This window comes from Astatotilapia calliptera, chromosome 15, assembly GCF_964374335.1.
Source record: "Astatotilapia calliptera chromosome 15, fAstCal68.1, whole genome shotgun sequence".
Taxonomy (NCBI): Eukaryota; Metazoa; Chordata; class Actinopteri; order Cichliformes; family Cichlidae; genus Astatotilapia; species Astatotilapia calliptera.
Window position 1 is genome coordinate 42286347 of NC_137436.1, and position 114058 is coordinate 42400404.

Consider the following 114058-nt stretch of genomic DNA (forward strand, 5'->3'; position numbering starts at 1 on the left):
AATGGAAAAAAGACACAAAGCTGGATTTATTCTGTCCTTACGCTGCACAGCTGCCTCTTCTCTCATTCTCTCCCCCTCCCTCTCCTGTTGCTACTTCAATCATGAAACTGATCAATGATCAGCTGATCGGCTTTTCTCTCTTGTTTGTTTATCGCCCACTTTGCGCCAGAAAGAGGAAACCAGCGGATATTGCGCTAAACAACAGCAGCACGTTTAAGCTTGATCGGCTGTTATTAGAATGTATTTAATATTAATTTCTAGTATCAGCTGATGTTTGCTGGAGCCACAGCTGTAAACCTGCTGGTCATGATGTCTGTTTAGATATGTGGTGAGAGGGAAACATGAAGATGAAACCAGGAGATGTCCTTACTGAACCATCAGAGCTGAACAGGTGATGGAGAAACAGGTTTACCTTTTAGGTGACATGAATGAGTTGAAGTTATGAACTGTTTCTGAGAGATAAATAACACCAGGATCCTTTTTTATGTAGCTGACAGCTGGTAACTGTGCAGGGGCGGGTCTAGCAAAGTTTTGCCAGGGGGCCAGGTAGGGCATTAACAGGGAAAGGTGGGCACAAAGAAATACTTTTCTTTCTTATTCTCATTTAAAATACCTAGTTTTTATTAAATAATTATCTAAATCTTACAACCAAAGTTTTTATCTGACGTAAAATGTATAGAAATCATACATATACCAACAAGACTGTACATCACTGTCACAACAGGGTTTGTTTTCATTCAAAGGCTTTATGGCTTTACTACCTGGTGGGTCGGTCTGTAGTAAAAATGCCCAATTTTTTTGTCCCAGTCCAGCCCTGCAGGTTATACTGGCAGTGTCACCATGCCAGCTGACTGTATTTTATCATCAGCCAGTGTTGTTCTTTATCAATATTACCAAAGTTTACCATAAGGCAGCATAGAAAGTATTTACTTGCTTTCAGGTTTTATTCAAATGTTAGTCTTTTCATTTGTTTCCCCACTTTTTTCCTGTTTCAAAATCAAACACCAGTTTGTGAGAAGATTATCTTCTTTTTTTAACAGGCAGATAAAGTTTTGCATTGGAACTGGCTAATTTGTCAATTGTTTGTTACAAATGTTCATATTTTAATTTTCAAAAATGTTTTTGCCCAAAACATATGTGCACTATATGTCAGTAAAAATACTATGCAAATATTGCTGTCCTTGAATGCTGAGTAAGCACTGACAAAGCACTGATTGTATCTCTTGTACTTTATCAACGCAGTATCTAAAAACTTTGCACCGTAGTGGTTAAAATCTCATTCTAATAAGAGTTAAAAGTGCATTTGGTTATTAGGTTTATAGGATTATTGAATTATGGTTAAGGGTTGGTAGAATTTTTTTTTAAAACATTATCTGCCAATTAAATCTGCCACCCTTCTCCAAATCTGTGCCCCTACCTGGCCCCCCCAACAAAAATTTTCTAGACACGCCACTGGTGATATCCAACAATTTTGAAGCAGAAATATTGCTTTTAGTGTTGTCAATCCACATTGCTGGCATTGCATCTTTCAACATGTTTGTAGGTGGATTTGAATGCACCAGGTGTAAGTGCAGCCACTCAGCCTCTACTCAATGTGATCATAGAAGCAGGTGCAGATGTGTGTCACAAGTTAATCTAGTAGTAGGCTGTGGTTCTTGGCCACAGGTGGCAGCAGTGGACTCACCTCCATTGGAGACTGCTCTAGCTGCTATGTGGTAGTCAGTAGATGGATTCCAAATTGAAGATCATATGCAAGTTTTGGGGACTGTTTATTACTAATCACTGTGTAACTGCTGTAAATTCACAGTAACTGCCATCTCCTTACAAATGTTTATTGGATTAACCACACTTATACAGACTGTATAGAACTACCAACTCTAAAATGTTTGTTTGCAGAGAAAAGATACAGACAGACTATGCTTACAGGATGTGATGTGACAACACTAATGAAATATTGATGTGTCATTTTTGTTCAAGACGTTTTTCTTATGGGCAAAAATATTAAGATCATGATGAACAGGGGTGGTGATTCCTATGACTTTGTGTATATAATTTGGAATTTTTTACAGATGTGGTCCAAAATAGATACATGATATCATATCATTCATTTCAAAGGTTTATTTGCATGGCTGTCTTTGTGGTGTCCCAGAAACGATGTGGGCTTCATAGATAATTGGCAAACCTTCTGGAGGAAACCTGGTCTTGTTAGGAGAGACGGCATCCATCCCACTTTGGATGGAGCAGCTCTCATTTCTAGAAATATGGACAAATTTATTAAACCCCCCAAAAAATGACTATCCAGAGTTGGGACCAGGAAGCAGAGTTGCAGTCTTACACGCCTCTCTGCAGCTTCTCTCCTCCTGCTACCCCCCCAAAAACCCATCTCCATAAAGACTGTGTCAGCTCCCAAACAGACAAAAAACAAACTAAAAACCAGCAACAAACAACTTAAACATAAACAATTACAAAGAAAGAACAATAAAGTATCCACATCTGAACCAAAGAGTAAAACAGTGAAATGTGGATTATTAAATATTAGATCTCTCTCCTCCAAGTCTCTGTTAGTACATGACTTAATAATTGATCAACAAATTGATTTACTCTGCCTTACAGAAACCTGGTTGCAGCAGGATGATTATGTTAGTTTAAATGAATCAACACCCCCGAGTCATTCTAACTACCAGAAATCTCGAAGCACAGGCCGAGGGGGCGGTGTGGCAGCAATTTTTCACACGATCGCCCCATGAGTCTAATAGACTCCAGTTTGTGCATGTAAATGGAGAGTCCTCTTCACACACTGAGGTTAATTATAAAGTTCCACAGGGTTCAGTGGACGACTGTAATTCATTATTATCAGGATGTCCAAAAAACTCACTGAAAAGCCTTCAGCTAATCCAAAATGCTGCAGCAAGAGTCCTGACAGGGACTAGAAAGAGAGAGCATATTTCTCCCTTTTTGGCTTCCCTTCATTGGCTTCCTGTTAAATCCAGAATTGAATTCAAAAAACCACAGTTTGCTCGAGGACGAACAAGCAGGGTTGGGTAAGTTACTTAAAATAAGTAACTTAGTTACATTACTAGTTACTTCCATCAAAAGTAACTCAGTTACTTCAAGTTACTCGTTACTTTCAAAGTAACTAGTTACCAGGGAAAGTAACTTTGGTTTTACTCAGACTTCTCTTGTTAATGTGTTGCTTCCATAACTTTGCCAGTCTTCTGGCTTGCTTACTTGCCACAGTGCACTGTGCCACCTACCAATAGAAAGGAAAAGATAATGTGCATATTTCCACGAGAGAAATCCCACGCCTGGACCGTCGTTGACCGCCGCCATGATTCTAGCCTACGTCACAGCGTCATGTGCGCTTTTTACATCCAACACAAAAACTGCAGTCGTGGTGCTTTCGATTATACTCAGAACTCAGAAATTCTGCCTTCTGAATAGGAAGATGTACTGTACTTAAGAGAGTAAAAAGAGGTTAGTTTATTTTGGAGTAGAGCTCCATTTATTATGAAAATTTTTAAAAGACAGGAACACTCTTTAGAGGTTTGTGGGTGGCTCTTAAAAGAGCCGTTGTGGGGAAGTCACTCAGACTTCAAACAGGCTACTCCTTTGGTTGCCAAGACACAGCTCCCTCCGCCGAGAAGTGAGCCATGAATTTCTCCCTCACCAGGACAGCCTCTCTGGAGGAGTTGTTTGCTGCCATACGACCCAGACCTTGCAACGGCTCCACCACAGCAGGTGCCACACCCCTCACAGCAGGTGCCACACCCCTCACAGCAGGTGCCCCTCTTGTCCGGAAGTGATGCTCTGCATCCACAACCGCAAGGAGAACAATGGAAAAAGTTTCCTTGTAGTTGTGGAACATGGATCCTGAGTTGGGGGGTGCCTTCGTCTGGATGTGCTTCCCATCCAGAGCTCCACAGCAGAGAGGGAAGTTCCAGCGCTCCTGGAATCCCTCTGCGATGGACCGCCAGTCTTCAGTTGAAGGCACAGCCATGAAATCCACTAGACAGTCCCAGATGGCTGTCGCTACCTGGGGGATGATCTGGCTCACCGTAGACACACCGACTCGAAAACTGAATGCGATGGTCCTGAAGGAGTCCCCGGTGGCAAGGAACCTGGACAAAATTCTTTAAAATGAGTATTATGTGTACTGCAGTTACAAAATACATTATTGAAATTCAAAAATTACAAATTACAAAACATAAATCTTCCATAAAACATTTTGTAATTATAAGGATAATTACATGATATATATATTAGATATAATCTAAAACAGTCTGCGGTGATTATATACAAATATTCAACTATCCCAGAATTAAACCAGGTCTAAATAAAAAAAGGAGTGAGTATCACTACAAAGATTAACCCACAGTGGTCCTAATACCAGTTTGATATCAGCAAACACCGAGAGCATACACTGATAGACACCACAGCCATGCTGTCATTGCAAACACAGATAACAGCATAAATCGAATTAAATCGGGACTTGATGAGAGCTTCTGAGTATCACTAGAAATATTATAAACAGTCATCTCCGTACCACAGTTTGCTTTCAGTAAACGCCGACAGCATTCACTGTTAGCATAGCACATCCATGTTAGCAGTGTATAAATGGATAGTTTAGCATATATTAGCACAGGTATCAACAAAGGACTACCGTATTAAACACTTTTACTAACCTCAGGCAGATGGACAGGCGCTCTGCAGGTGCGATTGAGCGCCTGTAGTTGGTGTCTAGGCGGGCGATGCTGGGACTGACGCGGGAAAGCAGGTCCTCAAACTGGCCGAGTGACAGCTCCTGGAGCAAATGGTGAAACTCACCAAACTGCTCACGCGTCTGGAGGACCTGATGGACCCAGGTACGGCGAGGATGTCTTTTACGCCGCTGCTCTGCTCTCCACAGTAAATAGAGAAGGGAGACTCTCTCTTCAAGCGCTAGCTCGACAGCTGCCATCTTGCAAAGATTCCGTCTGGCACAACTTCCTCACACATTCCTCCCACATTTCTGGTCGCGTTTGTAACATGTTGACCTATGTTTGTATCAGCCACGAGATGGCACTGTGTTGCTGCAAGGTGTGTAATTCACTGGCGAGCAAGAAGCCCCAGAAAAAAAAATGAGAATAGGAAATAAAGTGGGAATCGGAGCAGAGATTGGTGTGTGCGTGCATTTAATAAGAAGCTCGGTATACAGACAAGGATAACGCATGGTGTCAGAGTAGCGGTTTTCTACGCAATCCCTCGCCATCGGACAGCGCAGACATGGAGGCTTACGGCGTTCCCACACCGCGCATGGATTGGGACTCTAGCAACCTGCCCGAGGCATGGCGGCGTTTCAAGCAGCACGCCGAGCTAATGTTCACTGGTCCTCTTCGGGGGAAGGAGGAGGCAGACAAGTGCAGCTACCTTCTTCTAAGGGTCGGTGAGAAAGGACGGGACGTCTACAACACGTGGACACTCACCGCAGACGACTCCCGAAAGCTTCAGACGTACTACGATAAGTACACTGATTACATCATACCTAAAGCTAACCCAATCTACGCCAGATATAAGTTCCATGAAAAGATGCAGGGTGAAAATGAGGCGTTTGAACAGTTTATTACGGAACTGAAACTGCTTGCTAAAGACTGTGGGTACCCAAATACAGATGAAATGGTCAGGGATCGCATGGTATTTGCCACTAACTCGCCACACGTCCGAGAAAAGCTACTCAGCCAAGGCGCAGAGCTCACGCTAGAAAAAGCTATAGATATAGCACGATCACACGAGCTAGCAAAGCAACAGCTAAAATCTATGGGTCACTCCAGGGGCCAAGAAACTGTGCACGCCATCGGCAGGAAACCGCACAGACAAGAAAATCAAACAAGAAGCGTGAAACCAAAAGAACACGCTAATGCAACACTAAAAACGTGCAGCTATTGTGCCGGACAACAGAGTAATAAAGACACCTGCCCAGCAAAAGGGAAGCAATGTGCAAAATGCAAGAAAATGAACCATTTTGCAAGAGCATGCAGGTCAAGACTCTCTTCGCAGACAAAAGCCCACCTCAAATCAGTACACACTGTGAGAGAGAACATAGAAATGATAACTAAGGACACAGATGAGGAGCAAGACTGTTTCTACATTGATAGCATCACCATAGAAAATGAAGGAAGAAATGATGAGCAAGCATATGCAGACATGCAACTCGGTTCCCCCCCACAGACAGTGAGGTTTAAAGTTGACACTGGGGCGCAAGCAAACACAATTCCAGCCAACATGTTCCAGACACTCTTCCCACATGTGGAAGGGAAATGCCAGCGAAAATGCAAACATGAAGACAAAACCTGCACGTTGGAATTCCATGTTGTTAACACAAGCGCCCCACCTGTATTAGCAATGAAAGCTTGCCGTGACCTTAACCTGGTAAGCATCGTGATGGCAGTGACGGAGGAAAGAGACAAGACAACCAACAGTTCACAGGCAATACTAGACGAGTATGCTGACGTATTTAAAGGGATAGGAGAATTTCCTGGTGAATGCAGTTTCCATGTAAACCCAGACGTTGCATCCACAGTCAGCCCACTTCGTCGGATTCCTATCGCTCTGCGAGCCCGACTCAAAGACGAGCTCGACAACATGGAAAGGAATCAAATCATATGCAAGGTCACAGATCCTACGGACTGGGTGAATGCACTTGTTGTCGTGGAAAAACCCAAGACAGGCAGACTCAGAGTATGTCTGGACCCCAGACCCCTCAACAAGGCTATACAAAGACCCCATTACCCTCTACCCACCTTGGAGGATGTCACCACAAAACTTGCTGGGGCCAAGTATTTCAGTGTTTTGGACGCCAGATCAGGCTACTGGGCCATTAAGCTAAGCCACGAATCATCTCTGTTAACCACATTTAATACTGTGTTTGGCAGGTACCGCTTCCTCAGGCTGCCATTCGGCATAATCTCAGCCCAGGATGAGTTCCAGCGACGCGTGGATGAGACCTACGAGGGCCTGAGGGGCGTGGCAGCCATTGTGGACGACGTATTGGTCTTCGGAGAAACCAAACAGGAGCATGATGACTACCTGAGGGCCATTCTGCAGCGCAGCAGGGAGAGCGGTGTAAAACTGAACCCTGACAAGTGCACCATCTGCGTCAAAGAGGTCAGTTACTTCGGTCACACATTGTCACACGAAGGACTAAAACCAGATCCACAAAAAGTAAAAGCAGTCCAAGACATGGCGCCCCCACAGAACAGGGCAGAACTGGAAACAGTGCTGGGGATGGTTAATTATTTAGCAAGATTTGCCCCACACCTGTCAGAGATAAACGCACCGCTCTGCCAGCTGTTAAAGCAGGACAGTGAGTTTGTATGGGACAAGAACCATGACAGATCCTTTCAATGAATGAAGGACCTGATCACTAGAGGACCAGGCCCAGTTCTCTCCTTCTTCAACCCCAAGAAAGCGCTACGACTCCAGGTCGATGCATCCAAAAGTGGCCCCAGTGCTGTGATGCTGCAGGACGGCAAGCCAGTCGCCTACGCATCCAAGTCACTTATCAGCACTGAGCAGAACTATGCCCAAATAGAAAAAGAGCTGTATGCTGTTCTCTTTGGCTGCAAGCGATTCCACGAGTACATGTACGGTCGACATGTAACCATTGAATCGGACCACAAGCCACTTGAGTCCATACTCAAAAACCCACTAGCATCAGCACCACCACGGCTACAGAGGATGATACTACAGCTGCAAAAGTACGACATCAGCATCATCCACAAACCAGGGAAAGACACGCTCTCCCGGAAATCCATAGAGTTCCACGATAAATCACTATGTGACGGGATGGATGCGCAGATCCACTCAGTCCTCAGCAACATGCCTGTCAGTGATCAGAGACTCTCAGAGATAAGAAACGAAACAGCCCAGGATCCTCAGCTCAACACTCTGAGAAGGACCACATTGAGTGGATGGCTGGATAAAAGGTCTCAATGTCCGCCTGACATCCAGGAGTTTTGGAACCACAGGGATGAGATCTCACTGATAGACGGGATCATGTTTAAAGGAGAGAAAATGATCATCCCAAAAAGGCTCAGAAAGGACATGATAGATCGGATTCATTCCAGCCATATGGGTATAGAAAAGAGTAAAAACAGAGCCAGAGACCTTCTGTTTTGGCCAGGCATGGGAAAGCAGATTGAGGAAGCAGTCGGAGCCTGCAGCACATGCCAGGAGAGACAAGCTGCTAACCCCAAGGAACCGCTGTTGTCACATGCAATACCAGAACGACCGTGGCAGGTCATAGCCACCGATCTGTTCACTTGGAACTCGGAAGACTACATCATCATCGTAGATTACTACAGTAGATTCTTCGAGTTGGAAAGACTGCACAGCTGCACTGCAGAAGCAGTGATCCACAAACTAAAGTCAGCCATGGCTAGGTATGGTATTCCAGAGTCAGTGATTAGTGATAACGGCCCGTGCTATGCTTCAAGTAAGTTCCAACAGTTCGCAAAGTCATGGAGTTTCACCCACACCACTACTAGCCCCCATTACCCACAGAGCAACGGCCTAGCCGAGAAAACGGTCCAGACAGCAAAAAAACTTCTGGACAAGGCCAAAGCTGAACATAAGGATCCCTACTTGAGCCTATTAGAATACCGGAACACCCCTGTGGACAACTTAAAGTCACCTGCACAACTACTCATGAGCCGGAGACTCCACTCCATCCTCCCTGCAACACCAAAACAGCTGGAACCCCAAGTAGTTTGCCAGCAAACAGTGCGTGAAAGGAGAGAAGCCTGCCAGCAGCGCCAGCAGACTCATTTCAACAGAGCCGCCCGACCTCTGCCTCAACTATATCCTGGCACACCGGTCCGGTTCCGGCAACAAGCTGGTTCCTGGAAACCAGCTGCAGTCACAAGTTGTGCCGACACGTCCAGAAGCTACAACATAACCACAGATACAGGACAAGTTTATCGCCGTAACCGCCGACACCTCCGTGAAGGCAGAAACAGCGTAGGAGGTGAGGAGTTCATTCAAACAACAGTCAACAGCGATGACAGCTCTGTGGTTTCTCAGCCCCCGCCTGTGGAGCCCCCTGATAAAGACATTACAACACCCGGATACACGACTCGATATGGGCGTGTTACTAAACCAAGACAGGTCTTGGACCTGTAATATTGTAAAGGTAAAGGGTGCAGGCGGATCGCTGGCTTAAAAAAAAAAGAAAAAAAAAGGGGGGGGCTGTTTACATGTTTGTTGTTCCAATGATGTCACTAAATGCATCTGTATATTATGGTTATGATGTAGCGAGTATTGAGTCGAATGCTATGATAGTAATTGATGTTGCTCAGGATGTTATTCCTGTAATTTCAGTTGCCTTAGAAATTTTACAAGCCTGAGTTGTTTTGTTGTTGTTGTTTTTTTTAAGAAGGGAGATGTAACATGTTGACCTATGTTTGTATCAGCCACGAGATGGCACTGTGTTGCTGCAAGGTGTGTAATTCACTGGCGAGCAAGAAGCCCCAGAAAAAAAAAAGAGAATAGGAAATACAGTGGGAATCGGAGCAGAGATCGGTGTGTGCGTGCATTTAATAAGACAAGGATAACGCAGCGTTGAGACGCGAATGTGCACGCGTCAAATTAGGGGCATTTGGGGTGTTTTGTTCACGTCCATCGCGTTTGGTGTGAACACACCGTTACACGCCTCTCTGCAGCTTCTCTCCTCCTGCTAAAAAACCCATCTCCATAGAGACTGTGTCAGCTCCCAAACAGACAAAAAACTAACCAAAAAACCAGCAACAAACAACTTAAACATAAACAATTACAAAGAAAGAACAATACAGTATCCACATCTGAACCAAAGAGTAAAACAGTGAAATGTGGATTATTAAATATTAGGTCTCTCTCCTCCAAGTCTCTGTTAGTACATGACTTAATAATTGATCAACAAATTGATCTACTCTGCCTTACAGAAACCTGGTTGCAGCAGGATGATTATGTTAGTTTAAATGAATCAACTTGTCTTTCTGAAAGTGCTGTAACTAAGTTTAAAAATATAATCCACCCACTGTTATCATCTTCAATGCCCTGTACCAACACAGGGCAGAGCAGCTATCTGAACGCTACTCCAACAGAGGTTGATTATCTTGTTAATAATTTCACCTCCTCACTACGTACGACTCTGGATACTGTAGCTCCTGTGAAAACTAAGGCCTCAAATCAGAAGTACCTGACTCCGTGGTATAATTCTCAAACACGTAGCCTAAAGCAGATGACTCGTAATCTGGAGAGGAAATGGCGTGTCACAAATTTAGAGGATCATCATTTAGCCTGGAGAAATAGTTTGTTGCTTTATAAGAAAGCCCTCCGCAAAGCCAGAACATCTTACTATTCATCACTTATTGAAGAAAATAAGAACAACCCCAGGTTTCTCTTCAGCTCTGTAGCCAGGCTGACAAACAGTCAGAGCTCTGTTGAGCCAACCATCCCTTTAACGTTAACTAGTAATGACTTCATGAACTTCTTCACAAATAACATTTTTATCATTAGAGAAAAAATTACCAATAATCATCCCACAGATGTAATATTATCTACAGCTACTCTTAGTACCATTGATGTTAAGTTAGACTCTTTTTCTCTAATTGATCTTTCTGAGTTAACTTCAATAATTACTTCCTCCAAACCATCAACGTGTCTTTTAGACCCCATTCCTACAAAACTGCTCTAAGAAGTCCTGCCATTAATTAATGCTTCGATCTTAAATATGATCAACCTATCTATAATAATCAGCTATGTACCACAGGCCTTCAAGCTGGCTGTAGTTAAACCTTTACTCAAAAAGCATCTCTAGACCCAGCAGTCTTAGCTAATTATAGGCCAATCTCCAACCTTCCTTTCATATCAAACATCCTTGAAAGAGTAGTTGTCAAACAGCTAACAGATCATCTGCAGAGGTTTATTTGAAGAGTTTCAGTCAGGTTTCAGAGCTCATCACAGCACAGAAACAGCTTTAGTGAAGGTTACAAATGATCTTCTTATGGCCTCTGACAGTGGACTCATCTCTGTGCTTGTCCTGCTAGACCTCAGTTCGATACTGTCGACCATAATATCAATCAATCAATCAATCAATCTTTATTTATAAAGCACTTTTCATACAGAAAAAATGTAGCACAAAGTGCTTTATATAGTTAAAAGCAGCCCACCCCACCCTCCAACTCACTCCCCACACTCTCAATACACATATATCCCCCCACCCCCACACACACATACACACACGCGCACACTTAAAGAGTAAAAATTGGGCTGGGCTCGCATGAGCCAAGTGAGGAAACATTATAACAGAGAGCCGTCTGCACCGGGAGCCGGTCACAGACCGCAGCCTCCGGGCTGGGCACACAGCCGGAGGGAGGCAAAGGAGCCCCCCAACCAGGCTGAGAGGACCCCAGAGACCCAGCAGCCACGGTCAATAACAGCCCCGGTGCAGAGAGCGCCCTCCGAGGAAACACTGGAGATATGACGCAATACGATGTATACAGGGTAAAATGATAAAATAAATAAGAACAGGATACAATATAAATATAAATATAAATAGAGTAAGAAGATTAAAAAATGAATAAGAATAAAATCAAGAAATATTAGGTAAATCCTAAATTAATAATAGAATAACAGGATAGAATAAATAAGCATAAAAAATAAATAAACGCTAAGTAAAAGCTAAATTAAAAAGGTGGGTCTTGAGCCTGTTCTTAAAAACATGTACGTTCTCTGCGGCCCTGAGCTCCTCCGGCAGGCTGTTCCACAGACGAGGACCATACCACTGAAAAGCTGCCTCTCCGTGAGTATGTGTCCTGACTTTAGGGACAATCAAAAGGCCAGTACCAGAGGACCTCAGGGTCCGCGAGGGTTCGTATGGTAAAAGCAGATCTGAGAGATAAGAAGGCCCAAGACCATTAAGACATTTAAAAACCAATAAAAGAACTTTAAAATCGATCCTGAAACACACGGGGAGCCAGTGCAGCGATTCTAAAACCGGTGTAATGTGGGCCCGCCCTCTGGTCTTCGTCAGCACACGAGCTGCCGAGTTTTGCAAGAGTTGTAAAGTTGAAATATTCTTCTTAGGAAGACCAGAGAGCAGGGCATTACAGTAATCAATGCGACTGGTAATAAAAGCATGCATCAGCATCTCCGTGTTGGCCCGAGAGAGAATAGGGCGGACTCTGGCTATATTTTTTAGATGATAAAATCCAATTTTGGTTACATGTTTAACATGTGGGATAAAACCAAGCTCAGAGTCAAAAATAACACCCAGGTTTTTCACTTGTAGCGAAGGACATAGTGAAAATGCCTCTAATTTAGACAAGAGTTTCTCTCTCTGAGCCTCAGGACCGACAATTAAAACTTCAGTTTTGTCCTGGTTAAGCTGTAAAAAGTTTTCTGCCATCCAAGATCTTATATCCAAGATACAGTTAAAAAGGGCATCCATTAGTCTGGTGTCATCAGGAGACACGGAGATGTACAGCTGCGTGTCATCAGCGTAACTGTGGAAGTTCACTCCATGCCTCCTGATGACACTGCCGAGAGGCAACATATACAAATTAAAAAGTACAGGGCCTAGAACCGACCCTTGAGGCACACCACATGTCATTTTATGGATCTTAGAGGAGCATGTATCCATACTCACCATAAAAGATCTGTCTGAGAGACAGGAAGTGAACCAGTTGTGTACAGCACCAGAGAGGCCCACCATGTGTTTTAGTCTGTTTAAAAGAATAGCGTGGTCTACTGTATCAAAGGCTGCGCTTAGATCCAGTAGCACCAGGACTGAGAGCTTTTGGGCGTCCCAGTTACATCTAAGATCATTTAAAACCTTTAGGAGAGCCGTCTCTGTGCTGTGGTTCACCCTAAATCCAGACTGGAATATCTCCAGGATCTGTCTATCATTCAGAAAGTCATTAATCTGAGTAAAAACAAGTTTTTCTAAGATTTTACTTAAAAATGGTGAGTTAGATACAGGTCTGTAGTTATTAAAATCATTACAATCCAAATTGCTCTTCTTCAGAAGGGGCCTCACCACCGCCGTTTTAAAGGCAGCAGGGAAGACACCCAACTGAAGAGAGCAATTCATCATGTATAAAAGCTCAGCCTCAAAAAATCCATAAAGTGTTTTAAAGAGTGAAGAAGGAATTGGATCTAAAAGACATGTGGTGGGTCTCACTGTGGAGAAAACCTTCTGAAAGTTCTCAGCATTAACCAGGACAAAGCTGTCCAGTGTCTCCTCAGGTACAATCGAGCCCTCAGATGTGTTTACAATCATATCGCGATTAGATAAAATATCAGATCTGATGGCGCTGATCTTTCCCCTGAAGTGGTCTGCAAACTGCTCACAGAGCGAGTCTGTGGGGGTTCTTTTGGAGCTTTTAAAATCAGGGTTAAATAAATGATCTATGGTGGAAAAGAGGACCTTGGGATTATTTTTGTTAATACTGATTATTTTGGCGAAGTATGAATTTCTTGACTTCCTTAATGTATTATTGTACATTTTAAGTTGCTCGGAAAATATTTGATGGTTGATATTATTTTTATTTTTCCTCCATCTCCTTTCTGCTGCCCTGCAATTTCTTTTGAGTTTTTTGACTTCTTCGTTTCTCCAGGGTGATGCATGTTTTACGTTAATCTTTTTGGTGGTGAGTGGAGCAACGGAGTCAAGGCTTTTCTTCAGTTTGCTGTTAAAATAACTAAAAATCAAATCGCAGGGTGCAGGTAAAATCACAGGGGGGCATTTGACTAAAACCCTGGTAAAATTTGCAGCCACTTCAGAGGTTAGATAGTGCCTCCTCACAGTTCGCACCGAGGTCTTCCGCTGAATAAAACCGGTGATGTTAAAAAACACACAGTAGTGGTCAGAGACAGCCAAGTCAACAACAGAGGACACGCTGGTGGACAGCCCATGGGTGATGACCAGGTCCAGAGTGTGTCCTCTGTTGTGAGTCGGCTGCGTGACGTGCTGGATAAAATCCAAACAGTGAAGAATGTTTAAGAATTCTTTTGTTGCAGGGTCAGAAGGATTATCTATGTGCAGGTTAAAATCACCGGTTAAAATTATCATATTATACACTCAACAAAAATATAAACGCAACACCTTTGTTACTGCTCCCATTCCCCATGGGATGGACGTAGAGACCTAAAATTCATTCCAGATACACAATATAACCATCCCTCCCAAACAGTGGTCACAAATCAGTCCAAATGTGTGGTAGTGGGCACATCTGCCATATTGAGATAATCCATCCCACCTCACAGGTGTGCCACATCAGGATGCTGATCTGACATCATGAGTAGTGCACAGGTGTACCTCAGACTGCCCACAACAAAAGGCCACCCTGGAATGTGCAGTTTTTTGCGCTATTGGGGGTCTGGGGACCCAGAACCGGTCAGTATCTGGTGTGACCACCATTTGCCTCATGCAGTGCAACACATCGTTGCATGGAGTCTATCAGATTGTCAATTGTGGCCTGTGGAATGTTGGTCCACTCCACTTCAATGGCTGTGCGAGGTTGTTGGATATTCGTGGGAACTGGTACACGCTGTCGTATACGCCGGTCAAGCACATCCCGAACATGCTCAATGGGTGACATGTCCGGTGAGTATGCTGGCCATGCAAGAACTGGGACATTCTCAGCTGCCATCTGCCCTGAACAATGTGAACCATGATTCATCCGTGAAGCGCACACCTCTCCAACGTGCCAGACGCCATCGAATGTGAGCATTTGCCCACACAAGTCTGTTACGGCGACGAGCTGGAGTCAGGTCAAGACCCCGATGAGGACGACGGGCATGCAGTTGAGCGTCCCTGAGACGGTTTCTGACAGTTTGTGCAGAAATTGTTTGGTTGTGCAAACCAATTGTTCCAGCAGCTGTCTGGGTGGCTGGTCTCAGACGATCTTGGAGGTGAACCTGCTGGATGTGGAGGTCCTGGGCTGGTGTGGTTACACGAGGTCTGCGGTTGTGAGGCCGGTTGGATGTGCTGCCATATTCTCTGAAACGCCTGTGGAGACGGCTTATGGTTGAGAAATGAACATTCAATGCACGGGCGACAGATCTGGTTGACATTCCTGCTGTCAGCATGCCAATTGCACGCTCCCTCATTGCTTGTGGCATCTGTGGCATTTTGCTGTGAGACAAAACTGCACATTCCAGGGTGGCCTTTTGTTGTGGGCAGTCTGAGGTACACCTGTGCACTACTCATGATGTCAGATCAGCATCCTGATGTGGCACACCTGTGAGGTGGGATGGATTATCTCAATATAGCAGATGTGCCCACTACCACACATTTGGACTGATTTGTGACCACTGTTTGGGAGGGATGGTTATATTGTGTATCTGGAATGAATTTTAGGTCTCTATGTCCATCCCATGGGGAATGGGAGCAGTAACAAAGGTGTTGCGTTTATATTTTTGTTGAGTGTATTTTGAATGTATGTTTGTTAAAAATTCTGAGAATTCCTTGATAAAAGCAGCGCTGTCTTTAGGTGGTCTATAAATTGTGACAGATAAAACTGGAGGGCTGCTGAAAACAATAACATGGAATTCAAAAGTGGTAAAATGATCAAATAAAATTTGTTTGGTGGTGAGTTTGTTGTTGGCTAAAGATGCAGTCCCACCACCTCTTTCACCACTTCTAATAGAAAAAGAGAAATTAAAATTTGGTGGGGAGGCCTCAGTGAGAACAACTGGTGCATCCGAGCCCAGCCATGTTTCAGTTAAAAATAAACAGTCAAGTTTATTATCTAAAATTAAATCATTAATAATAAAAGACTTGTTCGACAGAGAGCGTACATTTAAAAGTGCCATAGTGATTGAGACTGGTGGATTATTGACAATAGAGTTGAATGGATGTTGATATTTTTGAAGAGGCCGGAGGTTATTAATGTTTTTGGAGTTACTGGATTTATGATAATTCTGTTGCTCTCTGTTTGTGATTATGACGGGTATTGTGTTGACTGTGGGAGAGAAAGGTCCTAGTCCAGAGTTTTGTGTATTACTGTTAAAAGTGGAACAAATATAGGAGCTGGGACCAGGGGAACATCAGTCAGTAGCAGACAGTGGCGATGTGCGGGAGTGCTGTACGCCAAATGCCAAATTGGCGGACAGCAAACGGCGTCCCCAGGCGTTGAGGTGGAGCCCGTCTGCCCCAAAAAGATGCCTCCTCTCCCAGAAGGCATCAAAGTTGTTAATAAAACCCACGCCGTGGGAGATACAGGCAGAGGAAAGCCAGGTGTTAAGGCTGAGCAGCCGGCTGAAACGGCCTATCCCTCTGCCACAGGTGGGGGTGGGCCCAGAGATAAAAGCACTCACCTGCAACTGACCAAGGAGGCTGAAGAGTTCGAGGAAGTCCAACTTTAGCAGCTCAGATTGCTGTTTGGGGATGTCATTGGTGCCGATGTGGATGATGAGCCGGTTAACCTGTGGGTGGGATGCCAGAATGTTGGGAATTCTGTCCACTATGTCAACAACAGTGGCTCCCGGGAACGACAGCGTGAGCGCCCCCCTCATCCGCACGTTCCTGACGATGGAATCCCCGAGGACCAGCGTGGAGAGAGGAGGTGCCACCGAGGGCTGTTGGCCATCTGAGACGCCCGCGCCGCGACACCGGGGGTGTTCAGATGGAGATGCACCAGCCGGACTGCGTGAGTGACTCCCAGGTAGCCGCGCCGTGGGTCCTCTTCTCCGAGGAGCCGGGGTAAAGCACAGCTCTCCGCGGTGAGTTTGCACCACAGCGTCGGGTTGCCCGCCGCGGCTCCGGGGGCGTAGTGGTGGAGATGGCGCAGACCTCAGCGACACAGCGGGATGGCGAGGGCTAGCGGTCAGAGGAGGAAAGTCCACAGGATCCAGGACATTGAATTTATTCTCCAATACTACCGCACCGGAGGGGTGAGGGTGCGAGAGACGGATCCTCCTGCCCCCTCTGCAGCCACCACGCGTCTCAACCATGGTCCATGGCGCTGGTTGGAGTGGAGTGGAGCTGACCAGAGCCTTGGGTCTGGCCCCTAGCTGAAACCAGGGGTTCTCGTCCTTGGCAGAAGCACCAGCGACGCAAGTTGAGAGCCTGTGTTGACTGTTGGCGGGATCTTGGGACACAGCAGCTGGATGGTGCACTGTGTCGGCTAGCTCAGCGCTAGTAGCGGTGGTTTGAGCTTTGCCAAGGAGGATCGTGTCAAGTTCGCATTCAGCCCCCTGGATTTGGTATAGCGTGGATATCCTTTGTTCCAGCTCGATCACTTTTTGGCTCAGGTTGATGCAGCTTTCACAGCTGGATGTTGAGGTAAGTGGTGCCATTCCGGAATCTCGTACCGGCGACAGCGTCAAAAACAAAAACAGACACTGCCACTTTAGCTTACATTAGCTAAAAAGTCAGTCGTGACACAGCAAGAAAAGAGTTTTCAGATCAATATCCAGCAAATGCAAAACCAAGCTTTCGTCAGCCTTGATAACTTTTAGCCGAGCAAAATATCACAGATCCGCACGGAGGTTACGGTGGAAGTCAACCTCCTCTTCATGGCGGCAGACAACAATTGACTGCCGCCATCTTGGATTTTTTTTAATATCCTATTAGAGCGATTAGAACATGCTGTAGGTATTACAGGTACTGTGCTGCAGTGGTTTGTATCACATCTATCTAATAGACTCCAGTTTGTGCATGTAAATGAAGAGTCCTCTTCACACACTAAGGCCAATTATGGAGTTCCACAGGGTTCAGTTCTAGGACCAATTCTGTTTACATTATTACTTTACATTTTTCAAAAAATGCCTCTCTGTGCAAAATGGGTTTAAAAACATAATCAACGATGGGATACTGTTTGTCAGTGATTTGAACCAGGCAAATTGTGGCAGGATCAGCCTGATGTTATTTGTATCCCACTGTAACTTTACTGTATAAAGAGCTAACATCTCCAAAATGTCAGGAGTAGTTAGTCATTACAACAAGTGTTTGTGAACTAAAAATCAAGAATGTGGGATACTGTTTGTCCGTGATTTGGAGAGCCCAGCGCTGCTCCCAACGCAGGTGAAACAAAGGGAAGATTTGCTTCACCATATTTTCTAGTCTTTGGCTTAGAATGAAGTTGGTTTGGAAACATAGTCAGCGGTGCTTCATCTCCTGCTTTGCGTTTGTGTGGGCGCACCGTGCTAGCAGTGTCCAAGCGTTCTTTGTGTTTTTTTCCCTTTTCATACCGCGCTCCCCCTGCAATGGCTCTGTGCCCCCCCTAGGGGGCGGGCCCCACACTTTGGGAAGGTCTGTTAATAGATCTCTCTGCATTGAATCATATTTGTTATTAATCTCTGTCTCTCTTCCACAGCATGTCTTTATTCTGTTTTCCTTCTCTCAACCCAACCAATCACAGCAGATGGCCCCGCCCCTCCCTGAGCCTGGTTCTGCCGGAGGTTTCTTCCTGTTAAAAGGGAGTTTTTCCTTCCCACTGTTGCCAAAGTGCTTGCTCATTCAGATTCAGATTCAGAAGACTTTATTTATCCCCGAGGGGCAATTGAGATACTGACCTTGCCGACCGTACATACAATATACAAACATCATATTGGGGAGACAGGTCAGGCTACGTAGCTGGCAGGTCAGCCGCACGAACAGCGACCCAGAACCGAACAATTGAAAATACAAAACATCAGGAAAGACAATGAGGAAAAAAAGAACTCCCCCCAGACTGCGCTCCAACAGGAAGATCAGTTTGAGAACAGAAAAAAACCCACCGCTGCGCATAGGGGTTCATATGATTGTTGGGCTTTTATCTACTGTACAATATAAAGCGCCTTGAGGCGACTGTTGTTGTGATTTGGCGCTATATCAATAAAATTGAATTGGATGTACCAAAGAACTGCTGAAGTACTGTTTGTATTTTTTTAATGAGATTTGGGTTTTATTCCCCTGTTTGTTTATTTGCTTGTTTTAAACACTGAGCTCCTCATTTTCTTCTTCTGTGGTCAGAATGAATGTTAACGTTTAGCTTCAGATAAACATGATGTTCATCTGCTGCTGACCTTTGACCTCAGCCGTTTGTGAGGGAGGAGGCGGGAACAGGGAGTGGAGTGTTCTCCTCACCAGTGAATGGGAGAGTGTGGGGCGGGATTTAGAAACAGCAGTTCAATAGGGAATGCCAGGGGGCGGAGCCTGAGACGTCCATTTTCACACAGAGCAGTGGTGAGCCTACACAGAATGACTGCATACAGCATTTCTGCAATATTACTACACTAATCCTAAAATAATTTTACTGTGGCATATTTGAAGTACAGTCTGTAGTACTGGTACCTCTTCTATATGCTGTTCCTTCTCTTCCTTTTTCTTCTGTGGTTGCAGATGGACTCATCGGCGCCTCCTGGCCTCTCTCTGGTCTCCGTCTTGTCTCTGTTAGCATGCAGTGGCCAGCTGTTGGCAGCTGTCCTGCTAACACGCAGGTATTGTGGGCGGAGCTCTACACAGAACTGGTGGATCTTGCTGTGGCTCTTTTATGATGTCATTGTCCATCTGACGCTGGTAGGCGGTGCTTTATTCTTAGTTATTCCCATCTTCATCATGATGACAAAAAACGTTATTCAAGTTTCAGCTCATCTTCAAAATTAGACTCATTTCATAAACACTTAGTTTTTGTTTATTCTTGTTTATTTTTTATTCTAAACCTAAAGGTTTTTAGGAAGATCCATTTGTTTCCATGTCTCTGATTTTTGTTTTTTTAGGAGGGTCCGTTTGTTTACATGTCTCTGGTTGGGACAGTGGAGGCTTCTGAAGGGCCACTGGCTGAGCTCTGTGAGTATTTTGTAAATACACTGCAGTATTTCCAGGCAGTGTTAGTTTGATCTGAAGTCCAGTATGAGAACAAAGTAATGAAGTACTTTTACTCACAGATACTGTAAAAACACACTATTTGGTACGTCATTTGGGATGTTTGACTTCTTCTCACCTGTCTTACCTGTAGGGAAGGAGTACGGGAAAGCCGACAGTCGCTGGCTGGTTTCTGATCCGACGATCGTCTCCATCGAGATCCTGACCGTCGTCCTCGACTCGCTGCTAGCTCTCCTGCTTATACACGCAGTACTGAAGGACAAGTACTACAGGTAACACTTCCTGTACTGCAGTTACTGTGTTGCTGGTACTGCTTGGTACTGATGTTAATGGTGAACCAATCTGTCAGACACTTCCTGCAGATCGCTCTGAGTGTGTGCGAGCTATACGGCGGCTGGATGACCTTCTGTCCCGATTGGCTGATGGGCAGCCCTCACCTGAACACATCCTCCTTGCTCTACCTATGGGTCTACCTGGTCTTATTTAATGGAGTCTGGGTCCTGGTCCCAGTCCTGCTGCTGCTCCAGTCCTGGTTCAGCCTAAGGAGTCTGCACGTGCTCAGAGCGGACCAAAGCAAAGCAGCTAAAAGACAGTGATGTCAGTTATATGGTTTAAACTGATCGATGGGGCCGAGTCCGAGGATCATTTAAATATTCATCTGATGTCAGAATCAATCACCACGATCAATCGTTTGAAAAATAAACATTTTATTATAGATACAGTTTCAGTGGCTTAAATTATTGCTTTGGAACATCTAACCACATTCAATTCAATTCAATTCAATTTTATTTATATAGCGCCAAATCACAACATAAGTCGCCTCAAGGCGCTTCATAGATACAGAGAAAAACCCAACAATCATATGACCCCCTATGAGCAAGCACTTTGGCAACAGTGGGAAGGAAAAACTCCCTTTTAACAGGAAGAAACCTCCGGCAGAACCAGGCTCAGGGAGGGGCGGGGCCATCTGCTGTGATTGGTTGGGGTAAGAGAAGGAAGACAGGATAAAGACATGCTGTGGAAGAGAGACAGAGATTAATAACAGATATGATTCAATGCAGAGAGGTCTGTTAACACATAGTGAGTGAGAAAGGTGACTGGAAAGGAAAAACTCAATGCATCATGGGAATCCCCCGGCAGCCTACGTCTATTGCAGCATAACTAAGGGAGGATTCAGGGTCACCTGGTCCAGCCCTAACTATATGCTTTAGCAAAAAGGAAAGTTTGAAGCCTAATCTTGAAAGTAGAGATAGTGTCTGTCTCCTGAATCCAAACTGGAAGCTGGTTCCACAGAAGAGGGGCCTGAAAACTGAAGGCTCTGCCTCCCATTCTACTTTTAAATACTCTAGGAACAACAAGTAGGCCTGCAGAGCGAGAGCGAAGTGCTCTAATAGGGTGATATGGTACTACAGGGTCATTAAGATAAGATGGGGCTTGATTATTTAACTCATTCACTGCCATTGACGTCTATAGCCGTCAATTGCAGTGCATGAGTCAATGGGTTTAACTCATTCACTGCCAATGGATGGCAGTGAATGAGTTAAGACCTTGTATGTGAGGAGCAGGATTTTGAATTCAATTCTGGATTTAACAGGAAGCCAATGAAGGGAAGCCAAAACAGGAGAAATCTGCTCTCTCTTTCTAGTCCCTATCAGGACTCCTTGTCACGGCTGCCGAGGCGAGCCGTGTGGATTTAGAAGGAGGACCCAAGATGCAGGCAGTGGATGAGATACCGGTGGCTTTATTTACAGAGGTGTAGTGGCAAACAAACAGTGGGGCATAACAAATAACTAAAGACACCTAAACTGGGAGAACTAAAAATAACAGACCTGGGAGCATATGACAACGGATGATGAATAGCAGAGAGACGCAGACGAGGAACAGGACACCGTGGAACACAGGGTAACAGACTGACACGGAGTTACACAGACTGACACGGAGGAACACAGACTGACACGGAGGAACACAGACGAACCGGCAACAGGCAGGAGAACACACAGGGCTTAAATACACACACCATCCTGGCCGCTGTTTACATCCCGCCAGACGCAGATGCGCAGGCAGCTCAGTGCGCACTCGCGGAGCAGATTCTCCACACGGAGCGGACATTCCCGGACTCTCTCATCATTGCTCTTGGGGACTTTAACAAAGCCAATCTGAGCCATGAGCTTCCAAAATATGAGCAGTATATTAAATGCCCGACCAGAGAGGAGAGGACATTAGACCACTGTTACAGCACGATCAGCGGGGCCTATCGCGCGGTGCCCCGCGCTTCACTCGGACTTTCTGACCACGTCATGATCCACCTAATCCCCGCGTACAGACAGAGGCTGAAGCTCTCCAAACCTGTCGTGAGGACTAAAAAACTGTGGAGCAACGAGGCTGTGGAGGAGCTTCGCACGTGTTTGGAGACCACAGACTGGGACACATTGAAGGCTGCTTCTAACAGCTTGGACGAGTTTACGGACACTGTCACCTCCTATATCCACTTCTGTGAGGACAGCATTGTGCCATCACGCACCAGGGTGAGTTATAACAATGACAAACCCTGGTTTACTCCTAAACTCAAAAAGCTGTGGCTGGAAAAGAGAAAGGCGTTCAGAAGCGGAGACAGGGACTGCTACAGAGAGGCCAAGTACAGGTTCACTAAAGAAGTGGACATTGCTAAACATCAGCACTCTGAGAAGATGCAGCAGCAGATCTCAGAGAATGACTCGGCCTCTGTGTGGAAAGGTTTTAGGAATATCACAAACTACAAGCCTAAAACACCCCACTCCACTGATGACTTGCTCTTAGCCAACACCCTTAACGACTTCTACTGCCGTTTTGACGAGCCATCAGGCAGCCTTCACACCTCCAACGGCCCCAACAATAGAGACACTTTGGACACTAATTCCCCCACCTCTCCCCCCTCCATAGAGCCAACACCACCTTCAAACCGTTCACCTACAACACCCCCCTCCTCACCCCACACAAAAGAGGATTTCACACCACCTCCTCCCACCACAACTCTTCATATTCATGAAGCAGATGTGAGGAAGCAGTTTAAGAACCTGAATGCTCGGAAAGCTCCCGGCCCAGACGGTGTGTCTCCTGCCACCCTCAGACACTGTGCAAACGAGCTGGCCCCAGTGTTTTCTGGCATTTTCAACTCCTTACTGCAGGCATTTCATGTGCCTGCCTGCTTCAAGTCCTCCACCATAATCCCTGTCCCCAAGAAACCTAGGATCACTGGACTAAATGACTACAGACCCGTGGCTCTGACATCTGTGGTCATGAAGTCTTTTGAGCGCCTAGTTCTCTCCCATCTCAGGACCCTCACGGCCCCCCTCCTGGACCCCCTGCAGTTTGCATATAGAGCCAACAGGTCTGTAGACGACGCCATCAACATGGCCCTACACTTCATCCTGCAGCATCTGGACTCCCCAGGAACCTACGCCAGGATCCTGTTTGTGGACTTCAGCTCTGCCTTCAATACCATCCTTCCAGACCATCTCCGAGACAAGCTTTCCCAGATGAATGTGCCTGATCCCATCTGCCGGTGGATCACTGACTTCCTGACGGACAGGAAGCAGCATGTGAGGCTGGGAAAGAATGTCTCGGACTCCCGGACCATCAGCACCGGCTCCCCTCAGGGCTGTGTTCTTTCTCCTCTGCTCTTCTCCCTGTACACCAACTGCTGCACCTCCACCCACCAGTCTGTCAAGCTAATCAAGTTTGCAGATGACACCACCGTTATTGGACTCATCTCGGACGGGGATGAGTCTGCCTACAGGAGGGAGGTTGAGCGTCTGGTGTCCTGGTGCAGCCACAACAACCTGGTGCTGAATGCCCAGAAGACAGTGGAGATTATTGTGGACTTCAGGAAGCACACAGCCTCACTCCCCCCCATCATCCTGACTGACACCCCCATCACCTCTGTGGACTCATTCCGCTTCCTGGGTACCACCATCACCCAGGACCTGAAGTGGGAGCCCACCATCACCTCCGTCATCAAGAAAGCCCAGCAGAGGATGTACTTCCTGAGGCAGCTGAAGAAATTCAACCTGCCAACACGGATGATGATGCAATTCTACACTGCAATCATCGAGTCCATCCTCACCTCCTCCATCACCGTGTGGTACGCTGGAGCCACTATCAGGGACAAACAGAGACTGCAGCGTGTTGTGCGCTCTGCTGAGAAGGTGATTGGCTGCAGACTCCCATCTTTGCAGGACCTGTACACCTCCAGGACATTGCGGCGTGCAGCTCGGATCTCAGCTGACCCTTCTCACCCTGGACACAGTCTGTTTGACCTGCTCCCCTCAGGCAGGAGGCTCCGGTCCATTCGCACCAGAACCTCTCGCCATAAGAACAGTTTCTTCCCCTCTGCTGTTGGACACATGAACAATAACCATATGACTGTACCCGCCACTAACACATGACCCTACGCTGTGTCACTGCATCATTCCATGTTTGGCACTGATCACCACCTGCACTCATGTATATATCTTTCAACGTAGCGCTCTTAATTCTTATTCTCATGTATATATCTCATGTATATCTCATGCACATATCTTTCCACGTAGCACTTTTAATTCTTATCCCTACTTTTATTTTTTTCCATGTCTATTTAAGTGCTATTTATGACACTATATTTGCACTGAAGCACCGCAGCAATTTCCTAATGTTGTAAACCTGCTCAACATTTGGCAATAAACCCCATTCTGATTCTGATTCTGATTCTGATTCAGTAATCAGGGGATGAGAGACAGGAGGGCAACACAGCTGGGAGGAATCTGGGCTGACGGGACAGGGGAAACGTAAACTGATCACACTCACATATGACACGGACCTTCACAATAAAACAGGAAACTCAGATACATGGAACCAGACAAGACATTGAACTAAACAGACAGATTCACAAACAGATGGGGAGACACCATAGACAGACAGATACAGACGCAGACTCAGAGGCAGATCGAAAATAACACAGAACTTAAACAATCATCTAGAAAATGATAACAAACTAAAAGCGCTGGGTCACCAACCCAGGACCATGACAGTACCCCCCTCCCCCCCCCTCTCAAGGGCTGGCACCAGACAGCCCAGCAGAAACGAAAAAACGGACCAAAACAAAACAGAAAACAACCCGACCAGGGCGGGCGGAGGGGGCCCAGGACGGAGGGACAGAGTCCAAAAAGGCCCAGATGGTCAAGTTCAGGAGGCCAACCATGCGAATGGCAACGGAGCAGGTCCGGATGCCGGCCACGCAGTAGGCAGTGGCGTGGAAACAGTTCTGGGGGCCGACCGTGCGGACGGCAACGGCGGCGTGGAAACAGTTCTGGGGGCCGACCGTGCGGACGGCAACGGCGGCGTGGAAACAGTTCTGGGGGCCGACCGTGCGGATGGCAATGGCGGCGTGGAAACAGTTCTGGGGGCCGACTGTGCGGACGGCAACGGCGGCGTGGAAACAAGTCCGGAGGCCGGCCACGCGGAAGGCAGTGGCGACGTTCAGGAGGGCGTCCACAGTGGCGGAGATGCCCAACAAGCGGCCTGGCAGATGACCGACGATGTGGAGGTGGTAGTAGGGGACCTGAAGGCTGCGTGGCCCCTGCAGCCCCAGGCGAAGCGGAGGCTGGACCAGACGGGGCGGAAGCGGAGGCTGGACCAGACGAAGCTGATGAGGACGCTGAAGCGGAAGCTGGACCAGGCGATGCTGATGCTGAAGCTGAAGTTGGACCACGCGACGCTGATGAGGATGAAGACACGGAGGCTTGACCAGACGAGGATGATGAGGATGCGGAGGCTGGACCAGACGAGGCTGAAGCAGAAGGGGAGGCTGGACCAGGCGAAGAGGCTGAAGCAGAAGCGGAGGCCGGACCAGGCGAAGAGGCTGAAGCAGATGCTGAAGCGGAGGCCGGACCAGGTGAAGCAGCTGATGAGGATGCTGAAGCGGAGGCCGGACCAGGCGAAGCAGCTGATGAGGATGCTGAAGCGGAGGCCGGACCAGGCGAAGCAGCTGATGAGGATGCTGAAGCGGAAGCCGGACCAGGCGAAGCAGCTGATGAGGATGCTGAAGCGGAAGCCGGACCAGGCGAAGCAGCTGATGAGGATGCTGAAGCAGAAGCCGGACCAGGCGAAGCAGCTGATGAGGATGCTGGAGCCGGACCAGGCGAAGCTGATGAGGATGCTGGAACCGGACCAGGCGAGGCCGAAGACTCTGAGGCCGCAGCAAGCGAGGATGATGAAGCTGCAGCAGGCGAGGGTGATGAAGCTGCAGCAGGCGAGGGTGATGAAGCTGCAGCAGGCGAGGGTGGTGAAGCTGCAGCAGGCAAGGGTGATGAAGCTGCAGCAGGCGAGGGTGATGAGACTGCAGCTGGTGATGAGACTGCAGCTGATGGCTGGACGGGCTCCTCGGGCCCCCCAGCTGACAAGGCAGATGGCTGGACAGGCTCCTCGGGCCCCCCAGCTGACGAGGCAGAAGGCTGGACGGGCTCCTCGGGCCCCCCAGCAAAAACAGTCTCAGAACCAGTGGGCACTGGAGCCCCTGGCACACACAGAACAGAACCAGCAGGTGCGGAGACCTCTGGCAGGAACGCAACCGAACCAGCAGGCACACGGGCCTCTGGCAGGAACGCAACAGAACCAGCAGGCACACGGGCCTCTGGCAGGAACGCAACAGGACCAGCAGGCACACGGGCCTCTGGCAGGGACAGAACAGGACCAGCAGGCACACGGGCCTCTGGCAAACACATAGCGGCCTGCAGCTGCGCAGAGCATTGACCCAACGACAGCTGGGTGCAGTCCTCAGCTGGCTTCTTAAACTCCAGGGGTCCAGAGTCTGATGGGGGCTGAAACCCAGCCTCTGGGGAGGCCCTGGAGTGCATCTCAGTCTCAGAACTGGCCAGCCTTTGAGGAATGTTGACATTGTTCTTGGGTTTGTCTCTCTGCTTAGAGTACGAAGTTGTTGAACTGTCCGTTATGGGTTGGACTGACATGGCTTGCTGTACAGGAGGAGTAGGTGATGGCTGAACAGGTGGTGGAGCAACTGACACAGGATGCAGGGCTGGTGACTGCTGAACAGGAGGCTGCACTGAGGATAAAGCTAATGATTCTTCTGCTAACCGGGCTACTGACTGGGCCATGGATTGTAACAGGGTTTGTAATAAGTCTGGCTGTGACTGTAATTGAGCTATGGATTGTGAGGCTGAATGTGGCGGAGGTGGCGACTGGGCTTCTGGCCGGGCGGCTTACTGAGCTCCTGGCCGGGCGGCTAACTGAGCTTCTGGCTGGGCGGCTAACTGAGCTTCTGGCCAGGCGGCTAACTGAGCTTCTGGCGATAAACAGTTTTTGTCCTGTGCCGTACAGAACATCACCCCTGAGTAAACGGTCCCACAGTTCAGACCAATAATACTGTCCTGTCCACTCACCACAGCTGGCTGCTCGGAAATCCCCAGGTCCGACTGTGGCGAGGAGCGTCGGCAGCGTGAGCGCCGTTTCCCCCTCGAAGGCTGGGTCGACGGGCCGGGCAGAACATCCTCTGTCGGACTGGGCAGTGAAGCATGAGCTGCAGGGTGGGTGGTAGCAGCCGGGGGGTGAAGACGGAGTCCATTCAGAATGAAATTCTGTGTGAGCGGGTGAAGTGAGCTGAGCAGCCAGGGGAGACCAGAAACCAAGCGCTGTAGCCGATTAGCCACGGCTTGGCGAAATTCTCTCCCCTCGTGCTCCAGCCACGCGTTGATTAATTTGTCCACGGAGTAAACAATGTCCTCCCGGAGCTCCTTGGGCGGGTTGAATGCTGCTGGGTCCATAGTGGCCGGTTCGTACTGTCACGGCTGCCGAGGCGAGCCGTGTGGATTTAGAAGGAGGACCCAAGATGCAGGCAGTGGATGAGATACTGGTGGCTTTATTTACAGAGGTGTAGTGGCAAACAAACAGTGGGGCATAACAAATAACTAAAGACACCTAAACTGGGAGAACTAAAAATAACAGACCTGGGAGCATATGACAACGGATGATGAATAGCAGAGAGACGCAGACGAGGAACAGGACACCGTGGAACACAGGGTAACAGACTGACACGGAGTTACACAGACTGACACGGAGGAACACAGAATGACACATCATTAATTGTGGGTGATCGTGGCTCAAGAGTTGGGAGTTTGCCTTGTAATCGGAAGGTTGCCGGTTCGAGCCCCGGCTTGGACAGTCTCGGTCATTGTGTCCTTGGGCAAGACACTTCACCCGTTGCCTACTGGTGGTGGTCAGAGGGCCCGGTGGCGCCAGTGTCCGGCAGCCTCGCCTCTGTCAGTGCGCCCCAGGGTGGCTGTGGCTACAATGTAGCTTGCCATCACCAGTGTGTGAATGTGTGTGTGAATGGGTGGATGACTGGATATGTAAAGCGCTTTGGGGTCCTTAGGGACTAGTAAAGCGCTATATAAATACAGGCCATTTACCATTAATTAAAAATGTTTTCCCAGCTAAAGATATAACATTTAATAAAGCCACCTTAAGTGTTTTAGCGGTATTACTTGTCCCCTCGTGTTTGGGAGCAGTCTGTGGCACACAAGGTATGTTTAATATATTTAAAGATCTTTTAGAGTGCATTTCTCTGTGTTTTGACCAGGCCACATGTCTCCTGTCACCTAAAAGTACAGAGATTTTAAAACCTTCTAGTAAACAGGGTCCCAGCTTCTCCTGGGAAAAGTCACCACTGCCATAATCCTCGCAGCCCGGACCCTCCACACATCACACATCAGACTTCGGAGACAGAGCATGAAGGTGGTAAGGAGAAACTAAGGGGGGCGAGGCTGAGCAATGTGACTTCGATTGCTCTGTTGAGGGTGGGGCTCGATGGCGAACCTTTTGCCGCTCTGGTGGGGGGTTTATGGGGGACAAAAAGGGATTGGGCCGGGGGGTAGATCTGAGCCCAGCATTGACCCGCTCCATCATCTCCTCAGTGAATTTCAGGTGTGGGGAGGAGGGAGAAAGGGAGGGGGAGGAGGGTGATGGGGGTGATGGCCTGTCAGGGGTTTGGGGGACTGGGGAAGATCGTGGTCCCTGGTCCTGGTCGTTGGTGTTGTTGAGAGAGTTGGAGGCAAATAGGGACCCCTCTTCTTGCCTCAGATGTCTCTCCTTTCTGAGGCTCTTCCCGGGTGGGGGCAAATGGAGCTCCTCCTCAAGGTTTCTGCTGGGCTTTGTCTGTTCTTGGAGTACTGTTTGTTCCTCTTTATGAGATAACTCCTCGTTTATCTCAGCCTTGGCACCAAGCACAGATGGATGACGTATGGAACAAAACAAGTTGGAGGTGAACAGTTTCACCCCTGACTTGTTAAAATTAAATCCATTTGTTTTAAACAGATGCCTGCGTTCCCAAAAAATATTAAAGTTGTTGATAAAATGCACTGAGTGGTCAGCACATGCTGATATAAGCCATTTATTCAGTGTAAACAACCTGCTGAATCTCTCGTCTCCTCCTCTGATCGGCAGCACAGGTCCACTGATGAATACAGCTGCATTCAGAGAGTTTGCAGTATTTAATAATCCAGTAAAGTCCTGTTTCAGAACCTCCGACTGTTGTTTGGACACATCGTTTGACCCTGTATGCAGAACAATGTTTGTCACAGTTGGATATTCCTCTGCAATTTGAAGAATTCTCTCCTTCAGATTGTTGACCATATCGTTAGGAAAGCAGAGGACTTTAGATTAGAGACCTTAGTTTTCACAGGAGCTACAGTATCCAGAGTCGTACGTAGTGAGGAGGTGAAATTATTAACAAGATAATCGACCTCTGTTGGGGTAGCGTTCAGATAGCTGCTCTGCTCTGTGTTGGTACAGGGCATTGAAGATGATAACAGTGGGTGGATTATATTCTTAAACTTAGTTACAGCGCTTTCAGAAAGACATCTACTTTGATAAAGTCTACTCTCCACCGCTGTGTAATCAATTATTGTAAATGTAAATGTTATCAGGAAATGATCAGACAGGAGAGGGTTTTCAGGAAACACTGTTAAATGTTCAGTTTCTATGCCATATGTTAAAACAAGATCTAGAGTGTGATTAAAGTGGTGGGTGGGTTCTTTTACATTTTGAGAGAAACCAATTGAGTCTAATAACAGATTAAATGCCATGTTGAGGCTGTCATTTTTAGCATCTACATGGATGTTAAAATCACCCAAAATAATTATTTTATCTGAGCTCAGAACTAAATTAGATATAAAGTCTGAGAAATCAGACAGAAACTCTGTGTAAGGCCCAGGTGGACGATAGATGACTGGTTTCTGAGTTTCACAGCTGGGGTGGACAATGTTAAGCATCAGGCTTTCAAATGAATTAAAAGTCTGTCTTGGTCTTTCATTAATTAATAGGCTGGTGTGAAAAATTGCTGCCACACCGCCCCCTCGGCCTGTGCTTCGAGATTTCTGGTAGTTAGAATGACTCGGGGGTGTTGATTCATTTAAACTAACATAATCATCCTGCTGCAACCAGGTTTCTGTAAGGCAGAGTAAATCAATTTGTTGATCAATTATTAAGTCATGTACTAACAGAGACTTGGAGGAGAGAGATCTAATATTTAATAATCCACATTTCACTGTTTTACTCTTTGGTTCAGATGTGGATACTGTATTGTTCTTTCTTTGTAATTGTTTATGTTTAAGTTGTTTGTTGCTGGTTTTTAGTTTGTTTTTTGTCTGTTTGGGAGCTGACACAGTCTCTATGGAGATGGGTTTTTGGGGGGGTAGCAGGAGGAGAGAAGCTGCAGAGAGGCGTGTAAGACTGCAACTCTGCTTCCTGGTCCCAACTCTGGATAGTCATTTTTTGGGGGGTTTAATAAATTTGTCCATATTTCTAGAAATGAGAGCTGCTCCATCCAAAGTGGGATGGATGCCGTCTCTCCTAAAAAGACCAGGTTTCCTCCAGAAGGTTTGCCAATTATCTATGAAGCCCACATCGTTTCTGGGACACCACTCAGACAGCCAGCAATTTAAGGAGAACATGCAGCTAAACATGTCACTCCTGGTCTGATTGGGGAGGGGACCAGAGAAAACTACAGAGTCCCACATTGTTTTGGCAAAGTTGCACACCAATTCAATATTGATTTTAGTGACCTCTGATTGGCGTAACCGGGTGTCATTACTGCCGACGTGAATTATGATTTTACTGAATTTACGTTTACCCTTAGCCAGCAGTTTTAAATTTCCCTCAATGTCGCCTGCTCTGGCCCCTGGAAGACAATTGACTATGGTTGCCGGTGTCTCTAGCTTCACATGTCTGAGAACAGAATCCCCAATTACCAGAGTTTGACCCCCGGCAGGTGTGTCGGCGAGTGGGGAAAAACGGTTAGACACATGAACGGGTTGGTGGTGTACCTGGGGCTTCTGTTTAGGACTATGCTTCCTCCTCACCGTCACCCAGCCGCCCTCTTTCCCCAGCTGCTTGGGGTCTGCCGGGGAACAGCTAGCGGGGCCTACGCTATCTTCAGCTGCACCAGCTATAGGGGCCTGGCTAGCTACGGGTGAATGAAGGGTGCGAAGCCGAGTCTCCAATTCAGTAATCCTGGCCTCCAGAGCTGCAAATATGCTACATTTGTTACAGATATCATTACTGCTAAAGGAGGCCGAGGAGTAACTAAACATCTGACACAATGAGCAAGAAAGTGCAGGAGGGACAGGTGAAGTAGCCATGGGCTGTATCCCAATTCAGGGTCTGCAGCCTTAAAGTACGCATTTCAAGGCCGATTACGTCACAGCGGCGCGCCGAAGGCTGTCCCAATTCAAAGGCTGCTTGAAATGCGAAACTGTGAAAAGTAAGTACTGAATATTATGTCACTTATTTATGTGCAAATGTTTAATAACGAAGAACATTAAAACATTACTGTTGGCCACATGTCGGCAAAGTTATGTGACATTGGTGACGTTTGTACTAACTTTGTTTTAAAGCCTTTACTTTAAAATATTCGCCGTTCAATAGCTGAGCTTAATCCTACAGAGAATGATCAAAGCTCATGTAGAAAGAAACAAACAAATGAACAAAATATGTTCTCCTTCATTTCTGTCAAACAAAGCTGTATGACACGTTTCCAGCTGTTAGTATCATGGTTGCTAGGCAACCTGGGCAGCGCAACGGAGGCTAGACCGTCCCATTTCACAAGCTTCGCATTTCCGGCCTTAGCGGTCTTTAAGTACGCGGCCCATGAGGATCGTTGAGGCTGCGTACTTTAAGGCTGCAGACCCTGAATTGGGATACAGCCACGGTGCTAACGAGTCGGCTACGAGCTAAGCTAAGCTAGCGAAACAGTACAGAGACAGTGAGTGAATACTTTGGCTATTAATTAGGTAGTGAGTACACAAAAAGTGTGCTTCGGATGAAGCAGGTGAAGATTATACTATGAAAAACGAATGTATTTAAAAGTTGTTAATTAAATTGCTAAGCAAATAAGCTACTCAGAAACACCACTGTGTTTGAGCAAGAACAGGAAATGATACTCTACCGCAGAGCGAGCCCATCTTGATCATCTTGTTGACGGAGTTGAAGGCCCGCTGGAGGCCGAGTCCCTTCAAGGCGCTGCAGGCCTGAATCTCCCATAGTCTGTCTGTGTAGCTGGGGAGGTCTAGCGCAGTGGACACCTGAGGGGGAGGAGTCAGAGAAAAGGAGTCAGTTATTGAGGAAATATGTAATCAGATTACAGTAACTTTAGTATTTATCATCAGAGCTCGTGTGAGCTCCAGAGACAGGAGTTAGAATCAGGCCATTTTATCGGGGTGGCTGTAGCTCAAGAGGTAGCACCGGTCATCTATTACTCGACAGGTTGGTGGTTCAATCCCTGGCTGTTTAAGCACTCTGAGATAAGATGTAAGAACCAGTGTATTTAATATTTACTTTATTAATCCCAGAGTAAACAATGTGCTGACAGATGCTCAGAGACAGTAAAAACAGTAAGGGGTTAAGGTTAGACCCAGTGCAGGACGCTCTGAGGCCGTCCTAGTAAGGAAATCAAACATCTGAACTTCACCTGTGTAAATGTTACAGCAGAGATTCTTAAAGTCAGGGCTGTGGCCCTCTGGTGGGTGGTAAAAGTACGGCCCGAGACATCATTTATAATAAATCTACAGATCCTATTTAAATTATTCTAGGAGTGGCTCCAAAATCAAACAGATTTCTCTGTTCAAACTTTCTTTGACTACATTTTTGTCATTCATTTAAATAATTAATGATAACATGTGCATTTCAAAAAGAGTATGAACTGAAAACACAACAAGGCCGAGTGTCATGGGCCTGGGTCTGAAGGACCCAGGGTTTTTGAATAAGTATTGACTGTGTATTTTTGGTGCTGCTGTCCTTTGTTTCCACGTGTTTGTGTATAGGTGGGTGTGTGTGGGTGTGACAGAGCACCGGTTCTTCTGGCCTGGTGGGTGTGTTAGCCAGGAGCCTGGCCACACTTGCAGAGGAGAATCACACACACCTGGAGCTGATCAAGCCTCGTCGGGGAGCTATTTAACAGTGTGGCTGAGTGCTCCTTGATGGGGGATTGTTGTGTAAGACTCCACGGCAGTGTCTTAGCGTAAGTTAAAATCAGCTAGCGTATAACGGCGAGAGCGTGTGTCTTGATGGCTGCCTCTGGTATTTTTCCAGTCAAGAGAAACAAGGGAGTCAAGGAAACACACAGGGATTTGTCATTTTCTGCACTGTAAATAAACGCTCTGTTCACTACACAGAGTCCAGCGTTTGGGTCCTCCTTCCCCACGGTCTGCCACTCAGACCGTGACACGGACGGCTTTAAAAACTACTGACTCTGTCAGATGATCTCATCGCTGTTTAAAAATGAATTAAAAAAAAAACCAAGTGCTGAATCATTCATTAATACAGACTATTAGAGTAACAGGTGTGTAGCATCGCTAACTAGCTAGCAACAAACCTCCAACATAGTGCGTATGCAAGCGGTTAATCTAGCGAACAAATTCACAACAGAGTGATTTTAGAACTATAAGCTATTAACTATTAACTATAAGCACTTTGCACTTTGCAATAAACTAGAGATCTCAGACCTACCATTTATCAGCTCAAACATCCAACGACATGAATGCTTTAAAAGCATCAACATCAGCGCTTCTCTGACAGCATGGTGGGAGTTTCTAAAATTGACAGCGTCTTCATTAATCCCATGCAAACGTACACCTATCTGGAACAACCCTGACATATTACAAAACAATAATATGATAAACTTTTCAGATTGGAGTGGTAAAGGAATCAAATATTTAGAACATGTACTAGAAGGAACAGAATTTATTTCATTTGACAGACTAGTTACACAATATGGGATCAACAAGAAAAGATTTTTAGAATATCAACAAATTAAATCTATAGTAAAAAAGAAATTTAAACCGGGTCAAGTTGAACTACAAACACCACCAAGTGTGGTTCAATTTCTTACTCTTAAACCCCCCAAATTACTATCCAAAATATACAGAATGCTTTCTAAAACAGATGAATCAATATCACTTCCTATTGCAAAATGGGAAGCGGATTTATCAGTTAACTTAGACCTAAACTTCTGGTCTCAGATTTGCTTAAAAACCTTTCATCTAATTAGAAATCCCAGTCTTCAATTAATTCAATACAAAATATTACATAGAGTGCACTATACAGGTCATCGGATGTTCAAGATGGGCTTTACGTCTACCAACAACTGCTCACACTGCCAAACCAATTCACCGGACAATTATATCCATGCTCTTTGGTTCTGTCCACCAGTTCAGAAGTTTTGGCGCGAGATATGTGAAGACTTATCGAAGTGTCTGAAATGTAACATTCCAACTTCCCCCTTAGTGTGTTTGTTGGGCAGCTTAGATAATGTTACTTCAGAAAAGAATATAGCCCATATGGTTTTCACTGCCCTATGCATAGCCAAGAAAACAGTCCTCATGAACTGGAAAAATAAAAATAATCTTAATTCTAACCAATATAGAAATTATCTATTAGATTACATTAGTCTTGATACAGCCTCTGCCACCACATCAGATCAATTGCTCTGGGCTCCTTTGATCAGCTCCATCACCTAGTGGGGGTGGGGGGTCATAGTTTGGTCCCACCTTCACTGTTGTGATTGGTGTGGGGGTAGGGACAGGCTTAGGGCGTCGGGGGGTTCCCCGGAGGCATTCTCCTTGGGGGGCTCAACCCGGGGTAGCGGTCATGTCCGGTTAGGGGCTCTGTTGGCTCTCAGGTGACTTGTTTCCTCGCGGCTGCGTGCAGCGGGACTAGGGGAGGGTCTGTGCTGACGGGCGTGGGTTACTGACCTGGTAGCCTGGCTGTCCCTGGGTGGGTCCAGGGTATGCGTGAGGTTCTGGGGGCGCTCCGTCTCTGGGCTGGGGCCCGGGCCGGGCCTCGGGGGCTTGGGTCCTGGTTGGTGTGTTGCTGGGGTTGTGGGCGGGTGGGTGCATGGGGGCCCAGCCCTGGAGCAGGGTGCCGCCGGTGCATCGAGCCACCTGGGGGGCTCTTCAACTGGTGGGGAAGATTGTCACATCTTGCAGGAGCTTTCCTCTCCTCAGGGGCTCTCTCTACAGGAGGGGGAGATACAGGAGAGGTGGAGGAAGATCTCAGCCTGGGTGTTTATTGTCTTATGTAGTCTGGAAGAAGAGTGGATGGTGGGGTGGGTGCAGTTTTCTCTGTGGTGGGGTTGGGTGGACTGTCCTGGGCTCTGTGGGGCCGGGAGGCGCTGCTGCGCTGAGCCCCGGTCTGAATGGGCCTGGGCCCCCTTTCCCTGGTGGGTCGCGGAGTATGGGGGTGCCTACTGGGGTCAGCGGGGGAGCTGGCCCCAGGGAGGGGTCACTTGCCCCTCCCTTCCTTCCCTCCCCATCTCCAGCTGCCTCCCTCTTCCCGCTCCATCACAACCACCCACACATGCAGGACCTTGGAGTAGGGGTATGTCACTGCAACTCCCCCTGGCTTCTGCTCCGCGGCTGCTGAGTGAGCCCTCATCTGGGACTCTCCTCAGCTCTTTCTGGGACAGTGGCGCGGCTGCCCCTCTGTTGGTCTTCCTTGGTCTCTTGTGTTCTGGGGGCCTCTGGATGTCTGGAGTTTTGATCTCCTCCATACCTGCTTCATGCCCTGGAGGACGGGGCTGTGGCCCCCCCACACCCTCTAGCAGATCATTACATGAAGGAACCTTTTAAAAAACAAAAAACAAGCGCGTCCATGCTCACAGGTGTTCACACCCACAAACTACACCCTTTTTGGCTCCTACCTCAAAGCACACTGTGTTCTGTTGATCTTATGTGCTGCACAATAATGTTTAACATTTAGTATTTACTGTCATATTCCCATATATCATTGTGATGTTGTTTATTCTATTACTCTTGTTCTCTTCTGCTTGTTTTCTTTTTTCTTTCTCAGCAGGTGACCCAGGTGATTGATAGATGCATTTTTTTTTCTTTTTTTCTTCTTTTTTTTTCTTTTTCTGCTCATTCTGTTGGTTTTTGGTTTTTGCCCTTCTCCCCCGTCCCTCTTCTCAGCTGTTTCTCTTTCCCTCTTTCTTTCTCCCCTTCTTTCCCCCAGTCAAGTCTGTCCCATGTTCAGTAAGTGAAAATAAAATAAACAATAAAAGGTGAATCAAATGGACCATTATGGCAAGGCTGGGATGGTCAATTTGGTAAAGTAAATCCGTTGGGCATCTTTCTTTGCCTTTAGACAACAATTCTGATGGCAAAAGAGCCAAACGGGACAGACAAAAAAAAACAAAAAAAACTATAAGCTGATAAGCTGTGTTTTGTTTTTTTTATAACAGTGACATGGTTGTATTTACCTTAATTAAACGAGTCGTCAGTTGCAGTAAACCAGCAAAAAACTCGGGCTACGTAAAAAGTGTAGAGGGGCGTGTTTGCGGTCACGTCCAGCAGGTGTGTGGGCGGGAGCGTTACACAGTCGCTCCACCTCAACTCACTACGCAGACTCTGGCTCCTAATTTGCAAGATGGCAGCCTCCACAAGCGGGATATTTTGGCTTCATTTTTGCACAATGGGAGGAGGCGGTGTCGTGTCGTCCATCTTTTATACAGTCATTGGTCGAAAGCATCGGAGCGGCTACAACCATCATCATCTGCAAATTATGCCGGGCGACAGTCGTAGCAAGGAGATGAAGCACTGTTGAAATATGGGGAAAGCCAAAAACTGCGCTTCCTCCACTTCTGTAACATTGATTCCTTAATGTTGAATTCTCTCGCAGCTGTTCTGTTCCCATGTTGTTGCAGTATATTAATAACTAACCTCGTATTGTGGATGAATAATCTCAGTTGTTCTCCTGACTGAAGTTTGCCCCGTGTATAGCATCCTGCTATGCAATTGCATTTGTCCCTGACCACCAGAATCCCTCACGTTAACTTTTATAAAGTGGAAAAAAAGTTGGTGTTCATCCTCCAGCTTCACTGTGCTAATGTTATGCTAATGTAACCCAGTGAGTTTACACGACTCAGTAATGCACTACAACATGTTATTGTTAATTGGGATTTATCATTACTCTGTTAATCACTGAGTTGATCAAAAATAAATCAATAATAAAAGATAAATACTATAAATATAAGAATAAAACCCAAAGAGTATATTTAACACCCCTACTGGTTAGGAAGGAACAAGCCCCGCCTTCCCCTGCTCTGTACCGTCACGTGCTCAGACACAGAGAGAGACAGAGGTGCACGAGACCATCACTGATTTTCACCGCCAAGCTTTTCGCTGGAAAATAACTATTAACTTGATAAATTGAGCAAATATCCATACCGGAGATCTGCATGGACCTTGGAGAAACGGACCTGATTTATTGTGAACATTTCGGACCTTGAAACCATCGCGGTGAGTCAGAAGCTGTTAAGCTAACCTTGAAGCTAAAAAGCTAACAAGAAGTTAACAGGGAATATAATGGCCTGATTTCAATGTTGTAGATCTGCGCGGGAGCGGATGAAGTGGACAAGATCCTCTCTGAGAGTTGAACAAGATCCTCTCTGAGAGTTGAACATTAGAAGTGTGCTGGTGAGTTAAACTGGGACTGGGCGAATCAGGCTAATTGAAAAGCTAACTAGCCTAATGCTCATAGCTGTAGCTGACCACGTTTTCACTGTGGGAGAACACACGGGGTTTCTCACTGAGTTCAGCCATTTTGAGCACTCAGCTTGTGTGCTGATGATGTTCTAGTATTACTTGTTGAATATTAAATGCACTAAAATTAGATGATGGAATAAGTTAATGTTGATCTTAAAGGTCATGAATCTATTTTATTTTGTTACAGTTGATGCTCGAGCGGCACTGGATAGATGTCCGTGTGTATTCTTACTGTGCTGATACGTTACCACATACTGTAAAACTACAGCCTGTGGGTTTTTGTATATTCTTTTGGTAATTTTATTCTGTACATTGAGTGTAAATAATATATTGCTTCATTGCTATGCAGTGTAAAGCAATGCTCCTGTAATTCAGTTAAAGGGCAATACTGTAAAAAAATAATCTACCATAGTTTATGGTTTATTTCTGATTTCTGATAGAAATGTGCACCTTGACGATAGAATAAGCTGATTGTGATTTAAAGATTGCATTCATGATTAAGATGCACTGTATAGACTATAGTTAGAAATTAGAAATAATGTTTTGTGCTTGTTTTGTTATAGCACTTACATTATTTACATATGGCCATGTATATCATTAGAGTGTGAACTGAATTAGTAATAGTCCTGTTGTTTACAGGCTAGGTTTTTTTATGGGATCGTGAGACCTGGATCTCTTCCTGACGAGGAAGATGGCGAGCCTTTCCCTTTGAACCGAACCGAACCACAGCCATTCTGAGTTGGCCCAGAAGGGCAGGTTGCTCTTCTCTCACAAACAATTGTAACAGTGCGGTAGGACGAAATCGCACCAATCACAAACTTTTGACCTGTTGGATTTGACTTGACTGAACACTGACTATTAAGCCGGCAAGACTGACATATCTGAGCTCAGATAGGATTCTGACTGTTATTATTATTGCTGTCACTGTATTTTATTTTATGTTTTCATTCCTGTTCATAAAATGCTGTTAAATTGTTGCTAAATAGTTTAATACAATTCATAGCAACTTTACCTGTGGCTCCAGTCATTCTTCTCCACGCAACTCCCTTTATCCCTCCTGCGAATCTAGCTATTGGCCCATTCTCTCCATCTTACTTTAATTTCCCCTACCCTATCCTGTACTTGGCTACAGAAAGTGGCGAGCCAGCCAGGAGGGTTTGCAGAGTTGTTAGTCCACCCAAAATTTAATAAAACGATTAAGAGTGCCTGGAGCTTCACAGTGACTTGTATTTTTTTCTACTGGTACTTTTACGTGTCCTAACCATGGAAGTTGTGAAAACAGAGAATGTTAAAGTTCAAAATGCTGTCTTGGTCAGTGGTTTAACTAACACAGACATTGATAAAGAAATAATTGAGTTCTTAGAAGCTTTCGGTCCTGTCAGTAGGCAGATTAAGCTACCAACTGGTGGTCAGATTATTGTGGAATTTCAACATGAGGCTACTGCTAAAGAACTAGAGAAAAGATATTTGCCTTATGACAGACCTTGCACTGTGAAACCTGAAGTTGTCTATCACGTTCGAGACCTAGCCAGTGCGTATAGCATTGAAACCAGCACATCAGCTACTGTAACTTACCTGTCACAGCTTAAAGATGTGGCAGCACGAAGCAACCGATCGTTTAAAGACCTTTTGATGGATGAACTAGCTAAAATTGGGGAGTCATTGGGAGGGGATGTCCACACAGTTGAGCCTTCCACTGAACAAGAGCCAGTGCCCCACAGTGATGAGGCCCTACCTTCTTCTCCTTTAACACCCAATAGCAACCATGTAAGTGCCTTGAATACTCACCCACCGGCAGAGGCTGAGAAACAAACCCCTCAGATTCCCACCAACCTTTTAAGCACACCTGAAGTGCAGCGGGTTATTGTAGAGCACATTGTTAAAAGCAGTGAAGTCATTCCCCCACCAAACTCGCAATACAGACTGAAACCTTTTTCAGGGAGAGTTCCACATCCTCCTTTCGAAACTGACTATGACACTTGGCGCAGCAGCGTAGAGTTTTGCTTGACTGATCCTTCGCTCACCGAAACTCAAGTTGTGCGAAAGATTGTTGAAAGTCTTTCACCCCCTGCAGCGGACCTGGTGAAAGCTTTTGGTCCAAAAGCAAACCCCAAAACTTACCTTGAACATCTTGATTCTGCCTATGCAACTGTAGAGGACGGTGACGAACTCTTTGCTCGCTTCTTAAACACCAATCAGAATGGAGGTGAAAAACCCTCACATTACCTGCAAAGATTGCACACAGTGCTAAACCTAGTCATAAAAAGAGACGGAATTGCTTCTAGTGACATCAATAAACAGCTCCTGAGACAGTTTTGTAGAGGGTGTTGGGACAGCTCATTGATTGCAAACCTTCAACTTGAACAAAAGAAAGACGACCCACCTCATTTTGCCGAGCTACTCCTCCACCTACGCACCGAGGAGGACAAACAGGCAAGTAAAGCAACCCGCATGAAACAACATTTGGGGATCCAAAAGACTCGTGTTTATTCTAACGTGCAAACCACACGCTCTCAAGGTAGGAACGATTATGAGCATGAAATGGACAGCAATTCGTCTGACCTCCAGAAGCAAATTGCTGACCTCAGGTCTCAAATCGCACAGCTCAGAGCTGATAAAACAGAGAAAAGATCGCAGAAACTTCAAAAGGAAGCAAAAAGGAACCCAAGTACCAAAACTCAGAACAAGCCGGGACAGATACCACAAATTGCTGCAGTGTCAGCCAAACCCAAACCTGGATACTGTTTCAAGTGTGGAGAAGATGGTCATATCGCTTCCAGCTGTAGTAATGATCCCAACCCAGCATTAGTAGCAGCTAAAAGGAATGCCCTCAGACAGAAGCAGCGAGAATGGGAGATATCCAGACCAGTTGATGAGTCATTTAATTTAAACTAGAAAGAGCCCCTGTCGCGGGACAGATGGGTGCTAAATCTGAACCAAGTCCCACTGAGAAAAAGACAACAAAAGCCCAATGTGAAACAGCTAATGTTCACTCAGTGCCTAAACTTCCCAAAAGACTTGTGGGTAGAAAATGCACAGCCAGAGTTGTTATCAATGGCGTTGAATGTAGTTGCTTGCTCGACTCAGGCTCTCAAGTAACCACTATTGCCAAATCCTTCTATCAAGAACACTTACCTGATCATCCTATAAAACCCATCAGTGATCTCCTAGAGGTCGAAGGTGCGAATGGTCAGACAGTCCCTTACTTGGGATACATTGAGACGAGTATCATGTTCCCCAAAGATCTCGATCAGTCAGAGCTTGAACTATCTACTCTTGCCTTAGTTGTCCCTGACATTCGCTCAAACTCAGACACACCTCTACTAATTGGCACAAATACACTTGACCCCTTATATGAGCATCTTTGTGAGAACACCTTACCTGACTTTAAGGTACTCCCTTATGGATACCAACAAGTGCTAAAGACATTAGCATCCAGAAAAAGACAAAGTGACAGTGGCAAGATCGGCTTGGTAAAACTTCAAAGTAGAACCCAAGAAGTCCTTCCTGCAAATCAAAAGCTACTAGTGGAAGGTTTTATGCATGCTAGCCACGCTAAGCCTGAACAGTGTGCACTTATTGAACAGCCCACTACCGGCTCCCTACCTGGTGGTGTGTTTGTAGATTGTTGCCTTATATCTCTGCCAAAGCACGGACCTTATAAAGTTCCTGTGTTGCTGAGAAACGAGACTAACCATGATATTACATTGCCCACTAACTGTGTAATTGCTGAGCTAGTTGCCCCTGACTGTGTCATGCCATGTCCTGAGCCTGAGAAAGGCGACCAAAAGGTGTCTGCAACGTGTAACTCTCAGCAGCAGACTTCAACCTCAAGACCCCCTCTCAGTTTCGACTTTGGTGAATCACCACTATCTGAAGAGTGGAAAGAGAAGATAGCTGAAAAGCTAAACACCTTCTCTGATGTTTTCTCACACAATGATCTTGATTTTGGGCATGCCACACATGTAAAACATCACATCAACTTAAAAGATGAAACCCCCTTCAAACAGAGATCTCGCCCGATTCATCCCCATGATTACGAGGCAGTTAAAAAGCACTTACAAGCCCTCTTAGATGCAGGCATAATCAGAGAATCTGAATCTCCATTCTCATCACCGATAGTGGTGGTCCGCAAAAAGAATGGTGATGTGCGGTTATGCATTGATTTTAGGAAGCTTAACTTGCAGACCATCCGCGATGCCTATGCCTTGCCAAACTTAGAGGAGTCATTTTCTGCTCTTGCAGGATCTCAGTGGTTCTCTGTGATGGACCTTAAGTCAGGGTACTATCAAATCGAGATGTGTGAAGAAGATAAGCCAAAGACAGCCTTCGTGTGCCCCTTCGGCTTCTACGAATTTAATCGTATGCCCCAGGGAATAACAAATGCCCCAAGCACTTTCCAAAGGCTTATGGAAAAGTGTATGAAAGACATCAATCTGAGAGAAGTGTTAGTCTTTTTGGATGATTTGATAGTCTTTTCCAGTTCCCTTGAAGATCATGAGACCCGACTCATTCATGTTCTTGAGCGACTCAGAGAGTACGGGCTGAAACTCTCGCCCGACAAATGTCGTTTCTTCCAAACATCAGTCCGTTATCTAGGCCACATTGTATCTAGAGACGGCGTAAAGACTGATCCCGAAAAAACTGAAGCACTCAAGACTTGGCCGAGACCCCAAACCTTAAAAGAACTCCAATCGTTTCTTGGTTTTACCGGTTATTACCGGAGATTTGTCAAAGATTACTCAAAAATTGTCAAGCCCCTCACCTCCCTCACAGCTGGCTATCCTCCGAGACGAAAGCATAGTAAAAACCCACCCAGTGATCCAAAGTATCTGAACCCCAAAGAGCCCTTTGGTGATCGTTGGGGACCAGAGTGCCAGAAATCGTTTCAAACTATTATTGAAAAACTCACCACCTCACCAGTCCTTGGGTATGCTGATGCAAAGCTACCTTACCTGGTACACACAGATGCCAGTACAACCGGACTTGGGGCAGCTCTTTATCAAGTGCAGAATGGAACCACACAGGTTATAGCCTATGCAAGTCGTGGTCTATCCCGTAGTGAAGCTAGATACCCCGCCCACAAGTTAGAATTTCTAGCTTTAAAGTGGGCCATAACTGACAAGTTTCATGACTATTTATATGGAAACACCTTCACAGTCATCACCGACAACAACCCATTGACTTACCTTCTGACCACAGCAAAGCTTGATGCCACGAGTTATCGTTGGTTGGCTGCATTGTCCACCTATAACTTTGACATTAAGTACAGAGCTGGGAGACAAAATCTTGATGCAGATGGACTATCTAGGAAACCACATGACAAACCTGAAGACGATCCAGTTTTTACCCAGGAATGTCAGCGCATTGATAAGTTCAGATCCCATCTCTTGTCCTCAGTCAAAGATGTCGAGCTCCAACTTCAATCCGATACCGTGATGGCAGCCTGTCAAAGATATATGGCTATGGATCAGACTGAACCCTCTTGTGCTCTAGTCCAGTCACTTGCCATGTCTGCAGGTGCCATTCCAGACATGTTTCAAGAAGAAGGCAATGATAACAATCTCCTAGCCTTACCCAGATACACCCATACTGATCTTGTCAACCTGCAGAGAAAAGATCCAGCCATTAGTAAAGTCATCAAGCTGCTGGCAGCTGACTCACGTCCACCAGCCGATACTAAGTCTGAGTCTCACGATGTTCTCTTATTTTTAAGGGAGTGGAAACGTCTTGACCTCCAAAATGACTTACTGTACCGGAAACGCCAGTTGGGGCCAGAGACCTTGTTGCAGTTAGTCCTTCCTGATTCCTTACGCCCTACAGTTATGCTTAATCTTCATGACAACATGGGGCATTTAGGGGTCGAACGCACACTGGAACTCATTCGGTCACGTTTCTACTGGCCAAAAATGGCAGTTGATGTCGAAAAGAAAGTGAAAGCTTGCGAGAGATGTGTCCGTAGAAAAGCCCTGCCAGACAAGGCTGCTCCTCTGGTAAATATTAAAACTTCCAGGCCCATGGAGCTAGTCTGCATGGACTTCCTCTCAATAGAACCAGACAGTAAAAACACTAAAGATGTCCTAGTGATCACGGATCATTTTACAAAGTATGCTGTGTCCATTCCAACCAAAGACCAGAAAGCCACCACCGTTGCAAAGAACTTATGGGAGAACTTCTTAGTTCATTATGGCTTTCCAGAGCGACTTCATAGCGACCAAGGGAGAGACTTTGAATCGCGTACAATCAAAGAACTGTGCTCTCTGCTCGGTATCCGCAAAGTCCGAACAAGTCCTTATCATCCTCGTGGCAACCCTGTTGAGCGATACAATCGCACATTACTCAGTATGCTTGGTACCTTGAAAGACGCCGAGAAACATCACTGGCGTGACTTCGTAAAACCACTTACTCACGCTTATAACTGTACAAAAAATGATGTAACAGGCTATTCTCCTTATGGGTTAATGTTTGGTAGACAGCCTCGCTTGCCCATTGATATTGCCTTTGGCCTGCCACAGCCAAACAAGCCACAGTTGACTCACTCTCAATACGTCAAGCAGTTGAAAAGCTACCTCGAACAGAGCTACGAAATAGCCATCAAAAACTCCCAGAAAGTAGCAGACAAAAACAAGAAACGGTTTGACAAAATCATCCGTGAATCCACACTACATGTGGGAGACAGAGTCTTGGTTCGAAATCTCCGCCTGAGAGAGAAGCACAAATTAGCGGACAAATGGGAGCAAACAGTGTATATTGTTACCAAACAAATGGAAAACTTACCAGTATACACTGTAAAACCAGAAAACGGAGATGGACCCAACAGAACGCTCCACAGAGATCTGTTACTTCCCTGTGGATTTCTCTCACCAACAGAGCATGAACCCGAGCGAGTCACAAAAACTAACAGACCACGCACAAGACAAAGTTCAGCTTTGGAAGTTGACTCCGACCAAACACTTGAGGAAGAGGAAGATGAGTTTTCTTACCCTGAACCTCCACAAGTGAAAAACAGACATTTTTACCAAGTATGCGCCATACCGCCAACCCAAGGATTCAAACAAAACAAAGATCCTGTAAATGATGACGAACAACCTAACACATTACCGGACATGACAGACTTACCTGAAAAGGAAACTGAGAACGAAACTGAAACATACTTACCTGAAGGCGAAATTGGAAGTTCAACTGACACCAACTTACCTGAAATGGACCGTGAAACAGACCTACCTCAGACAGAACGTGAAAGTGAAGCAAACGTATCACCAAGTGAAAGTGACACAAGCCTACAAAATAACACACCAAGTGAGTCTGAAACAGACACTCGAAAAGACAAAAATGTTTTGTCGACCAGTTTGTCAGATTCACCGTTGTCAGAGAACTCAACTCATCAACTTTCACCTGAAAGACAAGTTGAAAACGATGATGAACCTGAAACCTTGCAAACAGAAACACAGATCAGAAGATCTGAAAGAATTCGCCAACCATCCCAAAGACTCACTTATCCCCAGCTAGGTAACCCATTAGTAACAGTGGTTAAATCACTCTTTCAAGGATTGAACAAAGCTTTCATCGACTCCCTTGCTCATGATGTTACCTATTCCCCCAGAGCCATGCACGGGGACGTGCATGAGATTTAAGAGGGGAGGATGTAACCCAGTGAGTTTACACGACTCAGTAATGCACTACAACATGTTATTGTTAATTGGGATTTATCATTACTCTGTTAATCACTGAGTTGATCAAAAATAAATCAATAATAAAAGATAAATACTATAAATATAAGAATAAAACCCAAAGAGTATATTTAACACCCCTACTGGTTAGGAAGGAACAAGCCCCGCCTTCCCCTGCTCTGTACCGTCACGTGCTCAGACACAGAGAGAGACAGAGGTGCACGAGACCATCACTGATTTTCACCGCCAAGCTTTTCGCTGGAAAATAACTATTAACTTGATAAATTGAGCAAATATCCATACCGGAGATCTGCATGGACCTTGGAGAAACGGACCTGATTTATTGTGAACATTTCGGACCTTGAAACCATCGCGGTGAGTCAGAAGCTGTTAAGCTAACCTTGAAGCTAAAAAGCTAACAAGAAGTTAACAGGGAATATAATGGCCTGATTTCAATGTTGTAGATCTGCGCGGGAGCGGATGAAGTGGACAAGATCCTCTCTGAGAGTTGAACAAGATCCTCTCTGAGAGTTGAACATTAGAAGTGTGCTGGTGAGTTAAACTGGGACTGGGCGAATCAGGCTAATTGAAAAGCTAACTAGCCTAATGCTCATAGCTGTAGCTGACCACGTTTTCACTGTGGGAGAACACACGGGGTTTCTCACTGAGTTCAGCCATTTTGAGCACTCAGCTTGTGTGCTGATGATGTTCTAGTATTACTTGTTGAATATTAAATGCACTAAAATTAGATGATGGAATAAGTTAATGTTGATCTTAAAGGTCATGAATCTATTTTATTTTGTTACAGTTGATGCTCGAGCGGCACTGGATAGATGTCCGTGTGTATTCTTACTGTGCTGATACGTTACCACATACTGTAAAACTACAGCCTGTGGGTTTTTGTATATTCTTTTGGTAATTTTATTCTGTACATTGAGTGTAAATAATATATTGCTTCATTGCTATGCAGTGTAAAGCAATGCTCCTGTAATTCAGTTAAAGGGCAATACTGTAAAAAAATAATCTACCATAGTTTATGGTTTATTTCTGATTTCTGATAGAAATGTGCACCTTGACGATAGAATAAGCTGATTGTGATTTAAAGATTGCATTCATGATTAAGATGCACTGTATAGACTATAGTTAGAAATTAGAAATAATGTTTTGTGCTTGTTTTGTTATAGCACTTACATTATTTACATATGGCCATGTATATCATTAGAGTGTGAACTGAATTAGTAATAGTCCTGTTGTTTACAGGCTAGGTTTTTTTATGGGATCGTGAGACCTGGATCTCTTCCTGACGAGGAAGATGGCGAGCCTTTCCCTTTGAACCGAACCGAACCACAGCCATTCTGAGTTGGCCCAGAAGGGCAGGTTGCTCTTCTCTCACAAACAATTGTAACAGTGCGGTAGGACGAAATCGCACCAATCACAAACTTTTGACCTGTTGGATTTGACTTGACTGAACACTGACTATTAAGCCGGCAAGACTGACATATCTGAGCTCAGATAGGATTCTGACTGTTATTATTATTGCTGTCACTGTATTTTATTTTATGTTTTCATTCCTGTTCATAAAATGCTGTTAAATTGTTGCTAAATAGTTTAATACAATTCATAGCAACTTTACCTGTGGCTCCAGTCATTCTTCTCCACGCAACTCCCTTTATCCCTCCTGCGAATCTAGCTATTGGCCCATTCTCTCCATCTTACTTTAATTTCCCCTACCCTATCCTGTACTTGGCTACACTAACATAGCTGTGTTGCTAGCAATAACGTAGCACAACATTATATAGCCCAACTTCAGTAACCCTGCAAACGTCACTGCTGTTTAGTTTTCTGTCTTCATTTACGTTGGAAGTGATAGCAGAGCTGTACGTTTTAAATTGTTTCCAAAACCCCGCAGTCAGGACATGCTATATTGTATTTAGATAGAAGATAGTGAGCTAACTTCCTGCTAACTTCTAACTCCGTTAAATGTCATAAATTCCGTTTTCATGGATGCCTGGATGTTAAACTCAATTGTTACACCTGGTAGAGCAGAACACTGATCATTTATTAAAGATGAAAGACTTTAGACAGTTTTTCAACTCTCAGTAATGCCATAGTGATCATTTGATATATGGATCTGCAGCGGAGTTAAGTCCCAGACATGGCTAGTGACGTCAGACTTAAGAACCGGATACCTTTCTAATGTGACGTTGTTGTCCCTGGCTCTCTTTCTCTGTCTCTCCCTCCCGCTCTGTTCCTGTGCTACTGAGAGTGTAACTACCAGGGTTGCCAACTCCTCAGTAAGGAAAATCGCTATTGGCTATTGACGTCATCGCCTAATTTGCATACTTGGTCATGCTAATATAATTGTAACCTACGTTGTTGGAGAGAGAAATAACATCGTGGAAGAAACATAAAGTGAGTAAAAAACGTCCTAAATGCATTTAGAATTTATTTAGAACTACGAATTAAATTTATTTTAGCAATTATTGTTTTTTGTAATGTCACAATTGCAACCCTGCTCCTTTATCTGGGCTTGGACCGGCAAAAGTGACCTGAAATAGGCACTCTGGTGGAGTTACTTTGTGTGTGTGTGTGTTTATAAGTAGTTTTAAACCTGATCCACAAAACAGCATAACAGTAAAAGAAGAACTGACTGCGTTACAGTCAGTGCGGGAGCAGCGGCTTCGCTCATGTGCGATTCGTTTGCAGTTCGGATGCACAGGTGTGAACATCTCCTGCCCTGATAGCAGCTGGGGGAGGACTATCCTCCGCCTGTGAGCGCTTTGGCACGGGCGAGGTGCCCACGGCAGCACCCGCTGCTTGTTGAGAGTAAGAGCGATACGTGCTTTCACGTCAAAAAGATGTCATAAATAAGTCTCCAATAACACCAGAAAAAGTCGCCAGATTTGTCGCTAGTCGCTTATTAGAAAAAAAGTCGCTAAGGGGGTCTGAAAAGTCGCTAAATATAGCGACAAAGTCTCTAAGCTGGCAACACTGGTAACTACTGTCCCTCCCCCCTCTTCCCAGCGCAAAGCACAAGGCTAGCATGTGGAGTGAAGCGGAAAAAAAGTGGAGAGAGGGTGAGAGAAAGGAAAAAAAACAAAACATGGCTTGCGATAAGGAGCCGGCTTGTGTCGTTCACGAGCCATTTCGTTTGCGATCGACACATCACTACTAGTGATGGTAAATTTGATTCTTGTTACTGAATCGGATTTAATGAGTCACTCACCAAAGTGAATCGGGTTTTTGAGTCCATTGATTCACTGAGTCAGTTGACCAGAGAGTGCAAAAAATTTACATTTTCACTCAAACTTAATTTCTTTCTCTTTTCATGTAAATCCTACTGCTAAAATGAATGATTCTAAAAAAAAAACAAACAACTATTTTATAGAGCAAAAAAGAGCAAAAACATTTCTAAAATTAAGCAATTTCCTATTAAAATTGCTTAATAAACATTTCTTTTGTTAATGGTAAATGGTAAATGGCCTGTATTTATATAGCGCTTTACTAGTCCCTAAGGACCCCAAAGCACTTTACATATCCAGTCATCCACCCATTCACACACACATTCACACACTGGTGATGGCAGCTACATTGTAGCCACAGCCACCCTGGGGCGCACTGACAGAGGCGACAGAGGTTTATTTTTATTTTATTAGCATTTTCCTTAAATGTGTTAAATATATATTTTCTCATCTAAATGTCCACTGAGCTGTGAGCCAGAGGGCGGTAATGCGCCTTAACATTGGTTGCCAACCAAGAAGAAGAAGAAGCTGTGAGCCAGGAGGGAGGGGGTTAGTGAGTCCTGAGTGATTCGCTTACGCTTATGATTCAGCACAGGAAGGGAGGGGGTAAGTAGCTCAAATGTGCTGTTAGCATGTTAGCAGAGCGATGCTACTGTGAACCGAGAAGCTATTTTCTTGATGTGAGCTTCTACTCAGGGTTTTTTCTTCCAGTTCAGAGCAGATTTTTTTTTGTTAAGATACTGGATGTTGTGTTTTTCTCCACAATTTTAATTATAAGCTAGATACATTGCTGCTAACAGCAACAGGGATGAGTCAGTGAGTCAGTTGGGCCTGTGAATCATGATTCATGAGTCAGTAAAGTGATTCTCGAGTATTGAACGATTTGTTCATGATTCGCGCATCACTAATCACTACTGTCCAGTCTCTGAGGTGACAGCACTGCTGTGGCTCCTACAGCTTCATGCACAGCCTGCAGAGCTGATGGAGTCTGCTCTCAGCTGCACAGCAGTGAACACCAGCAGCACCACCCGTTAGCTCACAGTGCTCCCTCTGCTAACAAAGGACTGTGGGCTTCCTGTACCAACTGACAGGATCCAGCTCTGCAGACAGATGGTAACACATCACCGCAGCACAAATAGCACAGGTCTAATATATGCACGCACGACTCGGTGTGAATGTGACCTTTAACCCTGATGACCGCAGTGTGCGGGTTGGTGTATTTCACAGTCAGTGGCTAACGTTTGGTCCTGCATGCTAACTGATAACCTTCCTGGAAGCTGAACAGCGTTTGTTTAATTCACCCTCAGCGTGACTGAAGGCTCCCACTGAACATGCTCTTTGTTCCCAGTGACCACATGTTCACCCACGTGGCGCACACACTCTTCTTTTACATGACCTCAGTCACATGTTTGTGTTTGCCTCTTACTTTGTAAAACACACAGGTTGCAGCTGTCTCACTGTCGACTTACTTTGTACTGATTCATTAAAGATTCATCCAAGCTCTGTGGTTTCTAATAATTCTGGAAAGGTTATTGTTTGATCTGTGTTTCTGTCCTGATTATTACGAGGTTCAGTAAGTTCTCAACCAGTGTCGGTGTTGATGTTGGTGCTGTTCTCCTGAGGCGCTGTAACACTGAGTCATTGGTCCAAGCTGTTAGAGCTGAGGGTGTGTAATGTTGGTGAAACATGGAGTTTTATTGTGGTGATCTTGCTGTTTGCATGCTTGTTGTTCAATGTCTGTCCAGGGCTGAGTTTGCTCTGTGGGGCCGATAGGTTGGTCAGGAAGTAGCTCTAAGGTCCTTTAAGACTTTGTGGGATTTTGTAGTGTTTTCAATTTCATTTGTGGCAGGAAAACATAATTTTTATTAATCAACCCAGAGAATTAAACCATGTTGATGTTGGACGAGCTGGGATATTTGAAATAGGCAATTATAACTCATAATTATATTTTAATAATAGGCATTTGTTACGTAATGTGATTTATCTGATTATGTTTGTGTGTCTGAGGATGTTGGGATGACTTATAGTTTCCATTTTGTTTTTAGATTTGCTACAGAGCTGATTTTTTTTTCTATTTATGTCAGTGCGCCTCAGGGTGGCTGTGGCTACAATGTAGCTTGCCATCACCAGTGTGTGAATATGTGTGTGAATGGGTGGATGACTGGATATGTAAAGCGCTTTGGGGTCCTTAGGGACTAGTAAAGCGCTATATAAATACAGGCCATTTACCAGTTTACCATAAATAGAACCTGTTTACAAGGTTCACGATTCCTGGCATTCCCTCTTCAAGTGTGGAAACAATATAATTGCACATAAGATAAAGTGTCAGGAGTGAGCAGCAGTACAGATTTGAGCAGTACAAGATTAAAAGTGGCAGTTAGTACAGTACAGTACGGAGAATGAGGTTTTGTTTTTTTTTGTGATTACTGATAAAGTGAGTGACCAGTGCAGAATGTAGAATGTACTTGAGCAACTTTAGGACAGCTTCTGTGTGCATCCTGTGGTGTGTAGTGTGTGAGATGTGGTTCAGGTGTCGTATGGCTTGGTGGTAAAAACAGTTTTTAAGTCTTGTAGTCTAAGCAGACAGACTCCTGTAACGTCTGCCAGATGGTAACAAGGAGAACTGCTGATGTGCTGGGTGGCTGTGGTCCTTGATGATGCTGTGTGCTTTATGGTGGCACCGCTGGAGATAAATGTCCTGAATGCAGGGCTCGCAAAATTTCAAAATCCCTGGTAGCCCTTCGGGCAGGGACTCTTCAGTTTTTGGTAGCCCAAAATAAATTTAAGTAGCCCGAATAAAAAAGGTAGCAATTTTTTGATTGATGTTTTGTTTCCCGTTTTGTTTCCTTTACAATATTATACATTAAAGTATAAGATTGTAAAGGAAACAAAACATTAATCAAAACAATTGTTGAAACACAAATTACAACATTGTATAAAAATTACAATCATCAACTTAAATACTTGGTTCTAATTGAATAGACATTTCTATGAACTTGTAAAAACTGTGTAGGACATGAATCAGTCTCTGTCAGATCCTGAATTTGAAATTTCCACTGAAGTCACGGGTAAGAGGCAAGTGGAACCAAGATCGAGGACGTTTGCTTTTTGAAGTTTGCAAAGACTGCTAAATTTTCCCAGTGGTAGTTCACTCTTTGCAACATAGTACGCTGTTCCTTTTGCAATTGGTGTTTGTTCTGGGAAAGATATTGCAGACTGAGCAATAATGCATTTTTTGCATTTCTCATGGGTTCTAATGGGGGCCTTTCTTAAAATGACTGGTCCCAGTAACAAAGGCGCTTGTCGACTCAGAAATCGAGGGAAAACCAACAACACATCCGGCAGAACATTATGTTATTTACACGGGTGCACATAAGTGGTCCGCATGTGCGCATTCACTGTCAAAATAAAAGACGCGCACCAGATAAGAAGTTGCAACGTGCGTTTGCGTCCATATAAAAGGCAGTGTTTTTGTCCGCTAGAGTGGGATTTTCACGGCACATCCTGCACCACGTCTCTGTGCGTTCATCATTTGTTTGAAGCCAGCTCACCTCCTGCAACTACTTGTCCGAGAATACGTGCTTCTTTTGTGGTTCGGACTCCTTCTGACATTTCTTTGGAGGTGGAGGAACATCACAGTAATTGCTTAAAGGAGCTTCTTCGGCATCTTTAAGAGTTCTAAACAAATGTCTGTCCTCCAGAAAATCTTACAGTGGGGCAAAAAAGTATTTAGTCAGCCACCGATTGTGCAAGTTCCCCCACTTAAAATGATGACAGAGGTCAGTAATTTGCACCAGAGGTACACTTCAACTGTGAGAGACAGAATGTGAAAAAAAAAATACATGAATTCACATGGTCGGATTTGTAAAGAATTTATTTGTAAATTAGGGTGGAAAATAAGTATTTGGTCACCTCAAACAAGGAAAATCTCTGGCTCTCACAGACCTGTAACGTCTTCTGTAAGAAGCTTTTCTGTCCCCCACTCGTTACCTGTATGAATGGCACCTGTTTGAACTCATCATCTGTATAAAAGACACCTGTCCACAGCCTCAAACAGTCAGACTCCAAACTCCGCCATGGCCAAGACCAAAGAGCTTTCGAAGGACACCAGGAAAAGTATTGTAGACCTGCACCAGACTGGGAAGAGTGAATCTACAATAGGCAAGCAGCTTGGTGTGAAAAAATCAACTGTGGGAGCAATCATCAGAAAATGGAAGACATACAAGACCACTGATAATCTCCCTCGATCTGGGGCTCCACGCAAGATCTCATCCCGTGGGGTCAAAATGATCATGAGAACGGTGAGCAAAGATCCCAGAACCACACGGGGGGACCTGGTGAATGACGTGCAGAGAGCTGGGACCAAAGTAACAAAGGTCACCATCAGTAACACACTACAACGGCAGGGAATCAAATCCCGCAGAAAAAAAACAAAAAAACAAACAAAAAAAACCAATCGTAAGTACTCAAACAATAGTATGTACAATATATACAGGATAGCAGCATTAATATAATGCTGCTATGATCACTCACCAATCAGTGCTGTCGCTCTCTATACACAGTTCTATACACAGTTCTATACACAGTTCGCGCGATTGCAAAGTGAAAGCAAAAAACAAGCGCAAATTCAAACGCGATTTCAATATGTCACATATTGACAGTGGCTCACCGATGCCAATGACATAATTACCCAGCTACATTTCCGAAAGAATGCAAAAGCATTGACATATATTTTTCCTTCCTACGATAGGCCGATGGGCAGGGCAGAGATAGATTTTGGTAGCCCGACTGGAAAAATCGCTAGCCCCGGGATGTTGGGCTAGCGATTTTGCGAGCCCTGCCTGAATGGCAGGAAGCCTCATGCCAGTGATGTGCTCTGCTGCCTTCACCACCCTCTGTAGTGATTTTCAGAAAGTAGAGTCGCTTGTGAGCTTTCCTGATAGCAATGTCTGTGTGAAGGGTCCAGGAGAGATCCTCAGTGATGTAGACTCCAAGGAATTTAAAGTTGGTGACACTTTCGACCTCGACACTGTTGATGTTGATGGACTGGTGTTCCCTGACTGGTCGTTTCTGGTAGTCCACTATCATTTCCCTTGTTTTGCTGATGTTGAGAGTCAGGTTATTTTCCAGACACCACTTGTACAGCGCTATCACCTCCTCTCGATAGGCCATCTCATCGTTGCCTGTGATGAGGCCTGGTTGTGTCATCCGCAACCTTGATAATGGTGTTGGACTTATGTTTAGCAACGCAATCGTGTGTGTGAACAGGGAATAAAGGAGGGAGCTAAGCACACATCCCTGTGGCATTCCTGTGTTTAGGATGTGATGAGGAGGTGTGCTTACCTGCTCTCACGACCTGGGGCCTGTTCGTGAGGAAGTTCAGAATCCATCTGCAGATGGGTGTTCCCAGCCCAAGGTCGACGAGCTTCGAGGCAAGTTTTGAGGGGATGATGGTGTTAAAAGCCGAGCTGTAGTCGATGAAGAGCATTCTTGAACATGTTTTTTTTTTTCCAGGTGAGTGAGGTTGGTGTGCGTTGTTAGGGCGATGGCATCCTCTGTAGTTAGGCGAACTGAAGAGGGTCCAGCCTGTCAGGGAGGGAGAAGCAGATGTGACCTTTGACTAGCCGCTCGAGGGACTTCATAATGACAATGTCAGTGCAACAGGGCGGTAGTCATTCAGACAGGAGACCGCTGATTTCTTTGGGACAAGAATGACAGTGGATGTTTTGAAGGATGTGAGGACCACTGACTGTCTCAGGGAGAGGTTGAAGATGTTGGTGAACACCCCTGCCAGCTGGTCGGCGCACGCCCTGAGAACCCAGCCTGGGATGCAGTTATAGCCTCACTGTCCTCCTGAGGGTAGAGGATCTGCTCCTTGTTGTCTTTATATGCGTCAGGATTCCCTGAGGTAAAGACAGAGGTTCACGCCTTGACCTTAGTATGATTGTCTTTAATTACCTAGACTTTCTGATTTGTATATTTGCAGACGGTGGTTTTGGTGATGATATTGTCTATAGATTTATCAATATATCCAATGACAGAGTCTGTGAGTTCATTGATGTTGCTATGAGCGGCATTCTCAAATATCTGCCAGTCAGTTGTCTCAAAGCAGTCCTGGGGAGGGAAACAGTCTGTGATATAATGTGAGCCACCTTCATCTCAGCTGACCTCAGAGAGTTGATTCTGTTCATCTGGACATTTTCCGTGGGAGAAACATTTCGGACACACAGGTCACGCTGATGTCTGACTTTAAAAATGTATGATTTCATAAAACAGTTGTACTGAGTAAATTACTGAGAAAGTGTTCCTCTAACTGGTTTAAAGCGGATTGTGCTAAAATGACATGAAGACATGAAATGAAATAACCTTTGCCTTAGTTCAACCGGGATGAAAGGTTGGAGATGGTAAATGGTAAATGGATTGGTTCTTATATAGTGCTTTTCTACTCTATCTGAGCACTCAAAGCGAGATGGAGTGGATGATAAGGTGTAGCTAGATATCGCTGGATCTCATGTGAACAGAGAGATTGGATTAGGGCTGCAACGATTCATTGAGTACTTCGAATAAGTGGAGTACAAAAATTCTCCACAGAAATTCTTTGATGCTTCATTTAACAAACTGGACTGGACTCATAACTCAGACGCCCTCTACAGGAAAGGGCAGAGCAGGCTGTACCTGCTGTGGAGACTCAGGTCGTTTGGAGTAGAGGGCCCACACCTGAAGACCTTCTATGACTCTGTGATGGCCTCAGCCATCTTCTATGGTGTGGTCTGCTGGGGCAGCAGCATCTCTGCTGGGGACAGGAAGAGACTGAACAGGCTGATCAGAAGGGCCAGCTCTGTTCTAGGATGCCCTCTGGACCCAGTGGAGGTGGTGAGTGACAGGAGAAAGGTGGCTAAGCTGTCATCCCTGTTGGACAACATCTCCCACCCCATGCAGGAGACTCTGACAGCACTGAGCAGCTCCTTCAGTGGGAGACTGCGGCACCCACGGTGTGGGACGGAGAGATTTCACAGGTCTTTCCTCCCCACTGCTGTCAGACTCCACAATAACGACTTTTGCAGCTGATCAAACCCTCACATGTGCAATAAGACTACTATATGTGCAATTCTTCTTCTGACGAAGTTGTATTTTTGTATTTTCCCACTCAGTTGTATATAGTATTTGTATTTATATTTTATTCCATTGTATTTTATTGCATTCCAGTGTTTTCTAATTTCTGCTACATAACTTTGCACTTTTTCTGTAACAAAACAAATTTCCCACCTGTGGGACTAATAAAGGTCATCTTATCTTATCTTAATGGATGGCTCTGTAGCATTAAATGATGTAAACGTGTTTCACCCACATGTGCGACTACAAACAGACCTGCAATAGAAATGCATTTAGGAGTAGCGTGTGAATATAAAGTGTAACCACATCAGGCCCACGCAGCCCGCAGTTTTAAACAAAAACAATGATAACACAACAGCACTCGACTGGGCATACATTGGAGCTCCTCGAGGCATTTTGGGTCGGTTCATTTTGATTTTGCTGTACCTGTCATGGTCCTGGGTTGGTGACCAGTGTTTAGTGTTGTTCTCTGGATACGTCCACGTCGGATTAGGCCAGCACATCCTCGTCCATCCGCCAAATCACACCGATTTTGGCCATCCACCAAACTACATTGATGCCCACAATCCTCCAAACCACACCAACGATGGCTGCCATCCAAGTCACCTGAAGCTCTTTGTCTCCGTCATCTTCTTCATTGGGTTCCAGAAAAGGCCCTCCTTTGCCATCGTCGTACTCAGGATCTATTGGCCAAGGATCTTCGCCATCAAAGGTGGCCTCCTGAACTGTAGCGTTGTCGCCTCTTCCCACGTGGTCGACCTCCGGAGCTGCTTCCAGTACGCCGCCGCTGCTTTCCGCAAGGTTGGCCTCCAGACCCACTTCGCCTTCGCCCCTACCACTTTCCACGCGGTCGGCCCCTGAACTGTATCTGCACTGCCGCGGCTTTCTGGACTATTTGTTTTTCTTTCTGGTTCCGTTCCTGTGTTTTCATCTGTCTGTCTGTCGCATCGCACCATCATGTTCCCTCATAGTGCTGTGTGTTTCCTCCATGCATCTTGTGATTCCCAGTTCGAGTTTCCCAGTTTCTGCTGTAGTTCATTGTTTCTAGTTTTTGGTCAGTTTTCTCGTGTTAATGTTCGGGTTTCGTACAGCCACTAAAGCTGCCTCCCTTAGTTACTCCTTGGGCCATGTGCACACTAATGCCTTTTCGTTTGAAAACGTGTCTTTTCTCTCCATTTTGGCCTTCCATCTACACTGAGACAGTGTTTTTGGTCAAGGAAAACTGACCTTTTTGAAAACGCTTTCCAAAGTGGATACATTTGAAAACGCTGGTTTTGCATCGCAGTGTGCCCTGCGAAAACGCAGGCCTTTTGAAAACGATGACGAATTTTAGTCATGTGATGCATTCATGTGACCAATTCAACCAAGATGGCGGACGGCATTGTACAGCAGTTATTTTGTTTGCTCTCAATTTTGACAGCCATATCAAAGATTAATATCAGTTCGGACATCCTCCAGATAGCTTTTCCTCAAATTCTTTAATTCTCACTCACTTTTGCAACTTTGTACTTTTGTGTTACTTGCAGCAACTCCACCTCATTGTTAGTCCATTTAAAAAACTTGATGCTTTTCCTAGACATTTCAAAGAGCCGGAAAGTAAATAAACGGCAGACAGAAATAACGCAGGTCGAATCATCTTACGTTTCACGCATGCGCAGTACAGCAAAGTAATTGTTTTTAGTCGTTTTAGTGTGGATGCACAACTGTTCAAAACTGATTGAAAACAATAGTGTGGACGTTTTCAGTTTTCAAATTTGTCCAGATTAGTGTAGACGTAGCCTTGGTTTCCCGTGAGTCCTGCATTTGGGTCTTTCATCCTTCCTCCCACACAGTTTATCAACACCTGCCAAATGACTGAACCAGACTTGTTGCTGGCCCTGGAGATCAACACACCACTGCCTAACAACAGGCTTGCTGATATGCAAATTGACAATTGATCAATACCAATGAGTAATGCATCCATATTAAATAAAAATATGCAGCTTCAGAGTTCAATATCTTTATGGTCTAAAGGTAACTGCCAGCAAGTGTTTGGATTGTGTTTGATTATCAATGATGATCTTTTCCATCCCAACAGGAGGAGATGGAGGAGCAAAGGAAGAGTTTAGAAATTGATTCTCCACAAGCGGTGAGGAGACAGGTTCATACACATGCTAACATGAATTCAGTGACATTGTCTCAGGACTGCAGGTTCACAGATTAGTTTCTGTCACTACAGGAACAAAGAGGAAAAAATGGCCAGAGACCTCAGCACTGCAGTGGGCCTGACAAAGCTCACCCACCAGCCGCAAAGGGAAACAGAGTGCATCGTTGTGTCGTCTGTGGAAAGGCTTTCGCCAAGATGGACCACCTCAGAAGACACCAACGCATCCACAGTGGGGACAGACCCTTCATCTGTGAGCAGTGTGGAAAGGGTTTTACTCAGTCGAGTGATTTAAAAAAGCACCAGCTCATCCACAGTGGGGTTAAACCATTCAGCTGTGAGCAGTGTGGGAGGTGTTTTATTCGGAAGAGTGATTTAAAACAGCATCACTTCGTCCACAGTGGGGTTAAGCCATTCAGCTGTGACCACTGTGGAAGGGGTTTTACCTGCGTTAGTAAGTTACAGAGACACCAGCTCATCCACAGTGGGGTTAAACCATTCTGCTGTGGTCAGTGTGGAAGGAGTTTTAATGAGATGAGTGATTTAAACAGTCATCAGCTCACTCACAGTGGAGTTAAACCATACATCTGTGATCAGTGTGGAAAGGCGTTCACTTGCATTAGTAAATTAAAACGACACCAGGTCACCCACAGTGGAATTAAAGCATTTGTCTGCGGCGAGTGTGGAAAGGCTTTTACAGAGAAGGGTGATTTGAAAAGACACCAGTTTGTCCACAGTGGGGTTAAACCATTCACCTGTGAGCAGTGTGGAAAGTCTTTTACTTGCCCGAGTAAATTAAAAACACATAAGCTCATCCACAGTGGAATTACAGCATTCACCTGTGAGCAGTGTGGAAAGGGTTTTGCTTTCAGTGGGATCTTAAAGAAACACCAGCTGATCCACAGTGGGGTTAAACCATTCAAGTGTGATCAGTGTGGAAAGTGTTTCACTCGCAGGGATGATTTAAAAACACACCAGTTCACCCACAGTGATGTTAAGCCTTTCAGCTGTGAGGAGTGTGGAAAAGGTTTTGTTAGCCACAGGAGCTTAAAAAGACATCAGCTCATCCACAGTGGGGTTAAAGCATTCATCTGTGGGGAGTGTGGAAAGGCCTTTACTGAGATGGGTGAATTGAAAAGACACCAGTTTACCCACAGTGGGGTTAAACCATTCAGCTGCGATCAGTGTGGAAAGTGTTTTAGTCAGAAAGGTGATTTAAAAAATCACCAGCTCCTCCACAGTGGAATTAAACCATTCAGCTGTGGTCAGTGTGGAAAGGCCTTTACGCTGATTACTAACCTACGGAGACATCAGCTCACCCACAGTGGGGTTAAACAGTTCAGCTGTGGTCAGTGTGGAAAGGGCTTTACTCATAAAAGATACTTAATAAACCATCTGCAAACCCACTCTGGACATAAGCAGTAAATGTGTGACGTCTGTGGAGAAGCAGCCTAAAACCAAAGCATGGACACTCCACAGTGGCATCCATCGTCTGCCTTTTATCCAAATTATTGGAGTTCTGAAGTAACACTGTAACCAGAGAGACCCTCAAATCCCTCTCTATGGTAATAACATCATCGTATCATTTTAAAATCTTTTGATTCATAAAATGTTATTAAAGAATGAACAGTGGGGTGCTGGGATCGCCACTCCTTGCTTTGTACACTATTCTTACTGCTTTCTTTTAAACATACTGAGTTTGTCATTGTTTTATGTTAATCCCCCCCTGTTGACCCAGTAGAGCAAGTATGGAGCTACATACAAACAGTACAGTTTTTAAAGACAATCCATATTTACAAGTCCTCTTTGTGTAATAAAGTTTTTTTCTTAGAAAAAAAACTGTTAAGATGTGTTTCATGGGGTGGGGGTGGGGGGCAACTTCATTTACAATCTAACAATACACCTATGAACTTTAGTTTTGGATCCATCATCAGTTTCAACATTGTTTATGCTGAATTTACTATTATGATTTATTGGTTGATTTCCAAATGGATAGTGGATGTTCTTAAATTTTATAATAACCCATTTATAAGAAACAGTTTTTATACCTTTACAGTACCCAGGAGCTGATCCAGGATTTCCTCACTGACAAACACAGTGGTATTTAAATCAAGACATTCTAATTAGTTTAAATACAGTATAAAAAGTAAAGGACTAAGTACTGAACCTTGTGGTGGGTTATAAGAAGGAAGGAGGCCAAGGACTAGTGAGTGTCAGAGCCACTAACCAGGACGAAACAACAAATATCCAATGTGTACCTTGAGAAGATAGCCACAACTAATCACGTTAAGGAGCAGATTTACAGATTCCCATAGGTTCACACAGAACCAGTGTGGAGCACGCTCACTTCTTCTGAAGTGTTGCTGTAATGCACACTTACACACCTCCTACTGTCATCAGTCATCAGCCCAACTGTTTCTCGTCGATCAGTCGTGTAGTTTTAACAAACTTCACAGGAAAAAAGATGGAAATGTTTAACCCAGAAAAGCCTGATGTAACACTAGCCCTACATTTTATTATTGTGTAGTAAACAGAGGCTCCCTCCATCAGGAGCAAATGACCCCCCCCCCCCCCTTTCTTCCACAGGACCCCTATGACAGTGGGAAGGAAAAGCTCCCTTTTAACAGGATTGTGGGATTCCTCTGTATTATTGCAGGGCCTCTACCTTACAATGTAAAGGGACTGTTGTTGTGATTTGGTGCTACATAGGTAAAATGTAATAAATTTAATCCTGTTTTTGTGTGTGGGTTTTTTGACCACTCAAAGCTTTTTCCAAAACCCAGAATGCCCAGTAAACCCAAAGCACTCGTGCTGGTTCCAAGGTGGTCCCAGTGCTGTGGGTTTCCTGTACCAGTCCATCAGATGTGCTGACCCTCTGATAGACTGTTTTCAGGTGAGATGGTGCCTTCGATGAGCCTCAGGCTATGTCCACACTAGCCCAGATAGATTTGAAAATGGCGTTTTTGTCGGAAAATGCTCCGCGTCCACACTAGCATTTTCAGTCGTTTTCACAGAGTTGTGCGTCCACATTGAAACGGCCGAAAATGCTTACATTCCAGTCCTGTGCATGCGCAAAAGCGAGTGAGAACTCGCTGGCTCCTTCCACCCAGTGTGTACGTCTTGCCTGATCCAGTCTGTCCGTAACAAAAAACGGTTGCATTTTCGCTGTTGACCAAACGCTCCACCAGGAGATGGACGCAGGACTCGTACGCCTCATCCTGGCAGGGGCGGATCTAGAGAAAAATTTTTGGGGTGGCATGGAGATCAGATAGGGTGGCAAAGTCGAAGCCATTTCTTTACACATTTGCAGGTGCTACGTTTTCTAATACATGCCATATATAGTCAAAATACATCAATTTTTGTTTAATATGGCATAGTCTAACATTCTTTTTGGCATTAGCCGAAATAACTAAATATTTCAGTTCATAGCCTATACAACAAATAAGCATATATCCCAATAAGTACAAAATCCAGAAACCTACACAATACAAGGTGGATTAAGTTGGACTTGTATTTTTAATTAAGTTTCAAACTCTTTTTATGTTGGAAATACATTCAAAAGTGTATTACATCCTTACATTTACACCAAAAGGTCAGAAATCTGCACTTAACAGAAAACACTGAACAAAATATATGAAAAAAACAGTTTTCACCATCAGGATTCACTAGTCAAGTACTTAAATTTGAAAATGGCGTTTTTGTCGGAAAATGCTCCGCGTCCACAGAGTTGCAGTCTTACATGCCTCTCTGCAGCTTCTCTCCTCCTGCTACCCCCCCCCCCCCCCAAAAAAACCCCACATCTCCATAGAGACTGTGTCAGCTCCCAAACAGACAAAAAACAAACTAAAAACCAGCAATAAACAACTTAAACATAAGATAAGATAGAACTTTATTATAAACTTTATTATAACATAAACAATTACAAAGAAAGAACAATAAAGTATCCACATCTGAACCAAAGAGTAAAACAGTGAAATGTGGATTATTAAATATTAGGTCTCTCTCCTCCAAGTCTCTGTTAGTACATGACTTAATAATTGATCAACAAATCGATTTACTCTGCCTTACAGAAACCTGGTTGCAGCAGGATGATTATGTTAGTTTAAATGAATCAACACCCCCGAGTCATTCTAACTACCAGAAACCTCGAAGCACAGGCCGAGGGGGCGGTGTGGCAGCAATTTTTCACACCAGCCTATTAATTAATGAAAGACCAAGACAGACTTTTAATTCATTTGAAAGCCTGATGCTTAACATTGTCCACCCCAGCTGTAAAACTCAGAAACCAGTCTTACTTGTTATCATCTATCGTCCACCTGGGCCTTACACAGAGTTTCTGTCTGATTTCTCAGACTTTATATCTAATTTAGTTCTGAGCTCAGATAAAATAATTATTTTGGGTGATTTTAACATCCATGTAGATGCTAAAAATGACAGCCTCAACATGGCATTTAATCTGTTATTAGACTCAATTGGTTTCTCTCAAAATGTAAAAGAACCCACCCACCACTTTAATCACACTCTAGATCATGTTTTAACATATGGCATAGAAACTGAACTTTTAACAGTGTTTCCTGAAAACCCTCTCCTGTCTGATCATTTCCTGATAACATTTACATTTACAATAATTGATTACACAGCGGTGGAGAGTAGACTTTATCAAAGTAGATGTCTTTCTGAAAGCGCTGTAACTAAGTTTAAGAATATAATCCACCCACTGTTATCATCTTCAATGCCCTGTACCAACATAGAGCAGAGCAGCTATCTGAACGCTACCCCAACAGAGGTCGATTATCTTGTTAATAATTTCACCTCCTCACTACGTACGACTCTGGATACTGTAGCTCCTGTGAAAACTAAGGTCTCAAATCAGAAGTACCTGACTCCGTGGTATAATTCTCAAACACGTAGCCTAAAGCAGATGACTCGTAATCTGGAGAGGAAATGGCGTGTCACAAATTTAGAGGATCATCATTTAGCCTGGAGAAATAGTTTGCTGCTTTATAAGAAAGCCCTCCGCAAAGCCAGAACATCTTACTATTCATCACTGATTGAAGAATAAGAACAACCCCAGGTTTTTCTTCAGCACTGTAGCCAGGCTGACAAACAGTCAGAGCTCTTGTGAGCCAACAATCCCTTTAACGTTAACTAGTAATGACTTCATGAACTTCTTCACAAATAAAATTTTAATCATTAGAGAAAAAATTACCAATAATCATCCCACAGATGTAATATTATCTACAGCTACTCTTAGTACCATTGATGTTAAGTTAGACTCTTTTTCTCCAATTGATCTTTGTGAGTTAACTTCAATAATTACTTCCTCCAAACCATCAACGTGTCTTTTAGACCCCATTCCTACAAAACTGCTCAAAGAAGTCCTGCCATTAATTAATTCTTCGATCTTAAATATGATCAACCTATCTCTAATGATCGGCTATGTACCACAGGCCTTCAAGCTGGCTGTAGTTAAACCTTTACTCAAAAAGCATCTTTAAACCCAGCAGTCTCAGCTAATTATAGGCCAATCTCCAACCTTCCTTTCATATCAAACATCCTTGAAAGAGTAGTTGTCAAACAGCTAACAGATCATCTGCAGAGGAATGGTTTATTTGAAGAGTTTCAGTCAGGTTTCAGAGCTCATCACAGCACAGAAACAGCTTTAGTGAAGGTTACAAATGATCTTCTTATGGCCTCTGACAGTGGACTCATCTCTGTGCTTGTCCTGCTAGACCTCAGTGCAGCATTCGATACTGTCGACCATAATATCCTATTAGAGCGATTAGAACATGCTGTAGGTAATACAGGTACTGCACTGCAGTGGTTTGTATCATATCTATCTAATAGACTCCAGTTTGTGCATGTAAATGGAGAGTCCTCTTCACACACTGAGGTTAATTATGGAGTTCCACAGGGTTCAGTGCTAGGACCAATTCTGTTTACATTATACATGCTTCCCTTAGGCAGTATCATTAGAAGACATAGCATACATTTTCACTGCTATGCAGATGACACCCAGCTCTATCTGTCCATGAAGCCAGATAACACACACCAATGATTTAAACTGCAGGAATGTCTTAAAGACATAAAGACCTGGATGGCCGCTAACTTTCTGCTTCTTAATTCAGATCAAACTGAGGTTATTGTACCCGGCCCTGAAAAGCCTAGAAATATGGTATCTAACCAGATTCTTACTCTGGATGGCATTACCTTGGCCTCCAGTAACGCTGTGAGGAACCTTGGAGTCATTTTTGACCAGGACATGTCCTTCAACGCACATATTAAACAAATATGTAAGACTGCGTTCTTCCATTTGCGCAACATCTCTAAAATTAGAAATATCCTGTCTCAGAGTGAAGCTGAAAAACTAGTTCATGCATTTATTACTTCCAGGCTGGACGACTGTAATTCATTATTATCAGGATGTCCTAAAAACTCCCTGAAAGCCTTCAGCTAATCCAAAATGCTGCAGCAAGAGTCCTGACAGGGACTAGAAAGAGAGAGCATATTTCTCCCTTTTTGGCTTCCCTTCATTGGCTTCCTGTTAAATCCAGAATTGAATTCAAAATCCTGCTCCTCACATACAAGGTCTTAAATAATCAGGCCCCATCTTATCTTAATGACCTTGTAGTACCATATCACCCTATTAGAGCACTTCGCTCTCGCTCTGCAGGCCTACTTGTTGTTCCTAGAGTATTTAAAAGTAGAATGGGAGGCAGAGCCTTCAGTTTTCAGGCCCCTCTTCTGTGGAACCAGCTTCCAGTTTGGATTCAGGAGACAGACACTATCTCTACTTTCAAGATTAGGCTTCAAACTTTCCTTTTTGCTAAAGCATATAGTTAGGGCTGGACCAGGTGACCCTGAATCCTCCCTTAGTTATGCTGCAATAGACGTAGGCTGCTGGGGATTCCCATGATGCATTGAGTTTTTCCTTTCCAGTCACCTTTCTCACTCACTATGTATTAACAGACCTCTCTGCATTGAATCATATCTGTTATTAACCTCTGTCCCTCTTCCACAGCATGTCTTTTATCCTGTCTTCCTTCTCTCACCCCAACCGGTTGCAGCAGATGGCCCCGCCCCTCCCTGAGCCTGGTTCTGGAGGTTTCTTCCTGTTAAAAGGGAGTTTTCCCTTCCCACTGTTGCCAAAGTGCTTGCTCATAGGGGGTCATATGATTGTTGGGTTTTTCTCTGTATCTATGAAGCGCCTTGAGGCAATTTATGTTGTGATTTGGCGCTATATAAATAAAATTGAATTGAATTGAATTGAATTGAATTAAAGTTTATTTTTCATTACATTAGGCCACGTTGAAGAATACTGTGTCTACAACAACTGAATGCGGCGATTTCCATGTTGATTAGCAAACCGTCTGACAAACTCATCCAAATCCAATGCTTTTGTGTGTTTGGATTCAATACTGAGTATAGACAGATTGGACAGTGTTTCCTCTGTCATAGTTGATCGTAAATAGTTTTTAATTATCCTCAAAGCAGAGAAAAGTCCTTTCACAAGATGCACTGCTGACAGGCTACACTACAGCTATTTTGCACAGCCGGAACAGTTCAAAAAACACATCATTATACGACTCCAAGAAACTCACAAACTGTAGGAGAGTGGTAGGAACTGTTTCATCACTCTTTGCAAGTCTTTCTAAGACTCGCCTAATCTGAGGTACTTCATGCTTCAGATCGTCAGTATTGGAGTCATAAGCACGGGCAAGAAGTAGCACATCCTCCTCTCTCAAAAATGTGCCACTTGATGGATTTAATGCCTGAACACCTTTCATAATATTACAGTTCAGCCTAGAAAAGCGTCTTTCCATTTCTCCCATCATACAATCTATAACTGGGTAGAATACTTGGATTCTGAACATTTGTTTGCTGTCTGGGTCTGCATGCTGTCCAAGGGTAGAATTAACGAGAGAATCATGAAGTTTTCTTGCTTTCTGTATTGATCGTTTTGGGATGTGTTGGGTTGAAATGCCACTTTTTTCACGTTTCTACAATATCAGTCCACAGGTCATCAAAAAAGGATTCAGTTCGGTAATAAACCATAATAGAATCACTCAATACTTTTCTGAAGAGTGCAAGGCAACCAACAAAATTCAGATCCATTTGAACCAGAATGCCCTTTGCTTCTACAGCTCTCTGTGCATTGTTCTCTGATGAGATCTCTTCTAGTACACGCAAAATTGCAGGCAACCTGTTCACGATATTGCGACATGCTATATGTCTAGAAGACCAACGTGTCTCACTAAGGCACTGCAGTTCTCTTGGTACCCCATGAAACATTTCCTGCTGCACTGTCAGCCATTTCTGATGGACGTAAGATCCAGATATGAATGTGTATAATCGTTCGAGCAAAGAAAAGAAATTTCCTGCATCAGGCACACTTTGGACTGCATCTACTATGACAAGGTTTAAGCAGTGGGCACTACAGTGAATGTAGAAAGCATACTTTGCCACCTCCTTTATCCTAGCTTGTACACCAGAATGTGACCAACTCATCACAGATGCTCCATCATACCCTTGGCCAACAAGGTTCTGTCTGTAGTCCAGCCCATGTTTTTCTAAACAGCCAATAATCTTGCTGGTCAGCCCAGCAGCATCCAGTCTGACTGCCTCTTGAAACCCTAAGACAGCGGTCCCCAACCTTTTTTGCGCCACGGACCGGTTTATGCCCGACAATATTGTCACGGACCGGCCTTTAAGGTGTCGCGGATAAATACATCAAAATAAAACTAGTACCGGTACCGAAAAAAAGAAGATTTATTCATAACACACGTGAAAAAACCCGGGAAAACCGAGTTAAGGATAAAAACGATAACAAAATAACGCTGAAACTGTCACGGTGAGTGAGGTGAGCCGTGTGGAGGAAATGAAGGAGGATCCAAATGCAGGCAGTCGTGAAGGTGTAAAGGTGGTTTATTGAACATGAAAGTAAATACAAACGGCAAATGGAGCTAGAACTAAACTATACTGGGATCAACTAAACTACAGAGCACAAACCTTAACGAGAATGACCAGAAGAGACTAACGGCGGACAGCAGGGAGAACACACGGGTGAGACATGGTAGAAACGCAGATGAGGCAGGGTGGAATACACAGACGGACCAGCAACAACAATGACGGAAGACATGACTTAAATACACAGAGAACCACAGGGGAATTACACACAGGTGGTGGACACAGCTGGGAATAATCAACAAGACGAGACAAAGGTAAAACTGAACACACTCACATGAGACGCAGACCTTCACAATAAAACAGGAAACAAAACACACTTTACTAAGACACAGACTAGACAGAGACAGACTTGAAATGACATATGAAACTAAACCCACATCTTAAACCCAGATAAACAGAAACATGGAACTCTAATAATAGACATAAACATTACCATAACACGACAAGAGAACAAGAACACAATCCCTGATGCAAACTTAAATCAAAACACAATAAACTCAAAATACTGGGTCCAACGGACCCAGAACCGTGACAGAAAAACCGATAAAAACCGTGAAAACCATACATTTCACACCTGAGCCTTAACTCTCGCGGCCCGGTACCAAACGACTCACGGACCGGTACCGGTCTGGGGGTTGGGGACCGCTGCTTTAAAACACATCTTTGATCCTAAGGCCAAAAAATGGCCACGCCCCAAAAAGTGCTAAAAAAATTTATATATTAATATTTAATATATTTTCCACCTTAAATGAGTCAGTCTTTTAAAACTAGTTCTGCCTAAAATATTCATATCAAGTATTAATTATATTTTCAGTGTTTTAACCCTTTAAATCCCAGTTTCTTTACATGAGCGCACTGTTTTTTTAGCCGAAAAAAACAAAAAACTTATATATTTTCCATAAAATACATTTGAAGTAATATTTGGGTGCTATTATAATTAGAACTTTAGATGGGCCAAAGATTGGCACCAACATTCATTTTGATCCGCCATTATTTTTTTTGCATGAGCACAGTAAATATAATGTAATGGTATTCAAATCAATTAAATTCAATTCAATTTTATTTCTACAGCGCCAAATTACAACAAAAGTCGCCTCAAGGCGCTAAATATTGTACAGTAGATCGCACAATAATAAATACAGAGAAAAACCCAACAATCATATGACCCCCTATGAGCAAGCACTTTGGCAACAGTGGGAAGGGAAAACTCCCTTTTAACAGGAAGAAACCTCCAGCAGAACCAGGCTCAGGGAGGGGCGGGGCCATCTGCTGTGATTGGTTGGGGTGAGAGAAGGAAGACAGGAAAAAGACATGCTGTGGAAGAGAGACAGAGGTTAATAACAGATATGATTCAATGCAGAGAGGTCTGTTAATACATAGTGAGTGAGAAAGGTGACTTGAAAGGAAAAACTCAATGCATCATGGGAATCCCCCGGCAGCCTACGTCTATTGCAGCATAACTAAGGGAGGATTCAGGGTCACCTGGTCCAGCCCTAACTATATGCTTTAGCAAAAAGGAAAGTTTGAAGCCTAATCTTGAAAGTAGAGATAGTGTCTGTCTCCTGAATCCAAACTGGAAGCTGGTTCCACAGAAGAGGGGCCTGAAAACTGAAGGCTCTGCCTCCCATTCTACTTTTAAATACTCTAGGAACAACAAGTAGGCCTGCAGAGCGAGAGCGAAGTGCTCTAATAGGGTGATATGGTACTACAAGGTCATTAAGATAAGATGGGGCCTGATTATTTAAGACCTTGTATGTGAGGAGCAGGATTTTGAATTCTGGATTTAACAGGAAGCCAATGAAGGGAAGCCAAAACAGGAGAAATATGCTCTCTCTTTCTAATCCCTGTCAGGACTCTTGCTGCAGCATTTTGGATTAGCTGAAGGCTTTTCAGGGAGTTTTTAGGACTTCCTGATAATAATGAATTACAGTCGTCCAGCCTGGAAGTAATAAATGCATGAACTAGTTTTTCAGCGTCACTCTGAGACAGGATATTTCTAATTTTAGAGATGTTGCACAAATGGAAGAATGCAGTCTTACATATTTGTTTAATATGTGCGTTGAAGGACATGTCCTGGTCAAAAATGACTCCAAGGTTCCTCACAGCGTTACTGGAGGCCAAGGTAACGCCATCCAGAGTAAGAATCTGCTAAGATACCATATTTCTAAGCTTTTCAGGGCCGAGTACAATAACCTCAGTTTGATCTGAATTAAGAAGCAGAAAGTTAGCGGCCATCCAGGTCTTTATGTCTTTAAGACATTCCTGCAGTTTAACTCATTGGTGTGTGTTATCTGGCTTCATGGACAGATAGAGCTGGGTGCCATCTGCGTAGCAGTGAAAATGTATGCTATGTCTTCTAATGATACTGCCTAAGGGAAGCATGTATAATGTAAACAGAATTGGTCCTAGCACTGAACCCTGTGGAACTTCATAATTAACCTCAGTGGGTGAAGAGGACTCTCCATTTACATGCACAAATTGGAGTCTGTTAGATAGATATGATACAAACCACTGCAGTGCAGTACCTGTAATACCTACAGCATGTTCTAATCGCTCTAATAGGATATTATGGTCAACAGTATCGAACGCTGCACTGAGGTCTAGCAGGACAAGCACAGAGATGAGTCCACTGTCAGAGGCCATAAGAAGATCATTTGTAACCTTCACTAAAGCTGTTTCTGTGCTGTGATGAGCTCTGAAACCTGACTGAAACTCTTCAAATAAGCCTCTGCAGATGATCTGTTAGCTGTTTGACAACTACTCTTTCAAGGATGTTTGATATAAAGGAAGGTTGGAGATTGGCCTATAATTAGCTAAGACTGCTGGGTCTAGAGATGCTTTTTGAGTAAAGCTTTAACTACAGCCAGCTTGAAGGCCTGTGATAGCCGATTATTAGAGATAGGTTGATCATATTTAAGATCGAAGAATTAATTAATGGCAGGACTTCTTTGAGCAGTTTTGTGGGAATGGGGTCTAAAAGATATGACATCCATGGAGGACTTTTACCTGTGAGCAGGTACTTCTCTCTGTTTGTGTCTGTGCTGGCGGAAATCAATCAATTAATAGTCAATTGATTTTCTTTATAATAACTAAAGCTTCATAAACTGAAATCTGTGTCTATGTTCATCCGATCATTAATCAGTCATTAAATCAGAAGCAGAGGCAGTTGTGTGGTTTCACAGGTTTTATTGATTATATGGAGGATTAGATAATTAATTGAAAAAGGAAATCAGTTCTTTGGCAGCACAAAGTTTGTGGTAAAATAAAAACAAGCAAAACAGAAATGCTACACCTGAAAGCAACAAACTGATCAATAAGTCTGATTAGGTCTGCTGAGGAGGTTAACACCCTGGTCACAAATACTTCTGTATGGTTAATAAGCAGGAAATGGCAGGTTATTGAAAAGCTGAGTCCCTCAGAGAGGACAAAAGATATTGATTGAATAAGAAAACATTAGATAAAAATTCATGTTTAGTAAATCAACACAGCAACTGGAACAGGCAGGAACATCAGGAGAACCTCAGCAGAATGTAAAGAAAACAACAGGGGAACATTAGGAGAACATATCAGTGGAATGTAGAGTCATGTCAGGGCAACCTTTCAGGAAATATTTGGAATATCTTTGGGAGAGCTTAAGAAGACACTGGGGAATGTTTAACTTCAAGTGAAGCAAGTTCCAAATGTAAAAATCTTGTAGAAAAGCTTCAGTGTAACCAACAGTTGATCTTTGGAAACCTTTAAAAAAACTTAGTGGAACATCAGAGCAGTCAAAGATGAGAATTTTCTGGAGAACCAGACTGAATCTTTTGGGACAAAAAGAGTCTAAGAGAATCAAAACCAACCAGTTTAACCAAATAAAAACTCAACATAAACACCAGAGGAACATTTTAGACAACACGTGGTTAGAATTGAGATTGTTACCAGAATACTACAGAAACCCTGGAGATCATGCTGGGAATGTCAGTAGAACCTTGACAGAATGCTTTGGGGATCCTCAAGGGGTCATTAGGGTACTACCAGGTTAACAATATCTAGGGATCTCTTGGGAACCTTAGTGGAACACTGGTATAATGTTCTAATAACCTGAAGGATCAAATTAGGTGAATGCTTGTAGAACATTTTGTAAACCTTGTGGGGGCTGTTTAGCACCATGTTAACCTTGTGTTCCCTGAGATCTGGATGATTGACAGGTGAGGGTTTAGAACATCACTGGGTTCAACTGGGTGAATGTTTTATGTTTCGGATCAGGCCGATCATCACAGTTACATCAGTCAGCTGCTTAAAAAGAACGCATATCAGCAATAAAAGAAGGAACATAAAAATCATCCCATTCCTGTAGAAACCCCATATCTCCAGGTTCTAGCTTTAGGTTTCAGATCAGTGGAGGAACTAAAGTTCTTGCCGTCATGCATACTTCAACCTAAAACACTAAGGAGTGTAACATATACGTGGTTTACAGGATCACATGTAACACTGGACTGGACTGTTTGTGGGGGTTTATCAATACTCAGAAATATATATAAAACAAACCTGAGCTCCGAACTTTAAAGGAACATTTCAACATTTTTGGGTCTGTAAATATGAAACTACAGCAAACAGCTACTAAGACTAGCTTGGCATAAAGACCAGGAACATGGAGATGCCCCGGAGGGCTTGTAGAGGAACTTCAGCAAGCCGTTTATTGAGTGAACTTTGGAAGGATGCCTGGGGTTCTTACAATGACCTTTGGGAATCTTTAAGGAATTAACTGGGGAATTGAAGGAGAACCTAGGAAGAACCTCTGTGGAAGGAAAGCCTAAAAAGAACCCAGGCACACTGAAATGTTAATTTAAGAAGATGAGGACTTTCTGATTGATCGTAGCTCAGGTTTGTTTTGTCACTAATGAAACTCCATTACCAGAGGAGTGTTTAGGATTCATCCACCTTCTCCTCCTCTCCTTTCCCCTCCTTAGGGAGGGTGGAGGATAGAGCATACTCCTCTCCAACTCCCTCCGAAACCACCGACACATCAGCCTCCACCACAACTGACGTCTGCTGCTCTTTCACCACCTCTGTCTCCTCTTCCTTCTCCTCTTGTTTCTCCTCTTCCTTCTCCTCCTCTTTCACTTCCTCCTCCTGCTGCTGCTCGGTTGGGGCCAGCTGGGCATGAACTTCTGTGAAGGAGACCTCCTGCTCAGTGCTGCCCAGTGGGGAGAGCTGGATGTTAGCCTCAGTAGTAAGTGTCTCCCCAGTTGGAGCAGAGGCCTCTGGAAGCTGAGATTCAGAGTTGCTGCGAGGCTGTAAACACAAAATCAAAGATTTGAAATCCAGAGAAACCCAAGGGGAACCTCAGTGGAACACTCGGACATTGTTCAGAAGACTTTGGTGGAACATTCCATGTGGACTGGGTAACTTTAGGGTAACTTTAGGGTAACGTTGTGAGGGGAACATACTGGGACCTAATGGGTACATTGGTGGCGTCTCTGGAAAATAGTAAGAGGAATAACTCTGTACCTTCCTCATGTGGAAGCTCAAAGGTGAAACCTTCAGGCTGGCAGTCTTTTGCTTGATCTTCTCTCTTTGTTCGGCAGAAACGATCTTCGTTCCGATCCTTGTCATCTTCTTCTCGATGTTCTGCCTGGAGAACGCCTTCTTTAGACTGTCCACCTGTAGACAAGGACATGATTACCTGTCTGTGTGACTACTCTCACCTGTCTCACTGTCTTTATTTCTCACCTTCTTCAGGCTGGATCGTTTCAGTTTCTCAGCTCTGGACTTCTCCATGTTCTCCAAATCTTGAGGCCATGCCTCCTCGTCTTCTACCTCTGCCTCCAGCCCAACGTCCTCATCAGATGATAGGTCGATAGTCTGGAGCCCGCCCTCCTGGGAACGGTTGCCATCCAAGCTGCCCGGCTCCACTTCCTCACCTTCCTCCAAAATCTCATCCCGAGGGTATGGAGGAGGATCCTTCACAAAAACACTGGAGGGGATCTCGTTCTCCTCCTAAAGTGGAACACAGGAGAGCATGAGGAGGCTGTCCGGTGATCTGTGGAGGAACCAGAGACCTCTCCTCTGACTCCAGGGGGATCTTGGTGGAACAAAAGGAGAACTTCAAGGTTTTGATAAACCAGGAAAAAAGCAACTGTGCCCAGTGAGGAGAACTTTTTTTTTGTTTCACCTCTAGTGGAACCACAGAGACCAGAACCAGAACCAACAAGAACCTGAAGAACCCCAGTAATGAGTGTGCGCAGTGCTGTCCACATAAACACAACAGGGGAGGGCTTACAGAAGAACCACACACAGTAACACACTCTGACTCACACACACATGTTAAAACTCATGAGGAATGCTGGGTATTTAGGGAGGATGGGAGTGTTTACTGTCAGTGAGAGAAGACAGTGCTGACTTTAAGTATACTGACTGTAGTACTAACTGTAGTATTGACTACAGCTGAGTCCTCCTCACACCTCATAGGTACACACTGATACTGCAGTACTACAGCTTTACTGCACACCGCGTCAGCTGATATCAGCCCCGAGGACAAGCTATGGAAATAAAAACTGACCTCATGACTCTGCTGACTGTCACTATGATAACCAGATCACATGATCACTGTCCATTTTTCCAGTTCAGTTCCCGTAGCAGCTGGTGGCCAAATAAGGCGACCGGCTGAGAGCCAGCTGGACCCTAACAGACCTCCTTTGTTCATAACTACAACTCCCAGCATGCCTCAGAGCTTCTGGTCCAGGTGTGACTCACAAATGACGTTGGGGTGGGAGGATCTTTGTAGCAGGTTGAACTCACCTGCATTCATGCAAAAAAGCACAGCAGAAAACAGGAAATCCTGGATATTCCCGAAGAGGCTCAGAGCAGCTGATGGAGTGCCTGACCTCTGACCTTTGACCCACCTGTACAGGGGTATCACTAACCTGGAAGATGAGGACTTTGAAGTTGTTCCTGTTGATCAAGTGGGCGTGGTTGGCCTCCAGCTTCTTCACCTGCATGCCCTGACGCTCCATCTTATCACGAATCTGCATCAATGCACAAGTGAGAGGGTTAGGGACAGGTGTGCTGTAAATCAGTGCTGTGTACTGACACGTGTCCCGCATACCTGTGCTGGGTTCACTGACCTCTTTCATAGTGACGGACAGCTTGCGGCTTTTGTCCAGCAGTTTGCTGACTGTGTTTGACGTGAAACTTTGACTTTTGGACAGTTTGGTCATGTCAGCCTGGATTCCCTTGACGACGCCCTCCATCTCCACCTGGTGCACCTGAGACACAACCAGCCAATAACCTTGGTTCAATAGTTCATCGGTAACAAAATCTGAGAGGATCCCAGAGATTAGACATTTGAATTCTGGACATTATGCACCATACACATGGTGTGCTTTATTTGCTGTATATTACCGGCTGCTTAGCACTGATTTGAACTTTTTTATTTCATCCTTGTTCTTTTCTGTTTCCCTGTATATGCCGCTCTCTGCACTCTGAATCCCCCTGTAGGGATAAATAAAGTGACTGAAAATCAGGAAACATGTCCCAAGCATTGTTACTGATCCGGAAAAACAAACCCAGGCTGTAGTGCGAGCCTGCGACCTAATCTGCAGTCTGTAGTAAACGTCTGTCAGTGACAAACATGACAAGAATCCACAATTACACCAGAGCTCAACATGTGGCAGCTGCCTCACGTTGGTGTGAGAGCCAGAAAGCGAGCGGTCACAGAGAAAGGAGAATAAGGGTTTTAAAAGGAAATTTGGAGTTTTTGACTGGAGTTTGGTCTGGACTATGACTGAACATAGCTGTCTTTGATCCTGGAAACACCAGCAAGTCTTCCTGTTTCTATTCCAGGATAAACTGGACTAATGTTGAACACTGACTTAAATCTGCAGTTTTTTGTCTGGAGTTTGGTGAGAGCTTCAGGACCCTGTGTCAGAGCTGGAGCCCCCAGGTGTGGCCCTGCAACCTCACCTCCATCTTGTGCTGGTTCTCCTGCACGGCATCCAGCATGTTGACCAGCTTATCCAGCAGCGTGAGGACTGTGATGGCGTTGACGGGACCCTGACTCATCTTCTCCGGGTCCAGTCCCGCCATGAGAGAAGAGGGCGAGGCCGGGTCCTCCTGCTGGTTCTCGGGGTCTACCTGGTCCTGGTCCTGAGAGGGGACCAGCAGGTCCTGGCACTGGTGGGTTTCCGTGGTTACCATGATGGCAGCGTCAAAGCAGAAACTCCAAAATGTCCGAAATGTCCCTGCTGCAGGAAAAGTGTGGAGCTGCTTCCTGAATGCTTGCTCTCAGTGTGTGTGTGTGTGTGTGTGTGTGTGTGTGTCCTGGGCTCTGATTGGCTGTCTCTGAGGAAAACTTTCCGTCTAACTTTCCAACAGTGGAAGCGTCCACACCTTTAACTGCTTCACTGCCACAGCCTGACACAGACTCAGGAAACCTTCACACAGAGACGGGCTTTTAATGTGGAAGGTTCACGTTAGTGTGTCACTTCTTGTCAGGTGTTGTCAGGTGTCTGCTCCTGTCAGAAAGCATTCAATCATTCACAAACTGACCTGAGCAACACGTTCGTGGAGCTGAAGGGTTAACTCTGCAGCCTTGGGGTCTGCCACGCCCACAGCGGAGAGGGCTGTTGCCGTGACAACAGGGCAAGAAGGGCTGTTTGTGTTTGGAGACAGAGAGAAAGGGAGGGAGGGAGTCGTGTCTCTCACTCATGTTTTTAAGGTGAAGTCATCTGGAAGGAAACACTCCCTCTCTCTCCGTCTGTGTGAAGCTCTCTCGCCCACCGCTCACGTCAGACAGGTTCTGTTTGTCGCTCTAACGTCGTTTTCATAAAGTTTAATTCAGCTTTATTTATACTCTGCAAACTCACAACAACAGTCAATTCAATGATACTGTGAGGAAAGCCCCTGCAGTATCAGAGAGGAAACCCTGACAGTCAGACAGCACCTGGCAATGGTGGACAGGAAGAACTCTCTTTTAACAGGAAGTAACCGTCTGCCATGTGCTGTGGTCACAGCAGTCTAAGATCATCACAGGTGTACCCTCAGAGCCCTCCCCAGTCCACAGATGGTCTTTACTTCCTGTCCAGGATGTGCAGAGTTCTCACCTGCTGTCATGTGACTGCTCAGGTAATATGGAGGAAAAATGTTTCCTAAAGAAAAACAGATATCCGAACTAAACATGATGGAGGCGTCCAAGTGAATATAATGAATGTAACGTTGTTTGTATGTGTAACCAGCGCCACCTGGAGGAGGAACTGTGGAAAGGTTGTGGGTGCTTGAGGTCAGCGCTCTCCTGTGACGATGATTAATTTAAACAGTTTAATGAAATGTTTTTATGGTGTAAGGTTTTCACTGATAATCTTCCCTCTGTTGTCCTTTTTTGTTCTTTTGATTCAAACATCATTTTGTCTTGGTGAGTCCGTCCAGCCGTGAAGGACGAAGGGCGGACTCACCTCTTTGTTGTTTCCTTTGTTTGTTTGAGCCACTTCCCTTTACAAACCCTGGTTACAGGTCACACACGGCGCTGATTCTCAGACCCAAACTGTTTGTGGCCCACAGGTGACGATTTGCAGTGCAGGGCCATATGCCTGCACCTTTGGTTTGATATGTGCAGCTGAGACATTAGTAAAATGTGAACGATGGAATAAATAAATTAATCTCTTCTGGGCATTTTGTTCTACGTCTCAGTGCTCAGTCACATATGTGACGTCGTGATGTTCTTTCTATGTCATTGTGGTTCTGTAGCTGGTCTAATTGATTATTTCTGTTCTAAACTCAGTTTTAATTTCACTAAAAACCAGTTTGTCTCTAATCGAAGACATAACTGAGCTACAGTAACGATGTTCACACGTACGGAGATTCACTCAGACTGTCTTTAATATTCACACAAACCAACCTGAAACCCCCTGTTGGTACTGGTGCTGTAATCACTTGATGATGATGATGATGATTATGTGTGTTGTGGTCAGTTTGATCTGCCCATTGCCATCATCACAGGTGACCTGAAGCCTGGTCAGAGCTGGAGAACCACAGAGGAAGAACTTGGAGTTCAGCTCACAAAGACAGGAAACAGGAAGACGCTGAGTGTGTTAGAGAGAGGAAACATCTGAATATCTGACGTCAGCTCATTAAAACACATTCACTGTGTCACCATGGTAACACAGGGAGGAGTGTCAGCTTTTATTAAAGTCAGTGTTTGTAGTCCATCAGTGAGGAAGAGGAGGGTGAAAGAGGAAGGAGAGACCACAGCTTCCTCTGACCTGCAGGCTAGTGATGTATCGGTCACGAACGAAACAGCTCTTACAGTCGTCTCTTTGAAGTGAACGACGCGAGCCAGCTCCTTATTGGGAGCCGTGGAGTTTTTTGTCTTTCTCTCACCCTCTCTCGCACTTTTTTTCCGCTTCACTCCACACGTGAGCCTTGTGCTTTGCGCTGGGCAGAGGGGGGAGGGGCAGTAGTTACACTCAGTAGCACAGGAACAGAGCGGGAGGGAGAGAGAGAGAAAGAGAGCCAGGGACAACAACGTCACATTAGAAAGGTATAGTAATCATCCACAACTATTTTTAGTTGCAGATGATAAAGGATTCAGAAAGTGTATTCATGCAGGCCCATATGACAGAGAATATGCATCTTCTTTTTGTTTTCATATTTTAATTTATATTTAATTGTGTTGTGGTTTGCAGTGTTTTGTGTTGTTTTACTTTAAATTAGTTGAAAAGGAAAAAGCTGAAAATTTAAATAGTTAAAAGTTGAAATGTGAATAGTTGATTTTTGTATTATATGATTTATTTATTACATTTTATGTGAATTAATGAAAGTATATTTACGGTGGCCCCTAGAGACAAAGCACGTACAAACTCCAAAATACGTACGAACTCCAAAACATGTAAAAACTCCGAAGCACGTACAAACTCCAAAACGTACAAAACACAACAGAAGTGCTCCAGGATGCTAGGGGCAGTGTTTTGTTACCTAGTGGCTACACAAGCCAGGAAGTACCAGCGACCGGATTTGGTGTGTGGTATTAACAGGTAAATGAACTTTTTTTTTTTAAATTATTTGAATATATATGAGTGCTTGTGTATAAATACACAAACAATACACATATGCTTTCAATTGTGTAATTTAAGTGATCTAGGTAGCTCTGTTTTGGAAGTTCAGTTAACGCTAGAAATGTGTTTTGGAGTTTGTACATGCTTTGGAGTTTGTACGTGTTTTGTCACTAGGGGCCACCGTATATATTTATTCATAAGCATATATTAATATAATCAAGTTTCTTTTTACATTAGTAATTCCTTTTGTGCATAATTGTATATTGTTGTTAATAATAAATTAATTACAGCAACAAAACAACCTGAAGAGTCGGTTTGGAGCCGAAAGAGCCGGCTGTTTTTAGTGAGCCGAGCCGAAAGAGCCGGTTCTCTAAAAAGAGCCGGAAAATCCCATCACTACTGCAGGCTCAGCTGGGGGGCGGGCAAGATGGCGGACTGAGCAGTCGCATCCATCTGAACTCCTCACTAAATTCCCGATGTTTTAATCTTGAAGTTATAAAATCCACTCCTTTGAGCTATATTGACGACGTTTCAGCCCGAACATGAAGAAAACCAACAACACGAAACCTCCGGCAGTGAAAAACCTCCCTTTTACAACCCAGAGAAACAGCGAGCATGACTACCCAGCTCCAATGGAAACTGCTAATTCCAGCAGCAACAAGAGGGACAGACTGTTAACAACCCCTGATAATACTCCTGAGAAACCACATATGGAGAAAAAAGCAAAAGGTACGGCTAGTGATAATGACTCCAACACATCCACTGACACTATACTGAAAGCTATTGAGAGTCTTGGAAAACGTGTTGATGACCGCATGGACGAAGTTAGCAAACAAATTCAACAACATAGCGCCATGCTGGCTTCCATCGCTAAATCGGTGCAATTTAATTCAGAGGAGCTGCAAGAATGCAAAAAGAAAATAAAACACCTGGAAAAAGAGATGGAATCAATCAAAAAAGATAATGACGATATTAAGGATCGTGTATTGAGCCAGGAAAGATACAAAAGAAGATGGTGTCTTCGTATCAAAGGGAAAAAGGAGAAAACAAATGAAAATATCAGAGAAGAAGTGGTGGAACTTCTAGGAAGGATTGCTCCGGACCTAAAGATGAAGATGGAAGAAGCAGTTGATGTTGTCCACAGAGTGGGAAGAGCGGTGGAGAATAAGCATCGACAAATCATTATTCTGTTTATGAGACGTGCCGTGAGAGATGACATCTGGAGGCGAACAAAGGCTTCTCCCGTGTGCAAAGAAGAAGGCATCCGCTTTGCTGAAGACCTGACCCCAGAGGACTGGAGATCCAGACAAGCGTTGTGGCCAAAAATCGACCAGGCACGGAAGGAAGGCAAGGCTGCAGGCTTCAGGGGCCCTTTTGGTTTCATAGAAGGCAAACGTATCAGGGTAGAGACTCCAGGTACGGGCTGACATCTGACTACGAAAGGAATATACAGTGGAACATTTCGGATGATGGGACTTTTACCTCAAGATTTTCCTACTCCATCTCCTAAACTTCCTCTTTAAAGCTGTTCATGTGTTCCGTGTTCCAATTAAAAACGAATATTTCTTTTTTTTTTCCTTTAACACAAGGGGACTTAAAGACTCAATTAAGCGCAAAGCTGTTTTTCTGTTCTGCAAGGGGCAACAGGCAAATTGTTTTTTTCTCCAGGAAACTCATTCTGAGGAATCTGATGTGAAATTTTGGTCACAACAATGGGGAGATAAAAAAATTTTTAGTCATGGTACAAACAGGTCGGCTGGGGTTGCTATTTGTTTCAACAGATGTCGTGGTAGGTTTTTGTGCAACATGGCAGACAAAAATGGACATTGGGTTGCCTGTGTGTTAAATATTGATAATACTCTGATTATTTTGGTTAATGTTTATGGATACAACAATGATCAAGAGAATAAGAACCTGCTGCATCAAATTTCTACAGTTATAAAGGAACTTTATACCAAATTCCCTACTGATTATATAGTAGTTGGAGGTGATTTCAATGTGACTCCTGATGAATGGTTGGATAGATGGCCTTCAAAGTTTTCAAGAGAGCATAAAAACCCAATATTTGAAAAATTCGCTAATGATACTAAATTAATAGATGTATGGAGAGTGTTAAACGAAGATGTAAAACAATTCACCTGGCACAAACCTAATGGTCAAAGCAGGTCACGTATTGATTATTGGTTGGTATCCAACTCAATTTTACAATATGTCAAGGAAACAGTCATCTCTAACAGTCCCTTAAGTGACCATTGCGCCATTATTCTGAGACTACAAAGCAAAGACCAAAACAACACATTTAAGGATTATTGGAAATTTAATTGTCAGATGCTGAGAAATGAGGAGTATTGTAATTCTATTAAAAAATTAATTTTAGATATTCAGAATGATGAAGCCATCAATACACCGATACTCAAATGGGAATATCTTAAATTTAGAATCAGAAAAACCTCAATTGCATTCGGTAAAAAGTTAAACAGACAAAGACAAGAAGAGGAATCAAATGTAGTAAAAGAACTTATGAATCTGTATGGCAAATTGAATTGGACTGAGGAAGAAAAAGGAAAAATTAATAATTTACAATCTAAATTGGACGAAATGTACCTTTATAGAGCCAAGGCTGCTTATTTGCGATCCAAAGCCAAGTGGATAGAAGAGGGTGAAAAGAACACTGCCTATTTTTGCAATCTAGAAAAACGTAGACAAGAATATAACTCAATATGTAACCTAATAATCGACGGAGAGGAATGTACAGACCCTAAACGCATTTCAAATGAAGTATTTACTTTTTACAGTAACCTTTATAAGTCTTCATACTCAGAACAAAATGTCACCTCCTTCTTTGACAAAATCAGTAATTGGATTCCAGTAATTGATGATAATTTTAGAGAAATTTGTGATGAAGACCTAACTATAGAAGAATTTGATTTTGCTATTAAGAGCATGGCATCTGATCGCTCACCGGGACCAGATGGTATAACAACTAATTTCTATAAGCACTTTTGGGAAGACCTAAAATTACTATTATTCAGTGCGATAAATGAATGTATAAATCAAAAGGAGCTTATGACAACAATGAAACAGGGAGTTATAAAATTAATTCCAAAACCGGGGAAAGATAAGAAAAAACTAAGTAATCTAAGACCTATAACACTTTTAAATACAGACTACAAAGTTTTTACAAAAGTTTTAGCAACAAGACTAAAAACAGGTATTTCTGAAATAATTAGCCCAACACAATCAGGATTTCTCAAAGGACGGTTGATCCAAAATAATATCCGCTTGGTTTTGGACCTCATCGATTACAATTACCTAATTAAGGATGATGGTTTTATGTTGTTCTTGGACTTCCATAAAGCATTTGATTCTATTGAATACACTTTTATTATTAAGACATTTAAACATTTTGGGTTTGGTGATGCATTTCTGGATATGATCACTATGTTATACACTGATATTAATAGTTGTGTTTCTCTTTCAGAAGGCACATGTCCCAGGTTCAGGGTGGAGAGAGGTATCAGGCAGGGCTGCAGCATCTCACCTCTTTTATTCATTGTAGCCACTGAATTACTTGCTATTACTGTCATAAACTCAAACATCAAAGGATTAGACATAAATAATCACAAATTAATAATAAGTCAGCTTGCCGATGATACAACAGTCTTTCTAAAAAAATAAAGAACAAATTCCATTGGCCTTAGATACAATAAAGATCTTTTCTGATGCTTCTGGACTACGCCTGAACCTGGACAAATGTGAACTCATGAGTATCCACAATTGTTCTCACTCTTCTTTGTATGATATACCTGTCAAAAATGAAATCAAATATCTTGGAATCTGGATAACTAAATGCATGGCTGATAGTGAAGAAAAGAATATTCAGAATACAACTGACAAATGCAAAAAAACTCTGAACCATTGGCTACAGAGAGATTTAACGTTGTTCGGCAGGATAATGTTGACCAAGGTTGAATCTTTGTCCAGATTAATCTATCCAGCTTATTCCCTAGCCATCCCACCAAGAATTATAAAAGACATCAATAAGGTGAATTTTAATTTCATATGGAAAAATAAACATCATTATGTTAGTAACAGGGACTTGATAAAAGATTATGAAGAGGGGGGTTTAAAAGCAATCGATTTTGAAATAATGAATGGCATTTTAAAGATTAATTGGCTACGATCTTTCTTGAAAAATGATAATGAGATCTGGTTCTTGATACCATCTCTTATTTTCAACAAAGTTGGGGGGATCCAATTCCTTTTAGTATGTGATTTTGAAATTTCTAAACTACCCATAAAACTTTCCAAATTTCATCAACAAGTTTTGTTAAATTGGAAATTAATGTTTAAACATAACTTTAGTCCCCACAATGTTCCATTGTGGAATAATAGGGTGATATTGAATCGGGGGAAATCTATGTTTGTGGAAGAATGGATGACAAAACAAATTTGGTCTGTGACACATATAATGGATGAAAATGGAGATATACTTGAATTAAACAGGCTTAATGAGAAATATGACATGAGTTGCTCGTTCGAGCTCTATAAAAAGGTTTCACAAAATATCCCAACAGTCCTTGTAAATACGGTAAAGAACAATTTTTCAAATATACAGACTCCAAATTTGCATAAAGTTAAACTAGATGGTCTTGAATTGGTCAATGGAAAATGCAATAATCAGTTTTTGAGGAGGTATTTGGTTAACACCTTATATCCAGGTAGGACAAAACATTCACTCGTCTTTAAAGATTATAACAAATCTGAGATCTCGTTGATCAGAACCAAATATTTAAAATTTCCAATTCCCCCCAAATTTAAAGAAGTCCATTTTAGAACTACAAAAAATATTTACCCCTCCAATGAATTTATGAGAGAAAGATTTAAATTTGTGTTAGACAACTGTTATAGTTGTAAAATAACTTCGGAAACAACAGAGCACATGTTCTATGGATGTGTGACAATCCAGAATTTATGGAAATCTCTCCATGTCCTAATATTGTCCCAGTATGGATATATTGATTTTTGGTCTTTTCAAAATATTCAAATTGGAGTAATCCTTAAGGACAAAAATAGTGAGTTTTTAATTAACAATCTCATTATTATAACAAAGTATTACATACATAAATGCCGATATGCTAAATCCCCCCCTTCATGGCCTGCTCTTAAAAACGACCTCTCCCTGTTCCGTAAATCTCTTAAGCTAATAAATAAGCCCCAAGCAATCAAATTGCATAGATTTTTAGAAGAGTTTGATTTTTCTTAGCCCCTTATTTAAGTTATGAGTCTTGTTTATGGAACCTCACTTTTAGAGATTTTATGATCCCCCTTGTCTTCTTTATTTCTGTTCCTTGTTTTTCATTCTTTTTTTTTTTATTCTTATTTATGTTTGTATTGGTTATTCATCTTTTTATATTATTATTATGTAGATGTGTGAATATGGATGTGTATGTATGCATATGTACATGTATATATATGTGTGTGTATGTATGTATGTTTACTTTCAGTTACTGTCGATTTCATTGTGGTGTATAGGAGATGTGATTCTGTTCTGATTGATTTATTATGTCGCTTGTCTCTTTGAGATTGTCATTGTTATTGTTCTAAATAAAGTTCATATTAAAAAAAAAAAAATACTGCAGGCTCAGCTGTAAACACAGAAGTGCCGTAGAGGGCAGCAGAGCGCCCGCGGCGTCTGCCTGAATAACTACCGAAGAAGAAGAAGAACTAGGCTGCAGTCAGCTGACCGGGCAGAGCGAGAGCTAAAGCTAACGCTACGTCCGGCCGGTGCACCGGGACTTCCTCCGGTTTGTTCCCCGGGGTACCCCCTCCTGAGAAGCGGATCATGGCGTTCATCACAGCCAGCTGGAACCCGCTGGGAGACGCCTTTTACCGGTCAGTGAGCGCCCACTGTGTCGGTCTTTCAGCTGCTAGCAGCGAGGCTAATGTTTGCTGACAGTCAGCTGACCGCAGCTCCATCCGTGTTATATACACCTGTGTTTTCTGCAGTTGTGTGATTGAGCTGTTTAAACAGAGAAATCAGCCTGTAACCTGCGCCTCTGCTTGTCATTTGACCCTGCTAAAGCTGGCTTCAGAAGCTTTTTCCCTTTAATGACGTTTCCTGAACACACACGTCACGTGAGAGGACTGACGTCCATGACGAAGTGAGCAGGAGGTTGTAGCCCATCAGAGTCAGGGTTTACTCAGGTCGGCAGGTGACATTTGTGTGCAAGTGACAGGTGAGCTTAAAGTGAGCAGAAAGTGACCGGAGGCTGGAATAGTGTTAGGCAGATAGGGGGAGGAGCCTGCGGGGGACCATGGGGAGGGGTTTGTTTACATTAATGTGTACTTTCCTGTGTACTACTGCAGTAAGACGGATCTGTATGAGATGAGCTGGAGTCTGCGTGATGGACTCAGAGACAGTCTGGTGGCTGCAGCTCCATACGGAGGCCCCATCGGTACAAACTAAATAAAACTTTATGAAACGCTGCAGTGAGATAGTTTTTTATAGTCAGATTTAAGGCTTTGACCCCTGACCTCTGTCTGACCCCTCAGCCCTGCTCAGAGAACCTCAGCGGCGTTCTCCGAGTTCTCGTCCTCAGCTGGAGATCTACTCTGCGTCAGGAGGCACCGTTGCCAGCTTCCCCGTGAGTAGCACCTGACCACACCCGAAGACAGGTTGGGTCTCTCTCTGACCCGTCTCTCTCTCTCTGTCTCCGTCTCAGTGGAAAAGTGGTCCAGTGGTCCAGCTCGGGTGGACGGTCTCTGACGAGCTACTGTGTATCCAGGAGGACGGCACGGTCCTGATCTATGACCTGTTTGGATCCTTTAAGAGACACTTCAGTATGGGACAGGTCAGCACACCTGAGTTTGTTCCTCTGAATAAATGAAGCTGCTCAGACGATGTCACTGATCAGGTGACCTCTATCTTTAAACAGGAAGTGGTCCAGAGTCAGGTGATGGAGGCCAAGGTGTTCCACTCCCCTTATGGAACAGGTATTGCCATAGTAACAAGCTCCTCCCGTTTCACCTTGGCCACCAACATCGATGACCTGAAGCTCCGGAGGTTACCTGAAGTCCCAGGTAACACCTGACTCACCTGAGATGGTGTTTTCACTGCCACGGTTAAGCCTTTCCACCCTTACCTGTCTGTCCACCTGTCTGTCCCTCAGGTCTGCAGGGAAAGCCATCCTGCTGGGTAGTCCTCACTCAGGACAGACAGACTAAAGTCCTGCTGTCCAACGGACCAGAACTCTTCATCCTGGACAACACGTCCTGCACTGTGGTGGTGAGACATGTAGAGACAGGTGAAGTCAGTAATGCTCAGTTTAAGATCGTTCTAACCAAAACCAGTCTGAGACGACGTTTGTCTGACAGTCTTCGATGGTGATGCTAATCCACAGCCAGTAATCTTCACACTCAGATTTGTCCTCATCTTTCTTTTACCTGTCTCACTGCCTACCTTTGTGTCTCTCTTCAGTGTCCTCCAGGCCTCAGTCCTCAGGACGGCAACATTGTCCACATGTCTGTGTCTTTCAGCTATAAATACCTGGCTCTCCTCACTGACAGTGGACACCTGTGGACAGGCTTGTCCACCCTACAGGTGAGCAGCTGTTCTGGCCAATCAGCTTTTCAGATATCTGTGAAGCATCACCTGTGGAATGACTCACAGGTGATGCTTCTGTATGCAGGAGAAACTGAGTGACGTCGACACCAAGAAGACCATGGCGCCCAAGCAGATGTTGTGGTATGTGTGACCTCTCGTTTACCTGTGCTCTTATTTATTCAGCTGCTCACCCGTCGAAGCTCTTCTTTTACACCCGTTTAACCTGGAGTTTACCTGTTTGCCCAGGTGTCGCAGACCAAAGAGCCAACAGCCATCTGTGGTGTTGATGTGGGACAGACTGCTCCTGGTGGTCGGGGTGTGTAATGAGACCATCCAGTATCCTTCAAACTTCACATCTGAACATGTTCAAATACACTTCAGGTGTGTTAAGGTTCTCCTTGGAGTTGTGCAAAGCAGCCGGTATTTGTATCTGTTAAGGGGGGAAAAGTATTTGTGTTTGTATTTGAGTAAAATTCAAAATAGGTTGAAAAATCAATTTTTTTCTTGTTTATGCTTCTGATTTACGTTACAGTGTAAGTATTCTTTAATTATATCCATTATAATAAATATGGATATGCAATATTGGTTGGTATTTTTCCATAAATACAGCAATGAACATTTAACAAGGAACGTCATTGAAAAGAAAATAACAAAACAGCCATTACCTCATCCATGGTTAAACCAACAATTAATAAAATATCATTGTGAACATTATGAACAGACAGAATTAAAAACAAATAATACTTCAAAGAACTGTTCTTCTGAGAGAACATCTTTCTAATGCACAGAACTAAACTTTATCAACCCCTGACTGGGAGATGTGGCAGAACAAAAGTTGTATTCTATATAATACTGTTAAACCAAAAGATGCAGCCCTGCTGTTGTCAACTGTCTGCCTAAAAACAGACACAAAGGGTTTTTTTGTGTTTTATGTTGACCATAACTCAACCATATTTCACTTTGAAGAAGATGTCTTCTGCCAACATACTCTCAGTTAAGTTTCTCCATGTAGTATTTTGTGATCACAAGCTTGTCCACATGTGAGGGCAGCAGTCTGGAGCGTTGTGGGGACAAGATACCTCTGCTTGTTGGGGCAGGTGCGATATTTCATTGCCACATGAGCCAGGGCTGCAGGGTCTGAGGTCAGTGATTCAGTGCTGTCCTCAGCTAAGTAGCTCTCAACTATCTTGCGGAGGTCATAGCACCAGATGAGGCAGATTTGGCTTTTTTGCCCGCTGGCCTCACTCTCAACTGAGGATGAGCTGGGTGCTTCAGGTACCCCAGAAATAGGGCTGTTCGATATAACGATATATATCGGATGGAGATTTATATATATGTCTATCGTTTCCTATTACGCTATTGTTTGTTTCGTGTTGTCGTAAAATAAACTGTTTACAGAAATATTTTTTCATCGTTTTGATGGTCACTGTAGTGGCTATATTATTTTCTTAAAGTTCTCTCTTTCTCTTTTATTTAATATAACCACACTACGGACGGACAAGCGCCTGTTTTTATGCGTTGTCATTAGCAACAACGTCGGTAAAACCATCACGTGCCCTCTTGTTTATTTTCTACATAAACTTTTCACAATAAAGCTCAAGATCCTCTTGAGACTTTTCAAAATAAACTGAATCACGTGAAACAGTATGCAGAGAGTTTACGGATGAGAAGCAAAAACGGCCCGTCAGGTGCTCATGCATCAGTTAAAACACTCGACTCCAGCTACACGACGCCCAGCTGGAAACACTTCACGCAAGTTGAGCTGCCCGAGATTCACAGAATTTATAGAAAATGTTACATTTTTGTGATTTATATCGTTATCGGACGATAGTGTCTTATATCGGGATATGAGATTTTGGTCATATCACACAGCCCTACCCAGAAACATCATCCGCTTGGAGTTCTGCATCCACCTCTGCAGACACATCTGCCTTGAGCCTGTCAAACTCGGATGACATGGGCAAGCTCTTAAATTGGGGATCCAGTAGGTTGGCTTTAAAGTAATGACCCAAGGAGTCATCAAAGACAGCCTGGAAGCGCTGAGCCAACTCAGACTGCAATATGGTCACCATTTTAAGTGCCTCGGTACATCCACATCCACCTTTAGGTTTTGAGAGCCTGCGCACAAGGGATGACAGAGACAGAGAACCCACATCCTCACACACAGTACCTCCCAGATCCATCTCTGCACTCATGGTAGTCAGTGGTCGTCTCTGCTCCAACAGTCACTGGAGCATGTGAAAGGAGGACTTCCACCTGGTTGACACATCATGCACCAATGTGTTCTTGGGAAGGCCAAGCTCTTTCTGGAATGCCAACGAGCTTGGTAGTTGGTATGGAGGTGCAACCACTTCGCGAAGCTTGCAAAAAACTTTTATTCTCCACTACTAAGTTGGGCATCAGGTCAAGGCAAATAATTTCTCCCACTGTGTTTGTTATTTGTAGTGGGTGGATGGGTGTATAAGCCTGTTTTGCATTAAATGCATCTAATATAGGTGATTGAAACTGACTTGCAGGGGCAGAACATGGCTGTGATGATGATTTGGTGCTGTTGGAGAGGTTGGCACACAGTACCAGGAGAGGATGCTTTAAGTGCATGTGATTATGCATAACAGATGTTGACAGATGTTTGATATCTCTGCCTTTGATGTGACTTTTGCACACATTACTTGTAACTTTGGTTTTATCTGCAGCACTGACTGTAAAATGTTTCCACACAGAACTTGAGCAAGGTTTTTGGCTACTGGAGGACACTGTGTGTCACTCACCTCTTTACACGTTACTCACTCACTCGTGCCCTGCGTTCTCATGAGGAAACGCAGCTTTTTGATATAAAGTTTTTCTCGTTCCCAAATACAAATATTTTTAAGTATTTGTTCAAAATAAGTATTCGTGAAAAACATGTTATTTGTGCCTTTCTGAATACCGTATTTGGGTTCGGCTCCACCCCTAGTTCTCCTGGAGCTCGCTCAAAAAAGTTCTCTTAGAGCTCATTTAGGTTCCGCTGGAGCTCCTTCTGGGTTTCTTGTTATAGCTGGTCATTTATAAACAAAGAATCATGTTCCGTGTTCGAGGATGTCCTCGTGAGTCATTCTCTGGTGGTTTGACCCTTGACCCCGGCCTTCAGGTATCCCATTGAGGATCCATGTGTTTTGGTGGGAGAGATGGATGGAGTTCGAATAATCAGCTCGTCCAATCAGGAGCTGCTGCAGGAGGTTCCTCTGGTCTGTCAGGACATCTTCAAGATCGCCTCCATGGCGCCTGGAGCTCTGCTGTTGGAGGCCCACCGGGAGTACGAGGTACATCATTCAGTACCACATTAGTACTACAATACTGTCCCATTAACACTGTAATACTGCCACAGTACAACATCAGTACTTGTAAGTCCACTTCATTACATCACCTTAATACTGTCATTCACTGATGTCCATGTACACATGTAGTACGGGTACACATGTAGTACGGGTACACATGTAGCACGGGTACAGGTCTGTCAGGCCTGACATGTGTTTTTCTGTCTTTGCAGAAATCGAGTCAGAAGGCGGACGAGTACCTGCGGGAGATCAAGGAGCAGAGCATGCTGGGAGAAGCAGTCAGACAGTGCGTGGAGGCGGCAGGTCACGAGTATGACACCAACACCCAGAAATCCTTGATGAGGGTGAGAGCGTCCGTATGATCTGTTTTAGCATGTCAGGGTAATGCGACCTGCCCTGTACTATGACCTGTCCCTGTAATGTGGCGTGTCTCCCTCCAGGCGGCGTCCTTTGGGAAGTGCTTCCTCACAGACTTCAGTCCGGATCAGTTTGTGACGACCTGCAGGGAGCTGCGAGTGCTGAACGCCGTCAGAGACAGCAGCGTAGGGCTGCCACTCACGCACACTCAGTATCCTCTCAGTCTGCACAGGTGCATCATGGGAGATGCAGTGTGTGGTAACGTCTCACTTTGTTCAGAGTCAGGGGCTGCATCCCTCGTCACGCCGCTGTGACCCATTCTTAGCTTTAGGATTCAGCTCAGACGGGTGTGTTACCATGGTGATGAATTCCTTGACCTCTGACCTCAGATTCAAACAGCTGACTCTACAGGTGCTGATTGACAGGTGAGTGAACTCATCGAAATGTCTCTGAGATCTCATGTTACCCCTCCACCTCTCACTCACCTGTCTTTCTCTCTCTTAGGTTGGTGTATCGGCAGTTTTACCCATTAGCCATCGAAGTCTGTCGTTACCTGAAGATCCCTGATTATCAGGGAGTCAGCCGAGTCCTCAAACACTGGGCGTCATGCAAGGTAACTGTCTCACACCTCGCCCACCTGAGACTGTTTTCACATGACTGATTGGTGTGACGTGTTTGCATACGTGTCCAGGTGCAGCAGAAGGACCTAACAGACGATGCCATAGCACGAGCAGTGTGTATGAAAGTGGGAGACTCACCTGGGGTTTCGTACTCGGACATCGCAGCTAAAGCTTATGAATGTGGACGAGCAGAGCTCGCCATCAAGGTGAATTCTACAGAGGTTTGGAGGGTTAATTTCCATAGTATGTTTCAGTGGTTCAGGCCGGAGTCTTTCTGTGTGGAGTTTGCATTTTCCCCCCCTGTTTGCGTGGGTTCCCTCCGGGTACTCCGGCTTCCTCCCACCGTCCAAAGACATGCAACTTGTGGGGATAGGTTAATTGGATAATCCAAATTGCCCATAGGTGTGAATGTGATCGCGAATGGTTGTCTGTCCCTGTGTGTTAGCCCTGCGACAGACTGGCGACCTGTCCAGGGTGGACCCCGCCTCTCGCCCTATGAGAGCTGGGATAGGCTCCAGCGCCCCACGCGATCCTGAAAAGGATAAGTAGATGGATGGATGGTTCAGTGGTTTTTGGACAGATTTGGAGCCAGGTTTCAGCTGGATGGTCACTGCCCATCTGCTATATTCAGCAGGGATATTGATATTGAGTGTGGTCGAGTGTTTTTCAGTATTTGTCCCTGTGTGTCTCTATGAAGCTCCTGGACTTCGAGGCTCGGTCTGGAGAGCAGGTTCCTCTGCTGCTGAAGATGAAGAGGAGTCAGCTGGCTCTCAGTAAAGCTGTAGAGAGCGGAGATACCGACTTGGGTGAGTGTTTCAGCCCCACACCTTATGTGTTTGCCAGATGGATGATGTCACACTGACAGTTGGCTGTGTGTGTTGTCAGTGTACACAGTGGTGTCGTACCTGAAGAACGAGATGAACAGAGGAGATTTCTTCATGACTCTGAGGAACCAGCCGGTCGCTCTCAGCCTTTACAGACAGGTGCACCCAACTTCACCACTACCGCTCTCCTCCTCCTGGTTTACATTTGGTAATGTGTGTCTTTGTTTCCATTTGTTTGCTGTCAGTTCTGTAAGCTGCAGGAGCAGGAAACTCTGAAGGACCTGTATAACCAGGACGATGACCACCAGGAACTGGCCAACTATTACGTCACTGCAAGCTACAGGGAAAAGGTAAGGACTGCTAACCGTCACGCCCAGCAGAGATTAGACTCGTCCATCATCACTGTAATCACCTGTCTGCTGTTCACCTGTCCATCTGCAGAGGTTGGAGGGCCGGCTGTCTCTTCTGCAGAGTGCTGTCGATGAGTACAACAAGGCCAAGAATGAGTTTGCAGTAAAGGTAACAAACGAACAATAAGACGTGTTTGCAGGTGTGTGTTTGTACCTGATGCTCAGGTGTGTTTCACTGATTGGTCTGCAGACCACAGAGGACGAGATGCGTCTGCTCCGTTTTCAGCGCAAACTGGACGATGAGAAAGGGGCGGGGCTTCTTGGACTGTCCCTACAGGTAACTACAAGGGGCGGGGCTCCCTGGCCAGCTGACGTTTCCCTCTACCAGTTACCTCCACCTGCATGCTCTGTGTTCTCAGTCTCCATCACCTGGCAGTACTCCAGGTTACTTTAAAGAGGCCAGTGTGGTCGCTCCGCTTTAAAGTGCTCCTCCTCAGATCATTACAGACCCAGACTTCCTCCATGTAACTTCTAAGTTCTGGGACAGCCAATCAGATTGGCCAAATCCGCGGTTTGATTTAAGCAACTGATGAAAACTTGTTTCTGCTGATTGTGACCATAGTTACATCTGCTGTGTGTGTGTGTGCTGTGATGTCACTTGCTGTTTGCAGGTGACCATGGAGACGCTGTTGTCATTAGGACTCCACAAACAGGCAGAGCAGCTTTACAAAGACTTCAGAGTACCTGACAAAAGGTGTGTCACTGAGGCTGCGCTGTTATTGGCTCTGTCTTTTACTACAGTCTTTCCTGTCTGTCCCTCTCGCCTGTTTGCCTCTCTCGCCTGTTTGCCTCTCTCACCTGTTTGCCTCTCTCACCTGTTTGCCTCTCTCACCTGTGCAGGTATTGGTGGTTGAAGTTGAAGTCTCTGGCGGAGAAGGAGGAGTGGGATGAGTTAGAGAAGTTCTCAAAGAGTAAGAAGTCTCCCATTGGCTACCTGGTAAGGAGAAGCCCCACCCCCTCTGTTATGTTGCATTAACTACAGGGTGGGCCATTTATATGGATACACCGTAATAACATGGGAATGGTTGGTGATATGAAAGTCATGTTTGTGGTACATTAGTATATGTGAGGGGGCAAACTCCTCAAGATGGGTGGTGACCATGGTGACCGTTTAGAAGTCGGCCATCTTGGATACAACTTGTTTTTTCAATAGGAAGAGGGCCATGTGACACATCAAACTTATTGGTCACAAGAAAAACAATGGTGTGCTTGGTTTCAACGTAACTTTGTTCTTTCATGAGTTATTTACAAGTTTCTGACCACTTATAAAATGTGTTCAATGGTGCTGCCCATTGTGTTGGATTGTCAATGCAACCCTCTTCTCCCACTCTTCACACACTGATAGCAACACCGCAGGAGAAATGCACGACCAATCCACTTTCCAGGAAACTGTTCATCTAGGAATGCTCGGACCTGGCACCCATAATGTGGTGGTGCACCATCTTGCTGGAAAAGCTCAGGGAACGTGCCAGCTTCAGTGCATAAAGAGAGAAACACATAATCATGTAGCAATTTCAAATATCCAGTGGCCTTGAGGTTTCCATTGATGAAGAATGGACCCACTGTCGTTGTACCCCATTGTTACGTTTCGGTGTTGTCAGTGTGTTGTTTTTGGCGTGACTGTTATGTGTTTCCTGTTTTACTTTGAAAGTCTGTGTTATCTTAGTCTTTTCATTTTACGTTTCCCTGTCTCGTCAGTTCTGAGTTGCCCCAGCTGTGTTTCCCTCTTGTTGTCCATTTTCCTGATTGCTCCCTCTAGGTATTTAAACCCTGTGTTTCAGTGTGTCATGGTCGCGATCTCCCCCGTGTTGTAAATAGTTTGGTGTTTTGTTGTAAATAAATAGTTTGTTGTAAATAGATTTGTCGATACTTTCGTTTCGGGATTTTGGTGGTGAGCTTTAGTGGGGGTTTTTTTGTGTGTGTGTTTTTTTTTCTTTATTTTTACTTTTTTCGTGTTGCACTCCGGTTGCCTAGGCCGGGGTGTAACATGTGGGGGCTCGTCCGGGATTGCCTTCGCTGGGGGGTCCGGGGACCGCCCCAGCCTTTGTCGTCGCTGGAGGGTCCGTGGGACCGCTCCAGCCTTCATCCGCCTTCGCTGGAGGGTCCGTGGGACTGCTCCAGCCTTCATCCGCCTTCGCTGGAGGGTCCGAGGGACCGCTCCAGCCTTCGTCGTCTGCTGGAGGGTCAGTGGGACCGCTCCAGCCTTCATCATCTTCGTCTGCCTTCGCTTCAGCTGTCCGTCTCCGCTGGAGGGTCCGAGGGACCGCTCCAGCCTTCATCAGCTTCGTCTGCCTTCGCTGAGGGGAGGGTCCGTGGGACCGCCCCAGCCTTTGTCGTCGCTGGAGGGTCCGTGGGACCGCTCCAGCCTTCATCCGCCTTCACTGGAGGGTCCGTGGGACCGCTCCAGCCTTCATCCGCCTTCGCTGGAGGGTCCGAGGGACCGCTCCAGCCTTCGTCGTCTGCTGGAGGGTCAGTGGGACCGCTCCAGCCTTCATCAGCTTCGTCTGCCTTCGCTGAGGGGAGGGTCCGTGGGACCGCCCCAGCCTTTGTCGTCGCTGGAGGGTCCGTGGTACCACACCAAACCATCACTTTTGTTGGTCCAGCAGTCTTGGAGGGATCCATCCAATGTGGGTTAGTGTCAGACCAATAGCGGTGGTTTTGTTTGTTAACTTCACCATTCACATAAAAGTGAATAGAAAGAGTGAAAATCTTTTGCATGAACTGAGGGTCCTGTTCCAATTTTTGTTTTGCCCATTCTGCAAATTCTGTGCGCCGATCTGGGTCATCCTCGCTGAGATGCTGCAGTAGCTGGAGTTTGTAAGGGTGCCATTTGTGAGTAGCTAATATCCGCCGAAGGGATGTTCGACTAATGCCACTCTCCAGTGACATGCGGCGAGTGCTACGCTGTGGGCTCTTGCTGAATGAAGCTAGGACAGCCACTGATGTTTCTTCATTAGTGACAGTTTTCTTGCGTCCACATTTTGGCAAATTCAACACTGAACCAGTTTCACGAAACTTAGCAAGCAGTTTGCTAACTTTAGCATGGGAGATGGGTGGTCTCGTAGGGTGTCTTGCGTTGAAATCTGCTGCAATGACCTGGTTACTGCGTTCATCAGATATTAACACAATTTCGATCCACTCCTCACGTGTTAACCTCTTCGACATGTCAATGGCTGTGAACAAAGAGAAACTTGTAAATACTGTAACTCATGAAAGAATAAAGTTACATTGAAACCAAGCACACCATTGTTATACTTGTGACATTACCAATAGGGCTGCCATGACTAATCGACTAGTCACGATTACGTCGACTATCAAAATCGTCGACGACTGATTTGTAGTCGACGTGTCGTATGAAGCTTTGTAAGATCCCAACAGATGCAGGAATAAGTAGTAGGATTTAAGAGTGTAATAACGGACTGAAACAGAAGATGGCAGCACTTCATGTACAAGGATGCCAGCTGCCGTTAAACCCCGAAGAAGAAGAAGAAGAAGCTCTGTCCCAGAATTTATTTATAGCTTAGTTTCCAACAATGGCGGCAGCTAGAGGGCATCCACACTATTGAGTTCCTGTTTCTCTTTAAACTTTATTCTTATAGTTGCTCCACGTTTTTCGGCACTTAACTACTCCCTCAGTTTTCAGCCGATTTTCTCCGTTCAAACGCTAAACTGTTCTGCTATTTCTGCTAATTCCAGCTATATCTTTTGGTGTTTATTGCTATTATACTTTTTAAAATATTCCCATTTTTTCCTTTTTTTTGTCCCATTGAAATGAATGGAAAACTTCCACAATTCTGCTAAAACTTGCTTGTTTTTCAAACTTAACTACTTCCTCATACTTTCACCTAGAAACTCCATTCAAACTTTAAAACGTTCTCAAATGATTGGGCTTTTTGTGTGTGATTCAGCTTTTTCATATCTGTTACCTTTTTCATTTAATGCCTCTTTAAGTTTTCAGTTGCAGCTTTGTGATTTTTCAGAAAATATACAGTGGGGCAAAAAAAGTATTTAGTCAGCCACCGACTGTGCAAGTTCCCCCACCTAAAATGATGACAGAGGTCAGTAATTTGCACCAGAGGCACACTTCAACTGTGAGAGACAGAATGTGAAAAAAAAATGCATGAATCCACATGGTAGGATTTGTAAAGAATTTATTCGTAAATCAGGGTGGAAAATAAGTATTTGGTCAATAACAAAAATACAACTCAATACTTTGTAACATAACCTTTGTTGGCAATAACAGAGGTCAAACGTTTACTATAGGTCTTTACCAGGTTTGCACACACAGTAGCTGATATTTTGGCCCATTCCTCCATGCAGATCTTCTCGAGAGCAGTGATGTTTTGGGGCTGTCGCCGAGCAACACGGACTTTCAACTCCCGCCACAGATTTTCTATGGGGTTGAGGTCTGGAGACTGGCTAGGCCACTCCAGGACTTTCAAATGCTTCTTACGGAGCCACTCCTTTGTTGCCCGGGCGGTGTGTTTTGGATCATTGTCATGTTGGAAGACCCAGCCTCGTTTCATCTTCAAAGTTCTCACTGATGGAAGGAGGTTTTGGCTCAAAATCTCACGATACATGGCCCCATTCATTCTGTCCTTAACACGGATCAGTCGTCCTGTCCCCTTGGCAGAAAAACAGCCCCATAGCATGATGTTTCCACCCCCATGCTTCACAGTAGGTATGGTGTTCTTGGGATGCAACTCTGTATTCTTCTTCCTCCAAACACGACGAGTTGAGTTTATACCAAAAAGTTCTACTTTGGTTTCATCTGACCACATGACATTCTCCCAGTCCTCTGCTGTATCATCCATGTGCTCTCTGGCAAACTTCAGACGGGCCTGGACATGCACTGGCTTCAGCAGCGGAACACGTCTGGCACTGCGGGATTTGATTCCCTGCCGTTGTAGTGTGTTACTGATGGTGACCTTTGTTACTTTGGTCCCAGCTCTCTGCAGGTCATTCACCAGGTCCCCCTGTGTGGTTCTGGGATCTTTGCTCACCGTTCTCATGATCATTTTGACCCCACGGGATGAGATCTTGCGTGGAGCCCCAGATCGAGGGAGATTATCAGTGGTCTTGTATGTCTTCCATTTTCTGATGATTGCTCCCACAGTTGGTTTTTTCACACCAAGCTGCTTGCCTATTGTAGATTCACTCTTCCCAGTCTGGTGCAGGTCTACAATACTTTTCCTGGTGTCCTTCGAAAGCTCTTTGGTCTTGGCCATGGCGGAGTTTGGAGTCTGACTGTTTGAGGCTGTGGACAGGTGTCTTTTATACAGATGATGAGTTCAAACAGGTGCCATTCATACAGGTAACGAGTGAGGGACAGAAAAGCTTCTTACAGAAGACGTTACAGGTCTGTGAGAGCCAGAGATTTTCCTTGTTTGAGGTGACCAAATACTTATTTTCCACCCTAATTTACGAATAAATTCTTTACAAATCCGACCATGTGAATTCATGGATTTTTTTTTTCACATTCTGTCTCTCACAGTTGAAGTGCACCTCTGGTGCAAATTACTGAGCTCTGTCATCATTTTAAGTGGGGGAACTTGCACAATCGGTGGCTGACTAAATACTTTTTTGCCCCACTGTATGCGTTGTTATGGTTGCTATGCAATTAACTCAGAGTGAGAGCTGGTGCTTTCTGAAGTTTCTCTTCATGTCCAAACAACTTCTTGCTACTCGCTCAATTTCCACTCAACTTCCACAAATTATACATCAAAACGTAGGTATTTTTGCTGGCTTTAAGACAGTGTCACTATAATTATCGTGCGAGTTACGGTTTTTTCACAATTTGCCTCGAAGTGACACAAGATCTAAAAACTCCCCATTCAAAGTCTATGGGAAGGTTGTGAAACTCAGAGCTCAAATACTGAAACTGAAGGCATTTTCAAATCATCATATCTCCTTAATGAAGCGAAATTAAGACATGAGGCTTGTCCCCGTATATCTTCAGACACTCCTGACGCTCACAATTCAAGAATTATTTTCTCACCTCTTACCGTTCTGATGAGTTAGACTTGTTTGAGGGTAGGAAATCTGTCCTCCTCTCAGTTTTCCAACTCCGAAAATGAAGCCATTTCTTCTCTCGTCATATCTTCCCGACGGAGTTACAAAGAGCTATGAAAATCGCAGTCAAAGTTCACCAAAGTCCGCTGATTCACCCAGTGCAAGAATTTTGCTTCTATCCCACCTAGTTTTTGAGTTACACGACGTTTTGTAACTCCAAAAAACTGCGTTTTTCGCCTCTGAGCGCGATCTAATTCTGGCTGCTCATCACCCTGTTTTCCAGGCGCCCGCTCTCTTTCCCAGTGGCGCAGTTGGTAATAAAACGGATCTGAAGATCAAAGGTCGTGGGTTCAATTCCACCTTGTCCACATGTTTTCTTCCACTACAAATTAATACAGTATCACAGACCAGTAACTCATATTGATAATTTATTACAATTAAGCAAAGTTTTATGATTTTAGCAGCTTTTCTAATATGGACCTTAGATTCTTGTTAACAGTCCATGGCAGAAATGCATACAAGTACACAGCCTGCTGAAGCACACAGAAGCAGTACCTCTGATTGGTGGACTGAAATTGAGCAGAACCAGGTTGTTGTGCCTCTTTTCACCAGAAAGTTCAATGTTTTCTCAGCCTCTTCTGCTGTTTTTAATAAGAATTTTAAGCTTTTTCACCTGTTTTCAGTTATATGAGAACCAGTTTGGCTCAGTGAGATGAGTATGAGATGAAATTCTGCTGATTTACCTCTTTTCTGCCAAATCTTCAATCATTTCACCTCTTATCAGCATAATTCTCAGCAGCTTCTGCTCTTTTCAGCAGAATTCTGATCATTCACCTCTTTTCAGCAGAAATTCTGCTGATTGAACTCTTTTCAGCAGAATTTTCACCTCTTTTCTGCCCAAATTCTGCTCATTCACCTCTTCTGCAAAATTTTCAGCCTTTTCACCTCTTATTATCACAAATCTCAGCTGTCTTCAGAAAAAAATTCTTTTGAGCAGAAATTCTGCTGATTCATCTCTTTTCAGCGCAACTTTCTGCTTCTTTACCTCTTATCAGCAGAAATTCTGCTGATTCACCTCTTTTCTGCAAAATTTTCAGCCTTTTCACCTCTTATCAGCACAATTCGCAGCAGCGTCTGCTCATTTCAGCAGAATTGTCAGTCTCTCCAACTATTCTTTGCAAGAATGAGTTTGGCTCAGTGAGCTAAATAGCTGCCCTTAGACCACAAGGGCCAGGTTCAAATCCTGCTCAGGGCAACGTTTTTTTTTCTTCAACTTTATACTTTTTCAGCTTTTTTCAGCAGACATCTTCAGCGTTAAGGCATCCACACAGCATTTTCGCAGGAAATGCAAATTTTTCTAGTATTACTCTTTTATTTTGTGACCCAGAAAGAATAATAAGTTTTACATATTTTCAGGTGAGAATGTAGCTGTGTAAACCTCAAATATCTGCTCAGTTTATCAAGACACCACATATTTTCAAAAGTGCTCTGACGTTTTCGGAGACGTCTGTTTCCCACCCGCACGATAGCTAGCCGGGGGCAAGGCTCACTAGAGCCGGTGAGAACACCGGACTCCCGGCAAATCGTTTTCAAACCCACCGCCGTCTTTCGCTACTCAGGTTAAACATGATATATAAGTTACTTAGATAACTTAAAAATGTTATTGTTTGTTTTTTTCAGTATTGTATTTGTTCCTGAGTAAATCGGTTTGGCTGAGATTAAAGTTATAGTTTTTACACAACTGAATAAACGTCAAGCAGACAGCTGATTATCAGAAGTGTGAGATGCTCGAGAATTTACTCCGGTGTCCTGTTGTATTTTAGATGGCAAGTTTATTAAACTTCACTGAAACAATCTCCAAATTTCATTAAACTTTAATAAACTATCATCTTGTCTTTATTTTTAGTTAGCACATACCTTAAACACTTAAAGCTGTAAGCTAGTGATAGTTATATAAGAGCAGATGCATGCTGGTGCAATAAGCTGTACGTTGTACGTCCAATGGATGATGATCTGATTAGTCGACTAATCGCAAAAATAATCGGTGACTAGTCGACTATCAAAATAATCATTTGTGGCAGCCCTAATTACCAATAAGTTTGATGTGTCACATGGCCCTCTTCCTATTAAAAAAAACAAGTTGTATCCAAGATGGACAACTTCTAAATGGCCACCATGGTCACCACCAATCTTGAGGAGTTTGCCCCTCACATATACTAATGTGCCACAAACACGACTTTAATATCACCAACCATTCCCATGTTATTACGGTGTATCCATATAAATGGCCCACCCTGTACATTTCCCATGAGTCTTAGCGGGATCTCTTCTTCAGGCGTTTGTTGAAGTTTGCATCAAGTGTAACAACAAGTACGAGGCCAAGAAGTACGTTTCCAAGGTGACGCCTGAGCAGAAGGTGAAGGCCCACCTGGCCGTCGGGTAAGACACCTCTGTGACATCATCACACAGCACAGGTGGGAGCACTCATGTAACTCCTCCTCTATTCCCGACAGTGACCTGGAGGGGGCTGCGGATGCTGCCATTGAGCGCAGGAATGAAGCTGAGATTGGGGCAGTCCTCTCCAGATGCTCCGCCTCCAACAGCCTGGTGATCGAGCGGCTGAACCGAGCTCGGGCCGCCATTGCCAAAAAGTGAGCTTCCACTCTTGAGCATGACGTTGGTGGGAGCCAGCTGCTGTTACTGATCAGAGACTGTGATTGATTACTGATCAACTGATGCTTTCTTCTTCCCTTCAATTAAAAGCTTTGACTCTATTCACACTCGAGCGCCACACCTGGACAGAAGCACTTCCTGCTGCTGTCCCTTCACAATAAAAGCTTCAGTGTGTAGCATGGCCGGTGTTATATTGTGAAAGAGGACAGTAAGTGTCCAAGCTGACCGCATGTGTCACTTTGTATGATTTTAAATGTTGTTAGTCGATCAATAAACATGAAAATCACAGGGTGCAGTTCTCAGTCTGACCACCGGGAGGTGACAGAAATATAAAAAGCCTCTTTGTTCTGTAAATAAAATCCTTTTCTATTAGTGCCCACTTGGATCAACTCTCCATGGTTTTCAGGATTTTCCATTAGATCATAGTACTTTGTAGCCGTGTTGTACCAAGTGTTCCTGAGTCTGAAGAAAAGCCACAGACCGAGCTGCAGGTATGTTGTTTCCTCCACGTCCACTTTTGTGGTAGTGTTCGTTTCGCATGCTACATACATTATGAGATACTGGACTGTAATGAAAACCAGTCGACCCGAGTATATATCAATGGGAAAAGGGACTTAAAAACAAGTTTGTAAACGAGTTGATTCTGTTCGTCTGGACGCAGCCTTTTCAGAAATGTCTGCCAACCTCACAGCACCTTGGTCATTCAGTGGGCTCTGTCGTGTTGGCGCCGTGCAGCCCCATGCATGGGGTGATCCGCGTTAACTCGCTAATGGAGATTTGCCGCTTTAATGCGGTTACGGCGTTAACGTCATATTAACGAAGACAGCACGTGTGTGTGTGTGTGTGTGTGTGTGTGTGTGTGTGTGTGTGTGTGTGTGTGTGTGTGTGTATATGTACAGTATTAGATTTCATTTTTCTACTACTGTAACTGTGGCTTAGCAAGCTTTCTTAGTGTTCTTTTAAACTCTGTCATAACAATTAGTTATACTGAAAACTATTTTAAAATTAGGCTAATAGGGAAACCACATGGTATTGTTTAAGTCAGTGGTTCCTAAACTTTTTTTGCTAGGCCCCCCTTTGTTTTACAAGAAAAATGTTTCCCCCCCCCCCCCCCCCCCTGCACAAACACATCCTCCAACCACACACGCCCATATTTTGTTTTCAAACTCCATTGCGGTTTATTTCACACCTCAAACCTTTAGTAAACAATTAAACAAGTAACAGTAATCTGCAATAAATTAAAGGTAGTAATAAAATACATTACTAACTCTCTTACGCCATGTCCACACCTACACGGGTATTTTTGAAAACTCAGCTGTTTCTATGCGTTGGGCATTTCGTTCACACGTAAACTGCGTTTCGAATCACCTCCAAATGAAGATTTTTTTAAAAACTCCTTTCTTGCGTTTACGTGTTGAAGAGGAAGTTCATAATGCAACGTCAAAGGTATGTGCCTTTTTTCACGTCACGTTGTGCGCCATGTTATTGTTTATGAGATGAATTGCAGAATGGCAGATAGAGACGAAATACTGTTAATCTGACTGTCTTCAGGTTTTACACACTTGCATATACACACGCAGTTACTGCCCCTCCATTTAGAAATGCAGAGGCGTCATGGTGTGATTATTTTACATGTAGCTGGGGTTTTTTTTTCCTGTGAAATAATATTCAACATTGCTATCAATAAATTTTTCAAAAAATGCCTCTCTGAACTTCCGGGTAGGCTATGAGAGGGTGAAGACGCGTGTGTCAGTGGCTCTTCCACCTGACTTGTTGAAATTGTGATAATCATCAAAGTAACACATCTTTTTCTTAAAAAGCAATATAGGGAGTGCAGAATTATTAGGCAAGTTGTATTTTTGAGGAATAATTTTATTATTGAACAACAACCATGTTCTCAATGAACCCAAAAAACTCATTAATATCAAAGCTGAATGTTTTTGGAAGTAGTTTTTAGTTTGTTTTTAGTTTTAGCTATTTTAGGGGGATATCTGTGTGTGCAGGTGACTATTACTGTGCATAATTATTAGGCAACTTAACAAAAAACAAATATATACCCATTTCAATTATTTATTTTTACCAGTGACACCAATATAACATCTCCACATTCACAAATACACATTTCTGACATTCCAAAACAAAAACAAATCAGCGACCAATATAGCCACCTTTCTTTGCAAGGACACTCAAAAGCCTGCCATCCATGGATTCTGTCAGTGTTTTGATCTGTTCACCATCAACATTGCGTGCAGCAGCAATCACAGCCTCCCAGACACTGTTCAGAGAGGTGTACTGTTTTCCCTCCTTGTAAATCTCACATTTGATGATGGACCACATGTTCTCAATGGGGTTCAGGTCAGGTGAACAAGGAGGCCATGTCATTAGTTTTTCTTCTTTTATACCCTTTCTTGCAGCCACGCTGTGGAGTACTTGGACGCGTGTGATGGAGCATTGTCCTGCATGAAAATCATGTTTTTCTTGAAGGATGCAGACTTCTTCCTGTACCACTGCTTGAAGAAGGTGTCTTCCAGAAACTGGCAGTAGGACTGGGAGTTGAGCTTGACTCCATCCTCAACCCGAAAAGGCCCCACAAGCTCATCTTTGATGATACCAGCCCAAACCAGTACTCCACCTCCACCTTGCTGGCGTCTGAGTCGGACTGGAGCTCTCAGCCCTTTACCAATCCAGCCACGGGCCCATCCATCTGGCCCATCAAGACTCACTCTCATTTCATCAGTCCATAAAACCTTAGAAAAACCAGTCTTGAGATATTTCTTGGCCCAGTCTTGACGTTTCAGCTTGTGTGTCTTGTTCAGTGGTGGTCGTCTTTCAGCCTTTCTTACCTTGGCCATGTCTCTGAGTTTTGCACACCTTGTGCTTTTGGGCACTCCAGTGATGTTGCAGCTCTGAAATATGGCCAAACTGGTGGCAAGTGGCATCTTGGCAGCTGCACGCTTGACTTTTCTCAGTTCATGGGCAGTTATTTTGCGCCTTGGTTTTCCCACACGCTTCATGCGACCCTGTTGACTATTTTGAATGAAACGCTTGATTGTTCGATGATCACGCTTCAGAAGCTTTGCAATTTTGAGACTGCTGCATCCCTCTGCAAGATATCTCACTATTTTTGACTTTTCTGAGCCTGTCAAGTCCTTCTTTTGACCCATTTTGCCAAAGGAAAGGACGTTGCCTAATAATTATGCACACCTGATATAGGGTGTTGATGTCATTAGACCACACCCCTTCTCATTACAGAGTTGCACATCACCTAATATGCTTAATTGCTAGTAGGCTTTCGAGCCTATACAGCTTGGAGTAAGACAACATGCATGAAGAGGATGATGTGGACAAAATACTCATTTGCCTAATAATTCTGCACTCCCTGTACAGTGGTTGTGAAGAGTGCATTCTTTTTCGAAATGCCACCAAAAAGGACAAACCCGAAGCAAGTGGCGACTGAAACGACCGACCTTGGCGAGGCCTCGTCTGAAAATGACGGCGCTAAAGCTTACGCGCCCGCTAGTTCTGCACACGAGGAGTACACACAAGGCAATAAACAAGTGCTGTCTGCAATTGTTACTTTGGACGCCAAGATAACTCAAATGAAAGTGGACATTTGTGATACTCTGCGCGGGGAAATTGCAACGCTGAGGGCTGAAAATGATGAGGCCATTTCAGCTTTGAGAACTGTGATGGAAAACGACAATGTCCAGCTGAAGGATTTATCAGAATCGGCTACAAGCACTTCCAACTCCGTGGTGAAATTAGAAGAAAAAGTTAAACAACTTTCTAGCAAAGTGGAACAACTGACTGAAAAATGCATTGATCTGGAAGGGCGTTCAAAGAGAATGTCATGTGACCCAGTATTCTGAGTTTCTTGGTGTTTTTTGTTATTCTTTTCAGTCTAGTTTCATTTCAGTTTATCTAGTTACTAGGGGTGCAATGATACTCGTATCGATATTGAACCGTTCGATACAGTGCTTTCGGTTCGGTACGCATACAGTATGTATCGAACAATACAAAATTTTTAATTTATTTTATCTTTCCTTCTGACGATGCTGTCTGTGTTGAGCGCGGTAGCTCGTCAACGGAGATTTGCCGTGTTGTGGCGTTAACATCATTTCAGATTAACGCTGACAGCACTACTGGGAACACAACGAATATGACTGCACATTTACTCCGACATCATCCTAGTGCAAAGACACGTGGAAGCAGACAAAAACAACAAGCACGCATGCTACAAACCATTTCTCTGTAATAAACTCTCTTTTCCAAAGATGAGTGATTCCTCAATCAGATACAGGGCTCGCAAAATCGCTAGCCCGACGTCCCGGGGCTAGCAATTTTTCCAGTCGGGCTACCAAAATCTATCTCTACCCTGCTTGTCGGGCTATCGTAGGAAGGAAAAATATATGTCAATGCTTTTGCATTCTTTCGGAAATGTAGCTGGGTAATTATGTCATTGGCATCGGTGAGCCACTGACAATATGTGACATATTGAAATCGCGTTTGAATTTGCGCTTGTTTTTTGCTTTCACTTTGCAATCGCGCGAACTGTGTATAGAGAGCGACAGCACTGATTGGTGAGTGACGATAATTTGCGCACCAATTCCTCTGACATCGTCTTATCAATCGTTAGCTTACTATGCAAACATGACAAGTGAAATCTCCCGCAGCTTAAACATGTGAGAGGTTGATCGTGCAGAGAATCGCTGAGCGTTATGTGAGTCCGTGTGTAAAAGCAGCAGGATATTTTAGTTCTGCTGAGCCAAATAAGACAGGTCAGGGTGAAGAAGTGACAGCCAAAGAAAAGCTTACCACAAAACGGAAAAGTTATGACAAATCAGACTATAAGGCAAAAAGAAAGTGCAGCTTTATGGTTTCATGGACAAAATAATTTCTCTGGCTGCAATATGATGAGCTAAATAACCAGGGCTGCACATAATTATATTTGTTTTTTGTTAAGTTGCCTAATAATTATGCACAGTAATAGTCACCTGCACACACGGATATCCCCCTAAAATAGCTAAAACTAAAAACAAACTAAAAACTACTTCCAAAAACATTCAGCTTTGATATTAATGAGTTTTTTGGGTTCATTGAGAACATGGTTGTTGTTCAATAATAAAATTATTCCTCAAAAATACAACTTGCCTAATAATTCTGCACTCCCTGTATTTAGTCTGTGTGTTTCCGCTGACTCAGTGTCAGGTTGTCTGTTTTTGTTTTTTTTGTTTTTTTTCCCAGATCGTCTGTTAACCTCACCACAGTTTTCATAGGGTTACCTCATTGTTTCACTGTGTTTCCTAGTTTACTCAGTGTTTATAGTTTTGTCATAGTTTTTTCACTGAGTGTCACATCCTTCTGTTAACACAGTGTTCATAGTCCCCTTAGTTTCCCTAGTTTCATGTTTTTCTTCTGCAATCAGCCACAGTGGCTCGCTTTATTTTTGAAACTACGTTTTGTCTCCACCATCTCTGCATCTGGGTCTACCTCATTCGTCACACCCGCGCACCCGCCGTGACAGTACGATCTGACCATGTCAGACCCAGCGGACAGTCTGGACGAGATTGGGGAGGAGCTGCAGTGGACCAGCCGGCTCATGATGCGCATCTGTGGGTGCACGGACCCCAGAGTGGTGTCCACTGGGTTGGCGGCCATAGACGCCATCCTTCAGAAGGCGCCGCAGCTCCGGCAGTTTCTCCAGCTTTTTGAGGCGTTTGACTCACTGGTCCCCCTGAAGGAGGAGCTTCGCGCCCGCGCGCTGGCTCAGAGTGTTGAACGCCGCCTCAGCACCTACGACTCCGACCCGTAAACGGTTGTCGTTGTCATCGCTGCTGCCTCGTGAGCCGGAGGCAGTCACAGTCCGGTCGTTCAGTCTGACGTCACTAGCCGTATCTGGGCCTAAACTCCGCTGCAGGTCCATATATCAAACGATCACTATGGCATTACTGAGAGTTGAAAAACTGTCTAAAGTCTTTCATCTTTAATAAAATGATCAGCGTTCTGCTCTACCAGGTGTAACAATTGAGTTTAACATCCAGGCATCCATGAAAACGGAATTTATGACATTTAACAGAGTTAGAAGTTAGCAGGAAGTTAGCTCGCTAGCTTCTATCTAAATACAATATAGTATGTCCTGACTGCGGGGTTTTGGAAACAAATTAAAACGTACAGCTCTGTTATCACTTCCAGCGTAAATGAAGACAGAAAACTAAACAGCAGTGACGTTTGTAGGGTTACTGAAGTTTGGCTAGCTTTACCCTACCGCCTACTGGTGTTGGCCAGAGGGGCCGATGGCGCAATATGGCAGCCTCGCTTCTGTCAGTCTGCCCCAGGGCAGCTGTGGCTACAACCGTAGCTTGCCTCCACCAGTGTATGAATGCGAGAGTGAATGAATAGTGGCATTGTAAAGCGCTATAATAAATCCATTATTATTATTATTATTTTTAGGGGCTTTTTGAAATTAAATAGAAGAAGATACAAAACATTAAACATGTTAACAACACAAAAGCCATATTAAACGCAGACTACTTTGGCCCGGAAGCAGGATTTGTCACGTCATCACTTAAAGACCGGATTAAACTTTCTCCGGGTGTGGGTGTCACTACCCAATCCGTACCGGAAACCCGATCGGTACCACACATGCGCAAATCTTACGTCCCTTCCTCTATTTGCCAACATTGCGACAGTTAATGTATTTGAGTGACACGGTTAGCACCCAGTTAGCTCCTAGCATTTCTCAACAGCTCTGCCTGCCCGGGACATTTAAACAATGGATAATCCGTTTACAAACATATTCATGTTTTTCTCCTCAGCAGAGAGCCTCCCCCGATTTAACAACAGCGCCGTAAAATAAGAAGAATAGCGCCTAATTACAGACTTAATAATACTAACTTAAATTAGTATATAGCAATATGTCACATGAAGATTCATCAGCCAGATTAAGTGTTTACTGACAATTGGCAGTGATAGTGGACATCTTCGCACAGACAAGCATAAACACACTTGACTATCACTAAATCAAATTAAACATGCATTTGTCATTCAGTTTACTTCAGTTTACAATACGGTTCATTCGCTCGGTCAGCAGGTGGCGGTATCCTCGTGCACTGAGGAGTAAACTGCTGTTAAATGAAACAGAAGAAGAAAAAATCTCCACATGCGCAGTAAGGATCGGGGAGTCCTGATCCGTAACTATCTTTTTATTTTTCGTTTTTGTCTACATTATATTGAAATGCTTGATTATTGCAAACATTTTAAGAGATACTTATTATTCTTAACATCTTAACAGATACTCTGACCTGTAACTATCGTAAAACGCTACTAAATAATGATTATAAAATATTAGCTCTATTGCTAGCTAGAAGAATTAAATATATTTTGGATGATATTGCAGTTGAGACACAGTCTGGATTTATGACAAACAGGCACATCTCCAATAGACTCGTCTTGGATATTCTGGACTACTCAGCATTAATATCTGATGACTCATTTATCCTAATCCTAGACTTCTATAAAGCCTTTGACTCAATTGAGCATGAATTTGTATTTCTTACACTTCAGAAATTTGGTTTTGGTGATATCTTCTGCAAAGCTATCAAAACTCTGTATTCCAATGCAAATAGTTCTATTAGAATGAAAAAGGGCACCACTTCTCGTTTTAGTCTTAATCAAGGGGTACGCCAGGGATGCCCGATTAGCCCTTATATTTTTTTTCTTTGCACCCAAATTCTTGCCTCTCATATTTCGAATAGCACTGTGAAAGGTATAAATATAGCAGACAGAGAGATTGTCATCAGTCAATTGGCAGATGATACCACAATTTTTCTTAAATATGCCAGCCAAGTGCCAATTGCTTTACATGTAATAGAGGATTTCTCAAAAGGGTCTGGATTGATGTTAAACTTAAATGTCAATTATTACCTGTCAAAGAGTGTAATGTTCAGAGTCTTTGTAATATAACAGTTAAAAATGAAGCAACATATTTAGGTCTGATTATCTGCAAAGATCAAAAAGACAGAATTTCACAAAATTTTCCCCCAATTATTAAAAAATCTCAAACCAAATTAAATCAGTGGTTGTAGAGACATTTAAGTTTAAGAGGAAGGGTATCTGAAAAGCAGAAGGTCTGTCTCGACTGACTTGTGCAGCAATTTCTCTGCATGTGGACGGCAAAACTTGTAAGGACCGAATGCTCTTCAACTTCCTCTGGAAAAATGGGACACATTACATCAGAAAAAGTGTATTGATGAATGACTATGAACACGGTGGTCTCAATATTTTGGATTTTACTACTCTAAACAATACATTTAAGATTAATTGGGTTAAACATTTTCTTAAAAATCCGGTATCCATTTGGAATTTTATTCCTCACTACATTTTCTCTAAGTTTGGTGGTCTAAGTTTTATCTTAGGTTGTGATTATAATATAGATAAGCTTCCAGAAAACCTTTCGATGTTTCACAAACAAGTTCTATTAGCTTGGTCCCTTATATATAAACACAACTTTACACCCCATACGTATTTAATTTGGAATAATAGGAACATAGTGCATAAAAATAAATCATTAATTTTTTTCTAGGTGGGTTGAGAAACAGATTGTTTTAGTAAATCAGCTGTTTAATCCTAATGGGCAGCTTATGTCTTATTCAGAATTCTTAAACACTTATAAATTTTCAGCCACACCCAAAGAATATGCCATATGTTCATCTGAACAATAGACTGGACTGGACTCATAACTCAGACGCCCTCTACAGGAAAGGGCAGAGCAGGCTGTACCTGCTGCGGAGACTCAGGTCGTTTGGAGTGGAGGGCCCACTCCTGAAGACCTTCTATGACTCTGTTGTGGCTTCTGCTATTTTTTATGGCGTGGTCTGCTGGGGCGGCAGCATCTCTGCTGGGGACAGGAAGAGACTGAACAGGCTGATCCGAAGGGCCAGCTCTGTTCTAGGATGCCCTCTGGACCCAGTGGAGGTGGTGAGTGACAGGAGAACGGCGGCTAAGCTGTCATCCCTGATGGACAACATCTCCCACCCCATGCAGCAGACTGTGACAGCACTGAGCAGCTCCTTCAGTGGGAGACTGCGGCACCCACGGTGTGGGACGGAGAGATTTCGCAGGTCTTTCCTCCCCACTGCTGTCAGACTCCATAATAAAGACTTTAACTGATCAAGCACACACATCCATACATATGCAATAATACTAAGTGCAATAATCCTTTCTGTCATCGTTGTATTTTTACTCAGTTGTATATAGTATTTGTATTTGTATTCTATTTTTATCTTATTGTATATTTATTTTATTTTATTCTACTGTATATAGTATTTTATTTTATTCTATTCTGTACAGTTGTGTACTGTATTTATTCTTATTGTTTTCTAATTTTTGCCTCATAACTTTTGCACTGTCCACTTCCTGCTGTGACAAAACAAATTTCCCACGTGTGGGACTAATAAAGGTTATCTTATCTTATCTTATATTATATTATTTGATGCAATACCTACGGGTATTATAATGCTTTTTAAAGGTATTCAACCTTGTATATCATCTGTTTCTCTCCCCAACCCTGTGGATACACCCATAGGAAGAATCTGTTTAAAAAAACCATAGGACTTCCGGTCAGCATGCGACCCGAATAGACGCAGGAACAAGCTGCTCCGGTGAACTTAACTCCGCTTTGACCAGTTTCACCCCTTCAACTGCCACCTTTAAGTCGCTTACACTCGTAACTGCTTTTCTAGTGTTTTGAACACTTTTGACCCTTTCCAATGGCTGCTAAGAGTGCAAAAGCGAACAAAAAGGAGGACGCTAGCTTAACACTGGAGGCTATCACCACGCTGCTCCAGCAGCACCGAGATGAGTTGGCATCTGAATTTAAGACCTCATTTAATGCCCTCGATTCGAAGCTGGACCAGGTACGACAAGCCCAAGAGGAACAGGCCGAGAGAGTTTCATCCTTGGAGCTTGCAACTGAAGACCTGAGCCAACGTGTCGCTGACCTTGAAAACACGTGTGCCACTCTTCGCGAAGACAACAACCAGCTAAAGAACAAAGTCACTGACCTGGAGAGCCGTAGCAGGCGTCAGAACATCCGCGTCCTTGGACTGCCTGAAGACACTGAAAGTGGGCGCCCCACTCACTTCTTTTCTAACCTTCTCTGTGAGTTATTGGGCAAAGAAATACTTCAGTCTCCACCGGAGCTCGATAGAGCGCACCGCTCCCTCGCAGCGAAGCCGCCCGTGGGACGCCCACCTTGATCTGCACCGATACCAGATCAAGGACCTCATCATCCGAGAAGCTAGGAGGAGAGGGAAATTCGACTACCGAGGCGTGCCTATCCGAATTGTGGAAGACTACAGCCCCGAGGTCCTCAATCAGCGGACGCAGTACAAGGACATTATGTCGGAGCTCTACGGGCGAGGCCTGAGGCCGGCTCTCCTCTTCCCAGCACGGCTTCGCATAACGCAGGCCAGCGGCGCCAGAAAGTTTTTCAGCTCCGTGGACCAGGCTCAACAGTACATTGAGAGGCTCCCAAAGGCTCCGGAAGCCCCGTGAAGAATTATTACTGATAAAACAATGGCACCAAATGCAGGTACCAAACATTCCATATAGGTATGGAGGCGCAGTCGGGATCCACGTAAGACGTTGCTTCTCCCCTCCGAGTGTAGCGATGTAGTCTGAGTGCTATAGCACTGAAATGCTGATTATTACTTTAATTTAACTCGATAATCTTATTTTGTTTTCTTTGTTAAATAAGGAGACAACCTCATTGACTTCTACCCGTTGGCTAATGACGTAATACCTGTTGCACGGAGACGGGGAGTTCTGTTATCTACTCGTAGCCTTCTGTCTGTTCTTATTCAATAATTCAGTTATACCGGTAGTACTTATTGAACTACATCATCTTTTTGTGTTTGGTTGTTTGTTTACATACTTGGACTCTGCTTTGAAACACTCCAGCAATTACATTTGGACTTGGTGGCTGATACAGTTCAGAAACTTAACAGTATTATACGGGGTTTCAGCTTACTATGCTATGGCCACCGGAGCAGTGGTTCGACTGCTTCAATACCTAGGTTATTGGTATCATAGACAGGAGGAGTAACACTCTAAATATGTTAAGTTTGAAGAGCTCGCTGCTTGTTCTTGTTCTTTTTTTTAGCAGCCATTTTCTGTTGTGGGGAGGGCTTGGGGAGGGTAAGAGTCACTGCTTTGAACCTCATACACTGTTCTTTTTTTTAACCTGTTCTGAACTAATTTCCACCCACTGTAAAGTTATTCTGTTCTTATCATCTAAGGCCAGTGTGCATACTTTCTTTGCTCTACAAATCAGATGAGTCTGCAATTGAAGTTTCTAAGCTGGAATGTTAAAGGTCTAAATCATCCAGTCAAGAGAAGGAGGGTTTGGTCACATGTTAAACACCATAACACTGACGTGGCTTTCCTGCAGGAGACCCACGTCAGGGCCTCTGATAATGTCCGTCTCTTCTCCCGTTGGAGGGGCCAGTGTTTTCACTCACTTTTCCAAGCTAGGGCACGTGGGGTCTCTATATTGGTCAGGCAGAACATTCCCTTTGAGGCCCACAATGTCATAGCAGACAAATATGGTAGATATGTCATAGTCAGTGGGAAACTGTATAACAGTCTTGTTGCTCTAGTAAATGTGTATGCTCCTAATACAGATGACGAGAATTTCTTTAAACAACTATTCTCCTCTTTGCCTGACTTAAATGTCTACTCTCTTTTTCTGGGGGGTGACTTTAACTGCTGGTTAGACCCAGCCCTGGATCGCTCATCCACTAAGAGCAATGTTTTAAGCAAATCTGCATCTGTCATTCATGCCTTTCTATCAGAATATGGAGTGTGTGATGTTTGGCGTACTCTAAATCCTCATAAAAGAGATTACTCCTATTTTTCACATGTGCCCCATACATATTCAAGAATTGATTACTTTATCATTGACACTAATTGTCTGCAGCAGGTCCACTCCTGTGCCTACCATAGCATAGTTATTTCAGATCACGCCCCTCTTACTTTGTCTCTGTCTCTTCCACATCCTCCTGTTAAAGCTGCACAATGGCGTTTCAACTCGACCCTCCTGTCGGATGAAAATTTTGTAAAGTTTATCCAGGATGAGATACGTTTTTACTTTGCCACCAACTCTTCCCCAGAGACTTCCCGCCTTGTCGTATGGGATGCCTTTAAGGCGTATATCAGAGGCCAGATTATTGCTTATTCGGCAAGAATCAAAAAACAGTCCATCCATGAAAGGAACAAGTTAATGCAACAAATTAAGGAGACTGATGAACAGTATGCTCTTAAACAGAGTCATGAAATATTTAAAAAGCGTGTAGAACTTAAAACAAGACTTGACCTACTCACAACGTACTCGACTGAACGTTTACTCTTACATGACAAATCCAAATTTTATATGCATGGTGACAAACCTGATAAATTACTGGCGAGCCTTCTAAAAGGTTCTCGGGCAAGGCAAAGTATTCTTAAAATTCGACAACAAGATGGCAACATAGTCACAGATCATGAAAAAATCAATGAAGTGTTCAGGGATTTTTACTCACAGCTTTACACCTCAGAGTCCCAAACTGACTGTAATGCAATTAATGAGTTTTTAGCTAAACTTGACATTCCTGAAATTCCACCAGAACTTAAAACAAGGCTGGATGAACCCATCTCCCAGTTAGAAGTTTCCTTGGCTATAGCTTCGATGCACTCTGGTAAGTGTCCAGGTCCGGATGGCTTTCCGCCAGAATTTTTCAAACACTTCTCTTCATTACTGTCCACGCAGCTTAGTGCAACCCTCACGGACTGCAAGGAACAAGGATCTCTTCCTCGATCATTCTATGAAGCCTGTATTACACTTATTAAAAAGAAAGGAAAAGATCCGTTGGAATGTGCCTCCTATAGACCCATTTCTCTACTGAACACACACTCAAAAAAATGAAATGTTGACTTTAATTAAAATTATTTTGTCAACAGGTTCCACGAAATTGAATTATGTTAGTTTAAAGCAAAAATCTTTAGTTCATCTAATTTAAAAAAAACTACTTAAGATTAACAAGACATATTTAAGACTAACTAAATCAAGTTATATTGTATGAACATAGATGATATATTTTCAGGTTAGATAGTTTAGATTAGTTACTTCAACACATTTCTTATTTGTGGCAGTAAAATGTTAAATTTAAGTTAGATTAATTCAAATATTATATTTTCAGCCACCTTGTGCTTTATTAATTAGTTTTACATAAATCTATTTTGTCAACAGGTTCCACACAAATGAATTAAGTACATCCAACTTATTTTTTTAAATTTATTTTATTGCCAACACATTCAGTGAGCATTTGTGTAAACCCAGTCCAAAATAAAACACAACAGCTCATTAGGGTTAGTAATTAACACATCAAGACTTTAAATTAAATGTCTGTATCTACCAGAAATAGAAGAGAAAAAAAACGCATTGAAGATCACATAACACATTGATAAGATGACACTTGAGTTATGCACATGTGATGCTAGTAAGGTCTGTGAGTGTTTTTTTCTTTTAGTGTCTAAAATGGATAGCAAAGTTGCTATTTGCAATGATTGCTTAGGGTCAGTCCAGTAACACAATGCCAATGAAGTGCTTTCCTTTAACAATGCAAAGTGAAGTGTCCACCTCAACAGCCACAATTTAAAAAAAAAAAAATGTAACAACAACAACAACAACAATAATAATAATAATAAATAGTCCACTGATATTAGCAATCAAAGAAAATTACATCACCATCCCAAATAAAACTTTAACAAAACATGCCAACATTATGGTCTAACAATAAAACAGCTTGTCAGCGTTCAGTTTTTTTGCAACAGCACAGCAGTAACCATTTAACACTCGCCACTGTCAACATTTATTTTACCAGTGTTTGGGCAAAAAACTTCAGATGTAAACATTTTAACATGGAAACAATTGTTCGTCTTTAAAAGTCCACAAAATATACATTCATCCTGCATTCCCAACTTGGATGATCTGATATCCTCGTGTTGGTGTTGTTCCCAGACCATCATGAAAATGTTGTTCCAGGTTCAACATTGCAAGTGACCAATCACATTGTTGTGACGTTATTCTATTCCAAGCCATTCGTGCATTTATGAAATTCCAATGTTGCAAGGACAATATCAATTCTG

At 44.0% G+C, this 114058-nt stretch overlaps 5 protein-coding genes and 2 long non-coding RNA genes across 10 annotated transcripts; 5 read left to right on the top strand and 2 right to left on the bottom strand.

Moving 5' to 3' along the window:
* Window positions 1-19078: 19078 nt before the first annotated feature.
* Window positions 19079-20546, top strand: ebpl (EBP like). Its single transcript, XM_026142786.2, has 5 exons — window positions 19079-19186; window positions 19343-19519; window positions 19720-19789; window positions 19959-20097; window positions 20175-20546. Exons 1-5 carry the CDS (start codon window positions 19094-19096, stop codon window positions 20419-20421), a joined length of 726 nt encoding a protein of 241 aa, XP_025998571.1. The 5' UTR covers window positions 19079-19093; the 3' UTR covers window positions 20422-20546.
* A 10072-nt stretch (window positions 20547-30618) lies between these two features.
* Window positions 30619-31491, bottom strand: LOC113006485 (uncharacterized). The gene has a single exon (XM_026142483.2). It carries the CDS (start codon window positions 31489-31491, stop codon window positions 30619-30621), a length of 873 nt encoding a protein of 290 aa, XP_025998268.2.
* Window positions 31492-37252: 5761 nt separating this feature from the next.
* Window positions 37253-39437, top strand: LOC145420529 (uncharacterized). Its single transcript, XR_013901854.1, has 3 exons — window positions 37253-37644; window positions 37734-37821; window positions 38530-39437. It is a non-coding gene; the product is annotated as an uncharacterized LOC145420529 (long non-coding RNA).
* A 4916-nt stretch (window positions 39438-44353) lies between these two features.
* On the top strand, window positions 44354-47297 carry LOC145420301 (uncharacterized). Its single transcript, XR_013901605.1, has 3 exons — window positions 44354-45935; window positions 46025-46112; window positions 46821-47297. It is a non-coding gene; the product is annotated as an uncharacterized LOC145420301 (long non-coding RNA).
* Window positions 47298-49329: 2032 nt separating this feature from the next.
* LOC113006795 (uncharacterized) lies at window positions 49330-59897 on the top strand. 2 transcript variants are annotated; one of them, XM_026142978.2, is made up of 3 exons: window positions 49330-49408; window positions 57993-58043; window positions 58134-59897. In XM_026142978.2, exons 2-3 carry the CDS (start codon window positions 57999-58001, stop codon window positions 59481-59483), a joined length of 1395 nt encoding a protein of 464 aa, XP_025998763.1. In that variant the 5' UTR covers window positions 49330-49408; window positions 57993-57998; the 3' UTR covers window positions 59484-59897. The 2 variants fall into 2 exon arrangements, with proteins under 2 accessions (XP_025998763.1, XP_025998762.1); XM_026142977.2 differs by lacking the exon at window positions 49330-49408 and adding an exon at window positions 49730-49915.
* A 10297-nt stretch (window positions 59898-70194) lies between these two features.
* Window positions 70195-75343, bottom strand: cavin2b (caveolae associated protein 2b). Its single transcript, XM_026142931.2, has 6 exons — window positions 74973-75343; window positions 74135-74275; window positions 73934-74035; window positions 72741-73007; window positions 72519-72671; window positions 70195-72302 (listed from the first exon to the last, which is right to left on the bottom strand). The coding sequence occupies exons 1-6, from the start codon at window positions 75204-75206 to the stop codon at window positions 71934-71936; spliced, it is 1266 nt and encodes a 421-aa protein (XP_025998716.1). The 5' UTR covers window positions 75207-75343; the 3' UTR covers window positions 70195-71933.
* Window positions 75344-83759: 8416 nt separating this feature from the next.
* Window positions 83760-100162, top strand: vps16 (VPS16 core subunit of CORVET and HOPS complexes). 3 transcript variants are annotated; one of them, XR_013901606.1, is made up of 24 exons: window positions 83760-83953; window positions 84428-84516; window positions 84614-84705; window positions 84784-84912; window positions 84997-85141; window positions 85231-85346; window positions 85539-85661; window positions 85750-85805; window positions 85911-86045; window positions 88792-88963; window positions 89191-89322; window positions 89419-89546; window positions 89725-89760; window positions 89840-89948; window positions 90027-90161; window positions 90653-90761; window positions 90841-90938; window positions 91025-91129; window positions 91221-91298; window positions 91380-91466; window positions 91801-91883; window positions 92030-92126; window positions 99514-99640; window positions 99715-100162. XR_013901606.1 is itself a non-coding variant. In XM_080289379.1 (24 exons), exons 1-24 carry the CDS (start codon window positions 83904-83906, stop codon window positions 99854-99856), a joined length of 2550 nt encoding a protein of 849 aa, XP_080145505.1. In that variant the 5' UTR covers window positions 83760-83903; the 3' UTR covers window positions 99857-100162. The 3 variants fall into 3 exon arrangements, 2 of the variants coding, with proteins under 2 accessions (XP_080145505.1, XP_025998236.1); XM_080289379.1 differs by having other exon boundaries at window positions 99537-99640; XM_026142451.2 differs by having other exon boundaries at window positions 85911-86000; window positions 99537-99640.
* The last annotated feature ends 13896 nt before the right edge of the window (window positions 100163-114058 follow it).

What these genes read in the sequence shown, in the direction of transcription:
- LOC113006795 (XM_026142977.2), top strand. An exon ending in AAATTGATTCTCCACAAGCG is followed by an intron (nt 58,044 to 58,133) that starts GTGAGGAGACAG and finishes CTGTCACTACAG; the next exon opens with GAACAAAGAGGAAAAAATGG.
- LOC113006485 (XM_026142483.2), bottom strand. Translation starts at nt 31,491, where the DNA reads ATGGCTACTTCACCTGTCCCTCCTGCACTTTCTTGCTCATTGTGTCAG.
- vps16 (XM_080289379.1), top strand. Translation starts at nt 83,904, where the DNA reads ATGGCGTTCATCACAGCCAGCTGGAACCCGCTGGGAGACGCCTTTTAC. An exon ending in GCGCCCAAGCAGATGTTGTG is followed by an intron (nt 85,806 to 85,910) that starts GTATGTGTGACC and finishes CTGTTTGCCCAG; the next exon opens with GTGTCGCAGACCAAAGAGCC. An exon ending in AACACTGGGCGTCATGCAAG is followed by an intron (nt 89,949 to 90,026) that starts GTAACTGTCTCA and finishes ATACGTGTCCAG; the next exon opens with GTGCAGCAGAAGGACCTAAC.
- ebpl (XM_026142786.2), top strand. Translation starts at nt 19,094, where the DNA reads ATGGGAGAGTGTGGGGCGGGATTTAGAAACAGCAGTTCAATAGGGAAT. An exon ending in CATTTTCACACAGAGCAGTG is followed by an intron (nt 19,187 to 19,342) that starts GTGAGCCTACAC and finishes CTGTGGTTGCAG; the next exon opens with ATGGACTCATCGGCGCCTCC. An exon ending in CTGAAGGACAAGTACTACAG is followed by an intron (nt 20,098 to 20,174) that starts GTAACACTTCCT and finishes CCAATCTGTCAG; the next exon opens with ACACTTCCTGCAGATCGCTC.
- cavin2b (XM_026142931.2), bottom strand. Translation starts at nt 75,206, where the DNA reads ATGGTAACCACGGAAACCCACCAGTGCCAGGACCTGCTGGTCCCCTCT. An exon ending in TGTCCGTCACTATGAAAGAG is followed by an intron (nt 74,036 to 74,134) that starts GTCAGTGAACCC and finishes GCATTGATGCAG; the next exon opens with ATTCGTGATAAGATGGAGCG. An exon ending in TGAGCTTCCACATGAGGAAG is followed by an intron (nt 72,303 to 72,518) that starts GTACAGAGTTAT and finishes TTGTGTTTACAG; the next exon opens with CCTCGCAGCAACTCTGAATC.